The 144,179-nt window shown below is 42.8% G+C and overlaps 4 protein-coding genes across 9 annotated transcripts in view; 1 reads left to right on the top strand and 3 right to left on the bottom strand.

Moving 5' to 3' along the window:
• Window positions 1–3,539, bottom strand: part of cd28 (CD28 molecule) — a 6,455-nt gene extending 2,916 nt beyond the window's left edge. Inside the window, exons 1-2 of the mRNA XM_033615407.2 lie at window positions 3,363–3,539; window positions 1–251 (exon numbers count right to left, since the gene is read on the bottom strand). Of these exons, the coding sequence (XP_033471298.1) occupies window positions 1–251; window positions 3,363–3,435 (324 nt within the window). The 5' untranslated portion in view covers window positions 3,436–3,539. The remainder of the gene's footprint in view (window positions 252–3,362) is intronic.
• A 12,554-nt stretch (window positions 3,540–16,093) lies between these two features.
• On the bottom strand, window positions 16,094–23,274 carry LOC144466882 (uncharacterized). 2 transcript variants are annotated; one of them, XM_078174747.1, is made up of 5 exons: window positions 23,024–23,274; window positions 20,663–20,802; window positions 17,588–17,726; window positions 17,336–17,493; window positions 16,094–17,221 (listed from the first exon to the last, which is right to left on the bottom strand). In XM_078174747.1, exons 1-5 carry the CDS (start codon window positions 23,088–23,090, stop codon window positions 17,138–17,140), a joined length of 588 nt encoding a protein of 195 aa, XP_078030873.1. In that variant the 5' UTR covers window positions 23,091–23,274; the 3' UTR covers window positions 16,094–17,137. The 2 variants fall into 2 exon arrangements, with proteins under 2 accessions (XP_078030873.1, XP_078030872.1); XM_078174746.1 differs by having other exon boundaries at window positions 17,588–17,729; window positions 23,024–23,273.
• A 9,629-nt stretch (window positions 23,275–32,903) lies between these two features.
• On the top strand, window positions 32,904–127,187 carry raph1a (Ras association (RalGDS/AF-6) and pleckstrin homology domains 1a). 4 transcript variants are annotated; one of them, XM_033617425.2, is made up of 20 exons: window positions 32,904–33,124; window positions 65,433–65,499; window positions 86,636–86,779; window positions 86,882–86,990; window positions 87,080–87,219; window positions 88,586–88,831; window positions 89,883–90,035; window positions 90,217–90,396; window positions 96,895–96,969; window positions 107,179–107,256; window positions 109,162–109,236; window positions 109,800–109,884; window positions 117,060–117,181; window positions 117,293–117,358; window positions 118,161–118,304; window positions 118,423–118,533; window positions 120,077–120,175; window positions 120,312–120,432; window positions 120,593–120,723; window positions 124,718–127,187. In XM_033617425.2, the coding sequence occupies exons 3-20, from the start codon at window positions 86,636–86,638 to the stop codon at window positions 127,052–127,054; spliced, it is 4,416 nt and encodes a 1,471-aa protein (XP_033473316.2). In that variant the 5' UTR covers window positions 32,904–33,124; window positions 65,433–65,499; the 3' UTR covers window positions 127,055–127,187. The 4 variants fall into 4 exon arrangements, with proteins under 4 accessions (XP_033473316.2, XP_033473318.2, XP_033473317.2 ...); XM_033617426.2 differs by having other exon boundaries at window positions 32,925–33,124; window positions 86,636–86,770; XM_033617427.2 differs by lacking the exon at window positions 96,895–96,969.
• Window positions 127,188–133,699: 6,512 nt separating this feature from the next.
• LOC117251796 (uncharacterized) lies at window positions 133,700–143,775 on the bottom strand. Of its 2 annotated transcripts, XM_033618333.2 has the most exons (15): window positions 143,696–143,775; window positions 142,320–142,406; window positions 140,403–140,515; window positions 139,371–139,412; window positions 138,927–138,953; window positions 138,693–138,764; window positions 138,247–138,312; window positions 137,833–137,859; window positions 137,674–137,718; window positions 137,531–137,566; window positions 137,346–137,426; window positions 137,081–137,177; window positions 135,314–135,423; window positions 135,095–135,214; window positions 133,700–134,985 (listed from the first exon to the last, which is right to left on the bottom strand). In XM_033618333.2, the coding sequence occupies exons 2-15, from the start codon at window positions 142,393–142,395 to the stop codon at window positions 134,971–134,973; spliced, it is 927 nt and encodes a 308-aa protein (XP_033474224.2). In that variant the 5' UTR covers window positions 142,396–142,406; window positions 143,696–143,775; the 3' UTR covers window positions 133,700–134,970. The 2 variants fall into 2 exon arrangements, with proteins under 2 accessions (XP_033474224.2, XP_078030355.1); XM_078174229.1 differs by lacking the exon at window positions 133,700–134,985 and having other exon boundaries at window positions 135,022–135,214.
• Window positions 143,776–144,179: the final 404 nt, after the last annotated feature.

The following is a 144,179-nucleotide window of genomic DNA, read 5'->3' as shown; positions in this document are numbered from 1 at the left end:
CTCTCGCTCTTTCTCCGCCTCTTCCTCGACCTGATCTGTGAAGTTAAGCATGGACGAGCAGAGTTCCTGGGTGCCGTAGAGTCCTTTCAGCAGGGTCACACGGAGCTCCTCAGGGTCAGGGTAGGGATAGTGCTGGGTTTGGTCAGAGAAGGCTTGGATCTGGTTGAAGGAGGGTTGGGGTTGGACAAAGCACTGGACCCGTGCCGTACCGTTGCTGCTCACCACTTTATAGGGCTGGGTCACCTTCACAGCTGACAGGAAAAGGGATGGAGACAATTCAGGAATGAACTGATGTGTGTTGTTTTTTTTCTCTTCAGAGTTTGGACCTCATGATTATGGACTGAATCCAAAGGGGGGATGACAGACAAGATCTCTGCAGATTTTTAAGGATAGAATGAACAAGAAGCTCACTGCAGCTGTCTGTGAAGGAGCAATCCAACTATGAAGATTACAGTCAGAGGCAGACAATCGTAAATCATTCACTGTTGATGTTACTTGAAATCGAATTATTCTCATTACTTGTTACATTATTCTCAGTTACTCAGCTCTGACCTACACAATCCCAAAAACTCTCCACACCCACATGTCACTTCCTGTGTTCAGCACATGGGGACATTAAAAGACGAAGCACTGTGGTTTTACTGCAGACGGCAGCTCTGCAGAGATCCCGTTGTCACAATGAGACTGCGGCGTTCACACACGCCCTGAACAAAACCAGGTGATTCCTGAATGTAGACTAACTGGTGACTATCGCTCGCTAAGAGGCCAAACAAACACTTTCCACCTACTTTTTCCACTGAACACAGACTGGAAAAACTCACAGCAAACTCCTCACCAGACAGCAAACAAGTCAACATGTCAAAATTTCAACCACTATGTGGCCTACAGGTAGAACTGAATTACACTGAATTGCAGAGCTTGATGTGCTTTCAGTGCCACAGTATTTATCACCATGGGACCATCAACAATGAAAATCAACAGACAGAGTTTAATGAGGACTTTTAACCATTTTTCCACCTTCACATGAAAGGCTTCAGTATTTTTCAACCTGGACACTACTGTCCCATGTTTTTGTGTCTAACTGATCGGTTGGAACAACAATTTTTGCAACTGCTCCAGTATCAAACGAGAGCGCTGCAGCTGCAAAACAGGCTGCAGTGTAGCCTGGTTCCAGACCATAGACCCCGCCCACTCAACTGAGTAGGCTTGCATCTCTGGTCTGGCAGACTTCAATGAATTTGCAATTTATCTCATCCAAACGATGGACAGACCAATGAACGCCGGGGGTCTAGCGATTAGCCAATCAGCACCACGCTGATGTCAAGCTGTACGCCGGTGGGTAACTGGTGAGGATAGCAACAATGGCGACCGTTACAGATCCTACAGACCACATTAACGATGCTATCGAGGTATTTCGCCACTACTCGCGTTAATGGAGGACCAAATTAAGGAAGCTGCTAAACTGGATTTAACAGCGATGCAGCTGGGCGTGCACGACGACAGAGACATTTTAAACGGGCAATGCTCGCTTGTTTTCGGCACCCCCGAGGCATGGATACTAATGACGTCAGATTCTGGGTGAGTCGTTGATCTCTACTGATTGGTTAGGGAAAAAATCAAATTCCCTCCCCCTTGTAAATCGCCTTCAATGGAAGCCATGTCAGACTGAAGGTTCTGCGAGCTTCAGTCTGACACTCAGGCTAGCTGCAGTGTGCATGTTTGCACCGCCAATTTACGTCCACTTAAAGTGTCTGTTTTTGCCACTGAGAGGCTCAGATTATTATACTAAGTTGTTGTCAGACATTATACTAAGTGTCTGAGAACATTATGGAAAGGATTCCAACAGCGTTAAACTAGACTAGACATTCAAAGTTGACAGAAACAAATAAAGCTCACAAAAGCTGCTGTGGTGATTGTTGGAGCAGAGGAAAGACAAACCAACCTTGCTTTGGTTGAAATAAACCCTAAATTCACTCAGTTAGACGTGAAAACATGCTGCCTCTGTACACACTAAATTTACTGGTATTTAAATGGAGTCTGGTGAGTTTGGCGAAGGTGATTTTGGGGCTGTTTCTGGTTAAATAGAAAGGATCTTTCTCTTAAACAAAAAGGTCTATCTCTGTAGGGATCATTTCCATAATGCTGCCAGACACTTAAAATACCAATCTGAGCCTGTCAGTCGACGTTATTTGATGGTGCATGATTGCCTTGTGTGATACTTTGCAGCCCAATACTTCAATTAAACACAAAGACATGAGAAAATAGAGTCCAGTTGAAAAAAACAAACCCACAACCTTTTTGTTTTCTCATGCTGAAAGTTAAATGAGAGGATTAATACCATTCTCTCATCTGTGTCTTAAATACAATACAGTCCAGTTAGCTTAGCTTAAAGACTAAAGGAAAACGTCTGTCATATAACTACCTGTAAAACTTTTTTACACTTTCTTACACTTTGCAAACATATGACAGAGATATAACAGATTAATCAGTGAGCTTTTACAGCTTTAGCTTTAGTTTGTCAGCTTTGGATGGAGCCAGGCTAGCAATTTCCCCTTGTTTCCAGTCTTTGTGCTAAGCTAACAGGCTGCTGGCCCCAGCTGTATACTTACTGCTAATTATTTCCAGGACATTACAACATGTAACTGTAATATTTCACAATAAATTACATTTGTATCACTTCACTGGCTTTTACTGAGATATTCAACCAGATTTTATTGTGAAATTCATAGTAATTTTACAAAAGCAGTTTAACTGAGAGATTACAGTTATACACAGTAATTCTACAGGAGCATACTGCTAAATCACAGTAATATGCAGGCATAACTACAGTGAGATCACAGTATACAGCTGTCAGTTCACAACAGTGTGCTGTAAAAATGTCAGGAATTTACTGTAAATGTACAGTCAAATATTTTACAGTGCAGATATAAGAGGCATATCTCCCACAGTCTTGTTCTGTACTTTTAGTTTATTTTGTGTTCATCAGTTGCTGTGTGTATTTAGGGCCAAATTAAAGCCATCAAATTCCTAGAGGTACTTAATTTCTGAGAGGATTTCACTAATAATTCATGACAACTGGAATATTCTGTAAATATGTTAAGAAAAACACCTACAAAACGCAGTTATATGAAAGCAAAAAGTCTCCTCTCTCATATCAAGTGTGAATTCAGTGCTCATCAGGCTGCTGCTAAGGTCACTTCATCTGAAACTGAGTCACCATAAGGTCAGGGTCTTACCTGCCCACAGAGGTCCAGGAAGACAACAACAGCTTGTCAAATGTTAATCTTTTATCACCTGATAGCAGAAAGTGTCACCAACCCCTGAACTAAACATCCCATCACTTAAAGTGTGTTGATACTCACCGCTGCACACAGGCAGGCAGAGGCTGAGGACTGTCCCCAAAATCCAAACCATCACACAGTGAGTCAGGAACATCCTACAGAATCTCACAAAGTTACACACTGACAGTCAAAAATCACCAAAAATGCTGGTGAGCTCACGCACACCCTCTCACTGAAGAAATTTCCTTAAAACACAGCAAAAACGGTGAAACTCACCTTTATAGTCGAGCGTTTTCCTCAGCTGTCATGGAAACTGTGTGCCATCACAGGAAGTGATGATGGTGTTTTGCCGGTAAAGAGAGACGGCAAGTTGAAGCGGCTGTGGTTCTGCAGGAAAGCTGAGAAGAACTGAATTCAGTGATTTTACCAAAGCAGTTTAGTCTCAGCGTTATTAACAATCTCTTTGGCTTAAAAAATAAAAGAAGCAGAAAAACTTAACTCCAACAATTTCTTATTGTGTTTGCTCAAAGTCACAGTTATGGAGAACTAAAGAAAATAAAATCATGCTGAAATCTCATTTGATTTTCAAATGTTTCTGAGGCAGGTTTACATGTCGGAAACAAAAGAAATCTACTCAACCTTTTCTGCAGGTAACACTTGTGGAAAGTTTTGCGCTGAGAGTCAAATGACTTGTTCAGGTGGAAACTTTTGCAGGGCTGATATTAAGTTTGAATTCCTGTTGATCGCCCTGCTGAGTCTGAATTTTCCCTGCAAGATTTAGATTTAGATTACAGTGTTATTATCAAACTAAATATAATAATCTATGTTTTTAGTCATTTCTGTGTTTTGCTTCCGAATTAAAAAGAAATCCTTTTACATAAGCCTTCAGCTTTATACCTGTTTGTGAACAATATCCCCTAAAGCCTGCACAGTGATGACTGTACCACAGCAGCACTTTATTCTGAGCTCTCAGCTGTTGAATTCACACATTAGTGTCAGTCTCTCAGGAATCAGCAGAAGATTTCTGGTTTCGGGTTATAACACTTCCAGCTCCTAAAGTCAGCACATCCTGAATCAATATGACTCTTCAAAAGTGACCTAACAAGAGGTGAATGAAGGGCAGCATTCATCGCATTTACAGGAGCAGGATAGGAAGTTGTGTCAGGGCAAGCAGAGAGAAGCTGAACAGCAGCAGAGTGATTGCATCATGCTGTGAGTGGGATGTACAGTAGAAACTGCTGCAACTCGACTGCAATCTCTGACTCCAGCTGCAAAATGTCATGAATTCAGTAACAGACACTAAGTGCTTCACATCCAACACATTCTCACTCTGACCTCATCACATATCAATGTGTGATCACGGACTTTCCACGAACGGATACAACATGCAAAGTACCCTGGGTGCGTTGGTTGTTAGTGGGCGCTAGCATTTTGTTGACACTACCAGGCGTTGTTAAATAATAACAGCGACCAGCTGTGTATCATGTATCATCATCAGACTTTGGAGTGAGACCCGGTTTAACTTGTGCACTGTAATTTAGTCCTTTTTCTTGTCTTCTTCCATCATTGGCTGCTGCTTTATAATCGTCCATGTTTCCAGATGGTTCTGGTGATCAATGATTGCTGGGTGTGGAATAATTTAATTCCACACATCCTGATCCCAACAAGACAGCTGCGTGGTTGCTCCTCCTGAACACGAGTATCTGACTCTCAACAGTGTATAGCAGTGATCCACAGCAGGAGCAGGACAGCACCTCACATTCCCACTGTCACACCAGTCCTTATTCACCGTAAAGCACACGTCTCCTCTCCCTCTCTCCCAGAGTCCTCTGCTCTGTCAGATCCACATAAAAAAAGACTCACCTGGTTGAATGGCCTTATCCAGGATTCAGCCAAGTTTTAGTGAATCAAAGGATATTATAGTTTCTTATATCCTGTCGGAAACTGATGTGGAATAGAGACCGTGCAGTTTATTTTCTAACACCTTAACTACAGCGAGCAGGATGGTAGTTCAGCTGGTGCTCGTTCCTCTTTATCTTTTCCTCGATGTTTACATTTGAAAACCTCAACCTGGCCACCACACAGAAGTTGGCAGGAGAAAAGTTTAGACAGGTGAGAGGACGTCCTCATTCTGATGACTGAGCCACATCCACACAACCACCATCCAACACCAACCACAAAAAACACCACCAACAAATAAACCGAAGAGCCTAAAGTTAGCACAAATTCAGTGGAGCTAACAGACTGGAAATGTCTCCACCTATTTCTTGACCTTTTAAAAAGAAGAAAATGTGATGTGACGACCCAGTCTCACTGTGAAGTCATCAAAACTCGACGCTTAGTCAGTGACTTCCAGCGTGAGACACTGACCGTCTTTCATGTCAGCATGATACGCAGCCGGTTGCCCTTATTGTTTAACGGCACCTTGCGGCGTCAGGGGGAAAAGTGGTGCGAAAACAACGGAAGATAAGGCAGTGGAAGTCTAAATAGGGTGGATGGGTCCAACAACCACCGACTTTCACTTTCCATACGATTGCAAAGCCAAACCGTGTTCGTTTTTCCTAAACCCAACCACATGCGTTTGTTTGGAGAGCATTTATTTTGCAAATGCAAACTGTACATTTCCTATGAAAACAGAAGTGTATTTCTAAATCAGACAATGCATGTAACAGGCTGAAGTTGACAGAACCTAGAGGACACTCCCAGGGTACCTTGCACATGTATCTCAACGTGGAAAGTCCATGACCAAGTGTGGACATGTGACGAGGTCAGAGTGAGGATGTGTTGCTTTTAGGGGACGTACACTGACAGTGCAGAGGAGTAAATCAGTTATTTGTTACTGTATAGTAAAGCCTTGCAGTAGCTTCCCTTTATCTGTCTATCTGCATCAGCTTCTTTATTTACTGAATCTGGGTTATATAAACACAGACATTTACAGTGTTGCTCAGAAAGGCTGAAAAAAACCTTTAAAAATAAACCTATGGTTTGTAATGTGGGGTTGAAATGGAGTGAGTGATGCAATCAAAAGTTTGATTCTGATTTTACATCATGCGACAGTTTCTGTTATGTCATCAACTTTATTCTTCTTTGGAATATTAATCATTTTTTGCTGACTCATCTTGTTTGAATTTCTTTGCGCTCAGTACCTGATAAAGTTGCAAACAGTGGAAAATAGCTATTTCTAGTCGCTGTGTTTTCAGATAGATCAACAGTGAAAGTGCTGATGTTGTGACATTCTGAGTCGTCCTGACGTCACATCTGTGTTTTGCCTGGAAACACTCTGTGGGGTTAAACCCCATTCTGACTGAAGTCACAGTCAGCACTACGATCTTCAGTCACCCTGGAAAACAGTGGTTTATTTCTGCTGCTGTCATTGTTTCAGAATGGCTTAGCATGAAGTGCAGAAATATAATCAGAAACTGTCGGTCAGAATTTATCAGATGAAACTGATTTCAGTGCAGATTAAACTACGTAAGGTGATATCAGCTAAACTGGGCCACTTTTTGGTTAATCACTTGGGAAACTAAGAAAAAACAATGTATGACATTTGATTGTGTTCCTATGATTAATAATGACAGTTTTTAATATTTTTGTGTTGAATTTATGTAATAAAATATAATTGTTAAGACCCTACAGCTGTTGAAACATCAGCTGTCCCCCATTTTTGAGATGTGCAGTGTTCAGGTAAAATGGGCCACTCAAATTATCTTTAATATCAACACACATAACACAATAGACCATTACATTTAAATACATTAAATGCTTTAAAGAATTCATGAAAAATAACATTAATATAGTAATAACATAGCGATCAGGCTTCAGGTCCTCTCTCTTCCTTTCTCCTCCTCTCCTTTCCTCTCTGTTCCTTCTTGTTTGCCATACTGTAATTATAGTTTCATGTTACTTTACTTAACCATCTTCCACTATCACTTCTAGGCTACAGTACATCAGCCTCTTTCACCTTTCCCTTTCTCGTGTGTGTGTGTGTGTGTGTGTGTGTGTGAGAGAGTGAGCGCTAGCTAGTGAGAGCTAGCTCACGATGCGCCCTGGACCAGAGCTAACACACACATTCATAATTACAAAGGAAAATGTGAAGAAGCCTGTAACATACAATAATATAATATATTTATATATTAATACTTTTTAATAAGAGGAACCATCAAAATATTTGCTAGAACTCAACTCAGAACGTGGCTCATTTTAGCTGAACTGTGTGGCCCAAAACACATTAAGGTAAACTGGGCCACTAATAATTTTATTTAGCAAAACATTAGCATTATATCTGATGGAGGACATCAGGACATGTATTATACATCATTATTTATATATGTAGTACATTTGTTTTTTATTGAATTATCAACCTTATCATTGACAGTTAAGATTTGGTATGTCAGGGCACTCACCATGCAGTTCTCTGGAGCAGTCTCAATATGAGGCTTTGCCCCACCCACCATAGCAACCATAGACCAATCAAATCAATTGTTACGTGTCAAGTACTGTTGCGGCAACAGTTTGAAATCATTTGCATTCATTGGCTGTTAACTTTTAAAGAGCTGAGACGCTCAAACCTTAAATGGCCCAGTTTATCTGATGTCACCCTATATCTATCTATCAATCAATCAATCAATCAATCAATCAATCAATTTTATTTATAAAGCCCAATATCACAAATCACAATTTGCCTCACAGGGCTTTACAGCATACGACATCCCTCTGTCCTTAAGACTCTCACAGCTGATCAGGAAAAACTCCCCAAAAAAACCCTTTAACAGGGAAAAAAAACGGTAGAAACCTCAGGAAGAGCAACTGAGGAGGGATCCCTCTTCCAGGACGGACGAGCAATAGATGTCGTACAGAACAGATCAACATAATAAATTAACAGTAATCCGTATGACACAATGAGACAGAGAGAGAGAGAGAGAGACAGAGAGAGAGAGAGAGAGAGAGAGAGAGAGACAGAGAGAGAGAGAGAGAGAGAGATGCAGGTAATGACAGTAGGTTACAACAACATTATTGAAAGTAATAATATTATAGTTATAGTTCTGGCTACTGTGGTACAATATGTTGAAAGTATGTATTAATATCTGGCAGTATACATGTGTGACAATAGTCATATGTGTATAATAACAGTAGAAGTATGACTAATGACTAATGATGGCAGCAGCAGCAGGAGGCATCTGGCAGGACCACGGCAGCAGCACAACCACACACGTCACGCTGTCCAGGCACCGCTGTGATATGAGTTAATCTGAGAGACAGTGGAGCACAAAGGCTCCGGAGAAGAAGCCGAGTTAGTGACATCCAGAATGGCCGAGTTAGCAAGATGCAGTAATAGGATACGAGAGAGAGAGAGAGAGAGAGAGAGAGAAGGAGAGAGAGAGAGAGAGAGAGAGAGAAGGTGCCCGGTGTATTATGGGGGGTCCTCCGGCAGACTAGGCCTAAGTCAGCCTAACTAGGGGCTGGTACAGGGCAAGCCTGAGCCAGCCCTAACTATAAGCTTTATCAAAGAGGAAAGTCTTAAGTCTAGTCTTAAATGTGGAGACGGTGTCTGCCTCCCGGACCGTAACAGGAAGATGATTCCACAGGAGAGGAGCCTGATAGCTGAAGGCTCTGGCTCCTGATCTACTTTTGGAGACTTTAGGGACCACGAGTAACCCTGTGTTCTCAGAGCGCAGTGTTCTGGTGGGATAATATGGCACTATGAGCTCTCTAAGATATGACGGAGCTTGACCATTTAGAGCTTTATAAGTTAACAGTAGGATTTTAAATTCAATTCTGGATTTTACAGGGAGCCAGTGCAGAGAAGCTAAAACAGGAGAAATATGATCTTGTTTCTTAGTTCCTGTTAGTACACGTGCTGCTGCATTCTGAATTAGCTGGAGAGTTTTTAAGGACTTACTAGAGCTACCTGATAATAGAGAGTTACAGTAATCCAGCCTAGAGGTAACAAAAGCGTGGACCAATTTTTCTGCATCTTTTCGGGTCAGGATAGGCCTAATTTTCACAATATTACACAGATGAAAAAATGCAGTCCGTGAGGTTTGTTTTAAATGAGAATTAAAAGACAAATCTTGATCAAATATTACTCCGAGGTTTCTTACGGTAGTGCTAGAGGCCAGAGCAATGCCATCTAGAGAAACTATGTCATCAGATGAAGAGTCTCTGAGTTGTTTGGGGCCAAGAACAATAACTTCAGTTTTGTCTGAATTTAACATCAGGAAATTGGTGCTCATCCAAGTTTTTATGTCTTTAAGGCAGTTATGGAGTTTAGTTAATTGATTACTTTCTTCTGGCTTCATCGATAAATACAACTGAGTATCATCCGCATAACAATGGAAATTTATAGAGTAATTTCTAATGATGTTACCTAAAGGAAGCATATATAGAGTAAATAGGATTGGTCCGAGCACAGAACCTTGCGGAACTCCAAAACAAACTTTAGTACGTAAGGATGATTCATTATGAACGTCAACAAACTGAAAACGATCAGATAAATAAGATTTAAACCAGCTTAGTGCAGAACCTTTTAGGCCAATTAAGTGATCCAGTCTCTGTAGCAGAATTTGATGGTCAATAGTGTCAAACGCCGCACTAAGATCTAATAAAACAAGTACAGAGACGAGTCCTTTGTCTGAAGCAATCAGAAGGTCATTTGTAATTTTAACTAGTGCTGTCTCAGTGCTATGATGCACTCTAAATCCTGACTGAAATTCCTCAAATAAATTATTATCATGGAGAAAATCACACAGCTGGTCTGCGACTACTTTCTCAAGGATCTTTGACATAAAGGGAAGATTAGATATTGGTCTATAGTTGGCTAACACCTCTGGATCCAGGGTGGGCTTTTTTAGGAGAGGTTTAATTACAGCTACCTTAAAAGACTGTGGTACATAGCCTGTTAATAAGGATATATTGATCATCTAATATATGAGTGTTAACTAAAGGAAAGACCTCCTTAAGTAGCCTAGTTGGGATGGGGTCTAAGAGACACGTTGATGATTTAGATGAAGAAATCACTGCGGTCAATTCTTGAAGAGAAATTGGGGAGAAGCAATCTAAATATATATTAGATTCTACAGCTGTATTTGAGGTTAGATAGGTAGGCCTACCATCCGAGGGCAGGAGGTCATGAATTTTGCCTCTAATAGTTAGAATTTTGTCATTAAAAAAGCTCATAAAATCATTACTGCTAAGGGCTAAAGGAATACAAGGCTCAATAGAGCTTTGACTCAGGGTTATCGCATATACAATGGAGTGAAAACTGATTTATTGGTTACAGTGAGTCACGAGTCATTCCCCTTCATGTTTAGTCAAATTACATTCACACAGTGTGGCATACATGAGACTGTCAACAGTTTTTGGTGAGAACTCAGATTGTGTGTTTGATAACATGCATGTTATTACTAATCTGCCTTCAGGCCTCTGCAGGAAGCGAACAGAGACTCAGCTGAGAGAACAATAACAGACATTAAATTCCTTTTTTTGTCGGAACAAAATGAGTTTCCTTGTGACAACGGGGCGTCATACCTGGTTGGGCTCAGCGTGGGAGAGAGGCCGGAGACATGGTTATTTGGAGGAGTGCAGAACGAGCTGGTGGAAACAATGACGGCTCCTCTCAAACTTTTTTGAAAACAGGAGGCAGATAAAATGTTCTGGGAGCCAGGCTGTGTTTAAGTTGATGTCACTGGAGTTCAACAAAACAAATATAAATCACCTGATATTTAATATTCACCTCAAACATGCTGTCAGTCACAGATGGTTACTTTTTAATTAGAGTTTAATGATCAACATCTGATGCCCCATTATCTTCATTGATTTAGTGATGCACACTCTGATGCCATTAATGTCAATACGGTGAAAAATTATTGTAAATATGCAGCAAAAAACAAACAAAAACAAAACAAAAACAGTTGGTGCTGTGTACTGAAATTAAATGGGCTGTTTGTGTAAGTATTTTTTTTAACCAACAGACAAATGGATTCATGTTAATGTGTATTTTTAGACATATTTTGATTTAAGAAAACAAAACAACAAATAAACCTCATGGCACCACCAGGACGTGGCTTCACACACACCTTCTGACAACTTGACACAATTTCATTTCAATTTCAACTTTATTTATAAAGCCCAGTATCACAAATCACAGTTTGCTTCAGAGGCCTTAACAGCAGATGACGTCCGTCTGTCCTTGGACCCTCACAGAAGATAAGGAAAAGCTTAAGATGAGCGACGTCTGTAGATGATCCAAAGTTTCAGGATGAGTTTATGAAAATGTGATTTAGAGAAAATGAGAAAGGGTCACAGAATTTGACATTTTTAGAGCCGAGGACCATCAGAGCAAAGATGCAGATGATTTGAGAGATTAATATACTGAAAGAAATTGACCCTAAACCAGACGTTTTTTGAGGTAATTGTGTAAACTTGATTGATAAAGCGCCACCTTGAGGTCAATGAGGGTCATTTTTTGTGCCTGAGCAGTGGATGGAATTCACAACCCACCTGCCAGTGTTGATGAGTTATCATACATTGCTTAACAGAAAAAAAGAAAAAGAACAGGAAAGACAGAGCAAAAAAAAGGAGGAGGGGAAAAAGGGCTCCGTCAGCGAGTGTTGCTACCTGGGAACCGAATTATCAAACAATAATTTGGCGGCCCCCCTGCGATAACCCTGAGGACCCTCTATTTAAAAGCCAGGCTGTAGAGAGCTGAAAAAATTCAGAAGGGTCTCCATATCTGAACTAAGGTTTGAGAACACTTTGAGTGGGGATTTACTTTTTTTTGGTTCCATGTCTGAAGGATCAGATGTCTGGTTAAGAGTGAATGCTAAAACCACACAGGATTTATTTGGTGAGACTGCACGATGTTAAAGAGTGTGAAGACTGAGTCAGAGTCACTTTGGGTTTCAAACATCTCCCGAAAAGGTTTAAGTCCAGTTCAGACCAAAGATTTATGACGGGATGAAACTGTTTTAGAACGTTGCAGAGAAAAGTGTCAGCAGTGTGAACTGGCCGGTCTGAGCTCGACTCAAGCCGGCTGATGGTGTCACCTGACACTCGGCGGCTGGTTTTAAAGCACGTCACCTGTTTCATCAGCCAATCAGCTTGTAGTGAAGTATGCTGGTCAAGTCAAAATGGCCGCAGACAGCGCGTTGGCTTGCTGCAGCAGGTGCTCCGTCCCCATCGAGCCCTCTGTGGGTCGCTGCTGCTGCTGGCTGTATGTGCTTATGCCCCGCCCACACACGCATTCTCACTGACTGATGAACTGGCGCTGGTTATTTATATTATTTTATTACACGGCTCTATTAAATGCTGTATTCTGATTGGTCAGTCGCGGCATTCAGAGGTCTGATATTACTGTGTAATGACCGTTACTATGTAGCCCAGCGTTGCTAGGGAGGCTGCCCTGGCAACAGTTACTTTTTTATCGGGCTATTGTAGCGCAGATTCAGCCGTTGCCGGCAGTTTTTTTTTCTCTCCTCCCGATTTAATTTATAAATCAATAAAAATCGTATAATTAATCAATATTCTGTCTCAAATGATTTATTTAACTGATAATTAGCCGTGTAATAAGCGAGATAATGTATAATGAGCCGGTGAATACTGGGAAAACAACTCCCTTCAGGGGAATAGAACCCTGACGCGCTGTCGGGAGTTATTTTCCCAGTATTCACCAGCTCATTACACATTATCCCTTACATATTAAACATGGAGCTTTTAATATCAGACATGTTTTGGTCAGTCCGGGTTTTAGTTAGTTAATCTGTTAATCAGCCCTAAACCTAAACTAGATTATAATTCATTTGAAAGCCTCGTTCTTAGTCTTTTACATCCGACCTGGAAAACTACGCAGCCACTTTTATTTGTTATAGTGTACCGTGCTCCTGGCCCGTATTCTGAATTTGTATCTGAATTCTCAGAGTTTTTATCCAGTTTAGTTCTTAAATCAGATAAAGTTATTATTGTAGGCGATTTTAACATTCATGTCGACGTTGATAATGACTCCCTGGCTACCGCGTTTATCTCATTATTAGACTCCATTGGCTTCAGTCAGGGTGTACATGAACCCACTCACTGTTTTAACCATACCCTCGATCTAGTTCTGACGTATGGAATTGAAATTGATAACCTAACAGTCTTTCCACAGAATCCCTCGCTATCAGATCATTATCTGATTACTTTTGATTTCTTTTTACCCGATTACACGCCACTCAGCAACAGTTACTATACTAGATGTTTATCAGATTGTGCTGTCGCAAAATTTAAGGAAAAGATTACTCCATCGTTAAATTCAATACCAAGTCCCTCAGTAACAGAGGTTTCATGTACCGACTTTGATCATTTTGTTGATAGCGCCGTAGGCTCGCTGCGAACAACACTCGACTCTGTAGCTCCTCTTAAAAAGAAGTTAACAAAGCAAAGAAAGTTTGCTCCTTGGTATAACTCTCAAACCCGTAAGTTAAAACAAATATCGCGAAAATTTGAAAGGAATTGGCGATTGACCAAACTGGAAGAATCTCGTTTAATCTGGACAGACAGTCTCAAAACTTATAAGAGGGGCCTCCGCAATGCCAGAGCAAACTATTACTCAGCATTAATAGAAGAAAACAAGAACAACCCCAGGTTTCTTTTCAGCACTGTAGCCAGGCTGACTGAGAGTCAAAGCTCTATTGAGCCTTGTATTCCTTTAGCCCTTAGCAGTAATGATTTTATGAGCTTTTTTAATGACAAAATTCTAACTATTAGAGGCAAAATTCATGACCTCCTGTCCTCAGATAGTAGCTATCTAACCTCAAACACAGCTGTAAAACCTAATATATATTTAGATTGCTTCTCCCCAATTTCTCTTCAAGAATTGACCGCAGTGATTTCTTCATCTAAATCATCAACGTGTCTCTTAGACCCCATCCCAACTAGGCTACTTAAGGAGGTCTTTCCTTTAGTTAACACTCATATATTAGATATGATCAATATATCCTTATTAACAGGCTATGTACCACAGTCTTTTAAGGTAGCTGTAATTAAACCTCTCCTAAAAAAGCCCACCCTGGATCCAGAGGTGTTAGCCAACTATAGACCAATATCTAATCTTCCCTTTATGTCAAAGATCCTTGAGAAAGTAGTCGCAGACCAGCTGTGTGATTTTCTCCATGATAATAATTTATTTGAGGAATTTCAGTCAGGATTTAGAGTGCATCATAGCACTGAGACAGCACTAGTTAAAATTACAAATGACCTTCTGATTGCTTCAGACAAAGGACTTGTCTCTGTTCTTGTTTTATTAGATCTTAGTGCGGCGTTGACACAATTGACCATCAAATTCTACTGCAGAGACTGGATCACTTAATTGGCCTAAAAGGTTCTGCACTAAGCTGGTTTAAATCTTATTTATCTGATCGTTTTCAGTTTGTTGACGTTCATAATGAATCATCCTTACGTACTAAAGTTTGTTTTGGAGTTCCGCAAGGTTCTGTGCTCGGACCAATCCTATTTACTCTATATATGCTTCCTTTAGGTAACATCATTAGAAATTACTCTATAAATTTCCATTGTTATGCGGATGATACTCAGTTGTATTTATCGATGAAGCCAGAAGAAAGTAATCAATTAACTAAACTCCATAACTGCCTTAAAGACATAAAAACTTGGATGAGCACCAGTTTCCTGATGTTAAATTCAGACAAAACTGAAGTTATTGTTCTTGGCCCCAAACAACTCAGAGACTCTTTATCTGATGACATAGTTTCTCTAGATGGCATTGCTCTGGCCTCTAGCACTACCGTAAGAAACCTCGGAGTAATATTTGATCAAGATTTGTCTTTTAATTCTCATTTAAAACAAACCTCACGGACTGCATTTTTTCATCTGCGTAATATTGCGAAAATTAGGCCTATCCTGACCCGACTTTCCTCTTTGATAAAGCTTATAGTTAGGGCTGGCTCAGGCTTGCCCTGTACCAGCCCCTAGTTAGGCTGACTTAGGCCTAGTCTGCTGGAGGACCCCCTATAATACACCGGGCTCCCTCTCTCTCTCTCTCTCTCTCTCTCTCTCTCTCTCTCTCTCTCTCTCTCTCTCTCTCTCTCTCTCTCTCTCTCTCTCTCTCTCTCTCTCGTATCCTATTACTGCATCTTGCTAACTCGGCCATTCTGGATGTCACTAACTCGGCTTCTTCTCCGGAGCCTTTGTGCTCCACTGTCTCTCAGATTAACTCATATCACAGCGGTGCCTGGACAGCGTGACGTGTGTGGTTGTGCTGCTGCCGTGGTCCTGCCAGATGCCTCCTGCTGCTGCTGCCATCATTAGTCATTAGTCATACTTCTACTGTTATTATACACATATGACTATTGTCACACAAGTATACTGTCAGATATTAATACATACTTTCAACATATTGTACCACAGTAGCCAGAACTATAACTATAATATTATTACTTTCATTAATGTTGTTGTAACCTACTGTCATTACCTGCATCTCTCTCTCTCTCTCTCTCTCTCTCTCTGTCTCATTGTGTCATATGGATTACTGTTAATTTATTATGCTGATCTGTTCTGTATGACATCTATTGCACGTCTGTCCGTCCTGGAAGAGGGATCCCTCCTCAGTTGCTCTTCCTGAGCTTTCTACCGTTTTTTTTTCCCCGTTAAAGGGTTTTTTTTTGGGGAGTTTTTCCTGATCAGCTGTGAGGGTCTTAAGGACAGAGGGATGTCGTATGCTGTAAAGCCCTGTGAGGCAAATTGTGATTTGTGATATTGGGCTTTATAAATAAAATTGAATTGAATTGAATTGAATTGAATTGAATTGAATTGAATTGTATATGTAATGTATAACACACAGGTCTGCATTTTTATTTTTCAGCACAGAACTGAAACTCATTTCCAAATTACAACTGAATACAAGATGCAGATTTACAGAGCGCCTGTTAAAACAACATATTAGAAGAACTGTGAGATTGTTTGGGATTAACTGATGGTTAAAATATCATCTGTGGCAGAACACTAATAAAATTCAAGGGAGTTTACATTTAAAACTACTGTTTGAAACATGAGTAAACATTTGAATATTGGAGGGTGAGAATCTTTAAACATTAACGCTTTCAACAGTCACTGAAGGACTTTCTTCCAACAAAGGTTCTTTGCATGAAAAGGGTTCCTAATTAAACCTTTAGTTTTACATGAACCTTTGAAGAACCCTTTTGGAACCTTTATTTCTAAGACTGTACAGAAAATAACTGGATGGATGTTAATATTTCATTTTCAGACCAAAGTAACTGAACACTTCTTTCACAAAACACACTCCAAAAGTTCCTTATTAGACAGACAAATATATATCACAAATATTACAAACATGTAAATATATATTTTAGCACAGTTCATGAGAGACAGTGATGCAGGAAAAAATACTTTAAAACAGTTTGATTAATTGTTAAAACAGCTGTTTGACATAATAAAGGTACACGTTCCTGTCAGAAAACATACATACAGCATTTGTACATACAACATTTGCAAATGTATTGCTGTTACATGTGTGTCTCTGGATTATGATTATTATTCTCAGTATTTTGAAAAAATTAGGTTTCAGTTTTTTGCATGTTTTGTACGTCAGCTTATCTGCTCAGTGCAACACACCGCTATCTGCTGCACAAACGCTATTGCTAATAGATGTAGTTTGATAACATTTTTCAGTTTAAATAAGATAAAAGTTTAATTTAATTAAATCATTCACACCATAAGCAGCTCCCTCACTGACTCTTCTACCAGACTCTGTACATAAACTACAGTCCTGCCATTTACACTGAGAGTCTGAGACAACTTTCAGAGCTTTATCAGCTGTAATATTTCTTCATCGCTGCCACAGGCTGCGCTCAGGCTTTGTAGGGTTTCCTGGCCTCTCCAGGTTTGGTGTTGACATACACATTTGAATCCTCTTCATTTCTCTTCATCTTCACCTGCAGGATACAACACAGAGACAAGACAAGAGTTTCAATTTAACTTAACAATACTTTTCAAAATCTGTGCAGTAAAGAACACTGAGTGAAGTCACTCCATGTTTTCGTATTTACCCATAAAGCAATAGTAACGCAGGTGATAGACAGGCTGTAGATGAATAAACCTCCACATGCCGCCCACGTCACCACCTCTGGGATGAAAGGAGTCCTGACTGAACAGCTCTGATTGGTTCCAGGGACGGTGTCATTGATTATTGGCAAAGACTGTTTTTCTGTGAATCAATCAGAACACAGCTTCGTTTAATATGTTTCATACTGTGTATCCAGTGTGACATAATTCGGTGTGTATTTGTGTTTTTGGTCTACCTGCCACTATGACCTCAGTGGTGTGACAGTCCTCTGTGCATGGTGGAGGATAAACCACCGTCCTCTTGCAGACGTACTCTCCACTGCTGTTGGCTGTGACTTCAAACTGACTGGAGAACAAACTTTCTGCAGAGTCAGACTGCTGCAGAACAGAAAAGACAAACTCAAAACAAACTTCGGTGCTGTTTGACCCTGAACAGACAGAACATGATGGCCAACTATGTGACCGCCGTGACTGATCAGAAACTGAGAAAGATGCTGACTGAGTGATCACAGGCTGGACACAGAGACGGACAGACACAGAGCAACATTTCCTGCTACACTGAAACACCATATGAAGACACCAAACAAAACTTAAATGTAAACTCCAAGAGTTTGATTCACTCTCTGACCAGACTGAAATGCAACATCTACTCAGAGAAAATAGTGTCTGCGCCACAGATGCAGCAAAATATGTCTGTGCATGTTGCAGCCTGAGAGACGACCAACACAACAACATATCAACCGAAACTGAACTAAATTTTTGATTTCTGTACACAGAAACACTGGGGAGGAAAACCTTGGAAAATGAGTTCCATCATTTTATATATTAACTTAACACAAACAGTACAAATTGGGGATGCACCATAACATCGGCACGTCATCAGAATCAGCCAACATGCTTTTCTTATTTAGCACAATGACTGAATATCACAGACACTGAACAGTATTTCATGTCTCTATCTGCTGGTGGGCCGTCACCATCAGAGTCTGTGTGTATAATATGATGTTAATTCACTACAGAAGAGACTTGATGATGATCACTGACTCTAGGTGGTGAAACAAGTGGATATATTGGCATCAGTTATCGGCCAAATGAGTTGTTATGTATCAGCATATCGGATATCGGCAAAAAATCCAATATTGTGCAGCCCTAATAAAAATATATAGATTGTGTTTTGTTTCTTATAAATCAATGGTTCGTTGTCCCCTGCGAGCTGCCGTATTCGATGCCCTGGGAATGAGAACAGGCTGCAGTTTACGTTTATTGTCATACACATTAAAAAGTACAATGTGTTGTTCAATTGCAATAAAAGAACATCTACCCTGGCTCTCTCAGCCCTGAAATACTCTTATTCATGTACAGTAGCAGAGACAACATTAACTTAACATTAATTAACTAACAAAAACTTTGCAGGAGAAACACTGAAGAAATCCTGGCATGATGAGCTGGGTGAGCAGGAGCAACTGAAACAGACAGTAATCATAGTTTTGTTTCAGATTTCTGCTGCTGCTGCTAAACTGCTGCCTTTCTCTCACTTTGCTGAAGTCGGTGTAATTTAATGTCGATGAAATGATGTGGTCAGAGATGTCCCATGTTAGTCTGTTATCCTGTAACAAGTAACTGATAATGTCAAAGTGTAAGTAAACTTCAAACACTGGAGGTCGGCGAAAAAAAGACATGTCTACCTGTCATCATAAAGACCAGAGCAGCCATGTTTTAACCCTTTACTGTAGAGCTACTCTTTAAACAGTAGCTGCGCCCTGGTTTAAAATCCAGATTGTGCTGCCGTCTGCTGGCGTGTCACTGAATGCATCATCCATAGCCTGCGAGGCTCAGTGCAGCTGTGACGGACTACCTGTGTTCACGTGATCTATTGTCTGAGGTTTCTCTGTACACAAACCCACACTTGCAGGAGCAGAGGTGAGATGCTGTGGTCTCCTAATGTGGCAGGACTCTACTCTTCTCATTAGCAGAGCTCAGTAAAGGAAAAAAACTGACTCGACAATCCTTCAAAGAAGACAAACTAAACTTAAAGGGAAAATCCACCTACAGTACATCATTCCTGTGGTCCAGAAATATTAAACCCAGGGGGACGTTCTGAGTATGTGGGGACATTTTCTGTGTCAGAGAACACTGCAACAGAATACATCTCTTTGGATTGTTAAAACTGATTTTGTGAACCCACAGAATGTCAGTCTCCCTGACTCTAAAAATAACTTTTTGGAATTCTTGATTTAGGTGGTGTTCCCCTGTGAATGAGCCAATAGATGCATCTAAAAACTTTTCTGATGTCATTTGTTCTTGGGAATAGAAAAGTAAAGATTATTTCACTTTTTAGTGCTGCCACATCGGCCCGTTTTCACTCTGTAATCATCAAATTCTGCGGATTTGTCAGTGATTTCAGCGTCAGACGCATCAGCCAGCTTTGGCAGCGGTATGATACGCCGCCACGTGACATCAGTTCATAACACAGCCGGACGGCCCTTATGGTGGCAGCATGATATGCCGCTGGACAGCGTCAAGTTAAATGTCAGGTAATGATGCAATATAAGGAGCTGGAAAGCCCCTGTAGGGTGGGTGGGAGGGGTGGTGCATGGATCCAAATAACCCCGGACTTTCCCTGGCCAGTGTTCACTTCCTGTATGAATATAGAGGCAGGCCATCATGTTTTTTTTGTTTGTTTTTTTTACACCTAACAACCTGCTTTAGTTGACATCCTGGCGTTGGTAGTGGAACACCAACAACAGACGCCAAAGGACGCTGAGTGGTAATATATCGACGTGAAAGGCCACTGACAAAGTGGCGATGTGTGACAACGTGGGAACATGCTGGCTACACACATAGGTCGGGGCACATCCCTGACAAAACTGAAGACATTTACACCATAAACTGATGCAGAAACAAACATACGTTGGGGCATATAAAATCAACCAGACATTAAGTGTTTGATGCTAAAAATAATCTGGACGACCCTAAATGTCACACACAGTTGGTGACACTGACAGGATACAAAAACACTGAGGAGGAGCGCCTCGCCTGAAATCGCTGTGTAACAATATTTAAATGGTTAAAAATAATTAGAGTTGCTGCCTTTTAGTTTTTTATTATCTACATTAAGGATGCAGCACCGACTCTACGAGGTCTGACTGAGTTGAGCTGTGTCTTACTTTTATTTCCCTGTGAAACAAAATCTGGTAACCACTGTTACCCACAGGCCACAGACCTCTCTAACAGCTCATACACACAGAAGTATATTAGTGGACACACACACACACACACACACACACACACACACACACACACACCTTTACCTTTTCCAGATATATCTGGCTGATGTTCCTGCCGTTGAAGACAAGCTGGTACTGAAGCTCTGAGATGTTGGCAGTGACGGACGGACAGGAGATGGATACCTTACTAAGCTTCGACACCGTGATGACCCGTGACGGCCCAACTGACAGACAGACAAGAAACAGCATGGCTGTAATGAGCTGAGCTGTTTTCATTGTGAGTCAAGTCAACTAAACTCAGCACCCTGTTGATCTATATGACACCAAGTGGAGGAGAGAGAAGGCAGATTGATCAGACTGTGGTCTGACTTTGTATTGACGACCCAGTTCAGCCCAGTTTATTCAACCAGTAAGAAAACAAGCAGCCCAGATGGATAGATAAAGTTAACGATAATGTAGGGAACAGGCATTTGTTCTATTTATGTTTTTATTTCTGGAATGTGGAGAAATTGGCCTCAAAAACAGAAATGACCCAAAAAAAAATGCAAGAAATGAGAAAATTAGTTTTAATAAAGAGCAAAAAACAAAAAAGGAAATGACTTGAAAAAATATGTGTAATTTGAATAATTCTGTAACATAATTTAAAGATGTAATAAGCATAAATATAGGTTTTCCTTTTTTCCCTGTTTATTTTTTTTTATTTAATTTTCTAAATCTATTTATTTTTTGCAGTTTGTGGGACATTTCTTACCAAGTTGCTCATTGCCTTTGTCCCTATGAGTTCAAAGGTTTAAATACTTGTGACAGGCGTCTGAAAGCAGCACAACAAAAGTGAAGTCACTCCGGGTTTCAAAGGGTTAAATAATCCTCCCAAAAGTTTCAAGCACTGTCACTTTAATTTTGTTCTGCTGTTGTTATTTATATCCTCTTACTGACACTAAAGTTCATGAAGCATTGCGATGCAAAGAGAAACCGTCTTTACTGACATGAACACAGAAATTATCAGCAGGGGTGTAAACATACACAGTGCAGGCAGTGCAGTTGGCCCGGGGCCTGTGGGTGGAGGGGCCCAAGTGCCACCTGGAAATACGTGTTCAAAGACGAACTCAGGTTAAATCAAAAATGGTGCGATTTTCAATATATTTCCCTTAAAAAAGGCAATCCCATCTCCACCATGGTTTCTGTTTTTGTAAAATAGCATCAATCTATTCAGCTGGTCAAATCAAAAGGTCTAAAGTGTCTGACATGCCCAGAATGTGCAGACACCGTCAGCCAGCACCTCTCTGCCTGCTCTCCAGTCAGCACCAGACGTAGAAGCATCACATTTACACGTTATTTGAGGCGTTCTAAAGAAGCGTACGATAAGTTTCCATCTGAACTCTCTCCATGTGTTTGATGTGGTGGCTGTGTGAACAGATCTTATTCCAGGTCTCTGTGGAAACTGCTTCCAGTATCGATTTTTAATCAGACTATGGTATCCTAATTACAAAACTTTAGAGCTTCTTACTTAACTGTAAACTATAAACTGTATTTATTTGTGCATCTAAATTATCCTCGTTTAACCTTTACCTGCTCAGGAAGTTTTAAATTATGACTTTTCTCCGTTTGTATTTTCTTTGTTTTTTTAATTGACTGCATTTCATTGTAAATACGGGGTCGCCCCTCAGAGATGTCTCAGGTGTAAAAATGGTTAAATGAAAATAAATGAATTAATTATGATGTGATAATAAGTTGCTTCCAGTTGTCAGCGGGTGCTTTAAGTGAAGAAATGAAATTCCTGAGGTACAGGTGGATGTAATAAATTACAAGCTGGTTATAAGTTAATATAAGTGGTCGTTGTTTTCTTTCAGTAAAGTGAAAAAGAAAATTAAATCTCTGCAGAAACAACACAAAACACCATAAGATTAATTTATTTGTTTAATGGGACCTAACCCATATTACCAGTTTGCCAAAACTTTTGGACAATGATCGAGTAATGGACATTTACATTTCACGAATGTAATGTTTTCTCAAGAAACTTCAAATTACAGAAACTGACTGAAACTATAAAATGTTTTATATCACAGCTGATAAGGAAAAACTCCCCAAAAAAACCCTTTATCCAGTGCTATAAGTTTGTATGCTGTAAAGCCCTGTGAGGCAAATTGTGATTTGTGATATTGGGCTTTATAAATAAAACTGATTGATTGATTGATTGATTGATTGATTGATTGATTGATTGATTACAACTTGTTCTAGGTACAGACGTCACAGGAAGCGCTACCAAATTATCAGATACTTTTACAATGTATTTTGACCAAACTACCTTTTTACTGACATACGCATCTGATTCCAGACGAAGCACATAAAAGCTCTCTAAGTCATTCTGAAAGTCTGAGCAGTTTCATCACGTCACTGAGTCGATCTTAACTTTAATCCTGAAGCACCAATGTCACGTCTTCTTACCTGAGCACTGTGGAACCTTTCCATCACTTAAACACACCATCACCATCCACAGGAGCCCCGCTTTCATTTTGTCCTCCTGATCAGCTGCGACTGACTATCAGTGCTTGAATGTTACCTGAGGCTTTTGTTCTTCTGCCCGCCACCCTCTCTGCACAGAGGCCGGTGAACACACATATGGCATCTGAGTTCAGTATTACAGAGACGCTGAACCTTAAGAGAAATGTGTGACTCTATGTCAGTCAGATAGGATCATTTCCTGTGCGAGGCTGTGAAACCATACCAGATATGATGTAACCACATTTGCAGGCACACAAACAGACAGACACATGTTTACAGATGAGCCCGCAAACACATGCACACACATATAAACACATACACACGTCTATATACATGTAGACATGCCAGAACTGTTGTACATATGTGCATGACAGTCATACAAATACAGTCGGACCCTGAACACAGTCACACCCACACAGAGTTGGTGATGGGGATTACAGACCACAGTATCACAGTATCACCTTTAGGGGAAAGAGAATTACAGCACTGAAACTCAAGTGTATCATTACAGTAAACTGTCAGCTGGAATCTGTGTTTATGTGTCCTGTGTTACTTTTAACAAGTTCTTCAGACAGAATAAAATAGAGAACTTCATTGTCATTATATATAAAATATTAAATATAATGAGGTTACAGGTGGTCCTCCATCAGTGCTTTTAAAAACAGATAAAACAAGACAACCAGCTAAACATGACACAAACACAGCTATAGACCCTTTTACTGTTAGTAAACAGTATGATGTATTTTAGTGGGCGGGGCTTAGCTGGACGCAAAACTATTCTCCACAGACATTAGCTGGCAAATTCTATTAGCATGTTTTAGACAGTGGAGGAAAATGATGTGAGTGGTGTGTTCAGAAATACTCATTCTGAGTGTCGGAGCGCAATCTGGCAGATGAGGCTGATGACTCTGAGGGTGCTGAGGCAGATGAGGCTGATGACTCTGAGGGTGCTGAAGCAGGTGAGGCTGATGACTCTGAGGGTGTTGAGGCGGATGAGGATGATGACTGTGAGGGTGCTGAGGCGGATGAGGCTGATGACTGTGAGGGTGCTGAGGCAGATGAGTTTGATGACTGTGAGGGTGCTGAGGCAGGTGAGGCTGATGACTCTGAGGGTGCTGAGGCAGGTGAGGCTGATGACTCTGAGGGTGCTGAGGCGGATGAGGCCGATGACTCTGAGGGTGTTGAGGCAGATGAGGCTGGTGACTCTGAGGGTGCAGAGGCGGATGAGGCCGATGACTCTGAGGGTGCTGAGGCAGATGAGGCTAGTGACTCTGAGGGTGCTGAGGCAGATGAGGCCGATGTGTCTGAGGGTGCTGAGGCGGATGAGGCTGGTGACTCTGAGGGTGCTGAGACGGATGAGGCCGATGACTCTGAGGGTGCTGAGGCAGATGAGGCTGATGACTGAGGGTGCAGAGGCAGATGAGGCGATGACTCTGAGGGTGTTGAGGCAGATGAGGCTGATGACTCTGAGGGTGCTGAAGCAGATGAGGCCGATGACTCTGAGGGTGCTGAGGTGGATGAGGGTGATGACTCTGAGGGTGCAGAGGCGGATGAGGCAGATGACTCTGAGGGTGCTGAGGCAGATGAGGCTGGTGACTCTGAGGGTGCTGAGGCGGATGAGGCCGATGACTCTGAGGGTGCTGAGGCGGATGAGGCTGATGACTGTGAGGGTGCTGAGGCAGATGAGGCTGATGACTCTGAGGGTGCTGAGGTGGATGAGGCCGATGACTCCGTAAAGACTAGGTGGTGATGGGGAGGTGGAGGGTGAGTGTCAGATGTTCGCCCATTACATCAACAGTGAAGACAGCTCCAAGATATGTATAACTGTCACAATGCCTCATCATAAAAGAATCACACTGAAGAGGTTGGCTGTCTTCCTCAGATCCCAAAATAGCCATAAACTTTGCTTCATTAACAAATACGCCATATTTATCACGGTGTCCCTCCAAAATTTCAATTTTTCAATTAGCCTTTCTCTTGATGTTGCCATGATAACTGTGTCGTCCATCAGTATTAAAACATGGAGCCATTTCAGAAATCCATCGTCTCCATATTGTTGTTTAATCTTTCTCATAAGCATGTCAACAAACATCACAAACAGGAAGCAGGATGTGGGGGATCCTTGCCTCACCCTGATGGAGGATGTTATTGTGGTGGAGCCCTGGAAACTTGTTGTTACACTGCACGCTGACATCAAAGCTGGAAACATCGTAACGCCACACCCCAAACTTTGTAAGATGTTAAACAGTGTTCCTCTTGGGACATAATCATTCACTGTGGACAAGTCTATATAAGCACTGTACAGTTGAACCTTTGTTTGACACCATATTCCATTATAAGCCTCTAAGAAGTGTCATGGTATGTTCAGTGCAGCCGCTCAGCCTGCTCCCAGGGTGGCTTACACCATGCCATCAACCTGTTGTTCAGCACACATTTTTTTCATGTCTGGTGAACTCAAAATGTTACTGTGTTGTAAGTGGAAGCTGTTTCCAAAAAAAATTTAAAGTGAGTGGCCAAATTGAAGTTTACAGTGATGGGTTTGGGTCTTTGTATTTGGTGTTTCCGAATGCAGAAGAAATAATCACCTAAATATTAGTTCATACACAGGTGGTTACTCAGTCCAGTCTCACTCTGAAGTCGTCAAAATCTGGCGCTTGGTCAGTGACTTTCTGCGTCGGACACCAATGTAAAAAGCCGTCCTTTCACGTCAGCATGATACGTGGTTGGTCGCCCTTATTGTTTAATGGCGCCCAGGAGTAAATGCGGCGGGTCAGAGTCCGAGTAGGGCAGGTGGCACGAGTGGTGGATGGGTCAACCAACCAATGACTTTCACCCAGGAGGCCGGTGTTCACTTCCTGTAAGACTGTAAAGCCAAACCCTGTTGTTTTTTCCTAGACGTGACCACGTGTGTGTGTTGTTGAAGGAAAATAGACGTCAATTGGTGGTGTTGTACTGATGTAGTGCTTTTATTATGGTATATGTGTGATGTTTCACTTTATAAACACCACTATAAGCATTGTTGTCCCCCATGTTGTTGTTTATTTGCACATTCAATATTCACTTTGCACTAAATATGTTCACTTTAATCCATTGCTCACTTCTTATCCACTGCTCATTATTATTATTATTATTTATTGCTGTTTCTTGTATTTTTTGTACTTTTTTTTTGCATGCCTAGTTTTTTAAGTTTTTTTAAATATTGAAATCTTTAATTTGACTCTTTCCCCTTGACTGCTGTAACACTGGAATTTCTCAATTGTGGGATCAATAAAGGTGTATCTTATCTTATCTTATCTTATCTTATGTTGATGAGTTAACAACTTAATCAGTACGTTGCGTCGTCTTCTGATGTCATATGATGACACCTGGAGATTTACAGTATTCAGGCTTCTTTCCGTTCCTTTGTACTTTTCTGACCATTCATTATTTAACTGAAATGCTATTGGTGGAAATATGTTCCTCTTTACGGTGCAAAGTTTGTTCCCACGACCATTAATAATAATAATAATAATAATAATAATAATAATAATAATAATAATAATAATAATAATAATAATAATAATAATAATAATACATTTCATTTATAATGCCCTTTTCATCAAAAGATCTCAAGGTGCTACAAGTTAAAAACCAAGAAAGATAAAAAAAAAAGGAATGGAAGAGAAAAAAAAACATTAACATCAGCTAATAACGGTTAATATGATTTCCTGCTCAGAACAGCTGTAAAGTGGAGCGATACACACAGAGTTAAAAGTCCCAGTGCTGTGATCCTGTGTATCAGGACTCACCATGAAAATAAGTTGATTCACAATTCAGTTCTTTTGCACTTTAAATATGAATAAGGTGGCAGGGTGCACAAAAGCCTCAAGATAGAGCTTGTTTATCAAAAAGTGTCGGAGGAGGATCCCCTGCCCCCCACAGAGGTCTGGGCGAGGCCCGAATGTCCTCAAATCCTGGAAACACCCCGTGTAAACCCGACCTGTGTGGGGCCTCTGCAACTGGCCACTTGCCATTCTGTTAATGTGGCTAAGCGAGTTAAGTGTCACTGCAGTAACAGGCACCACAGGTGATCCAAACTGGGTCAAAGACTGGGACGCAGTACGTTTTTATTTTCAGTATGTAGTTACTGTGATGATATCGGTTTAATTTAGTCCATAATATGATGGTGAACTCTCTTCCTGCTGGTGAAGGTTTTATAAGCTGAGTTGTCGAGGGTTTACCTGCCGCTGTGTCTCTGGTCCTGAGCCACAGATCACCTGACAGGCTGAGATAGTGATCTGTGCTGTGGGCTGGTGAGGTGAACAAGGTACAGATCGTGCAGATAAAATGACTTTTGTTTTTAAAGGACTGGGTGGAAAATTTTAATTCCTAATTCCGTCAAATATCTATTGTGAGCCAACAGGGGACGTCCCGCCTCGACCGAGTGCACCTCCAGATGAACGTCTGTCTGTCTGTGTGTGATGATGTAATGATGGAAAAATGTTTTTGTCTGAGTCTCTTTGCTCTGAAACCTCCAGGCAATGTAAAGCTGCGGTTGAGGTTTTAAATTTGAGTTATTTTCATAGAAATTCAGAGCGAAAAAGGTCAACACCTGTGGGGTTTGGGTGAAAATGACTATTGCCCTCGCCCACTCAGTGCAAGGCACATGCACACAGTAGTGGGGAGTTAGTGTGCGGTTTACAGCTGCAGCATGTGTCACCTCCTCTTCCTTCCTCTCTGCTGTGGGATACAACGTAAAACATTTCTTCATCGTCTGCTCAGATTAAAACGACAAGTCCTGAATCTTGTCCCAGTGGTGGAAACTCACTGAGTACATTTACTCAAGTACTTTTGAGTTACTTGTACTTTACCTGAATATATATACTACTACACTACATGTTGGAAGCACACACTGAACGTTTTACTCCACTGCATTTATCTGACAGCTTCAGTTACTCTGCAGATCAGTGAACAGACGTTTCGCAGGGGCATCCCCAAAACTTTTCACATGTACAAAGTGCACCCTACTGGGAGGTTTCTCTCTGCCACCACCAGAGGGTTTCTTGAGCTCGAGGCTTCAGTACATACAGAACATGTGTTCACAGTAATGAGTATGTCTAGCTTAATACACACCTGACAGCTGCTACACATTCACTTTCTACATTTATTATTCATTCATAACAGACAGTGACAAATAAACAATGTCACACTGTGCACACTTCAGAGATCTATAGAGTAACTAATCATCACAATCAACAAATCTTTACACAGAAGTGAAAAATGAAAATAATGAACCAACAATCTACCAACAGAATTACAAGGTTTCATCCTGCAAAACATGAAAACAAGCGATGATTTTCAAGGAATTCAAACACTAATAATTTTAGAATTTAACTGAGTTGTGTCACAGTTTTCACACAACATACGGTTTAATCTTCAGGCTCAGAGGAAGTGTTTTCAGGTCAAAAGGCTCGAGTCTGAGTGAAGTCACGAGTCATTGGTGTTAACGTCCAAGTCTTCTTTTGTGTCAGGTCAAGTCTTAAGTTATTAATCATTCATTCATTCTCTCTTTATTTGGACAGGGACAGTGCACATTAATGAACATCGATCATACATCTCTGTAAACATGCTGGACTGTAGCAAAGCTGCTAAATTGCATCCGTAGTCCCTAATAAATAAATAAATAAATAAATAAATAGATAGATAGATAGATAGATAGATAGATAGATAGATAGATAGATAGATAGATAGATAGATAGATAGATAGATAGATAGATAGATAGATAGATAGATAGATAGATAGATAGATAGATAGATAGATAGATAAAATACAAATGGAGGAGACAACAAACACAAGACAATTTATCATACATTCCCCTCTAACACAGGTCCTGGTGCTCATACCTCCCACAGTCCTTTTCCTAATAAAGTTGTTCAGTGGCGGTGGAGCAAGACCATGGAGACTTTTATACACAAAGCAGGCAAATCTAAAGGTTTTTAATTCATGGAAACGTAAAAAAAAATATGATTTTTGAGGGTCTTGCAGATATGGAAGGAGAAGGGTCTTTAGGGCTTTCTTGTAGAGAGATTCTATTGGTTTAAGTGCTGTTGTACATGCCAGAGACCAGCTCGTTAAGCAGCAGTCTATATGTGAGAGGATCATACAATGTAAAAACATCAAAGCTGCACTGGTAGTTAGAGGATTCCTGATCTGTCTGAAATCAGCCAGGTTGTATTTGACAGAGTTAGACACTTTTTTTGATGTGTTTCTTGAATGAGAGTGTCGAGTCCAGGATGACCCCCAGGTACCTGAACTCGTTCACCAAAGCGAGCTCCTCCCCTCCCAGAAACATACCACATGTGACTTGAAGCTGACTCGAGTCCGAGTCACAACACTGAAGTCCTCACCTCTGATTTACAGATTCTGATTCTGAGTCATCACACTGCTGTGAACACAGGCAGCCTCCGACCACCAGAGGGCACACTTTAGTTTAAAAAGCAGAGACAAAAAACTGCACAGGCGATGATTTAAGAAGTGTGTGTGTGTGTGTGTGTGTGTGTGTGTGTGTGAGAAAGAGAAAGAGAGAATTTTATTTTTTAACATAAGAACAAGAAATAGCTTACAAATATAAAAACGTTTATAAATATGGTATTTAATATAATAATAATAATAATAATAATAATAATAATAATAATAATAATAATAATAATGAAATTATAATAATACATAATTATTATTAATTTATAATGATTCACAATTGTATTATTGTAATAAAATATTATTATATTATCATTTATTATTCATAAACATAAATTATTATTCATTATTATCAATAATCTCTACTACTACTTATGATAATAATAGTGATAATAATAATAATAATAATAATAATAATAATAATAAATATGTAGAGTAATTAAAAGTAACAATAAACAATATATTATTATTATTATTGTTGTCATTGTTGTTGTTGTTATAATTTTTATATAGCAAATGCCATACTCTACCATACTGTAATAGAATAGAATACAATGTAATGTAAGGTCATGTAACGTAACGTAGTGTAATAGAATAGAATAGAATAGAATAGAATAGAATAGAATGACGTCATCAGAACTGATTGGCTGAGGCTGATTCTGGGTTGGGCAGGACAGGAAACGAGGCACCGGGAACGCGCAGGGCATGGATACGCGCTCCCGCTGAGTTTTTGGGATCCGGTGGAGAGCGGAGGATGCGTCAAGTCACAACTCCCAACTACCGGAAGTCAGAGAGTACCAGCTTCACAATAAAAGACCAGCACAATTATAACTGATATTTCCAGATGACTTCTTGCCTTCCTTAGACTTTGTGTAATGTTCAACACATCTGGTATTTAATAATATTTAAAAATATACATTTATTGATCATTTTATTCTGCTAATAGACGTCAGAGGTTTTCAACATGGAGGCTGTGACACCGTGTCTGAGAATGGACAGAAAAGGGAAGCATGAAAAACTGTGTAATCATTAATACGTCTAATTAATCAGTCAATAAAATCAGTAAATTATAAACAAATATTGACGAGTTGAATATAAGAATGTGTTTAGTGACAGTGACAGTGTCCAACCTGGAGATATGAAAAAGAATGGAGATGTAGAGGAACAAAATAACATTAGGGACTGTTCTTTGTTTATGAGGGGGGAGCAGGTGGTGCATTTTGGTTTAGGGGAGGGACATACACATTTAAATGGTTATGTTTAGTATTTATATTACTACAGATTTTAGAAGAAAACATGCCTTCCAAACCTGCCGGTGAGTTTGGGAGGCAGGTTTTAAAATGTCTACATTTATCAGCCAGAAACTGTAAAAACAGAAATTATTGTTGGATTTTCACATTTCTGTCGCTCCTTGGACAGAGATAAAAGAGATATTACATCACAATCACTTTATTAAAAAAACATTTAGGAGGCTTCATTTATGACACAAAATTCTTTCTTACAACTTCATTATTGCTCTGACATGTTCTCCCTGTGTCAGCGTGGGTTTCCTCCAGGTGCTCTGACATGTTCTCCCTGTGTCAGCGTGGGTTTCCTCCAGGTGCTCTGACATGTTCTCCCTGTGTCAGCGTGGGTTTCCTCCAGGTGCTCTGACATGTTCTCCCTGTGTCAGCGTGGGTTTCCTCCAGGTGCTCTGACATGTTCTCCCCGTGTCAGTGTGGGTTTCCTCCAGGTGCTCCGACATGTTCTCCCTGTGTCAGTGTGGGTTTCCTCCAGGTGCTCCCACATGTTCTCCCTGTGTCAGTGTGGGTTTCCTCCAGGTGCTCCCACATGTTCTCCCTGTGTCAGTGTGGGTTTCCTCCAGGTGCTCTGACATGTTCTCCCTGTGTCAGCGTGGGTTTCCTCCAGGTGCTCCGACATGTTCTCCCTGTGTCAGTGTGGGTTTCCTCCAGGTGCTCTGACATGTTCTCCCTGTATCAGAGTGGGTTTCCTCCAGGTGCTCCGACATGTTCTCCCTGTGTCAGCGTGGGTTTCCTCCAGGTGCTCTGACATGTTCTCCCTGTGTCAGTGTGGGTTTCCTCCAGGTGCTCCGACATGTTCTCCCTGTGTCAGTGTGGGTTTCCTCCAGGTGCTCTGACATGTTCTCCCTGTGTCAGCGTGGGTTTCCTCCAGGTGCTCTGACATGTTCTCCCTGTGTCAGCGTGGGTTTCCTCCAGGTGCTCTGACATGTTCTCCCCGTGTCAGTGTGGGTTTCCTCCAGGTGCTCCCACATGTTCTCCCTGTGTCAGTGTGGGTTTCCTCCAGGTGCTCTGACATGTTCTCCCTGTGTCAGCGTGGGTTTCCTCCAGGTGCTCCGACATGTTCTCCCTGTGTCAGCGTGGGTTTCCTCCAGGTGCTCCGACATGTTCTCCCTGTGTCAGCGTGGGTTTCCTCCAGGTGCTCTGACATGTTCTCCCTGTATCAGCGTGGGTTTCCTCCAGGTGCTCCGACATGTTCTCCCTGTGTCAGCGTGGGTTTCCTCCAGGTGCTCCGACATGTTCTCCCTGTGTCAGTGTGGGTTTCCTCCAGGTGCTCCGACATGTTCTCCCTGTGTCAGTGTGGGTTTCCTCCAGGTGCTCTGACATGTTCTCCCTGTGTCAGCGTGGGTTTCCTCCAGGTGCTCTGACATGTTCTCCCTGTGTCAGCGTGGGTTTCCTCCAGGTGCTCTGACATGTTCTCCCTGTGTCAGCGTGGGTTTCCTCCAGGTGCTCTGACATGTTCTCCCTGTGTCAGCGTGGGTTTCCTCCAGGTGCTCCAGCTTCCTCCCACAGTCCAAAGACATGCAGGTTAATTGGTGACTCTAAATTGTCCGTAGGTGTGAATGTGAGTGTGAATGGTTGTCTGTCTCTATGTGTCAGCCCTGTGATAGTCTGGCAACCTGTCCAGGGAAGGCTCCACCCCCACGCCCCCAACAGGACAAGTGGTTACACATAATGACGTAATTAATGAATAATAACTCATTTATGGTCATGCATTATCCACCAGTCACTCAGGGAGGCCGAAGGACAATTCTTCTTCTTCTTCTTCTTCTTATTATTATTATTATTATTATTATTACTACATCACAAACCCTAACCCTAAATAAAGAACAGTCCCTTAGAGTTTAATTTAGTAAATCAGAATGTAACCTAGCTACAATAAAAATAAATGTCAAAAAATAAACTTAATTTGGGCTTTATTTAAATACTTTACAGTGATAATGAGTGGCTGTTTTGTTTGTAAGAAAAACGTTATTTTAATTAATCTTTTTATTTTTGCAGATCGCAGTGAGGAGGCTTTATTGTGAAAGTCTGTCCCGGAAATCGCCGTGTCTCCTGCCTGTATCCTGACGCTGGTGTTAGCGGTGTTGGGATTCAGAGTGGCAGCAGGGGAAATCAGGGAAATCTGGGATATCTGGGAAAGGGGAGTCGGTGAAAACCGGGACTAAACCGGGCCAAATCCCGCCGAAGCCTCGGCCGTGTCTCCGCGGGTCTCTGACCGGACTCTTCTCCTCTGTGTCCCCGGAGCTGCTGCGGCTTTTCTCCCAGGATTCACCCCGGATCCGCACAGTAAGTAGCCCCATTCCCCTTCACCTAACCGCATCTCTGTCCCTCCACACTCAGCCTGCTGTCTGCTCTCTGTCTGCTGCTTATTAATTATGATCTGAAAAAAACTCATCAGCAAGTACAGATGCGTCATCCTGGACCTTTATTTTGGGACCGAACGGACGGCGGATCCGTTAATTAACATCCGCTGGAATAAAAGCCAATTAATCCCGTTAGTGGCTGCATGTGTCTGCAGAGAAAGGAGAAGGGGTGGAGGTGGTGGAGGTGGTGGAGGGGTGACAGAGAAAAAGGCTTTGATTCCCATCAGCCGGTGAAACGTATTCAGCACTGTCTGTATCTGCACACACGGAGCGGATCTGTGCTGCAGGCGCCGTTATTCGTTGTGCATGTGCGGTTTTTATCGGCGCTGTGCGGAGCGCCGCAGGGCCTGCAGAGCGCACAGTCCCGGCCTGGATGCGCAGGTCGGCCGGGGAGCAGCAGCCGGCTGACAGCGCCTCTCCTGCTGCAGCTCCGGAGGCCCGGCGTGCCGAGCTGACACCAGCAAGGCGTGGCATTCATATAGCATTACACAGCCGTGGGGCGTGTTCCCCCGCAGCTGCCTGCCACACTTGAACATGCACATGTATCAGGTGCATATGAAGACATGAATATGACCTCATCTCTGGTTGATTGTCTCTAATAAGCCTCCTGCTCAGGGTTCGCCTCCAGTCCCATTTACCAGTCATTTAGAATTCAGCATCATCAGACATGCAGGCCTGCCATCTGTCTGTCTGTCTGTCTGTCTGTCTGTCTGCGGGTCCACCTGTCTCACCATCCTGTCCTCCTGCCACACACTCACTGTCTGACTCCTTATAGTGAACCTGTCTGTCCTGTCCTCCTGCTGGTGGACCTGTCTGTGTCACATCAGGGTAGAAATACTGTCACCAACCTGCCGCGCTGAACATCAGGCTCTGTGCCACTGTAGCATCTGATGTATCTGTGTGAAGGTCTTTAAATGGAAACATTCTGGTGTAAAGTTGTTCAACATGTTTATGTCAAAGTTAACATGAAGATGGTTGTGGTGTAGGACTGTGACATATCATCTGGTTCACGATAACACCGGGTATTGTGATACTCGCAATATTTGGACTTGTTGACGTACTGATGTCACACTGTTACCCACGGCAACACCAAGCACGGCTGAAAGCGAAATGATTAGCAATTCTTCGGTGGTTCCAAAAAGAGGAGCAGCTTCTGTGGCGTCCTGAATGTCTCAAATTAAAATGTCTGAAAAAGCATTGAACGTAAGTGTTTGATGCGTGAAGACACCCTGAATACGTATGTAAAAAGTATCGTGACCAAGGAAACTTCGACATGTGCAGGAGCCGGGGATCAAACCGCCAATCTTCTGATTAGTGGAAGACCCGCTGGACCTCCTTAGTCACAGCCACCCTGTGGTCAATGCAGTTTCCTTCTTCTCTACAATGTGATAGTGTTTTCTCATGCACAAGGCCGTGTATGAAAATTCCTTATCCAAAGCTGTGATTATAGACTTCCAGTTTAATGAACCCTGACCCTGAAGGTGTATTTATAGACCTGCTTCATGGAGTACGACCAGCTGTAGATCCCTCAGGTCAAAGGCCCAGTGCCAGGTCTGGGTATTGTTTAATAAATCCCAGTACCACGAAAGTTACACCAATGGAGTACTTTATCTCATACCTTTTATTTCTACTTCATTTGATGTGAATAGAAGTATTCAGTTGCATGAAATGATGCCATACATTGAACCATTTCGTGTCACATACACTGCCCTTGAATTCATCTCACCACTGACTGTAGGAGCTGTAGCTGCTGCCGTAGTGGGTCAATCACACGTTGCATAAAAGTGAAGATAGCTGATTGACTTCAAGCAAAACTAAACAAGTAGTCACTTTGTTCTAGGTCCTGGTACAGATAGGTTCAAACGCAGGATCGTTTGGAGAGGTTTTGATACTACTTTGTATTGGGTTATTTCAGTCAGTGTTGAGTACAGATGCCGGCCCTACCTAGTGCACTCATACACAGGTGTTTTTCTTAGGGTTTTTCTTCCGTCGTTCTCAAAAAAAGTCCTGGCATCCACAAAAGCACCTTTTTTAAAAAATCTTTGTCCACATTAGGGTTGCCACGGTATGAGATTTCCACGGTACGATAATCATCTTAGAGAAAAAAATCACAATTTCATGGTATCACAGAATTTATCTTCTCATCAGTCAGAATGATCCTTAAAGGAATGAAAACAGAAGGGATATTGTTGGTTGAACAAATGTTTTATTACCATAATTGAAACTTGAAACATTTTGCTCATGGAAGTTTGTGTAAAAAGTCTCCTCTTAGAAAATAACTCAAATCAAGGAGAGACTCTCCGTCTTGTCTTGTAGCTAACAAATGTACACCGATGATAACCGTCAACTTTTATGCCACAGTATACCTTGAAACTTATATATCGCTGCAACCCTACTTCAAGCAAAACCATATAAGAAGTCATTTTATTCTAGACTTGGGTACAAAAAGGTCCAAACGCACGATCATTTGACTGGAGAAGTTTTGATACTGCTTGGTACTGGGTTATGTCGGTCAGTATCGAGTACCAATAGTGACATACATACACAGGTATTTTTGAAAGTTGGGTTTTCCTTCGTTCTCACAAAAAGTCCTGGCGTCCTCACAAGCACTGTTTTAAAATAGTCTCTGTTGAAGTGAGAATATGAAAACACAATAGAGGATCTGTCAAGAGCCATGTCAAACCAACAAGCGGTGATGTCATCTTAAAGCCATGTTGGCCAGTCACGCAAAGACGAAGAAGATGTTGGCCAATCAAAAGCCTGAAAACAGCTAGAGATGCAGGATGTTGGATTTTTTGCTGATATATAACAACTTATTTGGTCGATAACCAATACTGATGTATCCACTTATTTCCCCACCTAATTTTAGTGATCATCATAAAGTCTCTTCTGTAGTGGAATTAACGTCATATTATACATACATACTCTTAATCATGACGGCCCACCAGCTGATGAAGACAGGAAATATTATTCAGTGACTGTAATATTTATTCCTTGCGCTAAATAAGAAAAAGAATGTTGGTTGATCATTTTAAAGCTGATATCGGTCGATACAGATGACGTATCCATGATATCATGCATTCCTTAAAACAGCTTTTAATAGAAAGCTTTCTGACTGCGATAGCGCTTCGTAGCTGGTTCTGACGCCTCTGTTCTTCATTACAGTGAGGAGGAAGAGTAACTGTACATTTGCAGTGTATTTAGAAAGTATGGAGACTCCATTACTGTTTTCATATTTTAAGTTGAAGTCTTTCGCTAAAATCACTGAAATATACATTTCCCCTCATCAATCTACCGTCAGTACCCCATGATGACAAAGCAAAAACAGAATTATAGAAATTTTTGCCAACCTTTTTGAAAAGGAAAAACTGAAATCAATAACTTTGTTGAAGGAGCTTTGGCAGCGATCACAGCCTGAAGTTTTCTTGGGTCTGACTCCACGAGCTCTGCACACCTGGATTTGGGGATTTTCTGCCATTATTCTCTGCTGATCCTCTGAAGTTCTGTCAGGTTGGACGGACACCGGCATCGTTCAGCCATTTTCAAGTCTCTCCACAGATATTCGATCAGGTTCAGGTCAGAGCTCTGCTGGGCCGCTCTCGGACAATTCCAGTGTTGTACCTAAATCACTCCTGCACTGTGTTGGTGGTGTGATTTCAAACACTGGCATTTACCTGATGGAAGAAGTACTCAGATCTTTAGTGAGAGTAGCCTCGTGGCAGACAGGAAACATACTCGCCTGTTACAGTGGCGTAAAGAGTGGTGATGTAAAGAGTTAATTTCAGACCCTGGTTGGTGCCAAAGAAGTGTTGAGATTTTATACCCAGAATTAACCCTGCCACATGGAAACATAGCAGTTCTCACTTTTGTTTGACACTTCTTGCCAAGTTGCTTGTTGCCTTTTCAGTACCTTTTCAAAAGAAATCAAACAAACTTGCTCAGGTTTCAAAGGTTTAAATGCTTGTAAAAGATGTCTGAATGCAGCCCAAGAAAACTGATGTGTCTACAGGTTTCAAAGAGTTGAAGGTCATTTGTGGGAACTTTTGCCATCTCCATCCCAAGTGGGCGGTGACCATGTTTCCCTGCCCTTTGTCCAAAGCAAACTGGAACAAGCTTCAACCTCACTGTCACTTTAAAAGGGAAACATGAGGACAGAAAGTAGATGGTTAATTCCTTTAGTGTTGCTAAGACACTTAATTTGTTCTACTCATGCATTGATATTACGACAGACCTCACTAAACTACATTGTAAATTCAAGGGTGGTTTAAACTAAATTGAAATTCTCCTTTAAATGTTTGAACCACAGTAAAATATTTGATTGTACATTTACAGTAATTAACTGGCTACTAGTTTTCACAATAAGTTAGTGCTGTATTAGCCCTCTGAGGCAAATTGTAATTTGTGATATTGGGCTTTATAAATAAAATTGTATTGAATTATATAAATATATGTAATGCGAAACAGCATTTTGTTTTTATGTACCCCATAAAAATGACAAAGAAATCTATCTGAATTAATTTTTACAGTAAATTGTGGTGAAATGACAGCTGTATACGGTGCCTACATATTACTGTGATTTAGCAGTATGCTTCTGTAAAATTACTATATTTACCTGCGTGAATCTCACAATAAAATTCTGAATTTGGTCAAATGAGGTGATAAAAATGTCATTTATTGTGAAATATTACAGTTCCATATTGTAACTTCCTGGACATAATTCGCAGTGTAGTGATGGGGTATTCAGTCTGTAACCATCGGAGCTGATGTGTAGTCGTTCAGACACAGACGTCTCTCCTCTGTAACACACTCGCGTGCAGTAAAGTGGGGCAGAATTCAACATCTCCCGGTGGTGTCGAGGGTTAACTGGAGTATAAAAATCCCTCCTGGCCTACTTCAGCTGAAGGCTGCTGCGACTGTCAGCTTCACATGTGAGACCTGCAGGGTCCTGGTTCAGTATCCCTCACTGTTGGATCGTGCTCATTTCACTGTCGTAACTGCACTTCCCAATGCTCCGTCTCTAACTGAAGCAGTGTGGTATTATCTGTGAATTTTTTTGTTGAGTGAAGTTTTAGTAGATTTTTGTCTTTGTGTTGATGCTGTTTGAGCAGCTGGTTGTTATTAATATGGAGGTGAATCAGCCGGAGAGTCCTGATACAATGAAGAACTGATTTATGAAGATGCTGATTCAGGGGGATTATAATTTTGGGATTTGATTGTTTTTTGCAATGTCTGGTAACTTTTGGCTCCATGAGGCACTGAAGGTGGCGATGTTGGTCTGTCCTCTTTGTTAGATATCGTGACCACTGGACAGATTGTCTTCTGATTTGCTGCGGGTATTTTCAGCCCCCTCAGGATGATGGTTTTGATAATCCCAGATCTTTTCTCAAACACCACAGTCAGGTCCGAATTTCTGCTGATCAACACTTTTGTCCAAAACAAGTTACCTCAAAGCTGCTTGATTTTTTTGTAGATGTTTATTTGATGTGCCCAGATTCCATGGGCACATGGAATGATGCGTACTGTTCTGCACAAACAGGAAATTATATAAGATTTGAGTCAATTAGCGTCAGTCAAACTGTGACTGTGGAATGTGACTGAAAATTAAACTTCACAAACAAACACAATGGTTTTTGTTTTTTTTAACAAGTTTGTTTTCTGAGATTTTCCTACAGCTGTTTTTTTCACCAGCTACATTTTGTGTGAATGTTTTGCAGCTGTGAGCAGCTTCTCCATTTCCTTTTTGGCATGTAGGGACGTAATGTAGCCTTCTTCAACTTCACACTTAAAACTCAAGTCTTTATTAGTGTCAATACTTATGAAGCATACTTGTTGTCAAGTTTGTATCATGAACATACCGCATGAAAACTTGATACGAGTAGCTGTGAAGGCTGCAAGTCAAAGAAAAAAAATCCACTTTTACTCTGGAAATATCATCAAAAAGAAAGGGGGCAGATTGCCATGAACTCAGTGAGCACAGTTGTACTTCTCTGAGGATCATTTCAACTTTACCACAGAGCAAGATGTCCCCTTTGCACCCACAGTATTAGCAATGTACTCCATCCATCCATTTTCAATGGCTTATCCGAAGCCAGGTCACAGGAACAACAGGCTAACCAAAGCACCCCAGACATCCCTCTCCCCAGCAACACCTTCCAGCTCCTCCTGGAGGACCCCAAGACATTCCCAGGCCAGATGAGATATGTAATCCCTCCAGCTTGTTCTGGGTCTGCCCCGGGGCCTCCTACCAGTTGGACCTGCCTGGAACACCTCTAACTACCTAGCGACATACAGTCAAAGTAATATGGATGTAATAAGTTTGGATAACAGCGTAGGGGTCATCAGATAAGGACTTCAAAATGAAACATCAGCATCGGCCCGAAATGAAAAGTTCTGCCCGTATGAAAAGCCAATAAGATAACGCTATAATTACGAGGCCTTGCAGGTCCAGTGTGAAGGATTTAGGGAGATGCATCGGCAGAACTAATACAGAGTTTTTGTGCTGATATCCAATATGCTGATATGTATCAAATTATTTCGCAGATAAGTGATACAGATATCGATACATCCACTTTTATCCCCCACCTAATTTCAGTGATCATCAAGTCTCTACTGTAGTGGAATTAACATCACATTATACATACATACTCTTATGGTGACGGCCCACCAGCAGATAGAGACAGGAAATATAATAATGTTCAGTGTATGTAATATTCAATCATTGTGCTAAATATGAAAAACCATGTCGGCCGATTCTGATAGTTCACTTCCAAGCTGATATTGGATACCAATGACGTGCTGAAACTATCGTTCGTCACTAAAAACAGCTATCACCAGAAAGCTCTCTGACTGTGATGGCACTATGATACTTCTGTTCTTCAGTACAGGAGGAGGAAGAGTTACTGTACATTTACAGTGTATTTAGAAAGTATTGAGACCCCTTCACTGTGTATGTAGTTTATAATCACCTGAAAATAAGTATAGTTGTGTTTTTGTTACCTCAGTCTTGCGGGAAACAAACACCGGCCTCTCGGGTGAAAGTCAGTGGTGTTGGACCCATCCACCACCACTCCCGCCCACCCTACTTGGTCTTCCACCGCCTTAACTTCCCGCTGCGTTTCCCACTGACGCTGACCAGCTGCATATCATGCCATCATGAAAGGACAGCTTTTTCGTCAAGGTCTGATGCCAGAACTCACTGACCAAGCACCAGATTTCAACGACTTCGGAATAAGACCGGGTTGAACTTTGTTTTGGTCTCACTTCTTCTGGATTTAAGCTCTCTGTTTACTTTCCTCACTTCCATTTCTCTTCTCATGCGCCGAGCTGAACTGACAATCAATCATTCATTTGCCGATGTGCTCCGCTGCGCCGACACTGATTCAACATGCTGAATCTGTGGGAAAAAAAGGTCAGCTATCGCCAACAAGCGCCAATGGTGAGGGACACACCGCATTGACGAGGATGGCACCATTGGCCCCACGGCCATCCTCAGCTTGGTGTTTTGGGGCCTAAAGTCAATGTGGTTTTCTTATTTTGCCCAGTCAGTGTGCACATTTTGAAAAGCATTGTATTTTTTGTCTCTATCTGGCAGTAAGCCATCAGGATAACAGATGGAAAATAATCTGTGCATATCCCAGCATCAGCAGTCAGCCGAAGTGTTCTGGAAAATATCAGCATATTGGCAGAAAGTTTAAGATCATGCATCCTGACTTCAGAGTCTTCCTCAGGAACACTTAAATACTCGAGTGTTGTGGGAACTGTACATCTGCGTCTCCAGGCTCCAGAGAGACATACATGTGGGTCGTGTGTACTTCCTCTGGCAGCTCCGCTGTCATCTTGTAAACATCAGAGTCAGTGTGCTGGTTACATCTGTATCAGCTGCTCTGCTGCAGTTTGTCTCAATACGCTCACTGGTGAGTGCGAGAGGTCAGACCGGGTCACCATCTGATGTTGTTGTTTTCTTCTTCTTCTGTCTGTCTGTCTGTGTCGCTCTCTCGCCAAGTGTATGGAAAAGTCATCCTTTCTTCTCTCAGGAAATTCCTCCTGGTCCCAGGAGACAGACAGACACACAGACACACAGACAGACAGACAGACAGAGGGTGTGATGGAGCAACAGAGCAGAGCTGCTACAGAGGGACGCTCGAGGCCTCTCATCTTATTTAGTCTTTTATTTTGTTGTGAGCGTTACTCTATCACAGATGTGGAAACTGTTTTGACACATTTTGTCCTTGGTGTATTCAAGGAAGCTCAGACATTTGAGATTTAACATTTGGCCCCATCATTTCAATACAAAAAAATACCATCACTGTCAGACAGTAGGGGTGAGAATCACCTTAGGCCCCACGACACGATATTATCATGATACTTAAAGGAACAGTGCAAGATTTCACAACAGTAAACACAAATTCAACCAATCCCCAGGAAGTCTGCGCGAACTGGCAATTATGTCCAGTTACTGCAATTTTCTGGTAATTTGACCAATCACAGTAGTTTCCTGTGAGACTCACCAGTCATAGCACATGCTGAATGAAATTAAATATAATATTAAATATAAAAGTTGCCTTCAATTGTCAATGAATTATACAAAAAAGTTGCAACTATTTTTGCAATTACAGTAACATGCATTGCGATATTTTAGAAAAGCTGCTGTGAAATCAGACATCTCAGACCACAGCGGTCGGAATAAAAGAAAAAGCCCACAACATCCTGAAGGGACGGATATTATTATATTATTCTGTGCCGATTTTCTTTCCCCGCCTTTGTAGGTCAACAGGTGAAATTAGTCATATTTCACACGTTCATTATCTTAAAGGACAACTTCGGTATTTTTCAACCTGGGCTCTATTTCCCCATGTGTATGTGTGCGTATGATTCATGGGTACCACTCGTTCTAAAATTGGTTCAGTATTGAGCCGCGAAACGAGCTAAAACGGTAATGGGGGCAAATGCGTCCCGTATAAAAGTGCTTTTTTTTAGCCACTGACCGGTTCAGATCGCCAGTGCTATCTCTGTAGATAGCATATGGTAGCGGCCCTGGGGCAGTGGTGACTGTGAATGAGTGGAGTCAGCTGTCAGTCAGTGTTGGAGCAGAAAGGCGGAAGTTGTCCCCGCTTGGTAATGTAAATGAGTATGTGTGTGTGAAGTGTGTGTTACGCTAGAAGAGTCAGAGGACGGAGTTTTTTACGTGCTACCCCCTGGAGTGTTACCGGAGTTTTTGGAGTGCTCAAATAAACGGGCCTTTTTCCCGAATGCAAGAACAGGATGTCGCGCAACACCCCGTACAGCTTTCATAGGCTGCCTTTGTCGGATGGCGAGATGCTGAAGTTGTGGCTAGTTGTGCTACAAATGGATGCTAACACTCCTGTCCAGACACTGCGCCTTGCAGACCATTAGGTCTGCAGTGCTCACTTCTCCCAAGATGACTACTGCCAGCCGAAGAAGAGAAGACATCCAATCCCGAAACACCTCTTCCTCAAGAAAACGGCTGTCCCACGAGTAGAGAGAGCTACAGACACAGTGGAGCAAAGCTCGTGACATCACACAGCCCAGAGGTAAGGGAAAGGCTAAGTTAGCATGCTATTTACAGAGATAGCACTGGCGATCTGAACTGGTCAGTGGCGAAAAAACACACACTTCACACACACATACTCATTTACAATACCGAGCGGGGACAACAACACTGACTGACAGCTGACTCCACTCATTCACACTCACCACTGCCCCAGGGTCGCTACCATATGCTATTTACAGAGATAACACTGGCGAGCTGAACCAGTCAGTGGCGAAAAAAAAGCACTTTTATACGGGATGCATTTGCCCCCATTACCGTTTTAACTCGTTTCGCGGCTCAATACTGAACCAATTTTAGAACGCGTGGTACCCATGAATCATACGCACACATACACATGGGGAAATAGAGCCCAGGTTGAAAAATACCGAAGTTGTCCTTTAAGTTGGATTTAAACCAGGGGCCTAAATGTGGACTGAATATCTGTATCCTATAGTGAGAGTGTCCTGAGCTGTAGTGAGTAGTGAGTAGTGAGCAGTGTGCAGTGTGTGTAGTGTGTGCAGTGTGTGTAGTGTGTGCAGTGTGTGTAGTATAATGCAGCATTCCTGTGTAGTGGTTCTGTATCGCAGTGTGTTTTGCTGTGTCAGTGCTGAACCTGCAGAGACACTCACATTAAACAGCATTAGGAACCAGGAAACTGGAGATAGGGTGTGTGTGTGTGTGTGTGTGTGTGTGTGTGTGTGTTCATTCATGGCTCTCTGTTGGAAGGTCGACTGTTTGTCTGGTCGGTACTTATCTACTTATTTCAATACCATCAAGGCTGCAAGGCATTCTGGGTAGATGATATTTGAACTGGCCTGATGAAGAGTGGCTGCTGTGGCTTCAACATCGTCCATGTTTAACATCATGCTAACTGGCTAACCTGAAAGCTACATACCTACTTACTCTAGTTGGGGTTTTTGCGTTCCTTTAGGAACATATCGACCACTGATGAACAGTTTCCGCCCTCAGTGGGATTTATTTCTTTTCATCAATGTTTCCTTGTTGGTCGCTTTACCTGCTTCCACCTCTCACTGCACGGATGTAGGGATGGGTTTTGAGAGTAGGGTTGGCGCTGGACAAGGACAGGGATTCGGTAGGGGTAGGTAAAAAATCGATACAGCATAGTATCCCAATATTTTTGTGTGGCAATATATCGTCACACAGTGCCAAGCATCAGTTTTGCCTTTTCAGTCCACTAGATACACTTAGCTGCTGCAAAAAATGACTGGCGTGAGATGAACTGACTTTATCTTATTAGATAAACAGAATTTGACAAAGTTTTCAAATGGGGACAAATTTTACAGTTGAGAAAAGGTAATAAATCGCAATATTTCATCACAATACTCAGCATGTCACAACATCTAAAATCCCAATAATATCGTATTGTGACTAAAGTGACTTTATCCTTTTTTAGCCTTTGTGAATTTATGAGTAGCTCTGAGGATCAGAAACAAGTCTCTTTGCATGTGATTGGTTCTCTCCTAAATTCAAAATACTTTCAGATGATGCATGATGATGGTTGATGAACAGATGATTTTCATTTGCAGTCATAATACTCAGGAAAGTTTTTCACATGCTGTCGCTGCAGGGTGCTGCAGGGTGCTGCGTACCGGACAGCTGCCCCATAAGTGTAGGCTGGCTGTTTAGTTTAGGAGGCGCTTGCTTCAACATGCTGCAGAGTTTTCTATAGGTGGAACATTTTAAATCGGCGGTATTGCAGCCGAGCACATTTTGGAAAATGTGGAAAGCCAAAATCATGATCATGATTAAAACTGGATTGTACTAGGGCTGTCAACAAATATTCTAAATTCGAATTTAAATTTGAATTTGAAACAAAAAATGGACCTTCGAATGTGAAGATTGATATTCAGATGTGGAGAAAAAAAAAACACCACCGCAGCTGTCCTCTTTGCGAGTGGGCGTTGCCCTGGGCCGCTGCACTGAACGCACTGCATGGGCCACGCCGCCCGTGGAAGTGCTGCGACGCGCAGCGCACCGAAATTCTCGCGCAAGCCGGAGCACTTCCATTCACATCAGACACGCATTTCTCCACGCTGGTTGACAAGTGGTTCTGCTCCCAGCTGTTGTCTCCGTCACACCAGGGCCACACTGCCTGCGAAGCGCAGCGCACCGAAATTCTTGCGCAAGCCGGAGCACCTCCGTTCACATCAGACGTGTATTTCTCCGCGCCGGTCGACAAGCGATTCTGCTCCCAGCTGTAATTTTTCCATCATGGGTAACTGCCCGGCTTGACACATTCGCTCGCGACTTGCGCAGAAAATAGACCAGACGCCGAAATGATCGCTGCAGGGCCGTTGGCGGAGCTGCACAGCGCGGCCGGTGTGGATGACACAATCGGTTAACATGGGCGCCGAAAGGAAACTGGCTTCGCTTCTCGGCGCTTCGAGGCTATTCGCGGCGCTTCCATGGGTGGTGTGGCCCTGGCGTCACCCGGCTTGACACATTCGCTCACGGCTTGCGCAGAAAATAGACCAGACACCGAAACGATCGCTGCAGGGTGCGAGCCAGCCACGGAGCTGCGCAGCGCAGTTGGTGTGGATGACACAATCGGTTAACATGGGCGCCGAAAGGAAACTGGCTTCGCTTCTCGGCACTTCCGCGGGTGGTGTGGCCTGACAGGTCAGAGAGGGAAGGGCAAGCGAGAGGTCCGCGGCCATTTATAACGTAATGTCATAGATAATTGTTTTATGTGTTTTCATGTGTAGGTATGTAAATGTTTTCAAAGACATGTATGTTGAAATAAAAATACCTACAAGTAGTTATGTTTCCTTGTATTAATACATATACAAGTATGTTTCCTTGTATTAGTTTGCACTCTTGTGGACATAATGCGAAAAAAAAAATTTGAATGGTTCGAACCTATGAGTTATTTTTAGAAGGAATATTCAAATGTCATTGTTGAGCAATTTTGACAGCCCTAGATTGTACCACCCTACACCATACTGCCCGTTGTGTTTGCATGACCGTTTGTTTACAGAAGAATTTCAGCATCATTTTAGCCAACAAGACGCCAGAATATTCAGCAGGGTTTTCCTGATCATTATAAGAACCAGGGCACGGCAGTTCTCCCTTTTTGTTTTCCTCTGCATCTCGCCTGCTTGTGTGGATCCAAAGAAAAACCAAACAACACCTCAGAGTTGACACAGTGTAGCTCAGCGATAGCCTGCAGCTGCACTTTCGGAACAGAAGAGGCTCAGACCTGATAAACGTTAGGTTTCCAACACCAGACATCGAGCCAAAAAGCCCATCATTTGTAATTTTCCTCCGACAGACTGTTCATCAGGGGTGGGTGATATGGAGCTAAAATAATAATATCATGATATTTCAGTGTATTTTTGCGCTAACAATATTCTTGACAATATACCAAATTATTTAAAAAATATTTAATTTAATTGTAAAACACAGCATTGCAACAAAGCTTGTGGAACGCTGGGTTCTTGAACAGAGTTTTGGAGCCTCAGGGCGACACAGATAACCACAGCGATGACCCAGCTGACCAGCCGAGGTAGATTAACAGCCGTGTTCACATGTAGAGTAATAAACTGGCCTAGTTTCAGTCGGGTTGAGATTAAATATTGGATTAGAGGTGAAAGAAAAGCTCGTAAAGAAGCAAATCTGAGGTGTTTCCATTTTTTGTTTATGGAGTCACAATTCAACAGAAAAACTGAACACTGTGATATAAAAATCAACATGATTAAATCTGTCTGTGCACAATAATGAGGCACAAAGGTTTTAAATGCTGAAGTAAAAAGAAGGAGATGAAAATCAGTAAATAAGTGTTTCACATTGTTTAAAGACATTTAAGGACATTTTAAGGTCAAACACACAGACGGCCTTTGCTTCATGTGTTTGGCACTAAGAGCTGAATCTGTATCTGGTATCCTGTTATATCTCATATTAATGCTGATCTGAGTGTGTGTGTGTGTGTGTGTGTGTGTGTGTGTGTGTGTGTGTGTTTGTGTGAGCAAGTGAGCGCTCTGATAACATTTTCTGCTGTTTGTTGTTGAAACAGGCGACTGCCAGCTGAATGCAATGACTCAGCCTGCGTCTCTCACACACACACACACACACACACACACACACAGGGGTAGTATTAATGGAGTATCCAGATGAGGTAACCATACTCCAGTTTCCTGTGTCTCCCCTCGGTGAGCGGCTCTGTAAACACAATGGACTCACTGACAAACAGCAGCTCAGTTAACGGACTCGACGTGTTGACTTCTTAATATTTTAACACGTTCGTACATTTTAACGTTAAACTGGATCTGACTGGTTCTGTGATACTATTTATATGCTGGGAAACCCTGACAAACCCTGCAGGGGTCAGAGGTCAGGAGGCCGTTTCGAAAGCTGAGATCGGTCTGAAGGACATTCCTCTCATAGTCCCAGTGATGTGGTCACAGAACAAGGAATTCTGGGAAAATAAAGTGTAAGGTGTCACTGGCTGGCGCTGTTGTCACTGACAAATTCAGTCAGCTGTTTGTACAAACTCAAAACACAAAAAGAGTTTAGGTCACTCAAACAGACTGGAAGACTTTCTGTAGACCATTTTTTATTTACCAATTTAGCTGATACCAATGTTTTTGTTGTTGTTTATAATGATCTTGTTGTTGTTTATTCCCCCTTTGTGCCAGGGAAACAAAGAAATCTTAATTACAAAAAAAATTAAATGTATTATCGTTATTCAGTCCTTTATTAAATTATTTTTTGAAAATAACCTTCTTTCACATTAAAATCATCTTTAAAAGAACTGCTTCAGAAACTTTTTACTTTTTAAAATACATAGTAATAATATCTATTTTATTTAGTCTGTGGAAACATCAACAAATTTCTCTTTCAAACAGCACATTTAAACATTTTAAGGTCTAAATCTAATAAGGCCTAGCTGCTAGGCTAATTTATACAATGTAAAATGCCATAGGCTTGTGCTAATAACGTTAGCATGTTGTATTTGTGGGGAAAATGTGTCCAGATAAAGACAAGTGTTTGTCTAAAGTGTTTGTTTAATGTGTTTAATGTGTGTTTTGAATCAACTAAACTTTACAGCACTTCACAGAAAGTCCACCGCCGACTAGTGTTTTGGAGGTGTAACTTCAGGGGATGACTCTGCATAGAGCTGATGCACAAGTATAAATCCATCTTTACGCTTTCCATGTAGGCACGTGGAAGGGCAGAGAGGCCCCAAAGCAGAGTCATACCACCCAAATATAATACTGCAGATGACCAAGGTGGTCCTTACTGAAATGCACTGAGATTAAATACTCAGTCTGAGTCCATTCAGTGGTGAGAACGCTCTGATCCTTGTCATTTAATCATCTTCAGATCCAGAGTCCAGTTTAGAAAATCCACATCTGACAACTGAACAGCACTGATCTGCACTGACAGAGTAAAGCTTCTAAATATAACATCATGGTGGCTTCAGCTTTGTTTTCATACGTTCCTTCAGTGTTGTGTTTGTATGGAGGGAAATATCTGTTGGATCTGCTGTGGCAGGAAGTTTCAGCCTCCCTTCATCTGCAGCTGGAAGAAACACTTAAGATCCAGTTGTGAACCAACAGCAGCGGCACTGTCTGTCTGCCTGTCTCTCTCTGTCTCTGTCTGTCTGTCCGTCCGTCTTTAATTCCACACAGCTGTAGACTGGTTCTGGCTGCTGTTACTGTTCAGTCCCCCTTCTTGGAAAATTTAATCTCATTTCTTCTTCTCAGTGTGTTTCTTTTTTTTTATTCTTTTATTTTTCCCTCTCGTGTTTTTCCTCGGCTGCACGACGCTCGCCAAGCCACTTCCCTCTCCCTCTCTCTCTGTCTTTGTGTCTCTGTGTCTCTGAGTGTCTCTCGACCCTCGTGGAGATCCAGGGGCAGGCTGTGCAGCTGGGAATCAGGACTGTCGTTCTGACTGTGCTGAGTCTGACTCTGTTTCCTTTAAGTTTCCACACTCTGCCTCGGAGGTGGAAGAAGAAGAAGAAGAAGAAGAACTCAGATTCTTTACTAAAAAATCAAACTCAGGAAAACTTTATTGTCCATGTGTCTGTCCTGTGTCTGTCTGGCAGTCTGTCCAGGGTGTCCCCCGCTTCTCACCCAGTGTCAGCTGGTATCGGCTCCAGCCCCCCGGCGACCCTGAGTAGGATGAGTGGTAACAGATGATGGATGGTTATTGTGATATTTAATTTTCTCCGTTTCGCCCAAACTGACCTGGAAGTAGGTGAAGTTGTGTCAGAAACCCTCCGTCTGTTTCTACAGTCAGATACCTGCAGTTTGTTTTTACTCCTGGCTACGGCACATTTTTATGGCTCTGCGCCAGCGACAATCATGGCTGATGGCATAATGTTTTCAGGTTGTCCTCCCATCCATCCCAACATACATCCATCCCATTCTTGTGAATCATATATCTTAAGTCCTTGAGAGAATTTCCTAAAATTTGGCACAAACGTCCACGTGGACTCAAAGATGAAGTGATTAGAATTTGGTGGTCAAAGGTCAGTGTAACATTGTGATTGTCTCATTCTCGTGAACCATGATATCTCAATAACACCCTAAGGGAATTCCCTGAAGGGTGTTTTTCTGGGAACTTTTGCCTTTTATGATAGGGCAGCTGGAGATAGACAGAAAAGTGCCCTTCCATTTGGATGCATGGAAGGGCAGGGAGGTTTGCTCTCCCTGCCTTAGGCTCTGTGTGTAGGCCCTAGAAAAGGCAGAGAGGCCCCAGAACACAGCAGTACTGCCAAGTATCTTCTTCTTCTTTCGGCTGTTCCCTTTAGGGGTCGCCACAGTGAATCATCTGCCTCCATCTAACCCTGTCCTCTGCATCCTCTTCTCTCACACCTGCTGACTTCATGTCCTCTTTTACTATATCCATAAATCTCCTCTTTGGTCTTCCTCTCGGCCTCTTGCCTGGCAGTTCCAACCTCAGCATCCTTCTACTGATATATTCTCTATCCCTCCTCTGAACATGTCCAAACCATCTCAGTTTGGCCTCTCTGACTTTATCTCCAAAACATCTAACGTGAGCTGTCCCTCTGATGTACTCGTTCCTGATCCTATTTATCCTCATCACTCCCAAAGAGAACCTCAACATCTTCATCTCTGCTGCCTCCAGCTCTGCTTCCTGTCTTTTCCTCAGTGCCACTGTCTCTAAACCAAACAACATTGCTGGTCTCACCACCGTCTTGTACGCCTTTCCTTTTAATCTTGCTGCTACTCTTCTATCACACATGCCAAATATAATACTGCAAATTGAAATAAAGTTTTCTTTGAGTTTCTTTAAGTGCATTTGTTGCAGAATTAGACAAAAGTAAATACGCTGTGTTTTACCATCATTGTAAATGTATTTTGGGTCACCCAGTAGCTCAGAGGGTAGAGCAGGCGTCCCGTGTACAAAGGCACTTACCTTGCCACAGTGGTCATGGGCATTCCTGCCTGCAGCCCTTTGCTGCATGTTGTCCCCCCTCTCTTCCCCTCTCACACTTGAATACTGTCCTGTCCAATAGAGGCAAAAAGCCAAAAATCATCTTTTAAAAAAAGAAAAAGACTCTATGTGCCAAATGAGCAGAAACTGTACATGTGAGAAGGGAAAGACACAGTGCATGTAACAACGGTAAAGTGACTTGCTGTCTCAGAGCATCAACAACAGATGCACCCAGGATGGCTAACGTGTGACACATGGATGTAAAAGTTCACTCACCAAATGGCGATATGTTCTTAAAGAAACTGTCAAAAGGCAGAGAAATAAAAACCGGACAGCAGCACTAAGTTAGCTGTTAGCCTGTTAGCTTTACACTGTAGCACAAAGCAGTAAAACCAGTCACAGACGCAGTGCTAATTACACCCTGAGCTGTGCCACACAGGCTTTAACATGTGTGTCACTGGTGTTTGAAGGAGATGATGTTAGTATAAAGTGTGTGTGTGTGTGTGTGTGAGGGCGAAACAAAGTGACAGTGTGTTTAGGGTTTGTCGGTTGGTCAGTCGGCCTGGTTTGAAGTAACTGTTGACACGGCGAGTTGTGAGTGTGTGCACGTGTGGGTGTCGCTGGCTTGAAGAAACTGTTGATACTGTAAGCCTGTCTGTTTTCCACTGCTCACACTGAGAGAGAAAAGTACAGGCGGTGAACCTGCGTGTGTGTGTGTGGTTGGATGTGTGTTATAATGTTATGGCTCGCTGTACGCCTGGAACAGCTACTGTTTTTCTGTGCTGGCTCTTTCATACATGAAAACACACGCACACTCGCACGTGAAGCAAGTCCAGACCAAACCGCAGCGACCTCCTATATCCAGACAGCTCTCAGCGGAGATGGAAAATATGTGAGCTTCTCTTCTGTCTGCAGACTTTTGTGTCAGTGTGAATCAAAACAGTGTGTGTAGATGTGGATTAAAACGGCGAGGCTCGCTGTGCCGCCTGCATGCAGAGAGTGCACGACTGGATGAGCTGTGACAGAGGTCATGCTTCAGACTCGCTGCGGTATCTGTACTGTCGCCCACTGATGTGCAGAAATGGCTGGACGTTATTGAGGGTTTTATTTTGGGGAAATCGAACACACAGTATCTGCACAGGAATCAAGTGTGGTTGACTTGTGACTGGAGGGCTGCCAGCTCAAATCCTCCGACTGCTTTGGAAAAATGTGTGGATGGAAAGTGAATGCGGAATAAGCTCGCCTACTTCAGCAATTACTGTGTAGGTGTCTTTCAACAAGGAACACTTCGCCCAAACTCCTCGACTTCTCTAAAAAACAGATGTACTCTGCAGTCGGTGTATGGCCACATCCCAGTCACCACACTCAAGGACTTTGGGGTGCATTCCTGGGAAGTCGCAAGGGTTGTTCCGCTGTCAAATCATCAACTCCATGAGGGCGCTCTCGCAGGCGTTTTGAGCCCTTTATGCATGTGTGCATTTCTGCAGACTCTGCCTGAGGGAGTAACCCACAGTTCATAGCCTTGTGGCGTTGAAACCAAGCAGCAACCTTCAGGGCTGAAAACTGAAAGTGCCAAAAAATGCAGTTCATCTAACGGCCACAAGAGGCTGGCTCCAAGAGAGAGTCAATCCCTATATAGGCCCTTGTAGAGCCGATGTCACGATGACATCATGTTATCAGCTGGAGGTGCAGCTGCCTCTCCCCCACAGGGCTGTAGGCTCCATAGGAGTGTTAAAATGTGTTTGTCTTGTTGTGTTATTGGGAGCCAGAATAGAAGGAGTCATGGCTCAAAACCAGCCGCCACTGCCCGTCAACAAAAACAAAGACAACTATGGTTAAATGTGATAAGACCAAAGGACTGGACGGAGGCCATCATCAAAAATGCTCACCATTTCGTCCAATTATGGTCACTTCTGTCTTCAAGATGGCGACAGCCAAATTGCCAAACTCAGGGCTTCATATCTGTGTTGATATGACATATCGCCTAAATTCTGGTGATATTTAAGTTTGCACATCAGTTTCTGTATATTTGAATAGTGTGTGGTACTGGACTGTGCTGTGGTTATGTTTATAGTTACCTCATTTATGTGTTAGAATACAGACATTTATTTACGCCAGGTGTGGTGCTGTGAGGCAGTTTAGTGTGCATGAGATTGTGGACAACATCATGTGTAAAAGGCAACCTGAAGTTTGTGTTGATTTGGATCATAATAAGTTTTAGATCGTGTTATGTAGAGTTCAATTGTACAATAATGGGTAATACATGAGAATATATACGACTGGGGCATCGAGTCGGTAGTGGACCGTACGAGATGCAATTTTTTCCCAGCCTCACTTGACAACTGCAGAGCATCTGAAAAGGAACAGAAACACCTCACAATCTAAGTGGCTGAGGAACTGTGGTATGTTGAAACGGCCACAACAGGCACATTCGTGTACTTTGCATGTTTGCATTGGCCACTGTAGTCAGCAGCTCTTCTGCATCAGGCAGCGACTGAATACACTGACATTTAGTTTGTCAAACGTCATTATTCAGTGTTTTTACTGGTTCAAATCAGCTGGTGTGTTTGTTTCTGAGAGGAGTGAGACCTCTGTGGATCATTCAGCTCCTGATCAAGGAATTCTAACCAGGAGAAGTTTGAGCTGGTTGAAATCTGCAGTGCTAGTTCCCATTAAATCTCCCTGAATCTGACTCACTGTTTATTTAATGAAGTGATAACATTTAAACTGGGTGATTTTTCTCTGTGACAGTTGGAAGTTGCACTCAGTAATTATACCTTGGAAGCAGGTGGCTGTTCAGTGTGATGATCAGACTGAATTTATTTTTACCTGTAAAGCTGTAATTGTTTTGGACGATTTCCCAACTGAGAAAACAGCAGACCAGAAGGCTGGTGGTTTGAACCCCGGCTCCTCCAGTCTGCATGTTGTAGTGAGACACTGTGCCTGAAACTGCTCCTGTTGTGTTTATGCAGGAAAGAACTTCAGGTCGCTGTGGACAAAATGTCTGCCTCATGTAATCTACTGTAATCTCATGATATGCGAGGTATGAATTCTGCAGACGGCCCATCAGCACATCTGCTGACACCTCTGGTCAGGTATTCAGTTTGATACGATGGATAAATCCAGATTCATGTTGGAACAGGTGAGAAGTGTAGCGTCACGCTGCCAGCCAGCAGTCTGAGTATCTTAAGTGCACATGTTGGGTTAGTTTAATTCTCTCTGACAGGTGAAGCCGGGCCGGGGATGGTCTCCTCAGCCAAGGACTTGTTAGAACTGGAGAAGGTCTGATGGTTTTCAGCTGAGTCAGACTCAGTCGCTGATTCTCTGCTCTGTCATTAAATGATTAGCTCCATAACTCTGAACAGCTCTGTGTCGTTTCTGCGTCTGAGCAGGTTTTTATCGCTCGTCTCTTCCTCCATGTCTCACTCTGCTAACAGAGCTCAGAGCACTGCAGCGTGGACATAAAACAAAGTGGACATATTCACACACACACACACATACGAAAAAACACACAGAAACACCCACAGAACACACTTTGTGTCACTCCTTTCCTGTTTCTGTCTCATGTTGAAAAGGTTGTCGCTGCTGCAGATGTTGTTTCTGGCAGAAACCGTTTCAACCGAGGACGGACCCAAGTGGAAAGTTTGACTTTTTCATACTGTGAGGCTTTTAGTTTGGGTGTCACTGCGTGTGTGTGTGTGTGTGTGTGTGTGTGTGTGTGTGTGTGTGTTTGTGTGTTGGAGGAAAGTTCTGCTCTTTAACCATGGTCGTGTAATGGGAGCTAAAATTGGCCTGTTTGTGGAGGGTTTTGGTGGAGTTGTTTAATGTCGTGGGTGTTTGAAACAAGCTGGAGAGGCTTGGGGTGGCCGAAGCAAAAGACTAGACACATAAGACACATAAATATTAATTCCGACCATTTTACACTGATTATTCTGAACTAATGAAAAAATGATCTCATGTAGGGCAGGGTGAGATGGCTTAGTATTATACCTGCCTACTTGTATCTCCCCAAAATTGTGAAAATTGACATGTGTGTCTCTGTGACTGTCAGGGTAATTGCCGTTAAGTGTAGCAGAGGCTACTTGGCTTCTATTTACCTGGGGGTCTTCAGTTACCTGTGAGCGGTATTTTCCCATTTTCATCACTTCTCTGTGTCTGCAGCTGTCCGCCAGTAAAATCCAGTTTGGGTTGTTTAGCCAGTGTCGAGCTACAGCCAACCTCCGCTGCCAAGGAGGGCTCACCTTTGGTGGGGTGTATTTCCTGGAGCTTCAGGGCATAGTCAGTGGTTCAGAGCGGAGGTTTGAGGACAGTGGAAACATTTTTAGTCCAACTACCTGCAGCAGCAGAGTTCCTGTCATCTTTCCTCCTGAAAGAATCAAAGTAATGAGAGTATTTCAGCCGCTGAGGTAACGTCTCCAATTAGCTCCCTGCTTTGTGACGTGTCTGTGCGGCACAGTGATTACTAAAATGACTCTGATGATGTGGTGTTGTATTTCAAGTCAGTAGTGACGTGGTAACAAAAGTAAGGTCGCAACAAGTTGTTTGGTTTTTGGGGTAGCTGTCATATTATCACTGACATTTCATTAGTTATTAGTTACACTACTCATTACTGGAAAAAGTAATATTACTGTAACGCATTACTGCCCAACACTGATCGCAATAGACTACTAAAATACAAAATTATTAAATGAACTAATGTTACAGTAAAGTTAAATAATGTAGCTGCTGTCATGATAAAGTTAAAGTATTGTTATCACACAGTAAATAAAAGCGGAACCACTGATGCTTTTATTTTGAAACACCTAGCTCAAAATACATGTGGAAATATGATTAATTGGATTATAATCGCAAGAAGTAAAACATGTATAGGGACCCTGCCCACTGCGTGTGGATGAGGGGCCCACTTTCTAAAATGTCCTCCTGCCTGTATTATCCAGCAGCTGGCCTGGACGCGAGTGGTATCAATCTTGTCATCTAACATGAGGCAAGACAGGAAATACTCTTATTTTCCAAATATAGAACTATTCCTTTAACACTTCATCACAAAGATATGGTACGTATAAAGTTTAGTTAACGTCTGAGAGCAAAAATTCCTGTCGAAAATATTTGTTTTTGAGAAAAGCAGGCAGGTTTACACGTTACTTAGTTTCAAAGCTGAATGTCAAAATTCAACTGTGGTGCTTCGTGATATTTATTTTAGGTGGTTAAAACACATTTTGTTGCTGACCCCTCCACAGCAGGACATTTCTCCAGCCTGCTTCTCCAAACTGGGGGCATGTGCTCCTGTATCTACTGCATGTAATACACTGACTATGGAGAAGTACTGCACACACCCCACATCAGAAAACCCGAACTGTCCCTCACTTTCTCTTCCGTGCTCCTCCTCCTCCCTGTAGCTGTAGTTTAACCCAGTAGCTCAGTGACCTTGTATCAAGAGTATGAGACGGTGTTCACTGTGTGTGTGTGTGTGTGTGTGTGTGTGTGTCAAAGCAGCAAAGCAGAGTGCTGTGATTCTTCCTGACAGTTCTGCAGTGCGACCGACTCCACTGCAGCAATGCTAAACCTGTACGTGTGTGAGCGTGTGTGTGTGTGTGTGTGTGTGTTCCCTCATGCTGGCACATGGATTACGAGGAAACATCTTTACCCCCGTCCTGGTTTCGAAGGATTCTGTGCTCATGTCGGTCAGTCTGAAACCAGGACGTGTTCTCAGTGCAGGACTCCACCATCAGCATCCACATGTCAGTGTTACACACTCAGGTGGAGCTGCGTGCTTTAACTGTGCCACTTGGCTTCACAGCAGGAGGTCCAACACTGACCCATGATGTGCCGTTTCTTGGGACAAAACTATAAAGTTCCTCGCATTCACCCAGACTGTGTCGCCACTAGTCACTTTGTCACACACTTATCAAGGTCAGCAAAAATAATCGAGGTCCACGTGTCATACGATATCGTCCGTCGTGTTTAAATGCCAGGGCTTGGAATCACAAGAAGACCCACAATATGATATTATCATGATACTTAGGTCGCAATGCGACATTATTGTGATATGCTGAGTGAAGTCTGTCACTTGTAGTTTTACCCTTCGACAACGTCTTCCTCCACTCTGTAAAACTGCCCAGCTCCCAGGCCGTCTATCCATGAGAGATAACAGCAGCACACCGGCCGGATTATTTAAGTAACTACGGTGTCCCTGGAGCTTGCTCTGAATATTCTTAACAATTAAAGGTTCATTGCACTTTCACATGGTGTATTTGCATTATGGTATCATATAACCATCGTAACAGTCTCAAACTGACAGTTTATCACAGTTGGTTCTGTAACAACGTATCGTCCAACAGAAGTAGTTGTAATGACCAGCGTACTTCCTCCTGAGCCTTTGGAGAGACGAACATTTTGCACCAACACTGTTTCTGTAACTGAGGAAATATTGTGCACAGATTTGGTGTGTCAGCAAATGTTCCAGCAGCCCTCCATGCAACATTAGATAAAGAGGAAATGCCAGAAAACATCAACCAAGCTGTTTGTATGAACGCCTGCTTACTTCCTGGAAAGCTGGTGTTCTGGAGATGTTTCTACACTCCACAGTTACAAAGTGTTAAACTGTCATGTACATGTAGTGATTAGTCAGCAGCAGCAGGTCTAGTTTCTAATTCTTCTTCTTCTTAGTTAAGTTTTTTAAATTTGAATTCACAGCATTAAGGTTGATTTTACACCTCACTTCCAGCAGACGAGCACCGGCTCTGTTTTATTCAGTTTTCTGTTGCCCTCCGGTGCTGGCAGCTTGTGCCCCATTTGAATAAAACAAGCAGGCTGCGGATTTGACCCCAGGGTGTGTGTGTGTGTGTGTGTGTGTGTGAGACGCAGTGCTGTGTTTGGTGTGTAAGCCGGTCACCAGGCAGAACAGTATATAATTTCCTCCTGCAGCTCAGCAGCCGGGTCGAGGGTTTGACTCCCACCAGACCTGAAGAAGTAAAACTTGCTTCAGCATCGACTCCTGATGATCTGAATGCTGCTGGGTGATTTCCAGCCTCACAGACGCACTGTGGAGTCATTAGATTTAACCTGTCTGCGGCCTTCAGCTGCTGTAGACTAAACTGTCTGCTGTCAGGAGACACGCTGTTCTAAATAGGTGCGTTGGGGGTTAACTACCACCCCGACGCCTCGAGCTCCTCAGCTGCAAGTAACTCACACATGCTCACACACATCCGTTTCGTTTTTCTTGTGAGGACCCTGTAGGGTTGCAATAGTTTGAGATTTTCATGGTGCTATAACCGTCTGAGAAAGTATCGCGGTTTCATGGTATGATGGTATTACAGCAAATGTACATGGTGTGATAACTGTCAACTTTTATATCACGACCTGCCGTATATTGCTGCAACCCGAGGACCCTCATTGTCAAAATGCATTTCCTAACCTCGAAACCCAACTTTAACCTACAACTACCAGCCGAGTACTCCAGTCTGGATTTTGCCACCAAAACTGTGTTTTAAGCCAAACATGAACTTTTTCTAACAGTAACCAAGTGTTTTTTTTGTTTTATATTCAGAGGACTTTTCTGTTATTTTTCATGCCCGCGCACCGTGAGCAACACCCTCAGAATGATGACACTCACCACAAGTGTTACTTGATTAAGGCTGCTGTCAGCCCTAGAGTGGTCTCCTCTGGTCTGAATCAGGGACTCATGTTGTTCCAAAGTTGTATAATTGCCTAGAGTTGGTTCATGTTCTCACGGCAGCATTTACAAGAGGACCAGATCAAATGCCTTGTGTGAGAAAGCTGCTCTTGATTGGTCAGAATTTCCATGTGGGAAAAATCCAGGAAGTAAAGCAAACGTTGAAGAAGAGTACACTTGCAAGATAAATGTGACACTTTCTAATGTCACAATGGAGGGACAACTACGCAGGTTGATTTTAGCGCTGCTCATCGTGGACTATATTGCTGTCATTGTTCATTTTAGTCAAACCATACAGTTTGAAAACGAGGCGCGGCTCCAACTAGAAAACAATGTTTTGATGCATTGGATGTGCTGAATGTGCATATTAAGGCAGTACAGGAGGAGGTGCACATTAATAATCCTCCAGGACTGTAACATGCTCATGTTTAATATGAAGTGTGCGCTGCACATGTGAGCATTTTTGATGATGGCCTCCGTCCAGTCCTTTGGTCTTATCACATTTAACCATAGTTGTCTTTGTTTTTGTTGACGGGCAGTGGCGGCTGGTTTTGAGCCATGACTCCTTCTATTCTGGCTCCCAATAACACAACAAGACAAACACATTTTAACACTCCTATGGAGCCTACAGCCCTGTGGGGGAGAGTCCTGTCCTGCCTTCAGCTAATGAAATGACATCATTGTGACATCAGCCCTAAAAGTATCCACACAGTAACAACAGAGTTTTGTGTATTGTTTGAAACTTAGTAAACTTCTGACTGACACATTATAGTCACATGACAACATGTTGCGTACTGACCTATCAAACTAAAAGAAGTCCTGGGTGGATCTCAGATGGTTACTGAGTGATGTAAGTTTGTGCTGCCATCAGGATTGTTTCCTCTCGATGCTTTGAGGAATCCAAATGATTAAGCGATGCATTAGAAATGTTGCAACAATGTCTTTATTGTTTGAATTAAACGTGTCCCAGTTTGCCAGTGATTCTGATCATTTGCTATGGAAACTCTAATCACGGCATTATACACACTGTTAACTGAGCAGCTCCCTGAAATTAGATTTTCAGGTCTCATTATGGGTGAAATAATGAAGAGGTGAAACTATTGTTTTCAATCTGAGATTTTAAAGCCTCTGTTTTGGCAGGCCGTGTTGTTTTGTAATACTCTTTAATGCGGCCTGTTGGGCAACAGAGGAGTCATAAATCGGCCGGGACGGAGAACTAGAGCTTCAGCATCACAAAGCCTCAACAAACATGTTAGTACTCACCAGGAGAAAACCCAGCAAGGTTGGTATTTACCAGAGGTTGCCTGTCTCAGAAGTAGACAGAAAGGAGGTGTAGACAAGTAGTCGATTAGTTGATGAGTTGATCAATAGAAAAACGTTCCAGTTCCTCCAATATGAGGGTTTCCTCTTTTCTCATTTTATTTTGCCTTGGTTCAGACCTTTGAATTCAACAACCACGAGGTCGAGTTCAAAAGTCTCATTCTTACTTAGAGTCCATACACATGTCACGTCTTCAGGTGGCTGAAAAACACAAGGTTGGGCAATGGGTGCTGAGGTTTCAAGAGCACAGTGGCAGGTTGCGTCTGAGGTTGCTAAGCGATGTTCACAAGCGTCGTATCACAGCCTATTTACCTGAAATCCTGAGTGCAGAGCTGATTTTCTGTTTGTGTGTCGGCCTGTTCTCTGTGGGACAGATGTGACGCTCTGACAGCTCTGCACTAACATGATCAACTTCTCCTCCATATTCAGCACACACTGAAGAAGGAAAGATATCTGTCAGCTGTGATTGGTTGTTCCTCGTCACATGACATGCGTTGCACGCTGCTACGTCCCAGAAGTTGAACTCTGTTTATCTCAGGGTGCAGCCATTGCACCCTTGAAAATAGACGCTTGGGAACACATGTGCGCCACTATGGTGGTTGTTATGGTGTTTGAGCGTGCCTGTCACAGGTCTACATTGAAAACAATCAATTACAGAGCATTACACAGTCAGGCTCCCTCTTATGTGGCTCAGCTACTCAACCCGTATTCCTCAGCTCGCTGTCTTTGATCAAATACGCTAAATTTGTTGTCCGTCCCTCGCGCTCGCCTGAAGACCCGTGATGACCGAGCTTTTGTGGCCGTAGCACCTACATTTTGGAAAGTTCTGCCTGCTCCCTGATGATCTGCTGATTCTGTGTTTCTCCAAAAGCCAGTTAAAGACACACCTGTTTAGACAGGTGTTAGGTAACCTGTCTGCACCAGAGCTGTATTTTAATCATATTTTGTGTCTTGTTGTGTTTTGTGAAACCTTTTTTTTTTTCATTGTGCAAATAGTTTTGCTGGTCATGCACTTTTAACCACGTGGCTCACGTAGTCTTCTGTCTTGTTGTGAAATGTCCTTGTGAATCACATCGTGACCTGTATCAGTGAAAAGAGCTATATTTATAATGTTTTACATACTGACTTATGTGAGCTGTTTCTCAGCTGGTGTCAGGCATGACACATCTTTAGTTACAAAGTGACTAAAGATGTTTAATCAGCATTTATGCAGCTGAAATAGGCTGAAGTGTATCGCCATACGAAGTTAAGGAAGTTTGCTCCTGGGTTCATTTGAGAGATGAAGCTGAAATGAGGTCTTAAGTTGCCTTTCTCAGTTATTTAGATTTACTTTTGAATAAAGCTGCACTTCATTTATTTTTGGGTCATTAAAGACCAACGGAGCGGTGTGTTCATCGAGCTGTTAACCAAATCACAGATGACAATAGACGACGAACAATCCCAAACTAACAAGCCAAAACACTAAATGTTTGCAGGAGAGATGTTTCTACAGAGATGCCAAGAAGCTCTGGATCAGTGACACTCATTAGGAGAGACGAACCACAACACAATGATATTTATAGAACTAAGAGATTGTGATTAACCCACAATCAAAGGCGTTAACCACACCGCTCCCCTCGGAGTTCTTTACAGAGGGCAGATGGTCAACCACCAGCTTATTAGCTAATTCTTCCTAATACTGTCCTGTGATGTAATCGGTTGCAACACTGCGGGATGAGGAACTGTTTTAAATGACACATCAGTTTTGAATTCCTGTGTTGAGATGGAAAGTGTGAAGATGTCACAACCACATCAGAACGTTACCACATGAAGGAAGGATACATCAAGTGCAACAGGTCATGAAGAGCGCACGTTGTTCTGCTACCGTCAGTTTGTTTGTTGTAGAAACGCCTACAGATACAGATCTATAGAATTATCAAAGATTAAGATTCCCAGCAGTGATATATAAAGTAGCCCAATGAAAATAATCTCATCTTTACAAGCTGCAACAACACATTCTCCGACCTCGTCACATATTGACTTTTGGTCGTGGACTTCCCATCCTGAGATATGACGTCCAAGGTACCCTGGGTGTGTTGGTTGTTGGCGTTCTGGGACACCGTGTCAACTTCAGCCTGTTACATGCATTGTCTGTTTTCAAAATACACTTCCTAAAGTCATATAGACATATTTAGAGAAATCAGAGTTAACAGTTGAGCCATCCCCAGTGATTACCGTTTTTGGTATTGCTGAAGAAAGCAATCATGTCTCTGTGTTTGGGTTAATGGGTTCAATATGTAAACAAGCATTCTTCCTAATGCTTGCAGTTTAGCTCATGTTAGGTGTTCCCAGACCAGATGAGATATATAATCCCTCCAGTGTGTTCTGGGTCTGCCCCGGGGCCTCTTACCAGTGGGACGTGCCCAGAACACCTCTAACAGGAGGCGCCCAGGAGGATCCTGATCAGATGTTGAACCACCTCAACATGAAGGAGCAGCGGCTCTACTCCGAGCTCCCTCCAGATGTCTGACTCCTCCCCCTATCTCTAAGGCTGAGCCCAGACACCCTACAGAGGAAACTCATTTCAGACGCTTGTATCTGTGACCTCATTCTTTCAGTCACTACCCAGAGCTCATGACCATAGGTGAGGGTTGGGACGCAGATGGACCAGGAAATCAGAAGCTTTGCCTTCTGGCTCAACTTTCTCTTCACTGCAGACACTGTGCCAAACCACTGATCCATCTCACGCTCCATTCTACCCTCACTCGTGAACAAGACCCCGAGATACTTGAACTCCCTCGCTTGAGGCTGTAACTCTCCCCCATATTTTTGTGTGACAAACGTCCATTAACAAAAATGATTCAAGGTTCAGTTATAGTAATAAAACATTTCTTCAACCAACAATAACCCTTTTGTTTTCATACCTTTAAGGGTCATTCTGATTCTGACCGCAATATTTTCTGAGACAGTTATCGTACCAGGAAAATCTTTTACCGTTGCAACCCTAATAATTACCTCCTACACACTCACTTAAAAATATGAACTATCCCTTTAAATATGTGTGTGTGCGTTTTGGGAGTTGCAGGGTGCATGATTTCATCCGTCACATGGATGTGTTCATCTGTGTGTCGTCCTTCCACAAACTCACTATGTCTTACAAATACAAAGAAACATCAACATGTCTGTCACATGAAGAGAAGAAATTCACACTGTTCCAAACACACACACACACACACACACACTTCAATCCTTTGTTGCATAAGATCATTAGCAGCTCTCATATGATCAGTAGCTGACAGCTGAAACAACAAGAACACCATTGTTGGGACAAACACACATTTATCCGCCGTCTAGCAGTGTTCTGCTCATGGGCACATCAGTGTTACTCATTGACTCGCAGCACAGAAACCAGTCCGGGGATTCCAACCAGCAACTGTCCCGTGACAAGCTGACGTCCCGGACCTGCACAGCTGACTGCAATATGCCTGGAAAACAAAGCTGGTGCTATTTAACTTTGTTTATGCCAACAGATGTCGTAAAAAGAGCTGACGCAGCTCGTGGCCTCGTTCCTCTGTCGTCCAGAAACTGTTACATCATAAAAGTGTCCACAGCTCAGCCTGAAGGTCCACTAGGTAATGAAAAGATCATACATGGATACAAAGAGTGGCTCTCAGCTGAGTTCACAATGCGTCTGAGTGCACAAATACATAAGAACATTTCCACTGAGGGCTGAAGATGGGTCAGCTGTTTTTAATGGAAGAGACTGTGAAAACAGAACTGGATAAAACCAGGTCGTCTGCAGGTCTTGAAAAAGTTTTACATCCAACTTATAAATATAAGGTCTTAAAAGTCATTAAGAAGTCTTAAATTTGAATTTTTTTTATATTTGATCTAATTCATATATTCATCTTTAACTTTCCTTCTGTCAAAATGACTCGAGCTCTTCTGTGTGGAAGTCCAGTTTGTGATGTTACGAATCTTTAAACCAACCCACCTCTGCAGGAAAACACATGCCTACTACCAGACCTTTATACTTATTTGCAAATCCGTCTTAAAGGGATAGTGCATCCAAAAATGAAAATTCAGCCATTATCTACTCACCCATATGCCGAGGGAGGCTCAGGTGAAGTTTTAGAGTCCTCACATCACTTGCAGAGATCCAAGGGGAGAGGAGGTAGCAACACAACTCCACCTAATGGAGGCTGACGGCGCCCCAGATTCAAACGTCCAAAAACACATCATTGAAACCACAAAATATCTCCATACTGCTACCTCCTCTCCCCTTGGATCTCTGCAAGTGATGTGAGGACTCTTAAAACTTCACCTGAGCCTCCCTCGGCATATGGGTGAGTAGATAATGGCTGAATTTTCATTTTTGGGTGCACTATCCCTTTAATTTGGTTAGAAATTAACTCTGGTACCTGTAGACACTGTAAAATACAACAAATGATAATGATGACAAATCAGATTACAAACAAGAATTTGAAAACAGGTTTTAATGAATGAAATAAGCAACAAGGAAACACTAACTTTAGGTCGGCTGTCAAATTGTCCCTCATTCCCAAAAAACTTAACGTATCACCAGGGAAAGAACAGCACCGAGTACACATGCAAAGTAAAACACATAGTAAATGTGTAACATGCACAAGAGTCCACAGAAAGGTCCAGTGATGGAGGAAGTATTCAGGCATTTTACTGAATTAAAATTACAATACTACATTGTAAAAATAATCTGTTACAAGTAAAACTCATCATACTTAAGTAAAAGTACATATCAACATCATAGTATAAAGTACTGAAAGTAAAAGTACTCCTAATGCAGAATGGTCCTTTTCAGATTCATATGTTAAATTACTGAAATATAATTAGTGATGCTTTAATGTGTACGTCACTTTAATGTTGCAACCAACCGAGTCTCACCCCGAACATGGTGAAATGTGGCGCTTGGTCAGTGACTTGTCAGACACAGAGGAACAAAGCCTGATATGCAGCTGGTCACTGTTATTCTGTCACAGCACTGGACGGGGTCAGAGGGGAACACAGCGGGACAATAATGTAAGTTAAGGGGTGAAAGGTCAGAGTGGAGCGGGTGATGGGGTGGTGGATAGGTCCAACAACCACCAGCTTTCATCCGGGAGGCCGGTGTTCACTTCCTGTAAGACTTCCTTCTTTTTCCTAAACGTAACCACATGTGTATTGTTGTACCGACGTAGTGCTTTTATTTTGAAAGAGTCTGTATGCAAACTGTACATTTCCTGTGAAAACAGAAGTGTATTTTGAAAACAGACAATGCATGTAACAGGCTGAAGTTGACACGGCGTCCCAGAACGTCAACAACCAACACACCCAGGGTACCTTGGACGTCATATGTGGACGTGGAAAGTCTATGACCAAACGTGGACATGTGACGAGGTCACAGTGAGGATGATGATGGTTTTCTCCAAACTGCTGACTGACATGAGGGCCTCATACAGCCCCACCTCAAAAGATCCAAGCTGTCCCTTTCGCTTTTCCGTCCACACCTCCATCACTCTGTGTGTTTGTGTGTGTGTGTGTGTGTGTGTGTGTGTGTGTGTGTGTGTGTGTTCTCGATAAAGGTCAGACGTGATTGAATCTGACGAGATGACGTCTCGACATAATGAGCTGTGATGATTTAGTGAAATGTCACCAATTCCAGCTGAATCAGCAGACGCAGATCAAGAGAAGGAAAATGAGCGACTGAGGAGTTAAGACAAAGTCGCAGAGGAGGCAGAGGATGAAGAGGAGGGCTGTGATGAAGGGCAGAGAGACACAGGGACACACTGGGAAGCAGAGGGACTACGGCAGTGTGTTTTAAATGTTGCTGCATGTCAGTTATTTTTAGGTCACACACATCCAGCCTGCTCAGCATGAAGGAAACACACACACTAGTGCCACCTGCTGACTGTACGTTTGGTGTGTAGACAGCTGCCAGGTGTGTGTGTGTGTGTGTGTGTGTGTGTGTGTGTGTGTGTGTTGCTTCCAGTTTTTGTGCTCAGTTTGGCAGCAGACGCTCTCTGAACTGAAGATGAAACTTTTACTCACATACTTCTCTGTAAAACTGCAGTTTAAACTAATCTAATTTAATTTCAATGTATTTTCCAAAATGACAGTGTTCCTTTAAAAACTATAGCTCCCTACAGGCCCCAGATCTTTAGGCATCTTCTAACCAAAGTGTGGTTTTCATATTGTGCTGTCAGCAGGATGGAAGACGCGTCTGAAAGGAAATCTGATCATATATAATAATAAATGTTCTGTGTGTCTCTGCAGGCTGATTGAATCCCTCCTCTGCGTCGTGTGTGTGTGAGCTGGACTGAGCGCTGTGAGCAGACCAAAGGTAAACAGCTTTAAAACCACTCTTATCGTTTCATATCTCGCTGTCACATGTGGAAACTTCTGTTCTGTGTTTGTGCTGATCTCTGCTCCATGTTTGATAGCGTTCACTCTACAGAGTCGTGCACTCTGTCAAACTATGTGGCCAAAAGTATACGGACCTTTTGGGTACTTCTTGTCTCAGGCTGTTGGGGTGCTTCGGTTGAGGCCTTAATTTCCAGTTAAGAAAAATCTTAATGATACAAAACACAATTTTATTAAAACAGCTGTGTGCTTCCATCTTTGTCCCAATCATTAGAGAAACCACCTTTTATGTTTCAAAATGACAGCGACTACATTTTCACACATATTCCGCTATTATTCTGAATATCACTGTCCTTCCATTTCAACTACTTATCCAATGCCGGGTTAGTGGGAGCAGCAGGCTGAGCAAAGTATTCCAGATGTCCCTTACCCCAGCAACGCCTCCCAGCTCCTCCTGGAGGATCTGGGGGTTTGTAATCCCTCCAGTGTGTTCTGGGTCTGCCCCGGGGCCTCCTACCACTTTGACATGCCAGGAACACCTCTAACAGGAGGCGCCCAGGAGGATCCTGATCAGATGTTGAACCACCTCAACATGAAGGAGCAGCGGCTCTACTCCGAGCTCCCTCCAGATGTCTGACTCCTCCCCCTATCTCTAAGGCTGAGCCCAGACACCCTACAGAGGAAACTCATTTCAGACGCTTGTATCTGTGACCTCATTCTTTCAGTCACTACCCAGAGCTCATGACCATAGGTGAGGGTTGGGATGCAGATGGACCAGGAAATCAGAAGCTTTGCCTTCTGGCTCAGCTCCCTCTTCACCACGACGGACCGGCAGTAAAACCACTGATCCATCTCACGCTCCATTCTACCCTCACTTGTAAACAAGACCCCGAGATACTTGAACTCCTTCACTTGGGGCAGTAACTCTCTCCCAGCCCTGAGGGGGCAATCCACCATTTTCCAGCAGAGAACCATGACCTCAGACTGGAAGGTGCTGACTCTCAGCGCCTCCTGAGTATGACAGTATTCAGATTTTAATACGTGTCATGATAACAGCAGGTTCACTTTGGATATTGCAAATGAGGCCGTATTCCAAATGTAGCATTTTCTGAATAGATGATGGATGTGTCAGTATTAGAGTTTTAGGAGCGTTCGTCGGGCATGTACACAGCACGTTCAGATAACACATCTCAGATGAGGTTTTTAGAGCAATTTCTGACACACGGCCTCTCGCTTGTTTACAGTCAGCTTTGTGCATTGTACACAAACCAACTTGTCAACAGTTTGCAAGGTTGTCCAAAAGAAGAGCCCACATTTCTGGTCAGGAGAAGCACACCTGCTTTTAAACATTATTAAAGACTTGGATATCAGCAGGTTTTTGGATATGCGCAAATATCCCAACACTAACCTTTTCAAGGCCCTGATCCCACAGAAAGCCTTTTTCAGAAGGGGGCAGCTTTTGTAATAGTTTTTAATGAGAATTAAACTTTTGCTCGTTGTTTTAGCGCTGCTACAACCCTCACATTTTTGCACTCTAGGCGCCTGTTGTTTCAGCCAGAGCACTCTGAACTTCTTGAGTTGAAAAAAACTTCAACTCAGAGCAGAAAAGCGCCCCACGTCATCCCTGCTTTTCCCCCATTGTCCAATGGGATGATGTGAGAGGCGGGGCTTCTGTGGTGGTCACGACAACAAGTTTACAGTTGGTAACCAATGGAGGAGAAACTGGTGGTAGTGGTTGCTGGATACCCAGAGCTATACGACTTCACAAAGCACAGTTAGCACCATCTCAATAGAAAACAGCAGATAAGTGCAGTACTGTAAACGTCCATGATGGAGGAGAAGCTCCTGGACCAACTGGTGGTACTCCCCATGATCCAGCCTCTTTTTTAGGGTCTCATGTACCCACACAGATCTCTGTTTATCTGCTGACAGCCTCTCACCCTCAACCAGAGCTACAGACAGCACCCTCTGCCTCAACATGGCAGCAGCTACACACTCATTACTGCAGGATACACACAATGAATAAACAGTACATTGATTACATGGGAATGTTAGGAGGTGATGCGGTGGTTGCCTGGCAACAATAAAAAAACACAGCAGGCATCTTTTTTACTAGTGGCATTGGGTTAAAAGAAAAAGGCAGTGCGGCACGTCCCATGTGACGAGGGCCCAAGACGGTGGTTAAAGGAATAAAAAAGGAGGCTGTGTTCTTAAGGTTCGGACACATCGTGGAACAAGTGATAGCCGTGGCTTGTTTCCATATTTTGATGTAATTAATTGGAATATGCCTGGCTGCGTGTAAACAGGAATGTTAGTGGTTATAGTCTTTTAAGTGTCCACATACTTTTGGCCATATTGTGTATTTCGAAATGTTTCCAGAATGTTCGGATTGCTGCTGTTACTGTCATTACTGTTCCCGCTGCTTGTAGACCACCTCTCGAGCCGCCCTCTGTCAGTCCCTGGCTGTAATGTTATTTAAAGTGGTCAGTGGGGTCTGGAGAGGTTCGAGCTGACATCTGGTTCAGACATACTCTCTAACATTCGCTGTTATCCCACAGTGTTCATAGCTGAGGCCACAGCATACCCAAAGCACAGCATATTTTTCTATTAACGTCCCGTATATCAGTTCCTCTCTTTCAGTCCGTAAATATCAGGACAGCGCTCATCTGATGGTTACAGAGCGGAGGTTTCCAAAATAAATGTTCTTGTAGTAACTTTATGACAATTAATCACTCCCAGCCTCTTCTGGGCTTCTGGGTTTTTATGCTCGTGTTCCATCCCTGTTGAGATCTGTGGAAAACTAAATATCTCTGTGGCGAGAGGCTCCAGCGTTTACCCACAGCCAAGTCCTGAGAGCCAGAAATATAAATCTGTGGTCAGCGCAAACTAATTCCTGGATACTTAACACACAGCTCATGTCGTTTTATGTAACGGCCTGAAGGGCTTGGTATAAATACTGGGAAGTGACATGATACTCTCTGTGTGTTGGAACTTTTCTTTTTGTCAGAGTAAAGTTTCTGTGCCGTCTCCAAAAGCCAACAACAGCTTACCGTTAAATAAACTCATGTTCGTGAGTTGTGCCAAATGTTCCCCAAGGGTATCAGTCAGCGGTCATTACAAAATAATATATTTAAGAAGTGTTACAGGAGAGTGTGTGCTTTGTGCTCATGTTGAGGGGCAGTTAGCTCTCAAGATAAAAAAACTTTTTGTGACTGTTGTCTCTGTTTACATGAAAATACAGAGGCTCAGACTAATACCTGGAAAAGAATCAGTCACCTCAGACTCCCTTATGTAATGAAACCTAGTTTACTACTCCAGCAAGTAGGTTGAACCATATTAACGACCTGCAGACCTGTTTTCTAGTCCCTATAGAGTCCACCAGCCAACATGAGCTTCATACTTTGAAGATGTCGGCTTTCCCAAACTAAATAAATACCTCACATATAAACACAAAACTGCTCAGTTAGCTCGGCCTGGTTACGACGAACATATCTGCTAAAAAAATAATTCTTCCATAAACAGATTTAGCTCCTACATACACAAACTTCATGTATATATTTAAGCTAGCAGCGCTGTGTCACAGCTGATGGAGGACGCCAGACGTTTCCAATCATTCAGGAGCAGTCTAAAGTCCAACAGTCAAAATTAATTAAAAAAAAAAAAGATGTAATCATTTCCAAAATTGACATCATGTTTTTATATAACAACATATCCTGCTTCAGTCCAATTCTGATGTCACTCAGCCTTTTTAAAAACATCTCTTCACTGCGGTCACTCCGACTGTCTGCACTCCAGGGAGGCTCCTGCACTGACGAATGCCATAAATTATATGAATTAAAGAAAGCTGATTTAATAAAAAATAAGACCAGCTCATTTAATCCGATGAATCACTGAGCCTTTATAAGTATGCTTGAGAATTTCTGCCAATGCAGTGGTTCAGTTTAAGTTCTGAAATTGTTTTATTGAAGTTAATTATTCTATAAATGTTCCTGCAACAGCTGCAGACACAGAGAGGAGCATCTGTTCATCAGATATCCTAATAACACATTTTTAGGAGGCTTTTTGCTCCTCAGCTTCTCCGCTAATTTTAAATAAAGAACCAAAAATGTTTCAGATATATTAGTAATAAATGTTGACTTTCACTGTGCTTATATTAACATATTGATGGGAGAAACTTTGACCCATGCTTACCAACATATTGGAGGATGGGACATTGGTGACACAGGTGGTGAGGTGGAGCCCGACTGTAGACTTTGTTGAGTATTTTTTGGCGAATGCTAATTTTTAGATTTTGTCTGTACGTACATTTTTAATATGGATCCTACACAAGTGTTTTAAAATGAATGAGACCTCAGGTTTGTGAGGAACCATCAGTTGTGACGAGGTCTTCACTGTGTGTGTGTGTGTGTGTGTGTGTGTGTGTGTGTGTGCATGTGTGGGATGCTGCCCTGTTATCACTGGGCTTTGCAGTGAGTTTAGCTGCACACACGCTGCAGCTGCAGTACTGATGATCATATCAAAGCAGTGTGTGTGTGTGTGTGTGTGTGTGTGTGTGTGTGTATATACATATAAATATACACAGTGTGTGGTTGTGGGTATTTATGTAGGAGTGGCTCTCGTTTATTATAAGGAGCTGTAAAGGTTTGGCGACATAAAGCAACGTACAGATATATATAGTAATGTCTAATCATGACAGATGTGAGTGAAGCTGCAGACATCATGGAGCAGAACACATGAGAATATATTTGTTCTTAGAATCTATGTTTTTAAGAACGATACTCTTTGTTAGTTACTCTGTGTTTTCAGCCATGAGGTAGTAGCACAGTAAATCCAGAGAGACATATCCCAACAACATGAGAGTGGACTGTCATGAAAGTGCTGCAGGGTTCAGACTACACCATACTGTTGTAACATGTTACAGTGATAATATTAAGGTAATATATTACACCCAACACTGCTGAAACCGTTTTCTGTACCAGTCTGTAAACATGTTTAGTTCTGCTGTAAAGTTGGACATTGTAATACGGGGCTCTGTGGGGATTGACTCGCTCTTGGAGCCAGCCTCTAGTGGACATTTGAGGAACTGCGATTTTTGGCACTTTGCACCATGTTCACTTTTCAGACCCGACAGTAAAGGTAGATTTGTACTTTTGCATCAGCTCTATGCAGAGCCTACGCTGTTGTGAGCATTTATGTGTGTGCGGTGGTGTGCCTGTGTCACTCTGCAGTTACACCTCCAAACCACCAGTTGGCAGTGGAGTTTCTGTGAAGTGCTGTAAAGTTTAGACAGTTCAAACCACACATTAAACACACATTAAACACACACTAAACATGGCTTAATAGAGTGTGCCAGGGCTGACGTCAAAACCCGGAAGTTTAGCATCACGCTGGTTCCCGGAAGAGAAAGTGACATACATATGAACACCTTTCATACCACATTTGAAGCTTACATGCAATCGCCAGAAGTAAAAAGCTAACGTTAGGCTTTAACGGACTACATGACTACTCTATGGTCGCATGACTCTTGACGTCACCGCCACTAAGCTTTCAACTGATTTCGGCCGCTTTATTTTAAAAACATTGTATAATGGGGAAATCGGACTGTTTAAGCTAAATAAGAAGCTGTAATGGCGGACTGCCAGCACTCTGGCCTGTTCGGGGGTGATGACGTTTAATGTCCCCGACAGGGTTTGTAGTCGTATTGAGTAACTTGTTAGCAACCGCCTTTTTTAAGACACGTACACACACAGTGTGTGGAGGCTTTATTGTCTTCACAATTTATTGTTTCTTATCTGTGAAATTAAAGTAAATCAAAGCTTTGTTTCCACTGAGGGAAATGGTTTCAGCTTACAGAGACAGACAGGAGGTCTGCGTCACTGTGATGTGTGGTTACATTGATGGGGAGGTGCCTACGGCGCAGGTACAGCTTCGATTTGATGCAGAAGTATAAATCCTGCTTTACTCTCGGGCACCACCTCAGGCCAGACTTCATGTATTTGGCCCCAGTGTTGGAGGTCGGGATCTGAGAACAGACAAGCCTCCATTTTTTCTCCATCATGTGCAGCTGCATGTACGTTCATATATCTGCCTCGCATGCCACCTCAGCGTCCAGCCTGCTGCTGTTACGGGGGAAATGTTTTGGGCGTCAGAAGCAAAGTGGCACCAAGAGTGACTCATAATGTTCATGTTTAATACATCCATGGAAAATCCATTCAGTTACAGCAGAATCAACTTCCTGTTGCCTCCTGTTTGTTTCTGTTGCTGCAAAAATAGAACTCGTTTGTTCTGTCCTAAATCTGGAACACACCACTGCGTGTGTGTGTGTGTGTGTGTGTGTGTGTGTGTGTGTGTGTGTGTGTGTGTATCATGTTACACACTGGCAGCTGAGTACCCCTGGGATCTGCTGGGTCCAGCCTTGGGGCTGAGACACACACACACACACACACACACACACCCACAATGGGGTGTAATTTGGGCCACATCACATGCCTGCATACATTCATGTGTTTATCTCTTTTCTCATAAAGTGCACGTGCCTGTGCATGTGTTTATGACTCAGTGCCACTACCTTTGGCAGCGCACAACAGAACAAAGAAGAGGTGCAGACGTGAACAAACCCTCGCGCTGCAGAGCCCAGATAAAATGTGGAACACTATAAACAGCGGGGGATTGTGGCTCCGCCCTGTTTGTGTTTGGTGAAGATGAAACACTGAGTGCTCAGTGTACGTACAGCGCTGTGGGTCAGCAGGGCGACTGTAGTAACATGAAGTATTCAAAATAAAATCTAGCACAGCTTGGCTGAGCGGAGTAAACTCAGAGCTCCACACCGTCTGTCTCCACCTCCCACTCCTGCTCTGGATTAACCTCCCTTCCTCTTATTGAGAGACGGAGGCAGATGTCGATATGAGGCAGGGAAACAGGAGGAAATGATGTAATCCCTCCTGCAGGTCTCGGGGGAAGTGATATCATTGTTGCTGGATCAGCAGGCAGCTCCTCTCGTCCTCCGCTTCCTCCGCCCCTCTCCGTCCTTCTTCCTGTGTGGTACAAACATTTCTGTCGGGTTATGACCTCAGTTGTGAATCAACATCAGAATCTTTTCAATTACATATCACACATAAAGGACTGAAACATGCTGCTGATGTTTTAAGAGATGTTCTGAGACCAGCTTTTCCTCCCTGATGTGGACTCTGATACCTGATCTTGTGTATGAGCAAATACCCAGTGCCAGTCCGATACCATTGTCTCAAATATAATAACAATACCAGCTGCGTACGACTGATCCTGTTTGGATATGAAATGATTGTTATGGTTGTTGGTCAGGGCTCAGGTTGAATCCTTTGTGCAACATGAACAAATACATAATGAGACTGAATGCTGTTGCATGCAGCCGTCTCACCTGTGGGAGATAAGATAAGATAAGATAAGAGAACACCTCCAGTGTCGACAAACTGCTGATATTTCGCTAACAGCTAACAATATTTACCAGAAATTAATTCTTTGCTGCTTCAAACATTAGTTGCCAGTGGCTGCTCAACTTGATGTGAGGGCGACTGTTTGATTTTTTTTTTTTTTTAATGATCATTTGTTAAAGTTAAAGTCCCACTGATTGTCACACACCTGAGTGTGTGAATTTTGTTCTCCGCATTTAACCCATCCCCTGAGGGAACGGTGAGCAGCAGCGGTGCCGCGCTCGTGGTGATGTAACCCCCCAATTCCAATCCCTAATGCTGGGTGCCAAGCAGGGGGGCAATGAACCAATGAACCACGAACCCACGACCTCCCAGTCTCAGGGAGACACTCTACCGCTAGGCCACTGAGCTGGTTGGGCGTTTTTTTTGTCATTGTTGTTGTTTGTTTGTTTTTGCACGGTGGTGCAGTGGTTAGCATTGTCACCTCACAGCAAGATGTGTCAGCGTGTGACCTGTCCAGGGTGAACCCTGCCTCTCGCCCAGTGTCAGCTGGGATAGGTTCCAGCCTGCCCGCGGCCCTCAACAGAATGAGCGGTTACAGAAAATGAATGAATGTTTGTTTTTGCCTTTAATGATAGTATAGCTGAAGACTGACAGGATAACCCGGTTTCACTCTGGAGTTGTCAAAATCTGGTACTTGGTGTCAGACACTAATGAAGAAAGCCGTCCTTACACGTCACGTCAACGAAAGTTAAGGCAGCAGAAGTCTGACTGAGTAGAGTTGGCAGGACGAGTGGTGGATGGATTCAACAACCACTGACTTTCACCCAAGAGGTCGATGTCCGCTTGTTTGTGTGTTTAATCACAGGTGGGGTTCAGGTTGGGGGACTTTTATGAACGGGTGCAGCTTTGACTTAGACACAATGTTGGGTAATGGGTCGGTTCTGTAACTGAGCTTTATGGGTATGGGCAGGTGTTCCCATACAGCACTCTGACATAGACTGTGTGAAATAATGTAAGTGTCTGCAACAGTTGTGGCCGGAGGCTTTTTGTTTTGGGGTTGTCCGTCCATCCGTCCCATTCTCATGAACGTGATCTCGTGATCTCAAGACCACTTGGACTCAACAATGAACTGATTAGAATTATGTCTAACAGGATAAAATAATGAAGGCCAAAAGGTCAAAGGTCAGCTTGACTTCCATCCAAGCATCCATGTTTTAGAATTTGTAGCTTCTTTGCACCAACGTACATATCTGAAGGATCATCTACTGTCATGGTAACACGAGTCTGGACGGACGTGGACGTAAACTGTAACTGCAGCTTGCCTGCCATTTAAGTGAAGACAGTTTGTCCTGCTCTTTGTAAAGCTGTCTGACCTCTCTGCATGTCTCTTCTCTTCATGTCTTTCCATCGATTATTGAACAAATTAAAAACACATACACTTAATGGACATGTTTGTTTGTCAGAACTTGTGTTAGTGGTTTGTTGTTGTTGTTGTTTTTTTGTTGGATCAGCTTTATGGTCAGTCGAGCTCTTGAAATCTGGTTGTGGAACATCCTGAAAGGCCACTCTGATGTCTTCCAGCTGGCGTCTACACGTTGAGTGAATTATCTGATCTCCAAACTCGAGCACAACATGAGCCGAGCAGAGAGACTCCCACAGGGTGCATCATGTCTTCGGCATGAAGGAGAAGACCAGCGAGCATAAAACAGTTTCACTGCAGAATTACTGTCTGACTTGGCAGCCCTTCAGGCCTCACACACACACACACACACTGGCTAGCTCCTTTAATTGATGTCACAGTGTGAATCCTTGGGCTAATTATGTGCCCCGGCGAGACACAAACATACACAAACACACACACACACACACACACACACACACACACACACACACACAGGCTCTGTGTGTGGTTTATTTACAGTGTGTAGTTGAGCGTGAACGATGACATTAAAACTTAAGAGTCTGAGAGGAAATAAAATAAAACATGTTGCGGTGAAACCGTTTATTCTGTTTACTTTGTTCTCTAACGTCAGATGGGATTCCCCTCAGTGTCAGCGAAGGACAGTTTGGGAAGTAGGAAACACCCAAAAAATAAAAATAACCAAGCTGCTTATATAAAAAAAGAACCTGACAAACAGGGGCACGTCAGTATCTTTTTTCCAAACGTTGATTTTGTCAGGAGTACTACTGTGCAAAACTCAAATATACGTACAGACACAGAATCATATAAAAAAGTCCTAAAACAACCCGTTCTCACTCTGAAGTTGTCAAAAACCAGCGCTTGGTCCGTGACTTCTGGCGTCAGACTGCGACAAAAAAAAGCTGTCCTTTCACGTCTGCATGATACACAGCTGGTCACTGTTATTGTTTAACAGTGCCTGACGTTGCAGAATGGAACGTGGCGGGACAACAATGAAGGTTGTGGCAGCGAACGTCCAACTAGGGCAGGCAGCAGGGGTGGATGGGTCCAACAACCACCGACTTTCACCCAGGAGGCCAGTGTTCACTTCCTGTAATATTGTAAAGCCAAACCCTGTTCTGTTTTCCTGAACCCAACCATGTGTGTGTGTTGGCTGAACAGATTTCCACTGCCTTAACCTTTGTTGTTGCCCCACCATGTTTCCCCCTGACACCGCGGGGCACCGTTAAACAATAGTATTTATTCGCATTTTCAAAAATTGCGGAAAAAAACTTGGATGGAAACACCAGAAATTCGAAAAAAGGCTGAAAATTTGCGAAAAAGTTTTTACGCTTAGAGGGGTGGATTTGTCAGCGTATCGATAAAAGGAAAATGCGACTTTTTGCTATGGAAACAGGTTTTGCGAATAGACGATGACGTACCGGCACACAGATCCTCAAATGTGGCCCTTGACATACAGAAATGTTTCAGCCAGAGTTCGTGAGTGAAATGCTGCTGGACAACTACTTCCCAACAGTCCTTCACACGCCTACGTTCCCATACACATGGAGAACGACGCGATGGTCTCCTTCCAGCTATTTCCGACAGTACTCTTAACATTAAACTTCTTCTTTGTCGTCTCTTCTTCAAGATGGTTAGGTACGCTGTGAACGCTGACAAAATGCTAACCAGAGTTCTCCCAAGAGCCGACAGGTTTATCAGGAATCTGTCAATGGTCAGTTGTCGAGTGTCAGTTGAGTGTGTTGTTGTTTACAGTGGGCATAAGATGCTCTCTTATGACGTCATCTCATGGCGCACTCTTCTTCTGCGGGGGTGTTTTTATTTTGTTCATTTTTCACGAGAAGCGCCACCTACTGCTCTTCCTGTTGACTCCCAATAATCACAAAACAATAGCGAAGGGAAACGGGCATAAATTCGCATTTTCTTTTGCGCATTTTGTGCGTAAGTAAGTGCGTCCATGAACCCTAGAAATGCGAAAAAACTCTCAAATATGGAGAAAAAATTTTTACGCTCTCATGAGGTGGTTTTTCAGACTTGTCTTATAGAAGTATATCGCAAAAGTGTAATGGAAACACTTTTTTCGCAAATATACGTCACCGGACTTGACATTGGTGAATTCCTCGTTCACGATCCTCTCCCAGAAATCCTTTATCCGTGGTCGCTGCCACACATAAGGACTTTGCCTTTAGAATACCACTCGCTCTCTTCGTCTTCGGTTGTAGACTACTGCGGCAGCAGCAGTGGAAACCGAGATGATTGTTCCAGCTCGCAAGAGATTTGGAATGTCCACCTTACTTCCGCAAACAAAGTGGAGTCTCGCAGGACGATATTTTACCAGAATTATGGCTCATACGCAAAACACCTTTTAATGGAAACACCTGCAAGTCGCAATTGTACTTTGTCAAAACTTTAGAAATATCACATTTATTCTGCGCAAAACTGTGATGGAAACGTGACTAGCGTCTGACGCTGAAAGTCACTGACCAAGTGCCAGATTTTGACGACTTAAGAGTGAGACAGCGTTGGTCTCTCAAAGGAAACACAGGGAACTACAGTCAACTTAAGATTTTAAGACAGCTCGGACACTAAATTTTTTTTTTTTTTTTAAGTTAAAACAACTAGTGAGTTTTTACAGTGCAGACAGACTGACAGACGCTGCTTTGGGTCGGTAGGATTTCGTTAGTTGTTGCAAACTCACATCACTGTCAGTGAATCTGTTTGCATCAGATCTTTGTATTGAACACTTGGTGCAACTGTTGCAAATGTTCATCGCTGACTGTGTGAATAAAGTGCTGCTGTGTGATGCTACGCCCTCAGTGTGGTAAAAAGAGGTATCTGTGTTTTTGAATCTTTTTGTTGAGACAAACGGATGAACTGAGGAGTATCTGGTAAATCTGGTAATGTTTCTGCACGGTCAGTCCTTTAGTGTGTGTGTGTGTGTGTGTGTGTGTGTGTGTGAACTCTTCACTTACTGTACTGAATTCACTCGTTGCTTCTTTTTTTCTCTGGATCTGATTTATAGCTTCGCTTCACAAAAACCCAACAACCCTAAAAATACCAGCCTGTGTGTGTGTGTGTGTGTGTGTGTGATGCCCTGATATAGAGCCGTGGGAACAGGCCACACTGAATGAAGGAGCTCCTTTAGAGCCTCCTCTGTAGCCGTGTTGTTGTGGACCAGTTGAGTCTGTGTGTGTCGCTGTGGGAAACTGGGAGCTGCCCAGTTAGGATGGAGGGAGCTGCTGAAGGGCACTAAGGCAGCAGCTGTTAGAGGAGACGACGGGGAGGAGACACTGTTGGTGACAGAGAAGCTCTCCTGTAGGTCTGCTTGTCTCAACGCTCCTCTCCTATCTCCTATCTCCTCTGTTCTTATCTCCTCCTATCTTTTCTTGCCTCCTCACCTATCCACTTGTTTCTCTCCTTTTCTCATATCTCCTTCAATCTCCTCTGCTCTCTACTTGTTTCCTTTCGTCTCTTACTATGTCCCCTATTTTCTCCTCATGACTCCTCTACTCTTGTCTTATCTCCTCATATCTCCTCTTGACTTTTTTCCTTTCCACTTGTGTCCTCTGACCTCCTGTCCTCTTTACTTATTTCCTCTCTTTGCTTTGTCACCTTTCCTCTTCTTGTATTCCTTCCAAGCTCCTCCTCTCCTCTTGCCTCCTCTCCTCTCTGTTGTTGAAGGAGGAGGTAAAGAACCCGCAGTAATAAATCCAGTATTTATTGTCTCACTCCCTCTGATTAAAACAGAGGAGGGATGAAGTGAAGGAGACGAGGGAGGAGGCAGAAACAGAAAGTAAGGAAGGAGTGGGAGGGAAGGAAACAGACAAGGAACGAAGAGAAGCAGGAGAAATGAAGGATGGGAGGATGATTGTACGGTTTCAGTGTGACAGACAGGAGGAGTGTGGCTGCTGCAGCAAAGTAATTACTGTTTACTTTGGACACACACACATACACACACGCAGCACTTATAGCCCATCACCAGGACTTGCTGTCTCAGCTCTGTTTGACAGAGTTCTGTTGTTAGACTCTGCCGGTGTGTTCAGCTGCTGTCTGACACACAGCTCAACACGAACCAGAGGAATTCATCAGGTCATCTTTTACAGTGTCCAGGTTTAACTTTAGTTTTCTTTCTCTGACAGTGAGATCTTTTCTGCAGACACCAGAGTGTCCATAAACACACCACGATGAGGTCTGAAGACGCTTCTGCTTCTCACACACAGCTGTCAATCATGAGGCCACACCCCCTTTAATTAAATCCAAACATCAGAAAAAAACATACACAAACATAGATCAGCATCATAAGAACTACCTAAAATGACAGAAACCTTTATTTTAGTTCAGCCGATGTCCCAACCTTTAGCATGAGAGGGTGGGGTTCGTGACCTGTACTGCAGCCAGCCACCAGGGGGAGATGGAGATGTTTTGGCTTCACTTTCGGGGAGCTGTCAGTCATCCATCTTTATATACATAAACAGGTGATTTTGGACCAAATAGAAACTCTTCCATAATTCTAAGAACCTCCCTTTTATTATGTCACAAGTCCTCAAAACAGTCGTAGTTCTTAGAACACCATTTTGAGGGACCTTTCAAGCTCCTATCTCTCTCCTAGTACAAGAGGAACCTTGAATGACAAAATTGTACACAAATGTATGTTTATGGGTCAAAGACAGCCAATGGATTTTTAAAAACCCATTAACCTGTTATCAACAGCTTTTGGGCGGCAGTAGCTCAGTCCATAGGGACTTGGGTTGGGAACCGGAGGGTCGCCTGTTCAAGTCCCCGTCCGGACCAAAATATGGAGCGTGGACTGGTGGTTAGAGAGGTGCCAGTTCACCTCCTGGGCACTGCCGAGGTGCCCCTGAGCAAGGCACCGAACCCCCCAACCACTTGGAGCGCCTGTCATGGGCAGCCCACTCTGACATCTCTCCACTTAGTGCATGTATAGGTCCAGTTTGTGTGTGTGTGTTCGGACCTGTGTGTAATTGACAAACAGAGTGAAAAATTGAATTTCCCCTCGGGGATTAATAAAGTATATAAAATTAAATAAAAAAAAAAAGACAAACGGACAGACGGTGAAGTTCAGGCTTTGCTGAGCACATATGTGATAGTAGAAATACAGCTGCTGGCCAGCGGTGTGAATGCAAAGTGACAAAGCCCTTGAAGGTTTGTAGTTTTGGGGGAGATCCCCAGTAAGCAGTTTCTCCTGGGGAGAACTGTTTCCCCCAAAACACCTAATGTTATAAATAAGCTATCTGTAGCACTTTCTCTGCAAAATTTTATTTGATTTAACCCAGTTTTCATCAGGTAAGAGGAGTCAGCTGAATCTGGATAACATGAGAGACTGCCTACAATTCTGCCACAGCCTCGGCACAATATATCACTGTGTCATCTGCATAAAAAATGAAAATTGGCACGAAAAACATTTGACCAAGACTATTAATGTAAATGGAAAATAACAGCGGACCTGGATTACATTTATTCAGCTGACACCTTTGTCCAAAGCGCATTTAACCCCATGGGTGTGACCCCAAAAAGTGCAGGAATCATGCAGGTACATCAGCTTCGACCTCAAGTGCTGCATTTAACTCAATATGATGTTCCGTTTGTCCTCATGGAGAGCTGAACTCTCTCCATGAGGACAAACGATGTTCCGTTTGTCCTCATGGAGAGAGTTCAGCTCTGTTGTCCCTACATCTCCCAGAATGCAACTGGACCACCGGCACAAAAGGGGTGCATGCACATAGACATTCGCTTCTTTGGGCTCCATCTGAGTGTGAAACCCTTTATGATTCTGTATGTATTTATTTGCAGCTGCAGTAAGCGACTTCTTTCACATCACACTTAATCATTTGATCAATTATTATTATGAAGTTTTTCATTGATTAAAACATGGCAACTTAACTGAACCCTGATATCTTGATATGAGAAGTTTGTATCAACATTGTTATATTGAAGGATGATAAATATTAAGGCACAGCTGGATGTTGAGCTAAAAAATGGACCTCATGACAGATTGATCACTTCCTGTGTTTGGCAGCAGATTTGTGTCTGTCGGAGGGATGAGGCTCGGTCCGAGGAGGAAGTCGAGTTCAGAGGCGACGTGAAGTGAATTTTCTTCCCATTTGGATTTTATCCTGTGAAGAAAAAAGCTTCATTTGTTGGCCTGCATTGAACCTTCGCCTGCGTGGAAACAGCAGATTGTTGTACAAGAGCGCAGCTGTGAGAGTTTTCACAACGCTCCTCTAATCCCCCAGCAGTCCCTGAACCTCACACACACACACACACACACACTCGCCCTATCCTCCAGTCTAAATGACAGACCTCGCTAACCACAGGGATCTAATTGTAGCGCTGCTCCTCAGTGTGTGTTTGTGTGTGTGTTTTGTGTGTTTCAATGTGTTTGTATGTGGGTGTGTGACAGTCTGCTCTCTAATCTTGTGTGTGTGTTGGCTAGCTGTCCCTCCCCAGAGAGGGATGGGGGGGCAACGACAAAACGGCTACCCAGGAATAGCACACTGTGCTCTGGGCAAAACTCCGGGGTCACCTGGGTGGAGACCTGGAGGAGAGGGAGGAGGAGGAGGTGAGGACAGAAGGGGAGGAGGAGAGAAGTAGAGCGTACAGAAGGGATCAGAGATAGGAGAGGAATGAAGGGACTGAGGGGTGATGAGGAAAGAGGGAAGGAAAAGAGAGATGATTAAAGTTATAGATTATTGATCAGATCATTGAGATCATGCTCCTGTGGAAATGGAAACATAACTGATAACTGATATTCAGAGGAAAACGTGATTTGATACAAACATTACGTCATACATTTGGTATCTATCAAGATATTTTAAAACACTTTATCATTTCATTGTGTCTTAAAAGACATACAGGGCTGCACACGACTCGACGACGATGCTAACGACAGATCAGAAATGACACTAGATATCAAACAAAAGCCAGCGACTGTGTCATATGAAGTTTCTCCTCCTCTGTGCAGCTGCATCATGTCTGCAGCTGTCTCTACCAAAGAGTAGCATGAAAGTCAAGAGCGCTCACCCTGCAGCAAAATCCGGGAGCCATAACAATCCCAGAAATACACTGCACGACAAACTGGCTAGCAAGAAAAACCCAAAAACAACTGCGCAACTTGAAGCGATCTCAGTCGACTGAGGGGTCTCTGACTGATGATTCCAATCACCAGCTTTCACGGAGCAGCCATAAGGAAATAGTTTTTATTTTTAGAAAGTATGCTTGCGTTTGCTCTCTCACAGACACCACTCTCATGTCCATGTGTCAAAAAGTACAGCCAGGAGCCAGTTAGCTTAGCTTAGCATAAAGAGTGAAAACAGGTTCTACCAGCAAGCCGGGCGTGATGACAGAGTGATGACAAGACATACTGCGGCAAAGAATACGTATTTTTTATTTATTTATTTTACTTTGGGACAGAGCTCAACTTTTTCTCTAACAGTTTTCTCCTGTATCTAGTCTTGATGCTAAGCTAAGTTACAGTGTTGGATGTTCATATTAAACGTGGCTTAATTTTCAAATAATGAGGTAAACATAATAAATTGATCCCTGTGAGCAACAGCTCTTTAGACCGTTCTGAATACTCTGTTTCCAACGAGACAAGTTGGCGTCAGCTCCTGACAGATGTCTTTAGACAGTCATCTGCTCCAGTAGCAAGTATTTACATTACATACACTGCTACATGTAGCTACATGCTAACGTCATGGAAACACGTAGTCTAGATCGTCGATATCAAATTCTCCCAGATTTCTGATCCTAGTCCAGCTGGAACTGAAAACAAGCTTGACTTCCAGGTAAATTACCCTAATCTTCCACACCTCCTCGGGCCCACAGAGCAGCACATCAGACACTTCTGCCAGCCGAGTGGCTAACGTCTGCTTTAGCCCTCCACTAACCTGAGTGGGATGAAATTATTTAATCGTGCAGCTCTTCAAAGCTTTCCAAGTGTTACCAGACTGAATGGATTTTCCAGTGTAACATCCCGTTGGGCCCAGTGGCATCACATGATGGATCCGGAGGTTGTAATTCCACGGTTTGGTCACTATGTCAGATTGGCTCGTTCCTAACGGCGAGGCAGAGACATCGAGAGTGCGGAAATGGAAGACCCAATATTGACAGAAGGTGAATACAGATGTGTCAGCACAGACAGGATGAGGAGAATAAAGTGCTTTTAAACATGTTCTAGTAGAAACTCAAAATACATGTATGAACCTGAACATGAGCAGAAAAGGCCTTTAAGCTCAGATTTGTCTTCTACATTATAAATCAGTGTTTATGTCCACACTAAGTTTTTATTTTTGATAAATCATGTGAAAGTGTGTGACATCATGTGCAGGATGAAAAACTGTTTGCTACTTGTTGTCAACACACAGAGAGGAATTCAACTGCTGCTGTGTGTCTTTGTCTCGGATCTGTTTTCAGCTTAAGCTGCTATTTATTTTCATAACTGTGTGTGTGTGTGTGTGTGTGTGTGTGTGTGTGTGTCTCTTTATCGCCGTCATTAATCACAGTAACACTCTCCATAAGTGTGTTGACTTGTTCTCGGTGTCGTTATATAAACAGTTCAGACACACACACTCAGTCTGACTCTCTGATAACCTCTCCCCTGAACTGCCTCGTCACGCTGCTTTTATTCTTTTCTTATGAATCATGTTTATGATTATTGTGATTTTTATTTTTAGACTGTGGGACAAACACTTTGTCTTCCTGCAAGAAGTCAAATTGACTCTTTGACCCTGTTATTGTCAGGAGTTTTTGAATAAAGCCTTTGTGTTTTATGTCATAAACATGTTCAACATTATTTTGTTTAGTTTGAGGCCTGCTTGGCTGCAAAATGTCAGAAATATACAGAATGACACAGTGAAGACAAAAGGTCAAAGATAAGATAAGAAGATAAGACAGTCTGAAGCCCTGACAGTGCTGGCTGCAGTGTCCTGAGTCACACAAGTTAAAGGGTTACATCACTGATTGTAAACCAGCTCTGTATCATCACAGTGTGGGCAGTATGTGTGAATGAACTGTGGTAAACTTCCCTCCATCTCACCTGCTCATCTTCAGCTCCAAACACATCATCTGGTGGATTTCCGCTGGCTCTAGAGCTGCTGCTTGAACTACAGATGGTATTTCCTCATGTGTGTACACCTGCCACCACCAGGGACACATGAGCCGCCCCTCCAAACTCAGACCAAATTCAGATCAATCAGTAAAACTAGGCAGCGCTGATCAACTTCCACAGAGATTGCAAGAGCTGCTATGAAGTCCCGTCTTTAATCCGTCTTTGGATTTTATCTGAGATCCAAACAACAGCAGCATCATGTTGCTGCAGTGTGAGATTTTAGACAGCATGCCGACATCATGGAAGCTAAAAAGGAGTGACGGGTGCAACATTTAACACAACATCGCCGGCCTCTAGTGTGACATATAACATACGTGTCGGCAGGGCTTTATAAACAATAAATATGACATAACATGGCAACAACAATCAAACACCGTCTCTATTATTAGCCGTCTGATCTCGTCCTTTTCAGCTGCTGTTAAAGGGATAGTGCACCCAAAAATGAAAATTCAGCCATTATCTACTCACCCTTTAAGTCTTCTTTGAGTTAGCTGCTAACTGCTATCAGCTGCTATTTAAATCTCCACCACCTGGGTCGCACACATAACACATCATCCAAACGTCACACCCGTCCTGCCGGTTGTCCCTTTTTATACGGACAGCGTTTTGGTGCTGATACCACCTTTAGAGATACAGCTGTACATGCTTTTATTTGATTTTTCTTGATTATTGCAGCAGCCTTTATTCCTGTCTGAATCCAAAAACCTGGCAATGACTACAGATCGTTCCGAAATCAGCCACTCAGCTTTTAAAGTTACAATGTGTAATTTACGTGGTTGTTTATTGGCAAATATCAACTATTGCTTTCATAAATACATATTTACTAAAGTGTAATGCAGTTCACATACAAATGGAAGCTTTCTCATTGGCTTAGAATGATTTCTCTATATATACACAGGCAGGGCGCGGTCTGCTGGAGGCTGCCTTCTTGCGTCGCCATATTTGAATACAGTGGTCGAAAGAGATACACGCGCTTCGCCTTTCGCGTTTACCTAGAAGTTGCCGTCACTGGAGACAGAGAAGGTGAAGCTCAATCCGGGGCGCTTCTGCTTGAACCTGCTTTGTACTTTTATGATTCTGTCGCACTTTAAATGGAGGAGCACACATATGTTTTGCCCCGTAAGAGGGAAACCACGCCACCAAATAAAAGAAAAAGATCAGATAAGCGAGGACAGGACAAAATGTGAGTGAATATCGGCGTTGCTTATTCCAGGTGGAAAAAACTCCTGTGGAAGAACACTCTGGAGACACATATATTATAATCGTACCAACCTATATTTGCCGCACTGTGCCGTGACTGTCACATAAAACATGTTATTTTAGCATTACTGTGCTAATGTTTGCTCGTGTTACCAAAACAATTAGAGATAAAACACTCCTAACATAACATTATATCTCACAGATAACCTATATCTCTGGTAAGCTATAACATATTGTAGCGCCCGCCAGTGTGGAAAGGATGACGCAGTTATTTGGCAAACCACCGTTTATTACTGAACAGTACAGGTTACTGTTGGCCGTAAGTACACCAAAACAACCAGCAAACAAGAACTTAGCTGTAACTCCAACTGTGCACTGCTGCTCTCTCCTCCAGCTCGCTCATACACACACCAGCACGCACACTCACACAGCTCTCATCCCCGTCACACTCGCACCCCGCCCCCCTACCTATACTCATTCAATCCCAAACATGCCATTAACTCACAGAACATTTACTGCAGGGTCGCTACAATATCGTAACATGGTTTAGATTCCTAAATAAATATTCACCTCATGGCTAGATAGACCTACTCCTGAAAAACTTGATAAACTCATGGATGATGCATCTCTGTCTGCGCAAGGCTTTTTGTCCTGCGAGGCCACCGTCACTTACCTGGCGGGAGGGGTGAGCGAGTGAGCGCGAGTGAGCCCTGCAATCTAGAATTTGACCACTGATGTCACTGTTACTCACCATTTATACACACTGAGGCTTCAACCAAAACCAAGAAGTACGATCACGTCACACTGGTTTCAGTCGCCTTACATCGGCTCCCTGTTTGTTTTAGGATTGACTTTAAAATCTTATTGGTTATTTTTAAGGCTCTTCATGGGCCCAGATTATATTTCAGACCTTTCATTATGAACCTCTGCGTAGTCTGAGATACTACTTCTGCAGCATAACAGCGTGATATTCCTGCTTTGAACTGGCAGTGTGAAAGGGGCTTGTGATATAAGATCGTTTGTTACCAGCCCGCCACCGTATTGGTTTTTTTTTTCATAGCTATTCTACCTCTTGAGTTAAATAAGATGTCACAGCCCTTTTCTTCTGTTTTCTCTGGTCATGTGGCACCAATTTCAGAAGTATTTGCACCTTTTTTACTGCACAAACAACTCATTTCATGGAAAGATCATCTCTCCAGCAGTGACATACTACTTTAAACTCCTCGGGAAATAAATGCACTCTGCAGATTCCATGTCAGTCTTCTGATTGTGGTATTTGTCATGAAGGAGCTCACATGTCAGTGGTGCTTGAGAAAATATCAGAGGATCACAGAAATATTAAGAACCATCAAGTGAAGATCATGAATATTGAAACATTCTGGGTCAATCTGAGGAGGAGTTTACATACTCTGGAACAAAGTGTTTTATGGAAGGTTGGAACGATGTCTGTGCTCAGCTCTCATTTCTGTCCCTGGCTTCTGAAAAAGCGCTTAAAATGTCTGAGAGTTAAGAAGTGTTCGATGCTTTAATGGGTCATGTCAGCAATTCTCATCTGGTTCACTGAAGACAGCTGGACTTTGTCTCTGTAACTGCTGCATTCCTGATTCTGTCCACTCGTTATATTTTAATGACGTTCTCCAGCTGTGATCAGTCACAAACACGCTTTATTGTCATCTTTGAATTTTTAATACAGCTTTTTAAAATGTGCCAAAAAGATTTAGAAAGGCTCCAAGAACGTTTCTCATTTCAGGACAGTCTGTCCTCAGTGTCCTCAGTGTCCTCAGGCTGTTGTGACCCTTTGCTTCCTTATTTTGGTTGCTTGTGATGATGCTGATTCATGAGGTGAAGAATTATAAAGTGTATTGCAGACTGCTGGCCACTAGATGGAGCTGAGATGTTACACTCTGTCCTGGAGCTGCAGAAGAATTAACCAGTTTCCTTTTGTTCTTCTCCTCAGATGGACCAGGTGTCAGACGAGGAGGTGGAGGTCAGGGAGGAAGAGGAGGAGGAAGAGGAGGACAGTGATAAGGAGGACCAGGACCTGGATAAGATGTTTGGAGCGTGGCTGGGAGAGCTGGACAAACTCACACAGGTACACAAAGTAAGGGAGGTCCAGAGGTGATCTGCATGTTTCATATCAGATCTATACATCCCAGAATTTCATCTGCTGTGATGCAGAAGTTATAATAATGTGTCCATGCAGAGTCTGGATGACGGTCGCCCCGAGCAACCCCCCCAACAGAAAGCTCCCCTCAGACAAGAGACCAACATAGCCAACTTCTCCTACAGATTCTCCATCTACAACATCAACGGTCAGACGCTTCTCTTCATTTTCCTCTCCTGCTGTGTTACAGTCTTTCTTTTCTCCCCGTCTCACGTGCTGGTGTCTCTGTGTCCGCAGAGGCGCTGAATCAGGGGGAGAACGTGGACCTGGACGCTCTCATGGCAGATCTCTGCTCCATCGAACAGGAACTCAGCACCATCAACACCAAACCAAACAGTATGGGTGGCATGGCTCGCCTGGGCCTGACTGACACCAAGGTACACACACGTCTGTGCAAAATCATCTAATAGATAATAGATCTTTATTGTTCACAAGGTTTTTACCAGGAGCCAAATCATCTGCAGGGGTCTCTTCCTCTCCAGAAAAAGTTTCAAATGAAAAATTCAGTGTTTTTCTGATGCTGTTTGGCTTGTCACAAAGAGACTGCTCACACAGCTCCTGCAAACGTGTGCTCACCTTCATCTCTGATAACTTCAGATCCAGACATTCAGGAGGTTTTCACAGGGAGCTGAATTATCTGCAGAGGTCTCCTCTTCTCCAGAACAAACAGACTCACTGACTTACACCAGTAAAAACATTAATAAAGCAGCTTCATGTTAAAAATCATTGTTTCTCCGATGCTGTTCAGCACAGCAGGGACCAGAGCTCACCTGCCCACTGATGCTCAGCCCGTGTCTCTGTTTACTTAAAATCCAGATGTCCAGTGACTAAAATCTAAGTCACTAAAAAGAGTGTACTGTAAAAATGTTGCTTATAACTGGTTAAAAAGTAGTTTCATGACAGCTTCTGGCAGCCAACCACAACCCCGACACAAAAAGGATATGACACCACTGGCAGGTGATGGCGACCAAGTGAAACGGACAGTTTCCTGGATTAAAAACACAAATTTCTTTGAGTTTAAAGAATGTTGGACACGTTTGGGAAAATGACAAAATAATGACAAATATATAGGTCTTGTTGTTTTTAGACATTTTAATGCTTCAATTTTACATATTATATCTTAAAAGAGTTTTTCTTCTGTTTATCTCTCCTAAAATGTCCGACCTTGATGAAACTGACCTTTATCTGTCCAAAGTTTGTTACTATTGTTATACTGTTCCTCTACAGAGGAGGGTGATGTCTGCTCCCTTCCCTAAAATCTGAGATTCAGACTAGATCAGTTACTTCACTAATACAAAAGCCAATCCCCGTCTCCTATTGGACAAACATATCGACAGGAGGACAGATTGCGACACAACACCTGCAAAGAAACCCAGAACCTCCGGTGCAGAGCAGACCGTCACCACAGAGAACCAAGTTAGCATTAGCATAGTGAAAGTGTTGAGGGTAGGGTTAGGGGGCTTAGGGGGCTTCCACTGTCTACAAACTGCCAGTTAGCTCCCAGCTAACAAGCTAACAGACAACCTCAACAAATCAAAGATGCTAACTGCACTCACTATCCTGATACGTCTGCTAGTCGCCAGGTTTGGTGCACAACAGACTCCAGCTCCTAGGTGTTTGAACTATAGTGGGAAACCACGTTGACTAAAATATACTCTAAAACATGTCTGGCAGGGGACTTTAAGGTTGGCTCTTGTTCTCAGAGTTTGAGTTTTGGCTCTCATCACGTCCCTGTGTCTCCAGGTCCGTCAGAAGCCTCCAGCAGGGCGCAGCAGCAGGCAGCAGCCAGCAGGAAGCAGCAGTGGTGGCGGTGGCGGTAGCAGCAGTAACAGTGTTAGCGGGGGAGGAGGCAGCAGCGGGGCGAGCAGCAGCAGCAGCAGCACCAGAGCGTCACCTGCTGGCACTATCAGAGCTCCTACCGGGCATCATGGGAGACCGGCGTTGGCTTCTAACTTCAGTCTTGATGACATCACTGCCCAGCTGGAGAAGGTGTGTGGGAATTTATTTTATTATGAATCTGCACATGTACTGTTTAACATGGTGCTTTAATATCCTTCAAAACTGCAAACTTTAGCTTTATAACATAAGAAACATAAATACTCTGATATCTGTAAAGACGGGACTGTTTATCCTTCATGCCGCTCTATTAGAGGGAGATAAACATTTCAAACTTTCAGCAAACCGATCGTTGCCTCCTCGCGCTCATGAAGGTCTTGGGACATTCAAGCACTAAGGGACAGAGACACAGTGGACTCTCTTGATGCTGTAACAGAAATAGGTCAGAGAGAACTGGAGGCAGAGCTTCGTGCTGACGCTCAGCAAACACAGAATCTTTTATTCGAAATGTTTCCTCTAAACAGTGGTCAGTGTTTTTACTGCAGCGTTTTAGATACTACTGTGGTTCTGCCTCCACGCCAGCAACAGCTGTGACTGGAGACAGTTTTGGTGGTCAAAGGTCAAAGGTACTGAATCTTGCATCTGACAGTCTTAGCAGTTGGCGACCACACGCCAGAGGTCATCTACAACCAAACCATCACACAGGTCCCATCATGTAAATATCTTGTTGTCTTTGTTGACAGCTCACTAACCTGGAACACACAGGTTCACAGTCTCTGTAGCAGATCACATCAACGGTCACATTTCTTACGTCGTCTGAGAGTTCATGGTGTTGATCAAAAATGTATGATGATGTTTATCAGGCAGTCTGAGAGCGTCTGATCAGGTTCAGTATCACAGCTTGGTTCGGTAACCTGTTTCAATTGATCCTCTCTGCGTGGAAGATAACTGGTGTCAAAGAGCACATTCACTGCAGACTGCTTTTGAAAAGGCGACTAAGTCGAACCAATAAGATCATCTATGACTCCTCTCATGTTCTGCTCACAGAGTCTGAGCTCCTGCCCTCTGATAGGAGATTCAGAGCGTCTCGTCGTACACTAAACAGATTTAAAAACTCCTTCATATCTCTGTTTATAAAGCTTTTAAATAGTAGCAGATAAAGTGTGATGATTGAGTTCAACCTTTCCCTTCTCTCACCCATCAGGCGTCTCTCAGTATGGATGAAGCTGCTCGTCAGACCTCCTCCCACTCCCTCAGCTCCGCCACCTCCTACACGTCAGCCACAATGCGACGGCCCGGATCATCTCAGCGCCAACACCGACGCACAGGATCAGTCGGCACGGTCAGCGAACATGAGGTAACCTTCCTCTGATTCCTTCTCACAGTTGATGCATTGACTCAAAGATCATGCTCTGAGTCCATGAACTTCATGTTTTGAGTTTATCAACGTTGTATGACTGGATTTGGACCTCCAGGTTTTGGAGCTGTTGAGTTTTTGGTTGTTTTTTACATGCGGCTTCTCGTCTCTTTCTCTTCAGGCTCGTTCGATCGTTCACTCCTCACGCTCCTCCGTCACCTCAGCATCTGAGGTTTCTGTTAACTCCGCCTCCTCCATGGACTCGTTGGACAGCGTTCTTCGCTCCAATGAATCAGACGGACAGCTGCCTTCAGTCATGCCGTCAGCTGAAGGAGCCAGTCAAGGTCATCACAACACAGAGGTACACGCCCACTTTGAATGTGAAGCGCAATGAATGAGTTTGTGTGTTTGAGTGATCCTCATTCGGACATTTATGATGACATCATGCTTCAGTTTAAATGTCTTTAAGGCTTTGTGAGGTAGTGAATTGCAGATTGGCGCCTTGTTGGGAGTCAACAAGAAAAAAGAGATCAAACAAAAATCTGCTTCATGACTCAGAAAACTTGTGAACGCTAGAGGTTTGTCTGTACCTGTCCTCCTCTTAGACTCACACTCAGTTGCCAGTTCGTTAGACACACCTACCTCACGCTAATGCAGTCTAAAGGCCAAAACACACCACTGTCAATAAAATACACCCTTATTATTTTCAATGTACAGCCGGCGCTCCCGGACGTGCCACTCCATGGCACTTGACACACTGACCATTGTCCTGTTTCCAGCTTCGCTGCCCCTGGAGTAAAATGCATTTTCCCCCGCTTGCTCTCTGCTTGTACAGACCAGCTCCTGTAGCAGCTCTTCTTCTCTGCTCCTCTGGCAGCTCGACTCCTCTCCTCACCATGGATGTATAAAGAGAACTCTATAGCTGTTGCTGTGTCTCATGTGTGACGAAGAGTAGATGACAAGAGATTTGTTGTTGAGGTTGAGAAATATCTCGAGCTAAATGACCCACAATCCTGTCGTTATGAAGACAATAACCAAACAGATACTTCCTGTTGAGTCACAGCTCTGGAGATCGGCTCTTCAGGTGAGAAATCAAGTTTAATTAGCAGCTGTCCACACGTGATTTTAAGCTAACGCAGAGGAGGAGGAAGTTCAGATCTTTCAGTAAAAGCAGTAATAACTCTGTGTGGTCGTCTGTTGATGAGCTGCAGCATGAAGCATCCGGTGTGTGCTCGGTGCAGCACTTGACGTGCATCACATGCCGTGCCACAGCAGCACTGGTGTGTTTTCTGTTTAACACTGTGTTTCCTTCTGTGGAGACATGAGTACAGCTCAGTTCACATCAGCAGCCACCCTCAGTGCTCCCGTCATGTTTCAGGTGTTTAGCAGCAGGACTGATGCTGCTGTAACTGGATCTACGTCACTAATACCTGTCCACTGACTGGGATTATACCCAGTCCGCTATCACTCCAAGCAGATTATGAGATTATGTTCTTTAGACGATAATTGCATTGAAAATACAGGAAAAATTATACACAGTTTTTGAATGGGTTGCTCAAAGTGTCTAAAGTGTCTTTTGTTGCACTGAACAGTTTTTAGATTTCACATCATCCAGGCAGTGAGTTGTTTGCCGAAATCTGTCACAATGAATTGTTGCGTAAGTGACCTTTGGAGAGGTCGCAGTGCGGTGAAGACATTCTGCATTTGAAACCACAATCACAACACACAGAAATAACAGCAGACATTTACTGCTGCTGCTCGAAATAGATTTAAAACTACAGTATTGTAAGATATCACTTGTTTAATCAGAAGATTTTTGATTTTTTATTTATTTTTATTATTTTATCATTTATATATACATATATATATATATATATATGTACATATATATATATATATATATATATATATGTACATATATAAATTGTATTTATTTATTTATTTTTTTATCATTTTCAGTCAGGGTCAGACTTGGCTGATTAGTTACTGCTGAATTACAGCTCTCAACTCGCACCAACAGCTGACGCTGCTCCACTCTGACTGTTTCTGCTGACTACTGAAACATCCTGGTGCAGACTATTTACTGGAGTTTACCCTTCTGTTGCTCATACGGCAATTTAAGATAATTACAAGCACGGTCATTCTCGACTTTCAATGTCCAACAGGCCACCACCAATGTTTTGTCAGTGAAAATAAAATGTAGCTTTCATCTTAGTTTTTATTATCAAATTTTATTATTATTTTTAGCTTCTGATCTTGTTTTGGTCATGGAAAAAAGGTTGTTGACGAAAAAATTTTCGTCATAGTTTTCGTCAATGAAAGTAACACTAATGCGCTCCCAGTTTGGAAAGCCAGTTGGCTCTTTGCAGCCACCGTACTGCAAACTTCAAAGGCCTTTTTCTGAAACTCATGGTTGGTTGCTCAGTTACAGTTGTTACATTAATGTGATGTATTTTGGTCAATGCTTGGAGTAAAAGAACAGGGTCAGTGTGACTGAGAATGACAGAGCGAGTTACACACAGTGTTAAATCTGAGTCTTTTTAGGCTCCACTTTGTCGATTCTTTTTTATCTGTACATCAGTTTGTTTCTCGGAGCTGCAGACCAGGAACAAATCTCCTCCAACGGTCCGGTGTTCTTGCAGTTGAGCTTTTATTACTGGAGGTTGTTTTAAGTTTTTGCTGCAGCAGAGGTTTGCGTTGGCATCTTCTCCTCCTGCTGGCTGTTTCTGCTGCTTCAGGCTGTGTCTTCGCTTCTTTTAAGATCAAAAACCCGCTCCGGTTTTTCTGTCCCAGAATACACCTGAAGAAAAGCCTGGTCATAATCTTCCCTGAATCATCTGCATTGTCAGATGTGAACAATTCACAGCAGTGCTGGCAAAACTGCGAGCAGGACCGAATACCAAAAAACAAAGAAGAAGCTCAGAACAGTTACAGGGGCCGGTTTTTACCAAGCGTTTTCCTCCTCTGTTTCTGGCCCTGGTGGCTGCTGGGAGAATTTAACCCGAAGCCTTGTTAATGTTAATGTTGCTCAACCCAGACAGGAAACCAAATGAGCTGCAGCACAAACCTGTTCAGTGAAGGAAACTGGGTTACTGCTCCAAATTCATCCAGTGCAAACACACAGACTACAGCAAATTTGAGAGCGGAGAGGAGGAACGGAGGAACACAATTAGAATAACGAGAGGACGCAGTGAGTCAGCAAATGACCAGAGATGATAAAGGAACAAGAGGAACGATGGAAACTAACAGAGAAGCAAAGAGTGACACAGATGAGAAGAAAGAGAACAAATCCAGAGAAAGAAAACACAGAGGGATGAGAGGATGTGTTTGGCCCAGAGCGCTGCTCCCTGGAGTCCAGCTCATTAGAAACTGGGACTGCTGCAGTTTGAATCATTGAGTCTTTCTCTCCTTTACGTGCTCACTAGGAGTCTATTCAGTCCGTAGTTAACTGGAGAAGTAATAAACTTTATTTGTTTAGCACTTTTCAGAACATAGTTGCACAGTGCTTTATGGGACAGATGAATAATATACACCATCAAGATAAAAACGTACATAAAAAACATTGAACAATAATAAAAATAAATAAATAGATAATAAAATTAATAATAGAGGGAAAGAAACCAGACAAACTATTTTGAGGAGTGTTTTAAATGAAGACCATGGGTTTGTTCTCCTGAGTTACTCAGGTAAGGAGATCCACAGCTGCGCGGCTCTTACGGAAAACGCCAGGTTTCCTTTTGTAACAAGGTGAATTGTGGGAACAGTTAGGAGGGTCCTACCTGAGGTGCGCAGGCAGCAGCTAGGCTCGTAGGGCAAAACAGAGGGCCTGGCGGGGACGGAGCACCTGCTGCAGCAAGCCAACACACCATCTGCGGCCATTTTGACTTGACCAGCGGACTTCACTACAAGGTGATTGGCTGTTGAAACAGGTGATGTGCTTTAAAATCAGCTGCCAGCCATTTGACCAGCTGAGTGTCAGGTGACACCATCAGCCGGCTTGAGTCGAGCTCAGACCGGCCAGTAGCTACTAATTAGAGGAAACAAAAAGGACCTCAGATTTGAACTCATTGAGCTGGAAGACGTTTTGTGACATCCAGCACTTATATCTGAGACAAACCATACCATGAGAGAGACTGTCAGGGTCACTACCAGTCAGCAGGAGATAAAGCTGCGTGTGCTCTGTAAAATTATTATGATTATCTGACCCAGAGGGAGCATATAAAGAGAAAACAGAAGAGGACCCAGAATTGACCCCTGGGGAACACCACAAGAGAGAGGGGGCAGGGGACGAGGAATATTCTCCCAGTACAACAGAGAAAGATCTTTCAGAGAGGTCAGAGTGAAACCAGGAAACAGCACTGTCCTTAACTCAGACATTGTTTTCATGATGCTGAGGTCGACTTTACCAAATGCTGAATTCAGAACAAGCAGAATAAAAACTGAGTGAGCCAATAAAGGTCAAAGGTACTGCAGGTAACTTTTTACATGTATTTATTGTTTTTTATTGGCAGTGCACAGAGTGTTAAACATCACAGTCAAACCTGGCAGTGTGTGTCACACACACACATATATAGAACCTATCAGTGTGTCCTGCAGCGGATCAACACACAGGCACACACACTCAGATGCTCTCGCACTCTTGGCCAAAGGGAAAAGCTGAATGTAATCGTGTGTGTGTGTGTGTGTGTGTGTGTGTGTGTTTGACCTAAATATTATTTTTAATCTGTGGTTATCAAGAGAGAACTAATGCTTTCTATAAAATGGTTTCTAGTGATTGAAGCACAAGCACACACACACACACACACACACACACACACAGATTATTGAAGATGAGAACAGATAATGTTCAAGTGTCTGAAAATAAATCGTAGATTTGTGCATTTGTATTTATTTATTTATTTTTAACACTATGAAGAGGTTTCAGATTTCAGCAGTATCCATTGATGAAACAAAATTACGTTAAATTAAATTAAAACAATAATAAATATTCTAAGGACATGCTGATTTTCAGGTGAACCCTCCTAATAATATAAGTTTGCTATTTTGATATCTGTTTTCAAAACAAGCCCTCACAAGGCACTGGTTACTTCCTGAACCCACCACAATACAGGAATGGATAAATGATATGTATTTTATGGGAAAGATTTATTTTTCTCTTCATCCTCAGAAAAATGACTTCATCACATTCTGGAACAAGTGGGTGAAATACACGCGACTCTTACGGCCAGATTTTGTGGAGGTTTTGAAAAATGACCCTATTAACGTAAAACTTGAGTTGAACGCCCCGTCCCTTTTACTGGCCTGGTGTGGTGACACATTTTGACAAATAATGGTCCGTCTCAATTAGAGGCCTGGTCTGGTTGCCAAGCAGTTCTTCGGATGTATAAAGTCAGGTTGTTGGCTACCTCAGATTGTGTGTCCATTCCTGGATTCCCCTGTAAGTTATCATATTTAGTCAGTAACGGTCCTCAGATCAAAAGAATCAAAAGTTGTTGTTTTTCATAAAAAATAATCCAAGTTGTGAGGATTGTTTTAACGGCATAAAGTGGTGTGTCAGAGTTAGAGCAAATGAATCAGTGAGTTATATTTGATATGTTATCTGAAGCCTAATTTCTATATAGTAATATTCATACTCCACTTTATCTCTCCCAAAATGTACAGTTCCTACATTTTGAAAAAATCTGAAAAGCAAGAGAAATTATACTGCGTCTTTCATGATGCATGTTTTGTAATAAAGACTGATATATGTATATATATAGATAAATATAAATACACTCAAGATTGTTACCGTTTATCTCCTGGGAGAAGAGACTACAAATGTGATTATTATGTTTATGAAACACAGAAACATCCAGTGAACACAGTAAAAACCTGTCGTCTGACTTTATCAGAGACCACAAGCTAAAGTGGACCAGAGCCCTCTAACATCTCTCTGGGAAATAAAGGTTAAATAATTCAGATGCAAACAGATATACAGTCAGTACACACACACACACACACACACACACACACACACAGCAGGACACCAGACTGACTCTCATTAATTATTCATCACTGACTGAATTATTGACCATATTACTCATATTTACTGACACTGTGAATCTCACTGACACCACAGGACAGATCTGCAGCTCACTGAGCTTCATATAATCCAACATACTTTAATCCCACATACAGGCAGCCGTGCTGTGAGTCACCAGTTCACTCTGAGCAGGTTCATACTGGGCAGACTGGGATCCAGAATATTTGTTACTGCAGCAGAGCAGAGGAGAAACAAGGAGCTGTTTGAGGCGGACAGTGGGGCTGCGGTTGTCACTTATATTTCACAGTATTTTTGTTTTGGAGAAAAAATCACGTATTCGACGAGGTGATCTGTAGCGGCGGGGAGTGAGGTGGAGGGCACACTGTGATCAAGGCTGCTACATTAACTACACTCGGAGCCGCAGTTCTCAGCTTTTGGTTCCAATTTTCCACCATTGAATCAGGTTGTCACCATCTGAAGGGACGTGCACGCACATCTGCATTTGTAGAACAGCCAGTGGGAACGTCCTCTCTCTAAAGTGACCTGTGACTGGCCGAAGTCTCCCAAAATCACTGTGTTTCCAGCTTTAAGCAAAATGAGCTCATAGAAATAAATAAAAGCACATGGATGGATTTTCTTTTCTTGGTTAATGTGTGTTTTAACATTTCCTCTCCTCCCCAGCGTCATCACTGTGATGTGTTTATGATGTGTTCGCTCTCCTTCACAGGTTTCTGTCTCTGCTTCACCACACAGTTTCCTGCTGCACTGCCACATCCGCCAATCAGACACCAGATTAACTCACCACAACCTCTCTGTCTCTCTGTGTCTCTCTTAAAGCACTCCTATCTGGACAGGGAAACCTCTCTGATTCTGAGAAACATAGCAGGGAAACCTTCCCACCTGCTGACCAAGGTGACACCCCATTCACTTCTGCACGCTCCTCCTCTCCTCTTGCATGGCAACACTCTGTCCCTCCCTTTCCTTTGCATCTCTGTGCTTGAAGCATCAGGAGCAGCCACCTGCATGTTAACTCCTTTTTCTTCCACCTCCCTCTTCTGCCCTCTGACTGTGTTGGAGAGGAGCCAGTGTGTGTGTGTGTGTGTGTGTGTGTGTGTGATGCACAGTGTTGTGTGTCCTGTTCGGCTGGTGTGTATTCCCAAAGTTTTACAGAGGTTGCAATGCAACTACGAAGTTCTCATGTGGTATCACAAAACTCTAACCTTCGTGGCAGCTGCAGCCGTAAACTGTGCAGCAGGAGTGTAACTGTAGGCTGAGTGAAACAACCTACACTAACTGTGATGTGGAGTGTTTGTCAGCCTGCAGAGCAGAAATGGACTGGGATGTATTTTTAGTGCCGTTTCTCATGATTGAACTCTCAAATAAAATTAGCCGCTTGATTTAAATGCAGGAGCAAACAGTGATAACAGTTAAAATGCAAATAAAAACAGTCTCAAAAAGCACGAAATCATCACATGCATATACAGTTTTAAGTTTACAGAGAAGAGTCATAAGTTTTATCATCACCAAGCAAACACTGAGACATTTAATGACCGTTGTTTGAAGACGGCTATGGTTTAAAAATTGTTCCAAAGTGAAAGTTGTCTGGGATGTTGCCTCGGCGTACTTGCTACATGGAAATATAATGTTAGCACAGAAGATAATAAGGCAACATTTACTCACATGGGACACAAACACATGTCTCCTGGGTGAAAGTCCTTTGCTTAAACTGTTTATCAGCTAACCCTCCTCATAAAGGACTGCACTACTGTGTTTATTAATGTGTCATTTACGTCTCATTTAATCGATTAGTTGTTTGGTCTGTAAAGTGTCAGTAAACTGTGAGACTGTTGATCAGTGTGTCCCAAAGCCCAGGATGACGTCCGCAATGTCTTGTTTTGTCCATGACCCAAAGAGATTCAGTTTGATGTCGTAGAGGAGGAAACAAACTAGAAAATATTTAATTTTGACTTCTTTCTTATTTATTAATGAAACAGGTTAATTCATCAGATTTGTTGGCAATTAATTTAAAAGTCGAAAACGAATCGATTAATCTCTGCAGCTGTACTTCACATGGACTTTGTTGCACAATATAATCAAACAATTAATCAAATGTCCTGCAGAGAAAACAAAACACCTATTTAATAGAGTTACAAACAGAAAAGCTTCAGTTATCACGTTCCCTGATCGAGCCTTCTCTCTGTAAAGCTTTGTGAGTACTGACCTCTGATCACTGAGCTCACCTGTGAGTCCTGTCTTCATCTCTCACCTCTCACAGCGTCTCTTTGGTTCCTGTTTGCAGGTTTTTTCAGTGAAAACAGAGTTTCTGTCCAATGAGACAGAGACGAGAGCACAGAGAGGGTTTTTGTTTCTCTGAAGCATGATGGTTTGCTTTGTTTAAGAAAAAGAAAAGGCATGAGTGAAAGCAAACTGTACCTGACTGTGTGTGTGTGATATCTGACTGAAGTGTGTCAGACGGACTGAAGAGTCTTACAGGGGGCGATCACACAGGAGTCGTTGTAAAGTTCTGTCAGCACTGGATCAACACACAGTGACTGTGTCTGTTGGACGGTAGAAGAACAAAGTCACCTGACTGAACATGAGCCTCAGCTGCTAAACCGAATCCTGTGTGATCGTTCTGTCAGACGTCTTCAACGCTGTTTGCATTTAAGAAAATGTTTGGGATGATGATGATGATGATGATGATGATGATGATATGGGATTCAGTTCTCATGTTGTCTGAAGCCGAACACAGGTAAGTGTGACAGTCAGCGCCTCTGTGTCTGCTTCTATCTGCTAAAATCAGCTGATCAGACTGAAAACGTTTTTCCTCTGAGAAAAACAAAACACGTCAGCAATTATCTGACGACTGAATTTACAGACTGGATCAACAGAAGGAAGTCTGAGGGAAGAATTTGGGAGGTTTGCTGTATTTTAAAGGGTTTTTTAACACAATACTTCAGATGGGAGTAAAAACTGTGAGAAGATTTTGTCTCTCATACAGATGGATTCTCCTCTGTGGTGCTGTCTGTGAGGTGCTCCTTGAGTTTTAATGATGAACTTGGACACAAAATATCTGTTACAATACACAAGAAACCTTTTATTACACAGAGACTGTGTGCACTACTTCACAGACTCTGCTCTGTGTGATGGGAAACCAGGACTCCTCGTTCTTTCTAAACTGCACTGCTGAGCCTGAGAGGAGGAGTTTCAATGTAAGACAGAGTCTGCTGGAGACTAGTCAGTTCTCAGTTCAGGTTCTGTGTCGGCGTTTACAGCATTTAGTTTGCAGTGTGTAGCTTGTGGTTTGTATTTTGCAGCATCAAGTTTGTGGCACTTTGTGGTCTGTAACCTGCAGCTTGTTGTTTGCAGCCTGCAGCAGTGACCTGAGAGGACATTGTTCAGCAGCCCTGGTTTGTTCTGCCTGGTAATGAGAGTTTGGAGCTCGGCCAGCTGCAGTAATGGAGCTCAGCTGACGAGCCTGACGTTAGCTAACACAGATCAATGCAGATAATGGGACTGACGACCGCTCTAACTGTTGTTGGTGGTGTTGTTGTTCGACCCAGATCAGGAGGCTGGTGGAGAGCAGCCTGTCCTCAGCTCCACTTGTAGAAGTTAACTCATAAATAATAATCTGACAGGGTTAAGGTCGTTTCAGTTTAACGTCCCTGAAACAGATCTACATGATGAACAGGATGTGCTCACACTGTATAATATGTGACTGTGATGCTGCTGCTAAGCTAAAGCTGCAGCGCCTTAATGACTGAGGGCAAAGTTTTGTTTATCACTTTGTGCATATGTGTGTGTATGTGTGTGTGTAGGGGGGCATTAGATACAGAGTAAGTAAGGAGGCTTTATTCTGATTGGATCTCCAGTGTCCTGGTTTGATTGGATGATGGAGCAGATGGGGCAGTTTGATTGGATGTCTGAGGAATGTGCCAGATCTGCAGTGATAATCTTCTTTGGTGCAGAGACGGGTGATTCCCTGCAGCAGCATTTATACACACACGTGCAATTACTGACAGCGGCTGGCAGCGGGCCGTCTGTGTGGAGGTCTTGGCTTCAGGTCGTCTTTCTGATGGCGGCACACAGACTTAAAAATCTGCTCCACATCCTCATTGTATCAACCTGTGGAGAGGACGGAGCGTAGTCCCAAACCTCAGGGGGTCAAACTGAGTCTTGGACCAAGCAGACCCTGGTACGTTGTAGCACAACACTGGCTCCAGATCAGGTTCAGGCCAGTGGGTCCAAATTAAGTGAATGTGGTCAGATTAATGTTTAACTTTTAAGACTTATTATCTCAGCAGCTGCCACTGGCTTCAAATCCAGATTTTGCCGCTGCGGTGCCAAATCAACTCGTCTCATCGTCTCACAGTGTTTCCCTCCTGCTGTCACTCAGACTCAGTCGATTCTTGGCGTAAACGCTCTTAAAACGTGATTTTATTTTAAGTTGTGGCCCCAGATTAGAGCAGGAGGGGCCCCGATAGGCCCTGAGATTCCAGGCAGATTACGGGGCCAGTCTAATTCCTGCAGCAGTGATTAGGTTGAGAGTGTATTTGGTCACACTTGGCAGAGCACGGATGTGTGTGAGTGTGTAAATGTGTGTGAGTGTGTTAGCATGCAGGAGTGTGTGTGTTTCCGCACACTGTTTCTGTGTCAGTGTTACACTGCCTCAGCAATAAATGCAGTCCGCCCACACACTTTCTCGATCTCACACATACACACACACACACACACACACACACACACACACGCTGCTGGCCCACTTCTGCTGCCTCTCTATAAGTCGCATCAGTCCGCTCTGTTTTGAGCCTACGGCAGCTCAGGAGGGACACATTCCTCATAACTTCAAAGGCAGCGGGATCTTTCCTGGGCAGAAGCTAATTTTAGAGGCTCTATAATGTAGGTCAGCTGAATATCTATGAGACAGAGAGAAAACATTTATGCTGCAGCTGAAAATGACGACGGTGGGAGGCAGAGAGAAATGAGAAACACTGGTCATCTGTGGCGGCACGATGAGGAAACGGATGAAAAAACAGTTAATGAAGAAACGGCGCATTTTTATTTTCAATTGAAAAAATGATGCCAGATTTAGGTTGAATGGATGAAATAATGGATTATCACATGTGAATAAAAGGTTTTCAGAGAGAAGGATTATTAAGGTGATTAAACCCTTTAATTTGACCAATTAATTAATAATGCCCTGATAATCCCTCAACATACTGTAATTACACGACTGCTCATGATTTCATGCTGTTTTAAGGGGAAAAATAAGATTTCATTTTATTGCGACAGAGGGTCTGAATTAATGGAGAATATAGATATTCCCATGGAACAGTGTTTTAGAGCAACATATTCAGACAACATTTTCGTTATATAAATAAGTCATTTTGTCATGAACTGAAGTTTTGGAAGGTGCTTTGGAGGGGAGGTTGGTATCACCAAACTTCATGACAATTCTTTGAACAACTATCAGGATAAAGAATAAAATCAAGACAGAGTGACTGTTAGCATAAAAAGTGATAACTGATTTAACAGGGAAACAAAGAGGACGTAGCAGCAGCGACGACCTTTAAAAGATTTAAAATCCTACACGTAAATAATCAAGACTCCTTCACCATGCAGTGTGATGATGATGATGAAGATGTTCAGGGCAGAGATGAAGGCACAGTAATGACTCTGATGGCTGTGATGATGAAGATGATGATGATAACTGACAGCTGCTGCAGGCTTTAATATTCTGTTGATTGGTTAATTGTGAATGCTAACGGACACAACGAGGAATACAGTGTCAGTTAGCGTTAAGATGCTAACTGATGCAACACAGAGTAATGTTGTGTGACTGGGGTCTTAACGTTCCCTGGTCACCTCTGTGACTCACTCATGTTGCTAACAGTGACATTTAATAAATATTTTTAGCAGTCTTTATCTCCTGTAGTTCAGATGTTAAAAGGAACAAACAGATGAGCTGTTATATAACACATTTAATCCTCTGATGTTCTCTTTGTGTCCACCTATTATTTTAGGTCTATTAAAGCTCAGTTAGTTGTTATGTAAGTCTAATGTGCATCATCTTTAATAGCTGCTGATTATGTAAGATCACAACATTAAACTCACTGTAACCTGCTGTCACCATTTTAAGCCACTAACACATGAATGTATTTTGTCAGAACACATGGCAGCTGACATAACTGAGAGTTTTGGTTAAATAACATTTTACCTTGAAGGTTTAAAGCTAACCAAATTTAAGATTTACACATAGATCTTGGGGGGGGGGGGGTGCAGGCAATATTTAGAAAATGTGAATTTGAACTCTTTCAGAAACTAACAGAGGAATTTTACTTTAACAAAATTAAAGGTGTTTACACTTTAAAATGCAGAAAATGCGCCACTGGATTGGCTCCACTGACTGTTTTAAATCTGTGTTTTGGTAAAAGCTGTTTTATTTTGGATTTTTGTACAGTACCGTAAATCTTCAATTAAAAGCCCAATCTCTTTTACTAGCTCAGTGTGGCTACACATTTTGACAAATAAAGGCCTGTCTCAATCAGAGGCCTGGTCTGGTTGCCAAGCAGTTAATTTTTTTAAATAGAAGTTTGTCTGTTGTATAAAAGCAGGTAGATGACTACCTCAAATTATGTATTCTATAAGTTATTCATGTTCCTTTAATCTGTAAAGGTCCTCACATCAAATGAATGCTCCGTCCATCAGAGTTAGATCAAATGAATGTTTCATAATTGATATGTTATCTGAAGCCTATTTTTTATACAGTAATATTCAGACTGGTTTAAATCAACAATTTGATTGTATTTCCTGATCTTTGCTGAGCAACAGTTTTGTGTGAAATGAATTAAAAGCCTGTCCCAAATACAGGCCTGTTGAGTTCAGTGATTTAAGCAAATAATAGCCTGGGCTACTAATTCAAGTTTTACGGTAGGTTGTATTTTTAGTGTTTTATCTGCTGTGATTTTGCAGTGCTGCTACCTTTGGCCAGGTCCGTCTTGTAAAAGAGATTTTTGACCTTAAACAGATGCCGCAGGAATGAGTCCTAAAACCTGGAGATTAGTTAGCATGTTAGCACTCCTGGTTCTTTTCAGTTATTTCATTTATAAGGACAACGCACAGTGATCAACATTTCTGTAAATCTGCCAGTGTTAGCCAGCTGGCTAGTTTTCAGCTGCAGTCCTTTGGTGAGATGTTTTGACACCAATAAAAGGATCAAATTGACAGGACAAAGACAGCGTGAAGACATAAAGACAACATTAACTACAACAATTAGAAACTGTCAAGGTAGAACAGAAGACGTGCAAAGCAACAAGCAACAGCAGAGCACCAGAACAATGTTAGCAACACGGAGCACCAACACACATTCAGACATGCAGAGCAGCAACAGAAAGTAAACATATTAAATAGTCATTATGTGTGGTCACATGCACTAACAAGCCATGCGACACAAAGTAAGCTATTTAGATGGTCTAAAGCGCATAATCCATGTCGCAAGTGTCATTGCTATTTAGATGCAGACGCAGTTGTCATTTTCACGCCCTGCGCCCTCGTCGTCTAACTAGCAAATGAACTTGCGCTTCTCTGGGTGTGTTGGTCTAAAAATGAGGAGTGGTCAGGCGCAGTCATGGCGCGTTGCTAGATAGATGGCGTAAAAAGCAAATGCGCCAGTGACCAACAAAAACCTGGTCTAAAGTCAAGTCTCTAGGCAGGTGCACAATGCGCGTGCACTCTGCTCAGACACACACGGAGCAGCCACACATATGCAAAAGATAACAAATAAAAATATGATTACAATGTGAAAGGTTATTATTGTGCACATTAAAATATTTATGAGAAACACGTCTTAATGGTCAGTCATTAATCAGAATGATCTAATCGCAGTAATAATGATCAGCATAATTTGTAATAATGACAAATGAAATTGTGAAATTATCTGACCAATCAATCATTTTTTTGAATGAAAACCAAAGTCCACACATTGCATTTATTTTAACATGTTATACTAGGCTACATTATATTATATTATTATATTGTAATCTGAGTGTAGAGAGGACACACATGCAAATAAGAGGCAGAACACAGCTCTAGGAAACATGTGAAAACAATTAACAAACGTGGGTGGGGGAGAAAACGCTGAGCAGGTCCTATAGCTGCAGGATCAGCACCTTGGGGAGCTCCGCGGCAGTCCTGACAGCTGTGCTCTGTTATATGATGAAAACAGGTTTGAATAATATTCCACAGATATTTAGTAAGATCTTTCTTGTATTAGTGATCCCACGCCTGCTTTACCTCGGGGAGCTTGGGTGCCTGTCTGCTGTCCTCGTAGATCTGGTTCTGACGGGCCTTCACCTCCTGCACGAGGAGATCCGTCTCCTCAGCTGTAAAACGCTCACTCTTTGCAGTTGGTAGGTCCGCCATCTAACTAGCTCTCTGCCATGCGCTCCAATCACGCCTCTTTTAAAGGGAATGAGAGGTGACACTCTGATTGGCTTATTGAATGATACGCCCAAAACACACCCATGACTAATTCACAGAGTAAGTCCAACCCTTTTAGACTCTCCGCCATGGCACACAGTCTGAAAACGCGCTGTCTAACAGCAAGTGACTGGGACACGTCCATGCGCTGCACACCTGGTGCTTTCAGGGGCGTTGGTGGCTTAGTGGTAGAGCAGGCGCCCCATCTACAAGCCTGTTGCCGCAGCAGCCCGGGTTCGACTCCAGCCTGTGGCCCTTTGCTGCATGTCACTCCCTCTCTCTCTCCCCCTTCACACTTGTCTGTCCTATACATTAAAGGCTAAAAAGCCCCCCCAAAAAATAAATATCTTTAAAAAAAAATAAAATTAAAAAAAAAAGACAGTTGCTAACAAGCGGCTAAATGAGACTACAGAACATCATCAGGCTGAACACGACTTTTCAGCTACGCTGTGGTGGTGACGCTGACGTCATGCTAACGTGGTGTAGTTCATTTGTAGCCTAATGTTAGCTTTTTACTTTTGGCCATTTCATTTACGCTGAAAAAGTTATAAAAACAATTGTAAGTATCATAAACATTTGTTTGTCTACAGGCTTTTTGTCGTGGGAACCAGGGTGTTGTTAACGCCCATATTGGCCTTCAAATAAACATGCCTCCAACACTCATGTGACATCCTGGTAAAATTAAAAAACTAAAGTCAAAACATTTTGAACCAATATTTTTCTTTTTCCACACACACCCTGCGTAACTGCTCTGATTTAAATACTGACACACACTAACTGTATGTTCCCTCATGTGTACCTGATGTTGTGTTCAGTGGTTCAGTTTTCACACATGATCTTCTGATAAATTTAAACACCAGCTCTGATTTGTATTCGCATGTAATTCTCAACATGTGACACGTCACTGCTGTTGATGTAAATCCTCAGGCGTTAAACACAACCAACAAAACAGAGGCCGCTCATTATGGAGCTGTTTATGAGCTTATTCTGCTGCGAGAATCTGTGTGTGTGTGTGTGTGTGTGTGTGTACTTCAGGGGTTTTTTGGGGGGTGCCGATAAAGGGATTGGCTGCTAATCTCTTCTTCCTCATCCCCCATCATCTTCATTTCGTTCTGCCCTTTCGCTCGTTCACAATATGGATCCTCTTGTGTGTGTGTGTGTGTGTGTGTGTGTGTGTGTGTGTGGGCTTGCTGGCTAAAGTGGAGCACCTCCGTTAGGGCAAACACAGACATCCAGACACTCATGTGAAGCGACTGAAAAGAGCCCCAAAAATTGACTTCAGAGACGTGTGAGCGTTTGAAGCAAATCAGCGAGTGATTAGAGACGAGAAGGAAGAACACATCAGATAAGACGAGGACACTGCGTTGTGTAAAGCGGGAGAGAGACGGCGAGGAGGGGGTATGAGAGCTTGAGATAAAGAGATCAGCTCCTCTGCATGGAAGTTGGCACAGCAAAAAAAAAACGCCCCTCCCCCACCCCCGACCGTCTCTACTTTCCTCTCTCCTCCTCTCATTCCCTCTGTGTCGCTCTGCCAGGGAGGATGTGACAGGACAAGGTAGCATCTTTCACTTTGATCCAGTCGGCTGCATCAGTGACCAGGCGATCAGTCTGAAGATCAGTGGGTAACTAGATTAGTCGACCTGCAGCTCAGTCAGACAGTAAACAGGAAGTCAGTCGTTCTGTCTCTGTTTGTTTCTACTCCTGTTTCTATTTCTCGTCTTATTTTTGCTTCCAGACTTGTTGTTAGCGCCTGCTACACTCTGCTCTGCTGGATTTAAGACTTCTTCTGCTCCTCCATCCTCCATCCATCCTTCTCCACCTCTGTTTGTTTTCCTCTCAGCTGATAATCTCAGCTCCATCTTGTTGTTGAAGGTCGACGAGCGACGTCTTTGAGTTGAAGCTGTGATTGCAGATCGGAGCGTCTCACAGCTGAGTTGTCAGAGAAATAAAAACAGACTGGACTTTTCAGCGGCGGCGGCGTCAGAGAAACGCTCCTCCAGTCTGAGTGTGTGTGTTTGGGAAATTTGGATAATCCTTCAGAGAGACTACCAACATGTAGCGTCCGAGCGTTAATCCAATCACATTCTGCTGCTGTCACAATAATACTGAGATGATGGTGATGAAGAGGAGGAGGTGGAGGAGCAGGGTTTGTGTTGCGGTCAGACATGTCTGATGACTCCTCACAGTTTGGGCTTCTCGGGCAGCACTCCTCCGTCTTGTTGGGAATAACCTCAGGCTGCTGATTTGGGGGAACTCTCTGCGTTCACGTCTTGTAGCTCTTCATTCACTCAGTGTTAGTGTGAGAAGTTGTTCTGTGGAAGAAGCCGATGAGACGGGAGTGATGTGCACAGACTGGGATACTGTGTCCAAACTGTGATGATAAAAACTGGGATTTTTTGGGATTCTATTTATTTTTAAAGCAGATTTTATGGTGGACGCAGACACAGAAGTTTTGGCTGTTTGAGTTGAAATCAACTGAGAATAAAAATGAATTCCTGTTGGAGGAATCAGGTAGGTGAGAGTGGTGCATGTGTGTCATTAGTACGGATTATGATCATTGCAGGAACACGTCTGTCGATGCTTTCTGTTTTATATTGACTGACCGGTGAATAATTTCTGTCGCCGTCATCACTGTGTGTGCAGGAGGAGCAGGCCGCCAAGATGAAGGCGGAGAACATCCGAGTGGCCCTGGAGAAGATCAAGGAGGCCCAGGTTAAAAAGGTGAGTCTGGTTAACACACACACACACACACACACACACACACACACACACATACACACATGAGAGAGGAAGATGCTGTGTGTTGTGTGTGCATGTGTCTGTCTGTGTCTGGCACATGTCCAGCGGACTCGTTTTTCTGGGTCAGGTCAGTGTTACTCCACATGGAAAGCTCCGGTCAATAACAGCTGGGGTCATGCACACACACACACACACACACACACGCGCAGCACTCAGCATAATGACCACTGCAAGTTAAGTCCCAATCCCTCAGAGAGAGACAGAGGCTGGATTAACAACCTGGATTTATTTCACACTGAGACCGAACACAGACAGGTATCAGTGTGTCTGTGTGTCCGTCCAGTCTGATCGTTGTTCTGCATCCTTCTGCACTGCCTCTGACTCTCTGTCACACAAACACATGAAGCACATGTTATCCACATGAAGGATAAGATGGTCAAAAGAGAACCATATGACAAGGCAAGTTTCTTGTCATGCAACTTTCGACTGTTGTATCATAAACAAGACTTAAAATAAGAGGCTCAGACGTAGAGCTGCACATTTGAGGGTCTGATATAAAGATCCAAATAACAATGGACGCACAGAAACCATAAGTCCTTTTTAGACAGGAGTTGTGCAAATTTGCAGGAAAGTCCAATCAGTCTTTTTTCAGCATTGGCAGTATAAAAACAAAATCGGGGAGTGCAGCAAAATGCCGCCTACCTACTTTTGTTTATACAGAATGTGCCTTTTTCGGGGCAATGGGGGGCGTGAGCAAGTAACAAAACGTGTAGCTCAGCGTGGCTGTCAGGTTTGTGTTTCCCTCTTGCTACTAGCTGCTCGCTAATTCCTGCTATCAGCTGTTTCCTGTTTATCCACCACCAGTGGGTCGCACATGCGGCGTCATCAACAGCTCCTCCCACAAGTCATCAACAGCTCCTCCTGTTGCAGAAGGCCGCCTTGTTCTTTTTAAACAAAAAGGTTCCACCAATATGTCTACCCTACGAGGCGGAAAATTGGGCACCTCGGATCAACTCACCAATCCGGCTCTGTGTGTCTAAACGCTCGCAGCTTGCCGGCAAAACGGCCCAACATTCACTGAAAACCTGACAGTGTAAAAGGGGCTGTAAATAACCCACCGTTATGTCTATGGAGATGTTGTGTTTTCAGTTTGTCTCATCTGTTCTCGTGAACAAGATATTTCAGCAACACCTCCAGGGAATTTGTTCAAATTTGGGACAAATGTCCACTGGGACTCGAGAATGCACTGATTAGATTTTGGTGGACAAAGGTCACTATGACCTCACAAAATGCATTTTTGGCCATAACTCAAGAATTCATTTACTAATGAGCAGTCCTCTGCCTTCGGGCTCGGTCCCTAATTATGATACATATTCCCACAACAAATATCCAATAGGATAAAATGATGATGTTTTATAACCAAAATATAAACTTCACTGTGACATCATAATGTTTTGTGGCCATTAATCATCTGGTCAGACACTAAACTTGTGACACTAATCGTACTTAAGGGGATAGTGCACCCAAAAATGTAAATTCAGCCATTATCTACTCACCCATATGCCGAGGGAGGCTCAGGTGAAGTTTTAGAGTCCTCACATCACTTGCAGAGATCCAAGGGGAGAGGAGGTAGCAACACAACTCCACCTAATGGAGGCTGACGGCGCCCCAGATTCAAACGTCCAAAAACACATCATTGAAACCACAAAATATCTCCATACTGCTCGTCCGTAGTGATCCAAGTGTCCTGAAGCCCCGACATAAAAAGTTGTTTGGAAAAACCTCATTTGAACTCTGTTTTTAGCCTCATTGTAGCCTGTAGCTCTGACTGCCTCTCTGGGCACCGCAAAATAAATAATCTTCTCTGTTTCTCCTCTCTCTTCACAGTTGGTGATTCGAGTTCATTTGTCAGACGAGAGTTCAAAGACGATGATGGTGGACGAGAGACAGACAGTCAGACAGGTACGACTGGGACTCTCATTACACCTGTGGACAGCAGGGGAGATGTTTGAAAACCAGTAGCTGTCGCAGCAGCAGTAACAGTGTCTGTGTCAGGGACGCAAATAATAATATTTGTAACATTTGTCACAAGCAGAGCTGCAGTATCTACAGTACAGTTGATTTTAGTGTTGCCAAGAGTAAAAAGCTAACAGTAAGCTAAAAACAAACTACACCACGGTCGCTGACTTCAAAGTCAAAGCCACTTGTTAGCAACCACCTTATTAGGACACGTCAAAGCTTCAAAATTCACTGTATTTACTGTATTTACTGATGTGTTTCATGAACAAAACCTGACGGTGTCTCTGAAGACATTATTTCAGGCAGCTAACCGAAAACATTCAAAATACCCATTGACTTTGACACGAGGGAACTGGGAGTGCTAACATGCTAACTCAGTCTTGGGTTTTTGGACTCGTTCCTGCAGCAAACTATGAACAGCAGTAAAATAGCATCATCAGGAGCAGAAGTATTAGTAGGAGTAGTGTCGGTGCAGTGTCGTCCTCACGGTGTCTTCTGTCCTTCAGGTTTTGGACAGTTTACTGGAGAAGTCTCACTGTGGCTACAGTCCAGACTGGTCACTGGTGGAAACCATCAGCGAGCTGCAAATGGGTGAGCGCACACACACACATTTCTTGTTCTGACTGGTGCTGTGTAGAGCTTCATATCACCGTCCCACCGTGAGTGGAGGTTACTGTAGAGCAGACATCATATTTCAGCTGATTGAATGAATGATGTCACATGTTGTAACTGGATTATCTGGCTTCAGTAAGGACTTGAACGAAAGTGAGGTGCTGTTACAGCTCAATATGCTGCAGTGACTTCACTCTGCTGATCAGTGAAGTTCTGACACTGCTGAAGATTTTTGTAGCAACAGATTAAAGTCATTTCTAACGAGTTTACTAAAGACAGTTTTTTAAATGGTGCAACCTGATTAAGTTAATTACTAACTTATTCCAGACCTCCAGGTGTGTGTGTGTGTGTGTGTGTGTGTGTGTGTGTAAGAAGCACATTATTAAGTGTATTTGTCAGTAACATTGTGCCCAGCAGTGCCTGTCAGACAGCACAGATATTCAGCCACAAAGATGTGAGTGCACACACACACACATAAACACACACACAGCTCCCTAAGGGGGCGAGATGTGTGTTTGCCAGCACACACTGTACTACGAGCTTCAACTCCACTTAACACTCTTTGACAAACACACACACACACACACACACACAGAGTCTTTATGTAGGTCCGGTGTGATGATGCGTGTGATCTAACCTACATCTTCAGGGCTTCTGCTGAACAACGACTCAGCGACGTTATGAAACAGAGACAGAGAGAAGGTGGAGCTCATCCTGCCACGTTCAGCCAAACCTGAACCTTCTACTCCGTCTGTGTTTCCAAAAACCTCGCTGAGGGCCACGACTGGGCCTGAGGAAGATTTAAATTAGCTCCTGTGTTCATTAACCCTTTGACAGAACACACACACACAAACACACACACACACACACACACACACACCACACACACCAGCACCACCAGCACCCTGCTGTGTGCCCTTTGGCAAGACACTGACTTCCTGTCAGATCATAACCTCTGACCTGTCACTGCTTCCCCACAGGAAATATAATGATTATCATCACAATACAAAGAATGATTCTTTTCCTGATTATTATTTTAAGTAGCACAAGTAGTATCATAGTCATTTAGTATATAGTAGTATAGTGACATAGTTTTTAACGACATGCTATACTATGACTTTTTTCCATGATTTTTGACGACATGCTATACTATGACTTTTTTCCATGATTTTGGACGACATGCTATACTATGACTTTTTTCCATGATTTTGGACGACATGCTATACTATGACTTTTTTCCATGATTTTGGACGACATGCTATACTATGACTTTTTTCCATGATTTTTGACGACATGCTATACTATGACTTTTTTTCATGGTTATGGACGACATGCTATACTGTGACTTTTTTTCATGATTTTGGACGACATACTATACTATGACTTTTTTTCATGGTTATGGACGACATGCTATACTATGACTTTTTTCCATGATTTTGGATGACATGCTATACTATGACTTTTTTTCATGGTTATGGACGACATGCTATACTATGACTTTTTTTCATGATTTTTGACGACATGCTATACTATGACTTTTTTTCATGGTTATGGACGACATGCTATACTATGACTTTTTTCCATGATTTTGGATGACATGCTATACTATGACTTTTTTTCATGGTTATGGACGACATGCTATACTATGACTTTTTTTCATGATTTTGGATGACATGCTATACTATGACTTTTTTTCATGGTTATGGACGACATGCTATACTATGACTTTTTTCCATGATTTTTGACGACATGCTATACTATGACTTTTTTTCATGGTTATGGACGACATGCTATACTATGACTTTTTTCCATGATTTTGGACGACATGCTATACTGTGACTTTTTTCCATGATTTTGGACGACATGCTATACTATGACTTTTTTCCATGATTTTGGACGACATGCTATACTATGACTTTTTTCCATGATTTTGGACGACATGCTATACTATGACTTTTTTTCATGGTTATGGACGACATGCTATACTGTGACTTTTTTTCATGATTTTGGACGACATGCTATACTATGACTTTTTTCCATGATTTTTGACGACATGCTATACTATGACTTTTTTCCATGATTTTTGACGACATGCTATACTATGACTTTTTTCCATGATTTTGGACGACATGCTATACTATGACTTTTTTTCATGGTTATGGACGACATACTATACTGTGACTTTTTTTCATGATTTTGGACGACATGCTATACTATGACTTTTTTCCATGATTTTGGACGACATGCTATACTGTGACTTTTTTTCATGATTTTGGACAACATGCTATACTATGACTTTTTTCATGGTTATGGACGACATGCTATACTATGACGTTTTTTCATGGTTATGGACGACATGCTATACTATGACTTTTTTTCATGGTTTTGGACGACATGCTATACTATGACGTTTTTTCATGGTTATGGACGACATGCTATACTATGACTTTTTTTCATGGTTATGGACGACACGCTATACTATGACTTTTTTTCATGGTTTTGGACGACATGCTATACTATGACTTTTTTCATGATTTTGGACGACATGCTATACTATGACTTTTTTCAGGGTTATGGACGACATGCTATACTATGACTTTTTTTCATGGTTTTGGACAACATGCTATACTATGACTTTTTTCATGGTTATGGACGACATGTTATACTATGACTTTTTTTCATGGTTTTGGAAGACATGCTATACTATGACTTTTTTTCATGGTTATGGACGACATACTGTACTATGACTTTTTTCATGGTTTTGGACGACATGCTATACTATGACTTTTTTCATGATTTTGGACGACATGCTATACTATGACTTTTTTCAGGGTTATGGACGACATGCTATACTATGACTTTTTTCATGGTTTTGGACAACATGCTATACTATGACTTTTTTTCATGGTTGTGGACGACATACTATACTATGACTTTTTTCATGGTTTTGGACGACATGCTATACTATGACTTTTTTTCATGGTTATGGACGACATGCTATACTATGACGTTTTTTCATGGTTTTGGACAACATGCTATACTATGACTTTTTTCATGGTTATGGACGACATGCTATACTATGACTTTTTTTCATGGTTATGGACGACACGCTATACTATGACTTTTTTCATGATTTTGGACAACATGCTATACTATGACTTTTTTCATGGTTATGGACGACACGCTATACTATGACTTTTTTCATGATTTTGGACGACATGCTATACTATGACTTTTTTCCATGATTTTGTACGACATGCTATACTATGACTTTTTTCCATGATTTTGTACGACACGCTATACTATGACTTTTTTCATGGTTATGGACGACATGCTATACTATGACTTTTTTCCATGATTTTGTACGACATGCTATACTATGACTTTCTTCCATGATTTTGGACGACATACTATACTATGACTTTTTTCATGATTTTGGATGACGTACTATACTAGGACTTTTTTCATGATTTCGGACGACATGCTATACTATGACTTTTCATGATTTCGGACGACATGCTATACTATGACTTTTCATGATTTCGGACGACATGCTATACTGTGACTTTTCATGATTTCGGACGACATGCTATACTATGACTTTTCATGATTTTGGACGACATACTATACTAAGATTTTTTTCCATGGTTATGGACGACATGCTATACTATGACTTTTTTCATGATTTTGGACGACATGCTATACTATGACTTTCTTCCATGATTTTGGACGACATACTATACTATGACTTTTTTCATGATTTTGGACGACGTACTATACTAGGACTTTTTTTCACGTTTATGGATGACATGCTATACTATGACTTTTCATGATTTTGGACGACATACTATACTAAGACTTTTTTCCATGGTTATGGACGACATGCTATACTGTGACTTTTTTCATGATTTTGGACGACGTACTATACTAGGACTTTTTTTCATGGTTATGGACGACATGCTATACTATGACTTTCTTCCATGATTTTTGACGACATACTATACTATGACTTTCTTCCATGATTTTTGATGACATGCTATACTATGACTTTTTTTCATGATTTTGGACGACATGCTATACTATGACTTTTTTCATGGTTATGGACGACATGCTATACTATGACTTTTTTCCATGATTTTGGACGACATGCTATACTATGACTTTCTTCCATGATTTTGGACGACATACTATACTATGACTTTTTTCATGATTTTGGACGACGTACTATACTAGGACTTTTTTTCACGTTTATGGACAACATGCTATACTATGACTTTTCATGATTTTGGACGACATACTATACTAAGACTTTTTTCCATGGTTATGGACGACATGCTATACTATGACTTTTTTCATGATTTTGGACGACGTACTATACTAGGACTTTTTTTCATGGTTATGGACGACATGCTATACTATGACTTTCTTCCATGATTTTTGACGACATACTATACTATGACTTTCTTCCATGATTTTTGATGACATGCTATACTATGACTTTTTTTCATGATTTTGGACGACATGCTATACTATGACTTTTTTCATGGTTATGGACGACATGCTATACTATGACTTTTTTCCATGGTTTTGGACGACATACTATACTTTGACTTTCTTCCATGATTTTTGATGACATGCTATACTATGACTTTTTTCATGATTTTGGACGACATGCTATACTATGACTTTCTTCCATGATTTTGGACGACATACTATACTATGAGTTTTTTTCATGATTTTGGACAACATGCTATACTAGGACTTTTTTTCATGATTTTGGATGACATGCTATACTATGACTTTTTTCATGGTTATGGACGACATGCTATACTATGACTTTTTTCCATGGTTATGGACGACATACTATACTATGACTTTCTTCCATGATTTTTGATGACATGCTATACTATGACTTTTTTCATGATTTTGGACGACATGCTATACTATGACTTTCTTCCATGATTTTGGACAACATACTATACTATGAGTTTTTTTCATGATTTTTGACGACATGCTATACTAGGACTTTTTTTCATGATTTTGGACGACATGCTATACTATGACTTTTTTTCATGATTTTGGACGACATGCTATACTTTGACTTTTTTCATGGTTATGGACGACATGCTATACTATGACTTTTTTCCATGATTTTGGACGACATGCTATACTATGACTTTTTTTCATGATTTTGGACGACATGCTATACTATGACTTTTTTTCATGATTTTGGACGACATGCTATACTATGACTTTTTTTCATGATTTTGGACGACATGCTATACTTTGACTTTTTTCATGGTTATGGACAACATGCTATACTATGACTTTTTTTCATGATTTTGGACGACATGCTATACTATGACTTTTTTTCATGATTTTGGACGACATGCTATACTTTGACTTTTTTCATGGTTATGGACGACATGCTATACTATGACTTTTTTCCATGATTTTGGACGACATGCTATACTATGACTTTCTTCCATGATTTTGGACGACATACTATACTATGACTTTTTTCATGGTTTTGGACGACGTACTATACTAGGACTTTTTTCATGATTTCGGACGACATGCTATACTATGACTTTTCATGATTTTGGACGACATACTATACTAAGATTTTTTTCCATGGTTATGGACGACATGCTATACTATGACTTTTTTCATGATTTTGGACGACATACTATACTATGACTTTTTTTCATGGTTTTTGACGACATGCTATACTAGGACTTTTTTTCACGTTTATGGACGACATGCTATACTATGACTTTTCATGATTTTGGACGACATACTATACTAAGACTTTTTTCCATGATTTTGGACGACATGCTATACTATGACTTTCTTCCATGATTTTGGATGACATACTATACTATGACTTTTTTTCATGGTTTTGGACGACATGCTATACTATGACTTTTTTCATGGTTTTGGACGACATGCTATACTATGACTTTTTTTCATGGTTTTGGACGACATGCTATACTATGACTTTTTTTCATGGTTTTGGACGACATGCTATACTATGACTTTTTTCATGGTTATGGACGACATGCTATACTATGACTTTTTTCCATGATTTTGGACGACATGCTATACTATGACTTTCTTCCATGATTTTGGACGACATACTATACTATGACTTTTTTCATGATTTTGGACGACATGCTATACTATGACTTTTTTCATGATTTCGGACGACATGCTGTACTATGACTTTTTTTTCATAGTTGTGGAGGTCATACTATACTATGACTTTTTCAGTCATGGACAAACTGAACACAGCTGGCATCAAGAGAAAAAAAGGCATTTTTATTAGTGAGGTCAACACAGTTGTCTACAAATTCAATGTAGGTCACAGCTGACATGTTTTTGTCCATTTCGATCCTCAGAGGGAAACATCTGAAAAGCAGCTGGGGTGCGAATTGCAGCTTTCAAAAGAGGGCAGCCAATTGCCACAAGCCATTTAGCCTCTGTAGAGCTGTGAAGAGAGCAAGGTTATGAGGAGAGGGGAAGGTCTTCTGAATTTTACAAGTTCTACATTACAAACAACTTGAAACATGTTTTTAAAATGAGAAAAAATTACAAATCTGCACCATAAGATCAGTGAGAATCAAGTTATCCAGATGTTGCAGGAAGCGTTACAGTAATATGAAGTTCATTAGCTCAAAGTTCTTTAGATATTAGGGGATAAAATTTGAAGGATTTTGGTTGAATTCACCAATTGTGCTGCTGTATTTTTTGCTGTGGCTGGAGACTCCATAGCAGCTGCTAAAGGGATTGATGTTGATGCTGTTGTGTATAATGGCAGACATCTTCCTAAACAGACAAAATAAACTGAATTTAACTGAAAAAAAAGGTCTCTAAGGATGCAGCACAAACCTATAACATTATCCAGGAAGCTTCCGTGTCTTTGTGTTAATGAAGTCTGAGGTGTCTGTTAAAAATTTAGGTTAAAAAACTTTATTTAGAAATTAGAATTTAACCTAAAGTTAGAATTATACTGACCACATCTGCTTCCTCCCTCTATTGAAATATAAATTTGAAAGAGACAGAAGCCTGAAGATCAGATTTTCTGATTCAGGTTAATTTTCTGCTCTGACCTGACTGAACTGAATCTAAAATATCTCATTGACTCTGTGCAGAGCGGATCTTCGAGGATCATGAGAACCTGGTGGAGAACCTGCTGAACTGGACCAGAGACAGCCAGAACCGCCTGATGTTCACTGAACGCATCGAGAAGTATGCTGTGTTCAAAAACCCCCAGGTGAGATACACACACACATATATACAGGAGAGGGTTTACCAAAGGTCAGCCTGTTAAATCAAAACTATACAGATGTTTTTGTGTTTCTAATCGGTGGTCTGTCTGCTGCAGAACTATTTGTTGGGGCGGAAGGAGACATGTGAGATGGCTGAAAGAAACAAAGAGGCTCTGTTAGAGGTTAGTTTGTTTTCTCCTCTTGCACACAGCTATTTCCTCAAATGCATCTTCACCCAGAAATCCTCTGGACAGTCTCCACCTCACAGTCCTGAGAATGACAACTGGTGCTGATGTTCCAGGTCCGAGGCGCACAAACACACAAACACACACACACACACACACACACACAGCTGAGTTTCACCTCACAGGCTCCATGCAGGCTGCCTTATCTTGTTGCTGTAGGTTGCTGGGGCCTTATTGAGACCTGCAGACACAACTTTTCCATACTACCATTATCATGGATAGAACAGTGGTCAGTTTCATAAGAATCAAATATTACATATGATACACATTTTTATCCTGCCCCCCCCCCCCCCCCCTTCTGTAATCAGACTCATGTGTCCCTCAGTCCAACACAAGATGTCTTGACAACTCACCTGCTCTCCATTAAATCTGCGGTGGCAATTTGTCTTCAGAGATTTAGTCATTACCTTGGTGACCCCTGGACTTTTGCCTGTTGCCACAATCATCACAAAATTAACTTGGAAACTAAAGTCCAGATTGACCAGTGACCAACTCTTGAACCAGCCGTGGCTCTGCTCACTGTCACTGTGGACACAGTTGTTATAAACTAGCCTGTTTATGTTACCAACACTCTGCATGTTGTCCAGTGGTCGTGTAGAACCAGGTGAGTTTGGCATGAATCAAAATATCTGAATTAGTAGAAGATCCAGAAAACAAACCTTAATCACAGAGTGATTATCAGTCAATCTGTCAACAAATGTTACTGAAACTGTATCTGTTGTGTCTCTGTGTGTGTCAGGAGTGTTTCGGTGGCAGCTCAGTGTCCGTCCCAGAGATGGAGGGAGTGCTGTGGCTGAAAGAGGACGGGAAGAAGTCGTGGAAGAAACGCTACTTCCTGCTGAGGGCTTCTGGCATCTACTATGTTCCCAAGGGCAAGGCCAAGGTGTGTGTGACTGAAAGAGACTGAGAGGCAGTAAAGAGAAAACATCAGTATTAATTTAACAGTAATGATTTTTTCTTATTGTAACACTGAAAAACATCTAATGTCATTGTGTGTGTAGGCATCCAGAGACCTGGTGTGTTTCCTTCAGTTGGATCACGTCAACGTCTACCACGGCCAGGACTACAAGAGCAAGTACAAGGCTCCTACTGACTACTGCATGGTGCTGAAGGTGCGTTCACACACAAGTACATTTACAAACACATGCAGGAGTGATGGGGTTTTGTAAATCTGCAACTACTGTCTGGTTTGTGGTACTGCAGTCTACCATTTCCACCTAGTGGTGTGACAGAGTAAAGACAGTTATGACCAGAAAGGACACAGGAACAATATTTTTGTTCATTGCATTACTGCAGTGGTTTGATTTCAATTTTAGACAGTAAATACATCAGAAATAATTTATTTACAGTGTTTGGAGCAGCAAAGGTGACAGGAATTATAGTAAAGTCACGAGTAGTAATCTGGATAGTAGCAGTAATACGTAGGGATGCACCAATTGTGAAATTGTGGACCAGTATGGATGTTTGAAATAACAATTAGATTTTATGTTATAATTTTGTTATTATTTATTCCCCCTTTTATGCCAAGAGAAGAAAGAAATCATCATTAAGAATAAATATCTGAAATGTTTTAAAGTCATTCAGCCTTTTATTACACTGTTTTCTTTCACATGAAAAACACCATTTAAAAAGAATGACAACTTCAGAAGCCTTCTTACCATATTTATCATACTTCCCTCTTTAATATCTGTTTTCAATTGTTGTGAAAACATCAACAAAGCTCTCCCTCTAACAGTTTTATTAATTCAAGAGCCCCACCAAAAAGATTTAATCTGAACACATCATAAGAACGTCAAAACTGACCTTCGTCCAATACTCAGTTTTACTGAATAGCAGGGTTCCCGCACATTTTCATGGACAAAATTTCAAAACTTTTCAATGACCCATATTAAATATATATTGTGTATAAAGTGACAGAAAATAAATTTGGCTTTATGTCATATTACATTGAAGGTTATCCACAGAATACTGTATCATTTTAATTACATGCAACAAAATTTCATGACTTTGCCAAAACCTTTAAGGATTTTTACGACTCCCCTGATCATGAGAGCCTCAGAATAGAGTTGACAGCATCGTAATGTAACTCAAGTTTACTGGGTCCTTTTGTTGTGAAGCCAACAGGGGACGAAGGTACGCTGTTAGTCTCAAGCTCTGCTTTTTAGACTTTCGCAAAACTGACATGACACAACAGAAAATCATCGGCCACTGCCATCGGTGAATGTCTTGATCTCATCTGCTGTCAACAAGGCAAATTTCGGCTGATAACTCAATGCATCCATACTGGGGTTGCAGCAGTATACTGGTTTTAAGATACATGGTGATATTAATCATACGTGTACATTTGCTTAACTACGATATTGAAGGAGAATCTCACCTTTAGTTTGTTTTAAAAAAAGGGAGACTTTTTACACAAACTTCCATTTTTAAAAGTGGTTTCAAGTTTCAGTTACAGTAAGAAAACATTCGTTCGACCATTTCTTCAAGCGTCATTTTGACTTATGACTCTGTAACTGCGATATTTTCTCAGACAGTTATTACACTGTAGAAATCTGATCTTGTTGCAACCCTAATCCTTAGTAATAAGTCTACTTGTTAACAAAGTGTCCTGTAAAATAATCCAGAGTGTGTGTGTGTGTGTGTGTGTGTGTGTAGCACCCTCAGATCCAGAAGAAGTCTCAGTACATCAAGTACCTCTGCTGTGATGATGTCAGAACCCTCCAACAATGGATCAACAGTATTCGAATCGCCAAGGTAAAAACTTCAGAAAACATAAATGCTGCTGCTCTTATCATACGCTAATGAAACAGTGATATCTGAACACCAACAGTCTCCATGCTGCACTGTGACAATACCTGTCTGTCTGTCTGTCTGTCTGTCTGTCCTTCAGTACGGGAAGCAGCTGTACATCAACTTCCAGGAGGCGATGAGGAGGACGGAGGCGGCCTACGATTGGTCCTCCCTCTCTTCTTCCTCCATCAAGTCAGGATCCAGCTCCTCCAGCCTTCCAGGTCCGTCCGTCTGATTGAGTCGAGATAATTCTTTTCTACAAGTTATTCAAAGGCAGAAAAAATTAACCATCAATATTAATAATATCCATTAATATATAAAAAATAATGAGCATCATCATCAGTAGTAAAAGTTGAACATAACGTGTGTGCGCTCCCTCAGAGTCCCAGTCCAACCACTCAAGCCAGTCGGACAGTGGTGTGTCAGAGATGACATCATCAGGCCACACCCGCTCCCAGAGTGTGGTCAGCTCCATCTTCTCTGACGCCTGGAGGAGAGGAACACAAGGAGAGGTGTGAACACACACACACACACACACACACACACACACACACACACACACTGTGTCCTGTCCTTTCTCCTGTCTTTGCCCTGTTGACTTGTGGACTACATTTCCCATGTTTCCCCTCTGCTTCCCTGCCAGCGGTCAAAGGTGAAGGGACGTATGCCAGTTCCTCTTTGTGCAGGAGGAGGAGGGAGTGGAGGTTAGACAGGAAGTGATGTAACAGGCATGTTAACAGTTCGGCTGCAGCCTTTTAAACACTGAGATGTCTGTGTTGCACTTGTGGATGTCGAGTTAGCTAAAGCTCTGAATCTCAGTACGGACTATGATGTGTCTGACATGCACAATGTTATCATGTGAAGTCTACAAGGACTCTGCACTGAGGTGCTGATGCGCTGTAGACCGAAACACCATGACATCACACTAACAACAGTCACTTCTGGGCAGATAACTGGGGACTGACTGTATTGGAGAGAAATGTGAAATCGGCAACGTCCCAATCCAAAGCAATGTCTCAAGAACGCCTTGAGGGAATTTCTTTGAATTAGGCACAAACATCCACTTTGAGTCAATGATGCACTGATTAGAATTTAGTGGTCAAAGGTCAAAGGTTAAGGGCACTGTGATCCAGTTCATCTCATTCTCGTGAACCCTGTATCCAAAAAAACCTTGAAGGAACTGAACCAATTGACGTTTGTTCTGCGCCGTTTCATTTTATGTACGTGATGCAGGACCTGGAAAGTATAGTAAACAAATTGTGATTCGGTCTATAAGACAGGATTTCACTTGTCGCCATAGATGTGTGCCAGTTTTATGGACCTCATAATCTGAGAGGATTTTTCTGAACAGTATCTCAAAGGCGAGTCCTGCAAGATGTGTTGACGGTCTCATCTCGGGGACGACATGGTGCTTGATTTGAACAGTGTAATTTCCAGTTACATTAATTTGAACACAGTTAAGTTATTATCAGGTCCTCAGCAGATGATCCGCACATTCGTAAGTGGTCAGATTTCTGAGATTGATGAACACTGCTGCCTCACTCTGCAGAATGCAACCAACAAATATACATTTTACATCAGTTAAAAGAAAGAGATGTGTGACCAGGGATACACTTGATTTGTCAGACCTCGCAGGTGTTCCAGAATAATTTTCTGTCATTGATCCTCGTATGAAATTATCGGACCTGAAGCGCCCTCCGACAGTGTTTCCTAATGACTCCAGTATTTCAGGTGACTGGTTCAAATCTGTATCTGGGAAGGTCTTAATCTGCAAAGACAAAAGACAGCTGTTTTTCAGCCCTCTGTCATTACATGTGTTTACATCACTAGCATTTTCACTGTTGTTAAACCGGTCCAACTTAAAGAGACCAAAAACAGCAAATAGTTAAGATGCTGAACACTGAACTGTTTCTTTGCTGGTGTTTTATATTTCTGGTTTATATTTACAGCTTGTAATGTTGCACATTAAATCAGGATGAACTCAGACTGAGTTGTTGATCATCAGGAACAAGAGTCTTCAGATCAGCTTGTTGTGAACGTGACTTAGTTTGTTTATATAAATGTGAACTGTACGTCTGTTTTTAATGGCTGCAGCTGAACTGTTGATTTGTTCTAACCTCGTGGTGTGATGGAATGTCCTAACCAACAAGTAATATGACAAACAATGACACTATTTAGTCCACGACTAGTTGGACAAGAGTTGACCACCACAGTGACACCATGAGGAAAACTTTTCTCACAGATTCTAACCTGTTAAATTGACGGATTTTGAACAGCACTTAGTTTGACGGTTTCAGCTCCAAACCTGTTTGATGCCACTGAAAGGCCGTCTGATAGTCACTTAGCAAAACTGCAGTTAAAATGGATTTATGATGAATTGCAGATGTTTCCGCAACATTATATGTTTTTAAGAGAAAACTTGAAACCTTACAAACTGAAGCTAAGCTAACGGCAGAGCAACAGTCACAGTTTAGAATCAGTTCAGAAGGATGAAAAATTGAAGAGCTCTAATAAATAAGTCCATCAATAGTTTGGGTTTTGCAAACTGAGGTTGAATGAGGTACTTATTACCTACAGTAGATGAAGGGCAGCGTGCCCTGAGTTCGGAGAAGCAGGCAGGAGCACCGCCACGGACACTAAAGCCCTGTTTCCACCCAGCAGTACGCTTCAGTTCAGTACAGTGTGCAAGTTTAATGTTCCCACAGTGAAAGTTGTGGATGGTCCCAATAGAAGCGTTCCTTAGCGTCCCCATGTTTGGTCCCCCCTCTGTTGGGGTACCTAGCACACAGATCTGGTACTAAAAGGTGGAGCTAGAAACCCTGCAGTCTGATTGGTCAGTAGAGGACGGTCACTCTGGTTTTATGTAACCTCTGTTCATACATCAGTAAACTACAACTATAAAATGAAAGAGAAAAAAATAACTTCATTCACTGGGCCGACTGCCGGCAACTTTTAAGGTGGAACGTTAACTTGTAATGTTACTCAATGCATGAGTTGATGACGTGAATCCATCAGCACACCTTAAATTTCACTGTGACAACTTTGACCATCACTTTAGTTTTATATGACACACACTTTTAGTAATGACTTTTACAGGGGCTAAACAAGTCCCTGCCTCGTGGTAGGTACTCAGAACGGCCCCGAGAAACTCCTGGCTGGGGCTTGGGGATTACTTGGTGCTGATTGGATATACTCAAGGCGGGATGTGACCGTAACCGTTAGCTGTTAGCGGTGTCTGTAATAACTCAATAAACGGTCCGTAGTTTTTCCAACTGATATCTTAGTTACAACATGATTGAGCTAGCAAAGCAGTTTTGTGTTGCTATGTGTGGTATTTATTCAGTTTTGGGAAATCACGATGTCTAGAAAGAAAGGGACAGCTAACAGCTAACAGCAGCAGCAAAGCTAACATCAGGACGTCATCTGTTAAAAGCCTCCCGTTGTCGGATACGACATGAAACTACTCCAGTTAGCTCAGTCATGTTGTAACTAAGACATCCACTGGAAAAAATATTTTTTTCACAGACCGTGACCGAAGTTATTAGACACCGCTATCGGCTAATGGCGTCCCTACGCCCCTACATCACCCCGGTCAAAATGGTCGCGCAACGATTATGTCACATTCAGAGCCCGTAACTTTACAGGAACCTTCCTCCTACTCCGCTCTCAGTGGAGACACAGAGGTTGAGAGGGCCGAGTGAGAGGACGTTCCTGTAGTAGCTCCTGCCCCCCAAATAGTACCAGGAACTTCTTCAGTGGAAACGGGCCTAATGTGCTGCTGTGGACGGGGGCAGCAGCTAAATGTATTTTAGTCACCTAAAAAAATCAACAACACTTGAAGTGCATATATATTTAGAATATTTTCACTTCTTTAACTTACTCTCAACCAGCTCTTTCAGACAGGGAAGTCATTAATGGCTTCGTTGGAAAAGGCCGTCTGAAGGTCAGTTAAAGCAGTGAGAATTTTCTAAATATAGCGTGCAGTTAAAACTGATATTGATTTTTTTTTGGTGGCTGAAATACATTCAGCTGCTGCCACCATCCACAGCAGCACATCACTTAGCTTCTGTGTCGTTACTCCTGCTCGCTTTTCAAAACTTCTGTGAGCTAACCGATGTCTACTCTAGAATATACAGTGACTATAGATGAGTACCTCAAACAACCCCACTTTAAAAAGTCTGAACTGTCCCTGTCAGGTGATCATTGTAGGGAAGCATGTTTTTTCAGTTGGTGAACACATTTTGTGATCTCATTATAACTGACCTTATTCAGTGCTGCAGTGTGTTTGGAGTTTTAACAGCGGTGTGTTCTCAGACTGCTCTGGTTTGATTTGTTGCATCATGTGTTGGATCGTTTGGTTTCAGAAATGGATGAAATTGTTTGTTGCTTGTGGTAATTTTGTTTCTCCTCCCCAAACCCCTTTCTCTTGTGTCTCCTCACCTCTTTCTCCTCCTCATTACGTCTCCCTCTTCTTCCTCTCTCCTCCGTCTCTCCGTCCCTCTCCAGATGATGAGGATCGACCCTATCAGTAGGCCCATGCCGGTCCAGATTCTCTCCCCCCAACCCCCAACCCGGACCAGCTACACCGACGGCCTCGTCCAATCTGAAGACTCCTCCCCGTCACCGCCCTCGCCTCCTCCACCTCCGCCTCCTCCCGCCATCCAAAGTGTGGCCCATCAGCAAGCGCCAACCCCTTCCTACGTGAAGTACAGCACGCTGGCTCGCCTGCAGGGTCAGAACCAGTCCTGGGCCCAGCAGGCAGGAGGCGGACCACCTGCCCCTCCAGTCCAGTCTGCAAAATCCAACTACAACACCCTCCCAGCTACCTACAGCACCTCCTCTCAGCTACCACCATCTCCTCCCCCTCCTCCTCCACCCACGGTGCCAGCTCCTGGCTCAGCCATGGCTGCACTGAAATATGCTCCATCAAGCCCCTCTGCTCTCCCACCACCACCCCCACCTGAGGAGGACATGCAGGAGCCATCTTACCTCCCGCCTCCTCCACCAGAGAGCCTGGAGGCCAATGGGTTACCTCCACCTCCCCCTCCGGAGCCCATCCCCAACGCCAGCAATCACTTATCCAACACCGGCCTCCAGCAGTTCCTGGCACAGAAGTTTCCCAACATGGTGTACGACTTCACGCCAGAGATGAGTGAGGATACTTCTCCTCCTCCTCCACCTCCGGCTGAGCTCTCACCTCCAACCTCCCTGCAAGTTCTCCGGCCTGTGTCCCCTAATGCGCCCCCTCCTGCACCTCCCAAAACCTTCACTGGTGGTTTTCCCCCTCAAACTGCTCCCAAACCCTCGGGTCCTTCTTCCCTTCCCATCGCCCTCTCACCTGTGTCGCCATCGCAGCCCTTCAGCGGCCACGGCCCGGTGAAAAAGCAACAAAGCTTCTCCACAGGACACTCTCCAAATCAGCCTCCTCCCACTCTGCCAAAGCAGCACAGCCTCTCCTCCAAAAACCTCGCCATCTCTCCCTCCTCCTCTTCCTCAGTCTCCATCGCGGCCGCTACCTCCTCGTTGGTCAAACAGATTGTCAATCAGTTCCCAGGAAATGCTGCCCCCGCCTCTCTGCCCGCCTCTAACTCCATGGAAGGATCGAAGTTCAGTGCTCCTCAGTCTCCTCCGGCGGTCAAGGCCAAACCAAAATGGCAGCCAGGAGGCGTTGTGGCTGCGCAGTCCCCAGAGTTCCCTCCACCTCCTCCTGACAGTTCCGTGGGAGATTTCCCTCCTCCACCCTCCTCCAAGACGGGCTCCCCCATAAAGAAGTCGCCTTCCGCCTCATCCACAGGATCCATGAAGCGTGGGCCTCCACCGGCCCCACAGAGAGCCTCCTCCATCCGGTCCAGCTCAGGCGAGACCCAGGACGAGAGGCCGAAGAAGGTGGAGAGCCTGGTCAGCAAATTTGGCCAAGCTCCTCAGACGGGTACCTCATCCAGCTCCTCGTCAGCGACTGGGTCTCCTTCGAAAGATTCCTCCACGCTTCCTGCTCCACTTCCGAAGCCGGGGAAGCTGAACTTGGCGAACCTGCCGTTGGCTCTCCAGGGGCTGCAGACGGGCCAGCACCATCAGCCCGTTGAGTTCCCGTCCCCTCCTCCCCCACCTCCCCCCTCCCAGCCGACTCACCTTGACTCGCCTGACTACTTCCCACCTCCCCCCAGTGACTTTGAGCTTTTCCCTCCTCCTCCCCACCCATCAGAGTTCCATCACCCTCCAAAGGTTGCCGTGGTGAACCCCCAGCCTCAGATGCAGCCGCCTCAACAGTCGGCAACACCCTCCTTGTCGTCCTCGTCATGGAAACAAGGTTCACTGAAAAAGGGGACGGTCCTTCCTCCGACACTGAACCGGCGGACCAGCAACACCACCCCATATGACAACACAACTTCAATGCCCCTGTCGCCACCTCCTCTGTCTCAGACCCCACCTCCCTCCCTGGTCTCTTACTCCTCCTCCTCTCCTGTCCCCCCCACCTCTCCGAAATCACCGGGGCCGAGCTCCCTGGCGCTAAAGCCCCACTTTCTGGAAGACCTCAACCGCACCCTTAAGAGGAAGTCGGTGTCTCGCCACGGCTCCCTCACCTCCTCCCACCTCATCTCCTCCTCTAAGATGGAGCCTGTGGGCACCATGGACGACATGGCGCTCCTCCCGCCCCCGCCCCCTGAGCTCCTGCAGCAGCAGCAGCAGGGTGTCCGCGGACACTCCCACACTTTGTCCCGCCACCACACGCACTCCCACTCCACCAAACATGCCAACATCTCAGGCTATGCAACGCTGCGGCGAGGCCCACCTCCCGCTCCGCCGAAACGGGACCAAAGCACCAAACTATCCAGTGACTGGTAGGAGCGAGGACGCCGGCTGGAGCCTAAAGAACTGAACTGACTGTTTAGGTCTCACGCAGAGAAGAAATAATCAGTGTCTGTCTTGACTTGTCCGTCTCTCCTCATCCGAAACCATCCACCCTTGGATTCCGAGCAAGTAGCAAGTCGTCTTTCCTACTCTTAATCTCAGATTATGATTGTTCCTATTATCCTCATTATTACTATCATTACCAATACATGTTTAACCCAATGACATGAGTAAAAATATATATATGTATATATATATCTGTATACAAGCAAGCCAGAAAATCACCTATCAAGCTTTTTTCACAATGTCTGTGCAGCTTTGCATTGAAATATACAAAAGACAAGACTTGAACGACAACAGCAACAGAGACGGTTTGCTGCACAATAACTGGTACTGCATGGAGCTGCGGCAACGGAAGGAACGTTACTGATGAAGGGAACGATAATGGAAGGAATGAGAGGAGCGAAAGTGGGATGATGTGTATAGAAGTGTATGTTGTGAACTGGGGGAGGGGGGTGGGGGGTTGCATTGCCATTTAATTCAAACTTTTTGTGTGTGTTTTTATATAAGATTATTTAATACTGGAAAGATATTATTATAATTATTTTAAGTTTTGAACAAGTGTCTGAAGAGTTTGACTGAACGTGGGTGTGAACTCTCAGAGTATGTCAGAAGTGTTGATCTGAAACTAGCGCACAGCTGGTTCCACTGAGTCGGATCATGTCATCCAATCATAGTTCGATAAATTAAGAGCGCCATGGCTGATTGGTTTACGACTCCCACAGGATAATACTTCAGAACCAGTAAGGCTGGGCTCAGATTACAGGGGTTTGAAAATTAGGGATGAGCAAGAGCACCATTATCTCTATCTGTATCTGTGTCTGTTCAACCAACTCATGATCGGTGTCTGTATTTGTACTCAGAATGGGCGCCGTTTATACCAAAAGTGGGTGTGGCTCCAATGAAAAGTGGGTGGGGCCTAAGATGAAGTTGTTATTGTACACAGCAACTTTTATATATTTGTTACAGCTACCGAAATTAGGATTTTCCCTTGTCATCAGTATGAATACTGACACTTTTACTTGTGTAATACTTGTATCATCATCTGCCACCACGTTTAGATTTTGTTTTTAGAGCCACTGGGAGTAACCTGGGGTTCAGTATCTTGCCCAAGGATAATTTGACACACAGGGGATCGTTAAACGTTTTCCCACACTCACAAACAGCTGCTCGTCTCATCCATCACTCTGATCAGCCATGACTGGATGGACTCCACAAACTGCTGCTGAAGGAAAATGTTATATCACTTTACTCACGTCTTCCCTTCCGTCTGCAAAGTTAGATGTCATGGAGGCCACCGGGATAAAACCTGTAGGGGTGCGATTCACTAGAGGCCCCCCAGTATCATATTATCATAACACACAAATTAAAGAAAAAACTGTGTCAGTGTCTGTTATATTTAAGGAGATAAAGTTTTCAGTCTGGTCATCTCGCTTTAATCATTTTTATTGCAACAAATTTTATTATTGTAGTGAGCTACCAAAAGTCTAATCTGTATTTTCAATATTAATAACTAATAATGAATCTTTACATCTGTGTTTTGATACAGTGTTGACACGCAAAATATTGCAATACTATGCTGTATCAATTTTTTTCTCCAGCGCCTGATAATTTGCCCACGTTCACCGCCTTTCTCTGGTCTCAGTCGACCAAATCATCCATCCACATTAACACGACCAGAACAAGCAGAACCTCCTTTAATCTGAGCTCAGCCTGAACCAGTCGGTCAGTCAGCGACACCAAACCAAACTCACTCTGGTGACAGATCCTGTTCTATAAACTCATCAGTCTGTGAGTGTGATAGATATGAAATCATGCAGCTAATCTGTCTGACAGAAGGTGATCATCAGTTTACGAGTTAATAAAGTCAGTCATTCATCTGAGCGGCTGCTCGTCACTCTGCTGGTTGGTTATTAAAGGTGTGTGTGTCCACTTTAAGCGTCAGAGATGCCCTGGGAACAAGTGCCTGAAAAACAAAATGCTTAAACTGCTCACAGGTGTGTGGTGACATCATACCGCGCAGACAGACACCCTCGACTTCTGTGATGTCATCAGCTTCCTGACATTATGAAGCCTGGAGTTTACCGTTCACACACTGCCATCTATGGAGACAGAGAGTCTGAGGAAGCTCTGAGGAGCTGGTGTTGGACAACAAGCAGACACCAACATGGTGCTACTACAGCACCACCCAGTGGTGGTTTGACAGAACTACTGTGACAGACAGCAGTGCCTGGTGCCCAGAGGACTGAGGGAGTCACATGTCAAGCTCTCATGATCTCCCATATCCAGCTGTAATTCTTTGTTTCTTACTCGGGGTAGTTTCTGTGTGTTGCCTCTGTTTCTGCTCCTGTAAACAAGCACTTTGTTTGTTGCTGTAATTTCAAACTCCGCACTCCGCTACTGTGATCAGTGTTTCAATGAATGAGTGACAAATACAAAGCCTCTGAATTTTATTTTACCCAAATTTCAACAGAATTTAAGCCGATCAACTTATGATTTTGGAGTTTAAATCATAAGTTGATTAACTGGTTAGTTATACGACAAGAAATACATCTGCAGTCATGATTTAAGTCATGTGTTCAGGTAAAACTGTCCCAATTGTTGCGGAACCTCAAATATTAAAAGGATCTGTATGCAACATTCAGAGCTCATCTGTGGGATTGCTTGCACACAGCTCTCAACATGGAGGTGGCTGAGCAGGTGGCTAGCAGCTAAAGCTGCTAACAGCGCTTTTAAAATCCCTGTAAACATGTCAGTGTGAGTGAAATGGTCCTGCAGTGAATGTGTCACAGTGGGACTAACACACCCAGATCATGTGACTCCTGCATGTATACAGTCAATCAGAGCCAAACTGGCCGAGGCGCTCTGAGCATGCTCCACAGTTTCCGCCCCGGGCTTTGACCCAGAAGTCCAATAGCATTAAATGTGTAAGAGAAGAAGAAGCCGGTAACAACATGGAGAAATCTACATCCAGAGCCGTGACTTTTTGGACGGACCAAATGTACAGAGCTGTAAAGTTGTCCACCATGGTAGCAGTTAGCTGCTAGCTAACCGTAGCTAACTTGTTTGTCCATTGTTTGGTCTGTGACGTAATAGGTCAACAGGAAAAAGGTCCAATACTAACAAGCTGAAAGGGGGCATATCTCCACCTATCGTAGAGGAGTCAGGAGAGTGGGTGGGGCATGAAGAGGAGGAGAGTTAACATCAGCTGCACTCATTGTGTTGCTGAACCTTCACAAGTAGAAACATCTCAGTGACAGCTGACATAAAACAAAAGGATCAGACTCGATATAGCCAATCCCAATAAATTCAAAAAGATCCGATCAGGACATCTCTAATCAGCAGTAACCGCCATATGAGCGCAGTGCAGCTAGCCAATGAGAGACACCAACACATTCTCACTGCGACCTCGTCACATATCGACATTTGGTCACGTCTGTGTTGGTTGTTGACGTTCTGGGACGCCGTGTCAACTTCAGCCTGTTACATGCATTGTCTGTTTTCAAAATACACTTCTGTTTTCACAGGAAATGTACAGTTTGCATACAGTCTCTTTCAAAATAAAAGCACTACATCGGTACAACACCGCCAACTAATGTTTTTTTCCTTCAACAACACACACACATGGTTGAGTTTAGTGAAAAACAGGGTTTGGCTTTACAAACTTAAGTAACCACCGACCTGCCAAATGAAAGTCAGTGGTTGTTGGACCCATCGGACCCTCCAACCAGTCCTACTCAGACTTCCACCACCTTAACTTTTGTTGTTGTCCCAGAACATTTCCCGGACACCAGCTGCGTATCATGCCGACGTCAAAGGACAGCTTTTATTGTCTGTGTCTGACTGGGCTTGATACATAAGCGCACATGTGCAGCCAGCCCGCCTACCACAACAAAGAACAGAGAAGCTCAGATTACAACACACACACACACACACACACACACACATACAGAGGAAGCGTGACTTCATTCTCTGCTCAGGACACCATAATGCCACCATATCTTTATGAAGAAAACAGTGGTTTGCTGCTGCAGTAATCGTCTGAATCTTGCAAACAGAACCTTTAATATTTACTAGATTTCTGTCATCTCTGATACTGAACCAAAATCTTTTGGGTTTGGACGACTGTTTGGACAAAATGCTGATTTGAAATACGGTAACTTGGACTCTGGAAAGAAACGTCTCTCTGACATTAACCTTAAGTGCTCTGAGATTCCCACATGAAGGAGGAGGCGAGCCAGGAGGCAGCTGCCAGCAGTCTGAGAGCAGCAGCACTTAGAGAGAGAGGCCTAATGGATACACGCTGAGGGGAATAAGCTGTCGAATAAGTCTGTGGATAATTTCAGATGCAGTGATTCTGCTTTACTGCAACGTGTTAGGAAAAAATGTCGTCTGTTAGTTGATAGTCACAGTAGTTTGTTTCAGTCAGGCGGCTACATCAGATTAGATAAACCCAGTCAGGTAAATAGTTTGTGAGTCTGAGCGCCCTCAGCACCTTTACAGAAACATGGTCTGTCATGTTAGAGACAAATCTGTGTCCAGATCAGCTGATAAAAACCTTCTAACTGGTCACAGGTTTCAGAGTTAATGTGCAGCTGAACCCAGGTCTGTTTCGTCCTGTTTTTATCTCTGCTGCAGTTAAATGACTTGCATGACGTCACCACAGCACACATGCCAAAAATCTGTGATATTTCTGCTCCAGTTCTGATTTTTAATGTGCAATCATTTGTTTCTGAAGTACTCTGATTTCATTTGAGTGTATTATTATTATGATTATTATGGTTACAACTCAATTTTACCATCAGATCTGTTTAGTGATGGGTTTTTTTTTGGGGGGGGGGGGGGGGGGGGGGGGGGGGTGAGAGAAGTACTTCCTTTGCCCACTGCCCTGCAGGAGAGCGATCACATCATGGTGTGTTTCAGTGACACTCAAGAACAACAAACAGTTTGAAACTGATCAATGTCTTGAAATGTCTTGTTCATGGACACCGAGCAGAGAACATGGCTGCTGTCGGTGTCAAACCTGCTGTTGCATTTAAAATAAATGAGAAATGAGTCAAAATGAAGTGAGAGTTTTTACACGGGTCAAATCTGATTGTTTCCAGGCTTTGGATATCTACAGATTGAAACTTGTGGAGAGTGGGTTTTCTGTCTGTTTTAAACTCTCTGTGATGTCTGTCCAGCTCCTGACACCACACTGTCCATCATATTAAACCTTAATAGTCACACTAGGTCAGGAGTCTGCAACCTGTGCTATCAAACAAGTCATTTTTGGTCAAAACAAAAAGAAAAAGAAAACGTCTGAAGTCACAAAACATATTTGAGCCTTATAATGAAGGTAACAGAGTCTACTCAGTCTAAATAAGCCAACAGATCTAAATGAGCATTCATTAATAAGTTTTAACACAACATGGTCACTCTGCTGTGGCGTCTTCTGATTATTTGGGCTTTGAACTTGCAGAGCAAATTAATCTGTCAACACAGAGTCAGAATTCACAGCTAGCTTAACTAGAGAGACTCAAGATCAGCCATCGCTGTCGAGGCAAAATTTAGAGGACAGGCACCAGGCCGCAGACTGACGGAACACATTTTAGTTGACGAAATGTTAAAACCTTTTTTTATTCCGTGTACAGGCTGCACACTTTTACAGCTTGGAGAATTTCAGAATCACTTTCGACTCACAACAGTGATGAATGAAAATTAAAATCTTAAAAAATTACACAGAGGGATGTCAGGGTGAGGAGGCTGCCTTGGACAGGTGCTCTGAGCAGTTGGGGGCTTCAGTGCCTTGCTCAGGGGCACAGGGACAGGGACTTTAACCAGCGACCCTCCAGTCCCTGACCTAGGTCCCCCATGGACTGAGCTACTGGAGTCAAAATGCTCCACTTTAGGTGAATATGAAAGTATCACTGCCTTCTAATTAAATGTGTCACGTCATTTTTCAACATGAGAAAGTTGAGTCGATGGTAAACTCTGCTCTCAAGCAGCTGAAGGTGTAGGAAACTAAACTAGTTCAATATGTTGGGTGGTTTTATTTTTATTACGTTTAGGAAACAGAAATGACTTTCAAAGCACTCGAAGATCACGACTTGTGAACTCTGAACTATCAGAAATTCTTAAGTTTGCCAGTGCATGTTAAAGAATCGAGCCCAAGGTTCTCGTCTAATGTTTGATATAAGAACCCCGGATCTTTTTAAAGTGTTCAGTGTGTCTGATGTTGGTGTGAGGAAACACTGACGCAGACAGACAGTCGGTTTGAGCTGACGGGCTGTTTGTCATGTTGCTTTAGTGACTTACAGAGGCTGTTTATTATCGCTCCTCCTTCTGCTGTATCTGCATGTGTTTTGCTTCCAGTGAGTGAGACCTTGTCAGTGAAGCATTCAGACCCTCTGTCTTTAACATTCAGCAACAAACCACAACCTGATCCCAGCTGCATACACACAAATTAAATTAATAAATTCCTGCAAGAAAGATGGAGACTAAATAATGGAAGAGAAAACTAAAGAATTAAAACTTCAGTGTAAGAGACAGTAATCTGACTTTTATTCATCTCTCTGTGGGAGCCGAGTCATACTGGGTGATACATTAACCCAATAATGCAAATTAATGAAATAAAACGGTTTTAAAACAGGAGATCATTCCAATGAAAAATAGAGTTAAAGGGACAGTTCACTCTAAAATAAAAAAATTCTCTTCTTCCCTGTAGAGCTGTTTATCTGTCGAGATAGTTTTGGTGTGAGCTGCAGAGATACTGACTGTGGAGATGTCACATCTCAAAATAATCCACAGACTTTTTGGTTCTTTTAGGTTGGTTTTTTTTTAAGAGAAACAGTCGTGTATAAATACAGCATTGTTTAGAATTTAATTTAAAGTTTTATAAAGCCCAATGTCACAAATCACAGTCTGTCTCAGAGGCTTTACAACAGACACCTCTCTGTCCTTTGGACCCTCACAGCTGATCAGGAAAAACTCCCCCCAAAAAACTTTGACATGGAACAATGGTAGACACCTCAGAGAGCTCAAGAAAGCTCAAAAAAGCATCAGTGACGAATGTCTTAATCTGACTGCAGATTAGAAACTGACACGGTGAGATAAAAACTGTGCAAGATGTTTATGTGACATAAATGAACAAGAAATATATTGTCTGAATTTTCCCAGTACTGATAGCAGACACATTGGAGCTTATCAATACTACCGTCTTTAGTAATTGGCCCTGGGGCCTGTTTAATAACTGGTTTCAGTACCCATCCCTTGCAGGAACTATTTTCTTTCTCCTGAACTGCACCCACCAACCGTATCACTGCACAGAAGGAAGCGTGCATCTACTGCTAGCTCGCTAACGTTACAGCTCAGCCGAGTAGGACACTATTATGTTTACATCTCGTGCTGTCAGGAGCACGAGCCTCTCGTCCATGAGCAGATGCTCAACTCCGTTTGTGCGGTGATTCGGTTGGCAGGTGTAGTTTGGCTGATATCTCCAACACTCGGCAGCTCACGCCAAAACTATCCAGACTGATGAACAGCAGGTGAGAGGATGAATGTGTGTTTGATTTTGGGGTGAACTGTCCCTTTAAGGTTAGCTTAAGTGTTTCCAAATGAAGCATTGTTACAGCATGCTGGATCAGAAAACGTGCACGTATAAATCATGTTAGAGGAAAAGTTAAGACTCACTGAAAAACATGATTACAACGTGAGAGGAGCTGTACAGACGACAGGCTGAGCTTTATTCAACATGACCCTGATCACACATTCATTCACACCTGGAGACGTCCCAGTATGACCCCAGTCTGACCCCAGTCTGAGCTGCTGGACTTCAGGGTGTAACTTCAGCCTGTGTTAAAGGAGCGGGGTCAGTGTCTGGAGTCCTGGTCCAATCAGGAAGCAGCATGAAAACAGACAGGAACAGCTGATGAGGATAAAGTAAACAGTAATAGTTTATTGTGGGGCTTTAATGTGTCTCCAGCAGGCAGTTACCAGCACGTTGATCCACTGAGAGTCAGCGTAGATGTACAGAGCTCCTCTGTCTGTCCGCAGCACCATCATGTTCTCCCCCCGCAGCCTCCTCATCTGTTTCTCTCCGTCAGCGATGAAGATCTGCAGAGTGACACCACAGTCACTACGGCGCAGCGACCACTGACAATAAAACTGAGCTCACGTATGTTTCATTGAGCAGTGAAAGTGTTTGACACTGACCGTGCTGACTCTGTCCAGCTGCCTCTGTGGGGTTTGAACCTGTGAACAGTTACAATCAGCAGGAGGACCTCGGTCTCCTGTGTCTCCCTGCAGGCCTGGCAGGATGTACACTGCAACACACAACACAACATCAGTGTGACGACACATCCACATCATGTTTACTGTCCTGTTGCTCTAAATTCCTTCGTTTAAAAGTAAATCTTTTTCTCACAGACGGATTCAGATTTGATTTCTTTCAGTCTCTTAAAAGCGGCCCGGGACAGTGGAGGGATCACAGGAAGTCTTCCTCCTGAGCTGCTGCTTCTCTGGCTTTCAGTGTGAAACATGATGTCCCTGATTCTAACATCCGACCACTGGTTAAACAAAACACCTTAAGTTAAGATTCTCCTTTAAGTCCTTAAAGGGATAGTGCATTATCTACTCACCCATATGCCGAGGGAGGCTCAGGTGAAGTTTTAGAGTCCTCACATCACTTGCAGAGATCCAAGGGGAGAGGAGGTAGCAACACAACTCCACCTAATGGAGGCTGACGGCGCCCCAGATTCAAACGTCCAAAAACACATCATTGAAACCACAAAATATCTCCATACTGCTCGTCCGTAGTGATCCAAGTGTCCTGAAGCCCCGACATAAAAGTGCGTGGTGCCCAGAGAGGCAGTCAGAGCTGCAGGCTACAATGAGGCTAAAAACAGAGTTCAAATGAGGTTTTTCCAAACAACTTTTTATGTCGGGGCTTCAGGACACTTGGATCACTACGGACGAGCAGTATGGAGATATTTTGTGGTTTCAATGATGTGTTTTTGGACGTTTGAATCTGGGGCGCCGTCAGCCTCCATTAGGTGGAGTTGTGTTGCTACCTCCTCTCCCCTTGGATCTCTGCAAGTGATGTGAGGACTCTAAAACTTCACCTGAGCCTCCCTCGGCATATGGGTGAGTAGATAATGGCTGAATTTACATTTTTGGGTGCACTATCCCTTTAAAGGTCCCTCTGACTCTGTCTTAACTGCAACATGACCGAGTTTATGGTGATAAATAAAAAAAGAGCAGAGTGTTCTGTGAGCAGGAGAACCTGATGGAGACACTTCTGATTTTACACTTTAGATTTGACTGAATTCATTTTCCTTACAGTCGTTTTCTGTTTGCTGATATTTAAGGATCAGATTTACTTTGTAGTTTCTTCGTTCTCTGATCGTATTCCTCCAGACGTTTCATCTCTTCCTCCTCTGACCTGTCTGGTTTTCCGGTCTTCTTTTCTTCTGACAGTTTTGAACTATCTAACTATTAGCTCACCTTGAGAGACGATAACAGGCGTCACAACAATCAGTCCAAGCAAACAAACAATCTCCATGGAAACTTTTACAGCTGTGAAATCTCTTTCAACGCAGTAAATGAGTTCTTTCTTAACTAAGGAAACCTGTAAGGGATTCTGTGCAACTGTATAAGGCAACTTTTAAAACTCCGGGGTTGCGTTTGACTGTCTTGGTTGTAACATTACACTCACTCTCCTCTTCCATGTATCTAACGTTACCATGCCAACACCTACATCTATCATAGATGTAATGAGGACGTAATGGAGGGAGGTGGAGTTGTGGATGTGCTGTGAGAAATGCAAGCGAGGTAAGAGTAGCTTTAAGGAGAAATCTTGAGGTGTTTGTGCAGCCAGTCCTAAACCTTTTTCCCTATTGTCCTACCCACGCCAAGATTTGAGTCATTTTGACCATCAAAAATCAACTATAATTAGTGCTCAGTAACAATACTCATATCCACCTTGTCCAGGACGTCCAGCCACTCCGGTCAGACCAGGCAGTCCTGCAGGACCAGGATGACCCACCCTCCCTGGAGGTCCACGAGGTCCCTTAAACCCCTGCAGGCAGCGATTCATGTTATAAAAGTAACATCAGTTCAACAAGTGTTGACATAATAATCAGACCTGCAGTCACTCAGAGTTACAGACTGAATAACTGTGATCAGATGTCCCTCTGACGTGTCAGCTCTCTGTGTGTCTACATGTGTATCTGCTGTATGAACCTACTGTAGCTCCTCGACCTCCAGCCTCTCCTCTGGGTCCTTGTTCACCTCTCTGCCCTGCATCGCCCCTCAGGCCGGGGTCGCCCTGGAACAGCACAGAACAGCTCTCACAGCTTCACCCACAGTCCTCATGTGTTCATATAACTTTTATTCTGAACCTAACGTTTGTCATGTCAGCTGATCTTCTACCTTCTCTCCTGGCGCTGCGGGGACGCCGTGCTCACCCTGAACACACACACACACACACACACACACTGATCAATACAAACCTATTCATTCATTCATAGAAAATATGATGAAGATGATAATGTCACATTTCCATTTCCCCTCACCTTCTCTCCACTTGGTCCTCTTCTTCCTTTCACACCTTTATGACCCTGATGGACGGATAATAACAGATCAGACTGTGAGAGAGCTGTTTAGTGAAGCCAGAAGTCTTTAAAGTGTATAAAGCAATAAGAGAAGAAGACATGCAGCATCATGTGTCTCACCCTGAAGCCTTTACGTCCCTTACTGCCCTGTGAACACACACACACACACACACGTTATTAGTTCTATATTAAATTCTATTACAGTAATTACATTCACTTTAAAACACTTTGTTTTGTTTGCACAGAGGGTAAAAAAATATATAGCAGAAAAATAGTATAAAAACAAGTCTAGAGCAGCTGCAGAGGTTTTTCCTCAAAACAAAAAGGTGAAACTGTTGTGTGCACAATCATAAATGATGGTAAAGTAGCGTTCACAAACACTACTCACTGTTGTCCAGTTTTACATTTCACTTCAGTCTACAAAACCTCGTGGTAAAAATAAACCAGACTGTATATGATGCTGAAACATGATCATATTCAGTCATTTACAGGTCAACAGAGAGTGAACGAACGCAGCGTGAGGCTCCAGTGTACCTTCATCATCCCAGGAGTTCCTATGTCTCCGTACAGACCCCTCCAGCCTCTGTCCCCCTTCTCTCCCTGTGGGGACAAACAGCAGCACGTTAACTGTTACAGTAGATTCATACAGTTTATACACAGCTAATGTTCACAGGACAGGATCACAGTGACTCTGAATGAGACTTTATTACTCTGATGTGATCTGCCCACATGGATCATTTGGGACTTTAATATAAACTGCGCGCAGCTGTTCAGATGGTGATAATAATTCAAACACAGCTCTACATGTGTTTTCTGATGTTTGTTTTCTGTAATTAAAGCACGTGACAAAAGTCTCTGTGGGTCAGAGGCTGAATATGAGCTGAATGTGCTGTAAAAAGCTTCACGCTGCAGTTACAGAAAACACAAAATGACTCAGCTGTACGTCAGTGTATGACAGACATGCAGAGTCTTCCTGTCACCTTTTGACCTGGTGGTCCCATGACTCCTGGTGGTCCAGGTTCTGCCTCTGGACCCATCACACCAGGTCGGCCCTAAAACACACACAGCAGTTTGACACAGTTTGATTTTATGACCTTTTCTTATACAGGATTTTGTACATTTTTACATGCAGCATGACGGGGTTAAATACGTGTGTGTGTGTATGTGTGTGTGTGTGTGTGTGTGTGTGTGTGTGTGTGTGTGTGTGTGTGTACCTTGGGTCCTCTGGGTCCTCTGCAGCCCTACAAACAGAAACACTATTAAAGTGTGCTGTATGATGCCTATAACACACTGTCATTGTATAAACACTGCTGCAGTGAATGAATATGGAGAAGTTGTATGGTAGCCTTGATTTTCTCACTTTCACCATTTAAAATACAAATGCAACTCAAATTCAATTTTGCTCAGTCTACACACGGCCCTGAAACACACACACATGCACCAGATGCCACAGTGAGGGGGCTGCACATGGACAGGTGCCAAGAGCAGTTGGGGGTTCAGTGCCTTGCTCTCCAGCTCCCAGTCTACGCTCCATATTGGTCCGTACGGGGACTTAAACCGACGACCCCCTGGTTCCCACCCCCAGTCCCTATGACCTGAGCTGCTGCCCCAAACTGGTCCCAGAAAGATGCAGAATCCATAAAGGAGGTGAGTCATACCTTTTCCCCTTTTGCTCCTGTGATTTGCTCGGTTATATCAACCTGAGGAGTTAAAGGCAGATCAGCATGATTTAGTTTTAAAGAAATACTTGACTCACAGAAAGATCATCTGTGTATCAGTTACTAACCCTGTGTTGTGTTGAATTCATACAGAACACTTTGTCTTTCTCACATGCCTCCACGGTGAACAAAGAATCCAAAAACTGAGGAAATTCCTGATGAATTGACGTCACTGGGGTCCACGTTTAACAACAGGAAGACGATATCAAAACATCTGTGAACAAACTCTCAGATAACCTCTGCAGTGTCATTAAAGTCTCATTTATCCAGTACTTCCCAAACATACACATTTTCACTAAAACCTTCCTGTTTAAAACACTTCAGCACATCAGCAAAGTGCATGTGTTTGACCACTGCTCGTGCATTCCACTGAGCAGAGTTAAAACGCACACACTTGCCCAGGTGTGCTACTCAACCATGCATACGACTGCTCAAGCTGAAGTGTTTTAATAGTAATGCCTAATTTAAACTTCTGCAGAAAAGCTTCCACAGAGCCGCGCCACACCTGAAAAATCTGCCTGCACGTCAGGAGCAGCTGACACCTCAGACGTTTGACTGGACATCAGAGCTGAGAGGTGGGATCTCTAGATGGTTCTGGTCCCAGCAGGCATGTGTTAAATTATGTGCTGCACTGAATTCACAGCCACAGAAGTAAAAATTAGGCCAAGGTTTTAGTGAAAATAAATGTGTTTGTAGAGTACTGAGCATCCGACTGGATAAATAAGACTCAGATTATCCTGCAGCAGTTGGGCGAGAGTTTGTAAGCAGATGTTTTGATACAGTTTTGTTTCTGATAAACACGGAGGCCCTTCACTTCATTTCATCAAGAACTTTCTCAGCTCACCGTGGAAGCTTGAGAGACAAACAGGTGGCGGTAAAGGTAACAAGGGGTGAGTACTTGATTCAGTTTTTTAGAATACATTTAGAATTTTACGCCCCCATGTGGAGGATTTGAGAAAAAAGAATCATCACCATCAGCTCTGCTTTCCGTTTGACTGTAGGAAACGCAGGTGGTGGAGGAGGAGGAGGGATGAAGACGTCACATCTCCGAGGTGACCACCTGCTGTCTCTGCTAGATAGAAATCCTACAGAGACACACACACACACACACACACACACACACACACACAGAGTAAATTGATGTTGTGAAGCTCTGTAGTGACCCGTTAGAGACTTCCCTCTAAACTTCTCTCATGTTCCAGGTGTGTAGGAGCTTCAATGTTCCTGTTCAGGTCATGTTAGTTACCGTCTGTTAGATCACTAGCTGTTGCCCTACAGTATCTGGTCCGCAATCATGATAAATGATTTTTCTGTAACTTGAGCCAGTTTTTTCTCCAGCTAGTGAAGGTAAAACCTGCGGAGCCCTCGACCTCGGACGGCTACATCCACACTGGAATCACAACACTTCACATTTTAGATAAATGAAAAACCACCAAGAGAAAAGCCAGCATCACACACTAACTGCTCTCCTTTTCTCCTGTGTGAGGACATACAGTGATATGTGTACATGCACATTTGGTTCGAACTCCCTCCCACCCTGTCCTGAGAGAAGACAAGTGGTGACTAAGCACCAACTCCATGTTATGTTGCAGTTGCAGTTGCTTGGTTCTCCAATTATCTTAGTGACAGATCCCAGTGCATTAAGAGTGAAGATCTATGCTCAGATACTGTAACTGTTTCCAAGGGTGTACCACAGGGCTCTGTATTAGGTCCACTTTTATTTACTATTTATATAAATAATCTGGGTCAAAGTGTGTCAGAACCAGGTGCAAATTTTCTTTTTTGTGCTGATGACACTGATTTATTGTTGTGCGTCAACTCTTGTACAGGCCATTGAATCTTTGCAAAATGTTTCTAATGTGGTTCAACATACCTTACTTGAGCTGAAACTTGTTCTCAACGCAGACAAGTGGAAACTCATGCTGTTCAGCAATGCCAGAAATGGGCCACTAAATGTTCCTTCAGTGGTCACTCTTGATGGTAACATCATAGAGGTTGTAAATTGATATAAATACCTGGGCATCTTGATCGATGACTCGCTCACTTTTAAGTCACATGTGATGTGCTTGGTGAAGAAGCTGAGGTTAAAGTTGGGGTTTTATTTTCGCAATAAGATGTGTTTTTCTTTTCATGTGAAAAAGCGTCTTGTTGCTGCCACCTTTTTACCTGTACTGGACTATGGTGATCTTTTATATATGCATGCCTCTGCACAATGTCTTCAGCAGGTTGATGCAGCCTACCCTGCCTCCTTGAGGTTCATTACAAACTGCAAACCCCTCACTCACCACTGTGAGTTGTACTCTAGGGTAGGATGGTGTGCGCTGGCCCTGCGTAGGATGTGCCATTGGTACATGTTCATTTATAAGGCTATTCTTGGTCTGCTCCCACATTATCTGTGTATATCTATTGTGCAGAAAGTGGGGCAGTACTCTTTGCGTTCTCAAGACCTCTTCCTGCTTAATGTGCCATTTGCACGCACTGATCATGGTAAAAGGGCTTTTAAGCATTCTGCTCCTTCGTCATGGAACACACTGCAGAATGTGTTAAAACTTGATAATCTTATTACTTTGACTGCTTTTAAATCTAAAATGAAAGAAACAGAGTCTGAATCTTTACAGTGTCAGTGTTTTGATGCATCAGTGCTTGATGATGTGTATTCTTGAGATTGTTTTTATGTTTAATTCCCTGTATTGTTGTTTTTGTTGTTCCGTCTGGAACTGCTTTTATTGTTTATTGTTGCTGCCTGTCTTGGCCAGGTCTCCCTCACAAAAGAGATTTTTAATCTCAGTGGGACTTCACCTGGTTAAATAAAGGTTAAATAAATAAATAAATAAAAAGAAATAAATGTTATGGGATGTTCTGCTGCTTCTGTCTCCTGTTTGTACTCACTGGTGGTAACAGAGGCAACAGCCGGCTGGAGGCCGCTGAGCAAGGCAGTCCATCCCAAAACCAGCTGAGGCAGCATCTCCTGTCGTCCTGTAACAACAGCTGAATGTTATCCAAACAAGAACTGAAGTTTAATACAATGACTGAAACATAAGAACTTCTGCCATGTGACAAAACATACAAACAAACCCTCAGTGGTTGAGAACAACTTTTTTCAGTAAAGGCGAGTTCTCTCAGGTGGATTAAGATCTTGTTTCATTTATAAGAATAAGACTCTGAAACCTGTTTCCTTAATCTCTATAACTCATCTAGCTCCGGTCGAGAGATGTGCAGCGGAGATAAGAGGACCTGAGGTGACCCCAACCCTGATTCTGTCTCTCCTCCTAACACACACTATGTCTTCTTCAGACGGACTCAACTCTTCATACGTGGCTCACTGAACATGATGTGCAATAATGTGACACTGAGGAAAGATCACAAACACAATCACGGACATTCTGTATTAACCGTGCACTCTTGCACTAATTACAATAAGTTCTGACACCGCACAAAGACATTTGAAGCAACCACACTTATTTATCATTCATACTGGTAACCTGTTATTGTGTATGTTGTATGGTTCGCACTGATGCACCTCACTGTTTGTCATTTTGTTATAGTTTTGCACCTTGTTATTAGAGATATAGTTATAGTGAGTTTTATATTTGCTATACATTGCTCTCTGCTTTGTTATGTTAGTCTTTATCGCATGCTTTTTATCTGCACTCCTCAAACTTTGTATTTCAACTGCTGCACAACAATTTCCCTCAGGATAAACAATGTTTTCTCTTGTTTTAAGTCTTTCTTCTGTCAGTGCAGTGCAACTCTTCCTGCAGTGACACGCCTGAACTGCAGAACACAGACAGTTTTGTTTTCAAGCTTTAAATGAAATAAACAATAAAGTCTGCAGTGGAAGGGAAACAATCTCATCAACTGTAGATGCAGCTCCAGTTAATTACAGTTTGTATATTTCAGAATTTAAGAAAACATATTTATTCCAGAAGTAAAGCATAAACAATGACAGTTCTCATGCAAACTGATTTGAATTCACAAGTGTTGATGACCAAAGATAATTAACTCACTCCTGTCAAGAGAATTACACCATCAGCCTCAGTGACAGATAAAGACTGTTTCCTAAATTCAAACATCTGGATGTGTAAAACTGCTGACCCTCTCAGAGGAGATGGTGCATCTCCAGATGTTCATCCTGACACAGTAGCTCAGCTGTTTCACCAGGACTGTTCTCTGCTGGTTCAGATGCTTCTCATGGTTCAGACATCAGAGGAGGTTAAAATGCCTCAGTGTGTTCTCATGTGTTGTATCCGTGCCGTGTGTCTTACCTCCGTGTCGTCCCCTCCTCTTCCCGGCGCTGTGTGGCCTCTCTCCTCCTCCTGCAGTGGAGATGTCTGTTGGAGCCGGAGCTCCTCCTGGTCATCGTCCAGCCGAGCTGGAGCCCATTCTGCTACGCTTGCACGCTGAGTCCAACTTAGCTCAATAAACTGTGGAAATGCAACGCAGCCTCTGGCAGCGCTCTGCAGGGATAATCAGATAATTACTTACACACTGAGCCAAAGAGAAGTCTGCTTATCAGGGCGCTGCCACTGCTGCCGCCGCCGCCGCGCTGGAGAGGATGGACCAGTGAGAGGAGTCAGTGGCACCTTCTGTCAGATTGTATTATATTATCGTTACTGTTTTTCCATTTACATTCCAGGAACTGAGCCAAGATCCTCACAGTGATCACACAGCTTAATGTAGAACGCTCACTGATACTGCGACTCACAGAGACCTTAAAGTGAGGTCAGCAGGAGGGAAAATATGTTTTAT

The sequence above is a fragment of the Epinephelus lanceolatus genome, chromosome 14 (genome assembly GCF_041903045.1).
Source record: "Epinephelus lanceolatus isolate andai-2023 chromosome 14, ASM4190304v1, whole genome shotgun sequence".
Lineage (NCBI taxonomy): Eukaryota > Metazoa > Chordata > Actinopteri > Perciformes > Serranidae > Epinephelus > Epinephelus lanceolatus.
This window is presented reverse-complemented; position numbering and strand designations above follow the sequence as displayed.

What these genes read in the sequence shown, in the direction of transcription:
- LOC117251796 (XM_078174229.1), bottom strand. Translation starts at nt 142,395, where the DNA reads ATGCTGCCTCAGCTGGTTTTGGGATGGACTGCCTTGCTCAGCGGCCTC. An exon ending in CCGCAGCGCCAGGAGAGAAG is followed by an intron (nt 137,427 to 137,530) that starts GTAGAAGATCAG and finishes GTGCTGTTCCAG; the next exon opens with GGCGACCCCGGCCTGAGGGG. An exon ending in AGCTGGACAGAGTCAGCACG is followed by an intron (nt 135,215 to 135,313) that starts GTCAGTGTCAAA and finishes GTCACTCTGCAG; the next exon opens with ATCTTCATCGCTGACGGAGA.
- LOC144466882 (XM_078174746.1), bottom strand. Translation starts at nt 23,090, where the DNA reads ATGAAAGCGGGGCTCCTGTGGATGGTGATGGTGTGTTTAAGTGATGGA. An exon ending in CACTGAGGTCATAGTGGCAG is followed by an intron (nt 17,494 to 17,587) that starts GTAGACCAAAAA and finishes ATTGATTCACAG; the next exon opens with AAAAACAGTCTTTGCCAATA. An exon ending in GCGTTACTATTGCTTTATGG is followed by an intron (nt 17,222 to 17,335) that starts GTAAATACGAAA and finishes TGTATCCTGCAG; the next exon opens with GTGAAGATGAAGAGAAATGA.
- raph1a (XM_033617425.2), top strand. Translation starts at nt 86,636, where the DNA reads ATGGACCAGGTGTCAGACGAGGAGGTGGAGGTCAGGGAGGAAGAGGAG. An exon ending in CTGTGTTCAAAAACCCCCAG is followed by an intron (nt 117,182 to 117,292) that starts GTGAGATACACA and finishes TGTCTGCTGCAG; the next exon opens with AACTATTTGTTGGGGCGGAA. An exon ending in ACTACTGCATGGTGCTGAAG is followed by an intron (nt 118,534 to 120,076) that starts GTGCGTTCACAC and finishes GTGTGTGTGTAG; the next exon opens with CACCCTCAGATCCAGAAGAA.